The sequence below is a fragment of the Marmota marmota genome, unplaced genomic scaffold (assembly GCF_001458135.2).
Source record: "Marmota marmota marmota unplaced genomic scaffold, marMar, whole genome shotgun sequence".
Classification (NCBI taxonomy): domain Eukaryota; kingdom Metazoa; phylum Chordata; class Mammalia; order Rodentia; family Sciuridae; genus Marmota; species Marmota marmota.
Window position 1 is genome coordinate 56,876,417 of NW_025999900.1, and position 144,179 is coordinate 57,020,595.

Here is a 144,179-nt window from a genome sequence, read left to right on the forward strand (position 1 = left end):
AGGGCATCTTAGGACCAGCCCCCGTGGATAATGGATACCAAGGACAACTGTATTAAGCAAGGGGTCCTGACTGAGTCTTCAGTCAGTTTACAAATGTCCATCAAGCACCAGTGGTGGGCCAGGCACGAGAGAAATAGCAGGAAACCAGCTAACATCTCTCCCCTTCATGAAGGAGACAGCTAAGAAACGGAACAGGCAGTAAACAAACAAATACCCACAAGACAGCTATTAGCCAGGGGTCTCCCAGTGTGGACTCCAGAAGCTCAGCATTACCTTAAGCCCCACCCAAGACCTACTGAGTCAGAAACCCAGCAGTGGGGCCCAGTAATCTGTGTGTGAGGCCCCAGATGATTGCACACATGTCCCTGCTTGTGATATACAGTGACAAACCTGTGATTGGGAGTAACTGTGGCATTGTTTTAGACAGGGTAGTGAGGGGAGGGCTCCTTAAGGTGTTGGCATCGGAACTGAGCTGAAGCCTGGAAGAAGAGAATGAGCCAGCAACATGAAGAGCCAGAGGACAATCCCAAAAAGAGGGGACAGCAAGTGCAAAGGCCCCGAGGTGGGGAAGAGCCTTTGAGAGAGAGAAAGGAGGCCAACGCAGTCTATGAAGACTGGAGCATCCTACACCGTGAGCGGGTCTGAAAGTCATCCCGGATCATAGACAACCCTGGGATGTTGGGACAGTCCTGGAGCCTTTGAATTCCCTAAAATGGGAAGGAGAACACTATTGAGCTTGCTCTCACTGCGCTGTTCTGAGAATGGTGGACCAAACAGCATTTGAAAGAGCAAAACACCAGGTTCAAGTGGGAATTATCACAATTACGGCCATCGACTGGGGAGGCAGCCACTGTACCCAGCCTCCCGCAGTGAGGAGACAATAGACCTTAGGCTGGTGCCACCTGCTCCCTGGCCTCTGCCTGTTCTCTGAAGCCAAATAGGACCAAGATAATCCCAGTAAGAGAATCTGCCTAGGGGGTCTGACTCCTGGACCCTACTCTGCTGGTCAATCTGGTCAATCTAAGAGGGCTCCTGGCTTCCTGAAGACTTTGTGTTTTACTCTGCTGCCTGTAAACCCTGCCCAGGCAGGGACGGGGCTCGCATAGAAGCAGGTCATCTGCCATTGACAAAGTCAGAGCCCAGTTCATCCCCCACTGGGGCCCCTTTCTCAGAGCCTCAGCAAAGTGCACACCTCTGCTTGGGCTTAAGGGAGGTCTTCGAGCTGAGCCCTGAGAACATGGAGGTGCTATGGTTGGGAAGCAGCTGTGCGGTAAGCTCTAGAGCCACGACCAAATGCAGAATCATGCCTCAAGTGTAAAGACCCTGACTCTAAGAGCTGGCTGTCTCCAGTACTCACCTTCACCTGGCTGTCACAGCACCTGCCCATCCTGAGTGGTCAGGGAGGGAGGAGGCCTTAGAGACTGAGGTCCAGCCCCTCGCTCTGGGACAGGAAGACAAGGTCCCAGAAAGAAGGGACAAGGGACTAGGGCACCCCTATCCCACAAGCTGGCTGGAGGGCTGCGGTTAAACCCCGACCCCCACTGGCTGAGCCTCTAAACCTCCAGAATGTCCTCCTCTCACTTCTGATGTAAAAATCCTACTCAGTCCTCTGAAGAGTCACTGAAGACCAGCACGGCCACTCCCAAAGGAACCCACGCTCCTCTGAACACCCCGTGGCACCAGGTGCTCGCTCTCTCACCCATCACATCTCACGCTCCGAATCCTGGAAAGATTCTGATTAGTTACATGCACGGCCCCTCCACCCCCTCCAAACGCGCACAGCCAGAGACTCCAGGGCAGGGCTGAGTCTTGTTCATGCTTAGCACTTGGCAGGGTCTGACACAGAGAAGGGCTCCATGGATATCTGCTTAGTCAAATGGCGGCACAGCTGTGTAACACCTGTCCTGCTGGGAAGCTTCTGCCACCACTCGAGCCAGGGCTCGCCGATTGCCAAGAGTCTAGTTTTGCTGGTCTGATGTCACTGGGCCCCGCAATTTCTACCAACCCACCCAGCTCCTGCCAAGAGACCATGAACTCCTCAGGATACTGGCGGTGCCTGATTGATCCTGTCGTACAATCGATTTCTCTTTCTCATTTGAATTCTTCACATACAATTCACCGTGTGTGGCTTCTCCACTCATTCAGCAAATACTTCTCAGACTTGAGAAACGCAATGGTGAGCAAGACAGGACGTTCCCTCTGGGCAGAAAGAGGTTTAACAGTTGAAATCGTCCACTGACCACAGCTGCAGAGTGTGTGCCAGAGGAGAAGGTGGGATGCTGTGGTCACTTCTAAATTCTCCCTGAGTCCATCAGTCACCCAAGCAGTCCCGCCCCCTCACGCTTCATCCTAGTTACAGCATCCCAGCAGGACAGACACCTCTCACTTATCTCAGATGCAGAAAACAGATGACTCGCCTTTGTCCCCAACAGGAATGAAGCAGGGGCTCAGGGGCTGGGTGTGTGTGTGTGTGTGTGTGTGTGTGTTTGCAATGTTTCATACAATCTTCCTCAAATCATGACCACCCCCCCTTCCCATGGGAACTGTGGAAGATGCCAATTTCATGCCGATTCCGGATGCGAAGTCTGTTCTGTCTGACCTCATTGACTCCTGGGGGACGTGTAAAGACCTGTGAAATATGTGGAGCTCATAAATCAGCTCTGGCTGGATTTCTGCAAATGTTTCGGCTTGAAGGAGAGTCAGACAGCACTGCAGAGCCCCAGCAGGACCGCCTCTCCAGCCCCAACCCGCCCGCCGTCTCCAAAGGCCATGGATGCTGGCTGCCTGGGGCAGGGCCCAGCTTTGGCTGTCCCCATCTCCCCTCTGGCCCAGTTCTGAAAAGCTGGAGGGAAATGAGAGGTCAGTCCTTGACATCTTGTCTGCCGTCTGAGGCTCTCTGGAGGGAAGGAATCCTGTGAATGTCCTTTCTCTGCCAGCCCCCAAGGAGGTGGCCCTAAGACCCTTCCCCAGGCATGCACCTCTGCTTCCAAGACAAACATGAACCTCAGGGTGGCTGTGGGGCTCCCAGGGTGTCAAAGGCATGTGATTTAAGGAATGGTGCCTTCTGGAATTGTGTGAGGAACTGGCCCTGGCTGGGGTTGGACCCCTGGGAGCCAGTGTCACCCCTGACAAGGAACAGGGCCCTGGCTTAGGGGCGTAAAGTGCACCTGTCCCCACAGACTGCCCTTAGGAGAGGACAGTAGAGGTGGGTTTCTCTGCAAGTTTACCTGGCCCAAAGCTTCCTTCCCATCAGCCCCTTAGCTAGGCTCTGTGTACATCTGCATTCAACACTCACGGTGTGTTAGCGGTGCCCAGCGCCATGCCAAGTGTGGGAGAGAGTCACTGACCATTCGGTCATCGTGTCCCTCTCAGCATCCAGCACGGAGTGAGAGGTCAGCAGTGGGTGCACTTTAAGCGAGGGGTGCGAAACCGAGTGAGGAAAGGGGTAAAGATCCCCTCTCATCCAGCTGAGTTCCATGGTGCCTCTATCCTCCTTCATTCATTATTTAACCATGGACAGTCACTTACTGAGAGCTCACCCTTCCAGACCTGTGGACCGACAGTGGACGCTGATGCAGTGTCTGTGTTCCAGAAATTACCCTGCTAGGCACCCCCTTCGTACTTCCCTGACTCCCCCCGTCTGCCTCTCCAGATAAGAGCACGTGGGCACCTGCCTGACCTCACCTTGGTGCACACACCTGGGGCCGCTGGGAAAGCCCAGCCTTCCTGCCCACAAGTTCAAGGCTGGTTGCTGGGAGGAGGCTGAGTGACGAGGGCCTGGCCCAGCCCACCAGCACTCCCCAGTCAGCCTGCTGGGCCACGACACTGGGGCTGGTGTGGCCCAGGTATCCAGAACGACTGGCAGCCCAAGGGAGAGGAGAAGGAAGGTGCCCAAGTTATTCAGCAACACTCCCAGAGGCTAAAAGGGCCCCAGAGAAGCCTCTAAAGCTGCCTCTGTGGGATCTGAGCAAAGACACTACAACATGCCTGCTTTACCACAGGTAGCACACACAGGTGGTCCCGTGAGGGTGTACCGCCTAGTGATGCCAACGCCATCTCAGTTCGTGAAAGGACATGCTATGATGGTCACACGTGACAAAACCAACTAAGGATGCGTTTCTCAGAAGCTGTCCCTGTATCCCCGCAGCTGGACTGTACCCCACATGTGATCCCAAACTGAAGGGGGGTTCTGCTCCCCGTCCTTCCCCTCAACTCTCCCTTCCCCAAACTCCCCGCTGGGTAAGCAGCCATCAGGCACCTGCCACATGTCTGACCTCACAACCTTGAATGGGCAGACACTCCCAAGACGTGAAGCAAACAGTCGCTGCTCTTAGGATTAAAGAGCCTGCAGGTTCCAGGAGGGCACTAGTAGGAGAGATGGCGCCATTGTTAGGGAGTTCAGCCTGGAGCCTGGACCATCGAACACGTGGAATATACCCTGTGCTCAGCCTCAAAACAACCCCACAAGCTGAGAATCAGGATCCAGTCTTGTTGATGGAACACTCTGAGCCACACAGCTGCACAACAACATGGGAGCCTAACACCCTCGCTCCCTCCACCAGCTCATGCTTCTCTCTCTCCTCCCTCCAAAATCGGCTGCTCACTCCAGCTCCTTTGGAAAAAGAGACTCACTTGAGCCTCTATTCTAACTTGAGTCTATCCAATGATAGTGACATGAAGCTGTCCTCAGCAACATCAGATCCACTGACTCACGCATGTTCTCCAGAAAGCAAATGCCTTGAGTTCACATGGTATTTTTACCTCTTTATTTCATTCCTCATAGCACAGATGGCTCCCAATTTACTGTTTCTAGCATCATGGCTGGGGTGCCAGCGGGGTCGCAGGTACCCTGAGGGCACCATTCACACAAGCAGGAGGAGAGCCGTGGAGCAACGGTACAGAAGCTACAAATTCATGTTCAGAACATATTTGAATGATTTGACTCTAGAGCTCGCCAGTGGTGTATTCAGTCCGCTTACAGCAAAATGATGTTTGGGGTGCTGGGGCAGTATAGCTCAGTGGCAGAGCACCTGACTCACACATATGAGGCACTAGGTTCAATACTCAGCATCACATAAAAATAAATGAATAAAGATATTGTGTCCATCTGCAACTAAAATATATGTGTGTGTGTGAGAGAGAGATTGAGATATGTGTGTGTGTGTGTGTGGTGTGTGTGTATTTGAAAAGAAATCTGCAATGAACCTCGACGGCAAAAGAGAAGCAGCAGTCCTGGCCTCTGCTTCAGCACATCCTGACCATTTCAAACTGAAATTTCGCATCACTGTTCATTATGTTGGCAACTGCCCTAGGACTCTCAGTAGGAACCGTGATAGTATCAACAAGAGAGCCAGATAATTTACCTATCTCATTGAATGAATTATTTTGAAATATCCTTCATGCTTATCACTACCTCAAAATTGTACAAAATGTTAGGTCTGTTGCCTGAAGGCGCTGCCTGAAGCCATACATGGTGGCACCCCATAAATCCCAGCTACTTGGGAGTCGGAGGTAGGAGGATCACTTGAGCCCAGGAATTCAGGACCATCCTGGACAACATAGCAAGACCCTCATCCCTAAAAATTTAAAAATAAAAAAGAAGCATTGATCCTCTTTAAGAAGCATCATAACATGCACTTCCCACTAATTTAAATAAAATGTGGATAAATAGGCTACTGGGCACCGCTCTGGTGTCTGAGACTACTCACACCCTGGAAGGAAAGGGGCCTCCTGACCTCCAGCAGGCACTCTCTGCAGACCGGGTAATGCGTCCACTTTTCCAGAATCATCAGAGGTAGAACTGAAAGGTCCTGCTGTCTAAAGAACCACCTTCCACCCCTCCTCTCACGACACCACCTGCTTTTCACACACAACTCGCTAATTCCAGAGTGGACTATAATTAGAAGAGGCATATGAGACGGGAGCCAGGAGAAACCTGCAGTTCATTGAGAAAGTTCCCATGCTGGGCACCCGGCAGTGGCCCACGGCACAAAGGCACTGCAGCTGGGCACTCCCCTAGTGGACTCCACCCAGCACTGAGATCAGTCAGTGCAGCGGCCTCGCCACCGGCCAGTGTTGGTGAGTGCAGCCCGCTGCAGCTGGAGCAGGAGGGCCTGTCTCGTGAAGGGAAAGTTGGCATGGTCCCAGCTGAAGACGTCATGGAGCAGATGGGCTGAGCCATGCAGCCTGAGCAATCCAGGTGAGGAGGAGTTACCAGAAAATCCAGACTGTCTGGACACAAAAATGATGTCCCCTAAAGACTGGGAAGATTTAGTGTAGTAGAACATTCTGGAGCTGGAGGGGAACTTGAAAAATCACTGGTCCAGGGAATTTTGTGTGTGTGCCATGAACGTGCCTTGCAGATAGATGAAGCCCATGGACAGACCCCCCCCCCCAGAATGATGTTCTCAAGAGTGTGAAGTAAAATTCATAGGTTACAAAGGAAACCTACTCTAGGGAGAGACAGCTATCAAAATATCTTAGAAAGCAAATGTGTGATATAGTATACATGTGTGATTATCTCTCTCTTTCTCTCTCTCTCTCTCTCTCTATATATATATATATATATGCACACATATAGACATACATACATTTCTTCAGTGCATTCAATCACAAAATTAGGCAGCAGACCTAACATTTTCTATAATTTTGAGGTAGTGATAAGCATGAAAGATATTTCAAAATAATTCATACAATGTGATAGGTAAATTATCTGGCTCTCTTGTTGATACTATCACGGTTCCTACTGAGAGTCCTAGGGCAGTTGCCAACATAATGAACAGTGATGCGAAATTTCAGTTCAAAGTTAATGGGGAAAATACGAAAATAAACCCCCTGAATTATATCTACAGACCCCAGACTAAGAACCCTCATATAATACTATCACTTCTTTTTATAGATAAGACTACTTAGGCCAGAGAGACCAAGTGACTTTCATAATGGCACATAGCTAGTAAACAGTAAGTCTAGAATCAAAGGGCAGTTTCTACACCTGTTTTATCTGTTCCCTTTACCGCTCCAGCATGCTGCCTGTGCTTAGGTTTAAAATAATTCCTTTTGGGTTTTTGTTTTTTTAAACAAAAGTAATACATTCTTCCAACAAATTCAAGCAATACAGGAATTCCATTTAAAAACAACGTTTCTACCTCTCGTTAAACGAAGTCCTACCTGATGATATATGGACAGACTAAGGTCTTGAACTCTAAGTGTGATCCCTGGACCAACAGCATCCTGTCAGTTGGGAGCTGTGAGAAACGCAGAGCTGGGACCCCAGACCCCTCCAGTGGGAATCTGCATTTCCTCTTGGTCAACTTCCTGGAGTCTTTCTCTGCTGAGCGCTCCTTGGAAACACAGACTAGTCTCAACTGCTACTGCCCAAGTATGGCAAGACTCCAGCCCTCGACCCCTGCAAGACAGGCCCTGTTGAAGCCACTTCCTGGGGGAAAGAATAGACACCAGAAGAACAGGACTAGGGCTTTGAAGAGGCAGGATAACAGGAGTAGGAGACGCCCTAATGGGATGAGGGAAAAAATGGAAACAATAAGGCTAATAATTAATTTGTGAAGCCCTCACCATGATCCCATGGAGGTCAGCAGTGTTAGCCCTGTTTACAGATAAAAAAACGGAGGCTAAGAGAGGGTGAGCCACTGCTCAGGTCCCAGCCCACGACAGGAAACACTGAAGCAAGAAGGGGAAACCTGGGTGGTGGCCACGCATGAACAAGCTTGCCAGGGCCAGTGCAAGGACAACTGAGCCCCCGTCTCAGGCCTGGGTCCCATTTTCTTTGGGGCCTGCTGGGTTGCAGAGACCTCAACAGCTTAAAAAACCAACCCTGGGGCTCCATGCATTGTCCTCAGGGGTGAGCCTGGTGCTTGGGTTTCAAGTTACAGCTCAAGCTGGAAGCCAGGACAGAGAATATGGAAAGAAGAAAAGTGGAGGCCTGTTCTTCCCTTCTTTGTCTAACCACAGCCCTACCCCACGGGGCCTGAGGTTTCTCCGTGCTCTTGGCTTTGTCTTATCCACTCAGAACAAATGCCACATTGGACCGACTTCCCATGGATTTGTTTCCCAACTTAAATAAACCCAAGCTTTACTGGCATCTTGGAAGCAGATTCTCAGCGAATTCTCCTCAAGGCTTGGGGGGCAGGAGTGGGGGTGCTGCAAAGGTGGGTATGTTCTCAGCTCCGTTTTAGGTCATTTTAAAGGTTTTAAAACATTTGGCCATCAGTACATTGTCAGACCCTATGAATCTTTCCATGTTGTCATCTCAAGATCACAGCAGCCTCCTCCGAGAATCCTTCCAGTTAGCATTTCCTGGGTGATTCCCTGCAGACACTGGGCAAAGCGTTTTCTTGCATTACCTGTGAGGAAATGTTATACCCATTTCACAGATAAAGAAACACAGCCCCAGGTCTTAATAGGGAGGAAGCAACCAAACCAAGGTCAGACTCAAGACCTGACTTCCAAGTTCCAGCCCCCTCCACCCGAGGAGCCTTCCCATCTCTTCCTCTTCTGGTGCCATCTTAGGAATTTAGTGCCACCTTAGATTGTACCATACCGCCTTCCTTGACCACAGCTCTTAAGAGAGCACTACGGCATCCCTCTTTGTGCCTAGGCCAGGGCCTGCCACCATCGAGGTGTTGTGTGAATATCCATTGACTAAATATTGGCCGTCTGTCAGGAAAAATAACCCTAGAGAAAGCCTCAGACTGACTCCAACCATCTTCCAAATGATCTGTGTGTGTTACCCTCAGCCTGCTTGGACGCCCTGATCAGCAACAACGACAACAAATTTTCAGACCAAATGGGAAAATAAAGATACTGCTTGAAATTTTGCAAATGGCCAGAGGAATCTCTTCGGTCCCTGCTGAGGCCTGGCTCTAGCAAAAAGGCTGCTTCCTTAGCTGCAAAGCAGCTCATGGGCCTTCCTGGGGGAGTGCCTAAGTCTGCCCCTGAGCCAAGCTGGTTAGCAAAGCCAGGACTTGGAATGTCCACCCAGAGAGATGACAGCTGAGCCCCAGAGGGGATAAGCAGGCAGGGACAAGAGGCAGCCACTCAGGGACTGGGTCTGGGGGTGGCGTATTAGAAGAGGAAGGATTCTGAGTGGGGATTCAAATCTGGGACATCCCAGGCTCTCAGACACAGCTTCTCAGACCTTCCACACGAACCCGCTGAGCCCTCGCCATCCTTCTCCCAGATGGCTACGCAGCCAGCCCAGAACTCTGTGTGTTTTGGCTTTTGCCTTTATCTGGGTCCTGGTTGGTGACACTTCCCTCCTGCAGCCCTTTCCTTCTTGCCAGTTAGTCATGCCTGTCTGGCTTCCCAGTTGGAGAATCTGGTCACCAGATCTCCTAAGGGTTGAAAATCCGAGGGAGACATTCCAACCAGCCATGAATCCCATCACTCTTGTAGCGTTGAGCACCCTCAAGCCAAGATACCATTTTCCTTAATGATACAAAATGTTCTTGGCTTATGGATTGTGATTCTTGGGTCACTGTTTCCTGTTTGCAAACGTGTCACAAGTGACCCAGTTTTGTATCTAGGGGCGTGGGGACTCGAACCTAAGGTCAAACTTTGCTCTAGAAGGAGCAGGGTCTAGTTATCTCCAAAGTGGAATCCAAAACAACAAAATCAAGAAGGAAACTTCTAGCTGGGGGCGGTGGCACATGCCTGTAATCCCAGCGGCTCCGGAGGCTGAGACAGGGGGATCGTGAGTTCAAAGCCAGCCTCAGCAACAGTGAGGTGCTAAGCAACTCAGTGAGACCTTCTCCAAATAAAATACAAAGTAGAGCTGGGGATGTGGCTCAGTGGTCGAGTGCCCCTGAGTTTAATTCCGGGTACCCATCCCCCCTGCAAAAAAAGAAGGAAACCTTGAGACATGGGGACCCAGGGCTCTGCCTAACCTGCAAACCTGTGGGAATAGGGCTCACTCTATTGTGGACACAGGGCAGTAGAGTGAGCCCTGTTTTTTGAAAGTGGGTCTGAAATTTAGCAAAAGTGAGCCAGAGGGAGAGGGTGTCCTTCTGCTTCCTCATTGCAGACTCTCTCATACTTTATGAGAAGAAACCCAGGAATGGTAAAGGCAAGAGACCAAGAACCCTGCCTAGAAATGTTCACCAAACACTCAACTGGGTTGGATCAAGTTTCTCAACCTATTACCAGCTTACAGAAAAATAAGGGGTGCAGAAATAGATTAGATCATTTACAGACCATCTCAAGAGCACCCTTAGCCAAACCCCACTGTAGGAGATTCTCCAAACAACAACCGGCGTCCTCAACAAGGACGTGACAGGGGAGCAGGCAGAGGGGACAATATCCAGAGACCTGGCAACAAGGACCCCGGTGGATTTGGGGTCTGATTTGATCAAGTCAAAAGAATAAAGACATCAGTGAGACAACCAGGGAAATCTGCCCGCCACCCAGATGTTTAAGGATGAAAAAAGGGTGACTGCCGGCTTGCCTAGGTGTGGTAATGGTATTGTGGGTTTTGAGGGAGTATTTAAGGTATTTTTGTAAAGAATCTTTTATCCTGTAGAGATAATTCTGGAATAGTTAAGGATGGAATGATATGGTGTCTGGTATCTGCTTTAAATTAAAGCACTAAGTGGAAGGTAAAGAAGAAAGGAAATTGTGCTTATGTGGATCACCACTGAACTTGGGTGGTAAATAGGTAAATGTTCATTAGATTCTCACTACTTTCGTCCAGTCTTAACAGAACAAAAATTTTCATGAAAAAAAAAAAAAAGCAAAAATCTTGCTGTTAATTCTGGCTTCAGTACTGGCTCTGTGAGTGTCCTTGAATGAGATTTTACTCCATTGAGCCTCCGTTTTCTCACCCAGAGCCTGACCCCAGGTTCAGATCCAGGCTCAGACCCTTACTTACTGGGTGACCTTATGTAGGTTTCTTAACTTCTCTGTGCTTTGATTTCCTCTTGGGTACAAGTAAAATAAAGGCTCCACCTCGTCAGTGGTTCTGAGGACTAAGTGTGTTGGTTCTGAGGATCCTAGACACGAAGACTGTGCATGTATGTGTCTGGGTCTTACTAGGGCTGCTATTGCTGTTGCTATTTATTATTTTTGTCATGATAAAGAGCAGATTCCTCTGGAGATACCCTCCTCTCCGAGAGCAAACAAGGCTCCAGAAATGGTTCCTGGTTCTCCCAACTTCCCCGTTGCTGGTCTAATGCTTCTTCCACAGTTTCTCTCTCTGGACAGTGACAATTCTGGACAACCCTTGTTGTCTTTCCCCCACAATCTCCTTTCATCTTCCAGCCTGTTCCCAGGCCTCTTCTCTCCCATCCAGTCCTGGAAGGAAGAGCCGATAGAGAGAACTTTCCTTCCCACCCTTCTCCGGCTCTTGACCCCCTGACGCCACCTCTTACAATGCCCAGAGGGACCTCAGTGGGCCGGTTTGAAAGCCCTCTGTAAACCAGGAAACGGTGGGGTGGAGTGCAGGGAAGTCAGAATGAACTCGGGACTTATGAATACATAATGCTGAACTTTCTGGAAATGGATGGGCCTGGTGCCAGTCCTCACTAGGGTTCCTAGATTGTATTCTTCTTACAAAAGGGCCATTATGAAGGCTCTGCATCTCCCGTGTGACAGGTTCCGAGCCACCAATGGTATGACGTCACAGGGACCAGGAGATGAATAGGTAGCCCAGCCACATGCTCATTGTCCAGGGCCTTGGAACCCTGGGAGGAGGTGTGTGGGTGGCAGGCGGACATTCCTGGGAGCCCCAGGACAGAAAATGGGTTGGTGGGATGGCCCAACACATAAACCAGAACTGCCTGCCCCACGACCACCCCCCAAGCTGGAATGTCCAGAAAGTGTCAGCCCCGGCTTGCCCTCCTCCACCTGCACACATGCAGGGGCTGGTGACTCTGCAGATGTGGCCCCAGTGATGTCCTTCTGGAAGAGCAGCATCCCCTCCCCCACTGTCTCTCTCTGCTTGTCTTTGGGACCCTTTCTTTTCCACCGATGGGAAAGGTCCTATCATCTAGTCAGGAAGCTGCAGACTGGTCGTCAGAGCAGCTGGACTCACGTTCTAACTTGCTGGAGTCCATGTTTGTCTTCTCATAAAACGAAGAGACTGGAATTAAAGGTTGTTGAAAAGTCCCTTCCGGTTAGGATGGTCTCTTGCTCTGTTGCATGTTGGAAGTAAGTATGGAGCCATCTTCTCCACCAAGGCTGAAGAGTGCCAGCTGACCATGTCCCCACACTCCTGCCCTTCATACACTCGACTCCTCAAGGTCAAGCTCACCTCCCTATCCCCTCCACCTGCACCTCTGCCCTCTCTCTCACACACCTTGCCCTTGGAGACCAGTGAGAATGCAGAAGTTTGGGTTTAGATATACTTAATTTTCCCTTGGCGCTCTGAAGGGTGCTTGTTTGCACAATACTTACATGTATTCAAATGGCCACGCACAGTCATTCACATGGACACACTGAGGACATTATAAATTCATCAACACAGTCTAATGATTGGGCTCAGCCCAGCCCTCCAGAGCCCTGAAACCAACACAGATCTCATGAGGGAGACTAATGATTTCCCACAGTTTGAGGGCATAGGGAGGAACTATTAGAAGTTCAACTCACATTTATTTTTATCACATTCTTTTATGTGTTCTATGTCTTGCATGTGCTTTCTAGATCTCAAACCATATGGTATAACAAGTATGTCTGTCATTTATAAATGTGCCTATAACAGGGGTCCAGGGTCAAAAAGAGGTAGCATATGAGTGCATGATCCAACAAGTTGGAGCCTTCACTACAGTCCACTTCCCAAAGCTGGAGGAAATTACAAGGTTTTAGACTGACCACAGCCAAGGGGACCAGGGAGCATCCCAGGTAACTCCTCCAAGGCTGCACTGACCAACACACCCAAGACTCTGTAGGGCACTGGTCACACCCTTGGCAACTCCCCTGGGGCTCCTGGCATATATGTCCACTTCCTCCCAGAGTTCCCATTAGTGAGGCTTCCTCAGGCCACAGGAACCTTGGTGCCACCCAAGGAACCCACTTTCTTCCCAGAAACAGGTGGTGTGTTGTCCCTCAGGACTTCTATTGTAGGAGTCCATCAGAGTTCTGGCCCTTTCTAGAACTCTCTGGGATTCACTTACTAAGGTTGAACAAATATATTTGTTATTTAGTTGAGAAAATATGAGCTTGACCTTAAAATATATAGGAAATAGGAAGGAAGGAAGGAAGGGAGGAAGGAAAAAGAAAAAAGAAACCGGCTCTCTGGAAAACTGTGAAGCCAGCCAGGCTGAGCTCCCCAGGGAGAGGACCCAGAGACACAGGCTGCTGGAATAAGCCAAGTCTGTGGAACAGGCCACTGTTGTACGAGCACTTTGCATGGTAGCCAATGCCCCCGGGGTAGACTCACTGCAGGCAGACGGTGCCTTCAGGAAAGCGAGACAGAGAGAACGGAGAGACGCGACACTCACCCACACACTGGTTGCCTTCGTCCATCTGGTATCCAAAGCGGCACACGAGAGGCCTTGAAATCGTGGGGTAGTTTGAAGCTGATACCGGTGGGGCAGCCGCTGGGTATGGACCCGAGTAGGGGGTTGAATAGGGATTCGAGTAGGGCCCTCGGTACACCGGGTTTGTTCGGGGGATGCATAAATACCCGCCATTCTGGTTAACACACATCATGTCACCTCGGCAGGCCTCGGGGATGGTCCGGCATTCATCAATATCTGCAAAGGCCACAGAAAGGCCAAGCATTAGTAGCCCCCCCTCCACAGTGTTCGTGGAACTTTTGTTTTATGTTTTGCATTGCTGGGGATTGAACTCAGGGCCTCATACATGCTAAGCAAATGCTCTACCCCTGAGCTACATCCTCAGTCCTCACAGTATTTAAGCACAGCTTTGTACCAAGTTTGATGCAAAGAACCCCAAACACACCTCCCCAGCTCTCTTTGCAGGCAGGTGCTCCCAATTGCTGGCTGGATTGAATCAGATCATGATTTCAACCTTACCTACAAAAACCTATACTAGCACTGTCTTCAGACTTTTCTTTAAATGAACCCACATTTGAAACTCAAATTTCTTTTTTAAATTCTACATGATTACAGAAATTAAAAAAAAAACTCTCCCAATTAGCACAAACAGAAGGTAACAGTAAAGTACTGAGGTTGTGGCTCAGTGGTAGAGAGCTTGCCTAGCATGTGTGAGGCACTGGATTCAATTATTAGCACCACAAATAAAACGTGAATAAAAATAAAATCCATAAACATCTAAAAAATATTTTTAAAAAAAGAAGAAGGTAACAGTAAAAATAAAAATATAACCATTAGAATAGTGTTTATCTGTGGATATAAAACATGTTAGGTAATCTCGTCAGCGCACACTACACTCTGAAATCATGGGGATGAACCAGTGAATTGTCCCCACTTCTATTCCACATAACAGCCAAGCAGGAGAGAAAGAGGTTTGCATTAAGAAAGACCAGGCTTGGGCTGGGGTTGTGGCTCAGCGGTAGAGCACTTGCCTCACATGCACAAGGCCCTGGGTTCGATCCTCAGCACCACGTAAAAATAAAATAAATAAGTGAAATAAAGGTATTGTGTCCAACTATAACTAAAAAATAAATATTTAAAAAAAAAAAAAGAAAGACCAGGCTTGACTCCAGGTGTAGTGGCGCACACCTATAATCCCAGTAGCTCTGGAGGCTGAGGATGGGGGATCCTAAGCTCAAGGCCAGACTTAGCACATTAGTAACAAAAATAAAAAGAAAGACAAGTCTTGGCTGAGAGCCTGTGACAGATCTAGAAAGCTCAGTCTCGCTATTTATTGATTGATTGATTGATTGGTCCCAGGGATTGAACCCAGAGGTGCTTAACCACTGAGCCACATTCCCAACCTTTTTTATTTTTTATTCAGAGACAGGGTTTGTCTAAGTTGCTTAGGGCTTCACTAAATTGCTAAGGCTGACTTTGAACTTGTGATCCTCCTGCCCCAGCTTCCCAAGTTGCTGGGATTTCAGGTGTGAGTCACTGCACCAGCCTAATGTTGAAGTAAGCTCCCCTGGTGCAGTAAACAGGGCCCACTTCCAGCCAGGCTGGTGCTCAGCTTGCCATTCCTAGAAGGGGAGAGGTGGTTTTCTTAAATCAGCCTTACTATGGAGAGGCCAGGGAATATCTGGACTTTGCTTCCATAGGCTGGGCCCTGTCACCAGCTTTGGAATCTGTTCCATATGGGACCAGAGACTGGATTCTGACAGCTTGCCCCACCATCCCACCTGAGAAACCTGTGCCAACTCTCACCTCAGGAAGGGGGAATGCTGAGGCTCAGCATGCAACAGTTAAAACAGGTGGGCCCTAAAAGAGGGCTGCTGCTCCCTCTTTGTCCCTTGGAACACCGTTAAATCCAAGTGTGGCACTTTAAATCCAAGTGTAAGCTAGATTTCCCAGGGCAGGTTTTATTCCTCCATCCTCAACCTCTTTCAAGCTGTGCACAGGTTAGCCAATGTGAGCTCAGGGAAGACACAGATTTGGCCCAAGTCAAATATAAGCCAAACACTGCACACGGAAGGGGAAAGGCAAGACAGGGGCTGCCTTATTCTTGTCATGCAGCCTGCTCTCCATTCACAGCACCCTGTTCTACACTGTGAATGTCCTTCCCACCCCAGGCCCTGTCTTAAGCTGCTCCTTCCCCCTGGAATGCCATCTCGCAGATCCTATTCATCCATCAATACCCAATTCCAATGGGACTCCACCACTCTTTGTGAGCCACACAGAGAGTCACCCCTCCTCTTCTTTCGCATGGTCCATTGCTTTTGTCTCCATAACCTATCTCACTATTTTATTCCACTAACCTATCTCAGTGTTCTCAGTGTCTGTCTAGATGGTCTAGACACTAGACGGTCTGCTAAAGAAGCACCCCCTGGAAGGGCCTCGTCCTAATCCTTGGAACCTGGGAATGTGCTAGGTTATGTGGCAAACGGGAATTAAAGTAGCAGATGAAATTAAGGTTGCTAATCAGCTAACCTGCAGATGGGGAGCTTATCCTGGATTATGGGGGACCCAGTGGAATCACATGAGTCCTTGAAAGTAGAAGAAAAGGCAGAGGAACTGGTCAGAGAGATGCTACAACAGAAAAGGCAGCAGAATGAGAGGCAGTGGATGCCACGTGCTGACTTTGAGGATGGAGGAGGGAGCCACAAGCCAAGGAGTCAGGGCAGCTTCTAGAAGCCACAAAGGCCCTCAGCTAACAGCCAGCCAGGAAGCAATACCTCCGTCCTACAGCCACAAGAAAGTGAATCTGCCAACAACCTCATGAGCAAGGAAATAGGGAACCCCTCAAGCCCTAGTTGTACCTGGTGGTACTTGGTAGCCCTGTGGACCAATGTTGGGCTTTTCCCAGGTGGAATGCTGAGATCATAAATTTTTGCAATCTTAGCAGCCACCTGTGGTGGTCCCTCATTACCACTGCCCTGGGAAACCAAGATGGATGGAAAGCTCTCGGAGGACAGAGCCCAGTTCTTTGAGCTCTCACAGTGCTCCACCGGGGCTCGACACCAAGAAAGCAACTAATAAAAGGGCGTCATTGACCTCCATCATTTCCTGTCACCGTGTTCTTCCATGGCAAGGCAAATAAAGGTTTGACAATTGCCAACAACATCTGAGAAAGAAAACGGGCCTGCAATTGATCTGTTACCAAAGGTTCCCACCCGGGTGAGGGGTCTGCGGTGACACCTACCTAAACACTGTCCTGTCTGGCGATCCAGGTCAAAGCCGTTGGTGCACTGCTGCTGCAGGAAGGAAGAAACGGGCAAGGTCATTTCACTTCTTCTTTTTTTTTTTAGTTATTGATGAACCTTTATTTATCTGTTTATCTGAGGTGCTGAGAATGGAACCCAGGACCTCACACATGCTAGGCAAGTGCTCTACCACTGAGCTACAACCCCAGCCCCTCACTTTTTTTTTTTTTTACTATGGAAGATGCATTGCAGAGTGTTTGGGAAATGGATCTAAGAAGAAAGACATTCACGACACCAACACCTGCATCATAACCACTTATAATCATTTTATATTTTAACACTGCTTTTTTTTTTTTTTTTTGGACCAGAGATTGAACTTGGGAGCACTTGACCACTGAGCTCTACCCCAAGTCCTTTTTATATTTTATTCCGAGACAGGGTCTCACTAAGCTGCTGAGGCTGGCCTTGATCTAGCAAACCTGCCTCAGCCTCCAGAGTCGCTGGGATTACAGGTGTGACCACCCTATACTTAGCTTTATTTTTAAACTCCCTGCACTATCTCTTCATAACCCCCACTTTTAGCAGATAGTTACTGGGCTTTTCAATGCTCTAGCTATGAAGAGCAATAAAGCTCACATCTGATATGTGTGATAGCATGCCCTGCCTTCACCCCCTTCCTGGACAGGAATCAAATTGTTTTTTAAGGGCAACTCTTTTTTTAGGTGCTGTTTAACTTCTACCTCCCAGAGTCCAATATAAATCCTTTGTCACCTGTGAAATCCTCTTCCTAATTCTCAGTCCTGGACAGATAGATAATAAAAGCGACATGGCAAATGTGATGCATTTTCTAAGAAAAGTAGGGTTGGGAGAATTCCTCCATTTCAGTCTCAGCAAAGGAATTACACATCGATGCTCCCAGAAAGAAATACAGCTCTACAAAACCCGAGGATTGTGGGTTTCATATACAACTTGAGCTATAACTTTATGCACTTGGAAAACAAACAAACAAAAAAAGATTGGGGCAGAGAGTCAGAGGGTCCTTCAGGAAACCCCCAAAGCCTGACATTTTATAGGGATAAACCAAGGGGCAAGAGTTTGACTGTGGGAGCTCCCACCCCAGGCCTGCCCTCCAGTTTCAGGGGTAGGGCTTCCCCAAGCTATAGTTGACTTGTGGGTGATGGGTTTGGCCTACACTCCTGGAGAGTTAGGTGTCCCAAGGCCTTGGGTCAAGGAAGTAGAACAGAAGAGCCAGGAGGCTGTGCTAGGGAGCACAGGAGCCGGGGTTCCAGCCTACTCTCAGCTCAGCGCTGAGGGGCTCAACCCTGCTGTTCTACGCAGCTTCAAATCCTCACTCTAGACCCAACTTGCTGCACAAATTGTGCCCCACTTTCTGCATCTGGAAAATGGGAATGATCCTACTTACTTACAAGTGTTTGTAAAGAGTAAATATTTTAATGTACGAAAAGTTCCTAAGCCATAGTAAATAGAGTCCTGTGATTACTGTCCTCTCTGGGCCTACGTGTCTCCATCTATGCCCCACGAGGCTAGATTAGAAGACTCTAAGGTCCCTTTGAGATCTAAAATTCTTTGTTCTTTTTCCCAAGACCCTCCTCATCCCCAGGAACTCCAAATTCTTCTTTTTTTGTTTGTGCAAAAAACTTATTTTTTTTTTTTGTTTGTGGTGCATTTGAGGCAAGCACTTTACCACTGAGCTACACACCTAGCCCTGCTTCAAATATGAATATGAAAGGGAAAAATATTGTCCTCCCTGCCCGCAGCCCCTCTGCACTGCTTCCAGATGGGGGCTTCTCTCGTTTCTTTCCTGAGCCAGAGACACAAGGGCAACTCTGAGTTTTTAAAAGGGATCTGCTCACATTGCTCAAGGGCTGATACATCTGGGTCTTTCCCTCCCATGACTTCTCCCAGCCCCTCACCCTGACCTACCCTCACCTGCCTGCTCCTCATTCCTCTCAGGGGTCCAGCATAAGGGTGCTCTCCCAGGTTTGGGGCTGAATCACCTAACAAGGCACGTGGGGATAACACTGCACTTAACCTCGACTCCTCCTCTAGTCTCCTCTAGGAGGATGCAAAAATGGAGGCAAACACGGACCCTCACGCTGCAGGTGGGATCCCCAGGGCACAATCCTCCTGAAGCACTAGGGCCCATTGTAGGTTTTGACAGGGAAGATAAGGAGGCTCTCTGAGGGACATAATTGAGGTGATCCAATTCTTAGAATGGGAGTCAGGATTCTGAGCTCTAATCCCAGCCCTGCCTCTTAGAAACTACATTCCTGGGGCCAATGGCAGCTTCTCTGGGTCCCAGCTACAATCTCAATACAGTGAAGAGCTCCAATTAGGTCAGTGAAAACTCCCTCCCACCACCTTAGTCTAGGATTCTAAAATGCATGACTGGACTCCCTCATCCTAGTTTTTTTTAATACATTTCTGGATAACTTTAAAAAAAAAAATCTTACCTGTGCATTCCCAGGACATGGAAGACAGAGAGCCAGGAGGATGGAAACAGTGAGTATCCTATGGAAGGAGAGAAATTGCAAGTAAATCCCAAGATATAAATGGGTCCGAAGGGACTATGGGTCTCCCACTCCCCTGATGTTATGATGGTGACTTCTCCAAGTGCTCGTATGGGGGAGAAGGGACACACTCTGGAGAGGCCAAGGAGGCTTCCAGATACCCTAACCCTAATCCCAAATAGAAGTTGGCCTCCCCCACTTGCTTCGTGTATCAGGATAATAAGTTGGGTCACACTGTTATTGTGTGTGAGGTGCTGGAGATGGAACCCAGGGTCTTGTACATGCTAGGCAAGCGCTTTCCTACTGCCCCTAGATCACACTTTCTTAATGAATGCTGCTTCTGAAAAGAAAGAAAGTTTAAAAAAAATGTTACTGTGAGACTCACAATGCATTGACCAGTTGAGTTTTGAACGTCTCATTCTGAGCTAGCTAGGTAGTCAATAAGCCGTTATAAGCCATGATGCCCACAGACCACAACGGAAGGAGAGCAAAGTGGGAATGCGAGGCACTTTGAGTTCCACTGAAGAAAGGGGTCACAGAAGTCACCTAATCACAGCTTTGAGCCCTTTGTCCACACACATGAGAATCCCCCTGGTCAACAGATGGCTTGATGATCCAGTCCCCCAGTGCCAGTCCCACGGTGTGAACTGCAGGAACTGCCACACCAGCAGGCCCCCGCGGAAGAAGGACTGGGGGACAAAGGGGAAGAGCTCAGAAACCACAGGTCAGGTCAATGCTGTCACCCACAAGCCACAAAACCTCAGTGCCTACCTGAAGTCTGACCCTTCATCACTCCCAAGCTTTGCTTTTTTCTTTCCTTCTTTCTTCTTTTTTTTTTTTTTTTTTTTTTTTTTACAGTGTTGGGGCTTGAACCCAGGGCCTTGCACGGGCTAGGTAAGGGCTCTACTATACTGAGCTATATCTCTAGTCCACAAGCTTTTTTCTGATAAAACTGCGATCACCAATGTGGCTTAAAAGTCTGAGCTGGGTGCAGTGGCACATGCCTGTAATCCCAGGGATTCAGGAGGCTGAAGCAGGAGAACCACAAGTTCAAAGGCAACCTCAGCAATTTAGCGAGGCCCTAAGCAACTTAGCAAGTCCCTGTCTCAAATTAAAAAATAAAAAGGGTTGGGGATGTTGTTCAATGGTTAAGTATCCCTGGGTTCAATCCCTAGTACAAACAAACAACAAACAAAAACCTGTCTGTATCACTTCACACCCATTAAGATGGTTATTAGGAAAAAAAGAAAACAACTAAAAATAACAAGTGAGAGCAAGAATATAGGGAAATTGAAACCCTGTGCAGTGTTGGAGAAATGGTGCAGCCACTGTGGAAAAGAGTGTGATAGTTCCACCCCAAATTAAACAAAAACTACCACATTATGCAGCAACTCTACTCCTGGGTACACACGCAAAAGAACTAAAAGCAGGGATTCAACAGACACTTGCACACCGATGTTCACAGCAGCATTACTCACAATAGCCAAAAAGTGGGCACAATTCAAATGTCCATGGCGGATGAATGGCTAAGCAAAATGTAGATAGGTGTATGTATGTGTACATACATGTGTACACATGTGAACATTCATGCACACACAAGGAATATTATTCAGACTTAAAAGGGAAGGAAATTCTGAAACACAATACAACATAGGCAAACCTTGAGGACATTAAGCAAAATATGCCACTCATTAAGAAAAAAAGACAAATACTGTACAATTCCACTTACATGAGGTACCTAGAGTTGCCAAATGCATAGAGAAAAGTAGGATGGATGGTAGTTGCCAGGGCCAGGAGAAGTGGAAAGAGGAAATTATTGCTAATGGGTAGAGTCTCAGCCTGCAAGATGAAAAGAGTTCTGGAGTCTGGCTGTACGGTACAGTGAATGCTCAGAACACTACTGAACGGGCTACTTCAAATGGTTACATGGAATACAGAATCCATGCAAATGTACAGCTTTATTAAGGGCTATCATTATTCTGTTCGAATAGCGATTTGTCTGAGCAACTACTGTCTGCAGCAAGCACATTAGGCAGAGGAGCTACAAAACTGTGACCTGGTTGCTCCCCAGGTGAGCTGATAGGGGATCTACAGGAATCCACTGGTAAGAGCACTGATAGAAATATGCACTGGGTGCCATGAAGCCAGGCTGGGGGAGGGGCGGGAAGGTCAGGGAAGACTTCCCTAAGGGACTGATCTTGAAGCCATCTTCTAGGACAGTGGACCTGGCTGGTGATCTGTAACTGCCCAAGTGCATCACCACTATGTAATCCCTCCCTTAACAGAACGAGTGCTGGATAGATTACAAAACTCACCCACATCCTCGACATATGGTTCATGTGAAGCAGCAACTCTGGGTGCTCAGACAGCCAGAGTTAAGGTGACATCCAGAAAGAACAGAGTCCCAATATGGTACTAAATGCAAGTCTACTTCCTTCATCTTGTCCCCAATCCAAAGAATAAAGACCCTGAGCAGCCACAAATTTTTACTTCACCTAAGAGCCTGTGTCAGCCAGGTTCTAGAACACTGGAGACAGTTCTGACCTTATAAAGTACAGAGCCAAATCCTAGGGCTTTTTGATATTTGCAATGGCCAGATTTATATCTGGAAGGAATGAAAGAACAATAACAAATTTATTTTCCAGTCTGTATATTATGAATTTCAATGTTTTCCTGTTTCTTCACATGAAGTTTCCTTTTGGGTGGTTATAAAATCCTGTCTCGTTTATGTTGGAGACAGAACAGGCTGACTGCATGCAGTGAACTTCAAGAGCTAGTGGAAAAGGCGTGCTAACCCCGCCCCTCCCCTACTCCTGCTCTCCATTCCCTTTGGCTGGAGGCAGCACCGGGAAGGTCCAACACCAAAGAGCCACAGCTGGGTCCTGGGGGCCAAATAAGCTCCAGGCTAATGAAGAGGGTTTCCAAAATGAAATAGTACCCAAGCACTGCTGCTCCCACAGCGTCACAAATAGCTGCACCTTGTCATGAAAAACCCTAGAAAACGCCAAAAAAAATGAACTAACCACAGTTAATGCTGGAAAGGGAAAAGGAATAAATGCCCAAACTGGTCCCAGGAACTTTCAAAATCAGGTGGGTCCACCCATTTTGTGCCCCATCCTAAAATATGAGGAAAGCTGGGAGACCAAGGGAATATCAGGACTGCCTGTCATTGAACCGCTGGTCCCAAGCCAGGATGACATTATCACAGCTTCGTTTTCAGCATGCAAACACACACACTAACACACCCATACAAGGTTAATTTATGCAAAACAGCTATGTTTTCAAGAGTTGGCCAGAGAAACACTGTGCAGATGTCATGTAGATAAAGTTCTGCAAGACTTAAGGATTACTTGACTGGAAGTGCAATTTCCGCAAAGAATAACAAAACATTTGCTTACATGTATCTCTGTCTGCTGTCCCCACTTTTCATTGGTTCAAAACTTCTGGGTCCCATGCCCTTTGTGGATCCCACACAGACATAGAGCAAATTCAGCCCGCGATGTTCAGCCAGTCGATTTTGCTTGTCCAACAGCCGAGGCAGCAAAGCAATGGCTAGGGAACTAGGAATCGTTCTCCCAAGTTTAAAAGATATATAGGATGTAAAAAAAAAAAAAAAACTGTGCACCAATTTGCCGCCCTTACAGAAAAGAACGAAGAAATTAAGCACTGAGCTTTCTGCAGACCTCTCTCTCTGAGGCTGACTTCTGAAACTGTGAGAAAGTCCCCACTCCCAAACGAAGGCTTCAAGATGGAAATTACAGAGGCGCAGCTTTTTATAATTAACAATATCATTGCATCACTGGCTAATGCCTTTTCCAATACCCTGACACAGCCTGAATCTCCGCCACAGCCATTTTCCACCCATCAGGTTTTTAGTAAGGTTTCCAGACCCTGGAGAAAGAAAGCCCGGCGCCGAGAACCTACCTTTTAAATCCTGGCATGTCCAAGATGCGCGAGGAGAAGAGGCAAAGGGGGAGAGAAAGCTCCCAGGCGGGACCCTCGGAGGAGTTCTGCGCTGCGGCTGCGCTGGGCCGGAGGGGCTCGCGGGGATTTTATTCCAGAGGGGCCCAGCGAGTGATGGAGAGGGCAGGGGGACAGCCTGGGTGCTCCGAGCCACTGGAGAGCCCTCGGAGCAGGCACCTGGTTTCGCTTAGCCCTCTTCAGTAATTCAGCATTAAACCAATTGGAGGAGGAATGTTAAAAATGAACACTTCATTTTCTAAGTATGTTAAACAATGCAAATGGGGCCTCAGTCTGGACACAGCTGGTTCAGATTACAGCGCTCACCAACTGGCTAGACTCCTCACAACAATCTTGGGGCGTCTGCCAGGGCCAAGTGCTCGGCGCTGGGAGGAGAGCCCGGTCCCGGCCGCACTGGGCTGCGAGCACCTCGGCTGGAGGCGCTGGGCGGGCAAGTGCAGGGGCGTGGGCCGGGGAGGCCTCCGCTTCCCACCCGGGGCGGGGCGCGCGGGAGGGGGTGGCGCGCCCGGCTGGGCTGCGTGGCACCAGGACCCTCAGGGACGCGATCGCGCTGGGACAAGAGTGACTTGCGCTCACGACACTCGCAGTTGCAGGGACTAGAAACGTAGAATTGATTGGGAAACCAGAACCTATGAAGCCAAGGTTTGGGGCGAAGGGTGGGAGGGGGTGGGGAAGAGGAGGAGGCTGGAATCCCGCGGATGCTCACTTCAGGCCCCGACGGTAACCAGGACACCGTTTTTTCCGGGTCCTCGTCCCTGGATTCCTTCTAGCATTTTCTGGCTGTAATTAAAAAGTGTCCCTTGGCTTGAAAGTGACTTTGACAAGTGGAAAGGTGTTTTGCAAAAGAGGAGTGGGGGAAAGCGGGATGATGAACAACACCCAAGTCCTGTAGTGGAGGTGTCAAACTATTTTTTTCTTTCTTTTTTTCGAAATTTGGAACCTTTTCATTAAATGAAATTGGACCAAGAACACTCTAGGAAAGACACAAGTGGACTGGTGGTGGTCCAAGCCCTTTTTACTCATCTCCACTTTCTCCTGGACTCCTCAAAACCCTAACTAACAGCAAGCACACAGCTCCTCTCCATCTACCCCAACTCTGTGCCGCAGGAATCTCCTCTACTTTATTACAAGTGGGGATCGTGGGGGTTTGGTAATTTCCTCGCGGTCACACAGATATTCCTTAATACCACTGGGCCTTCTGAGTCTGCATATTTAGTTTAGCCCTCTCAAAGGACATTGTATGTGGGAATTAAATGGAATTCTACTGAACAAGAAGAGAAGAATATTGATAGCTGTGGAAGCTGAGTGTCTATTTACTCTGTTTGAAATTTCTAATATTACTTAAGATTTATTGTTCATCTCTCCCACTGTTTATAACAGCAGAAGGTAGTAAACCTCTAGGGCTCATTAGTGAGACACCAATAGAGTTAATATAAGGGATTTCCAAAAATAGATAATAAATATAAAGTGCAATCATTTTTTTTAAAAAAGCTAGACACATAAGACTACATACTGACGGATTCCATTAATGTAAGATTTGAAGTCAGGTTGTGCGGGGAGGGGAGGGGGTGTACAAAAGGAGCCTTCGGGATACTAGTAATGTTCTAATTATCAGCGTGGGTCTGCTTACAGAGGGTGTGTAGACTTGGAATTTGTGAAGTCCTATGTGTGTTATGACTTATTTATATTAAAAAAAAGACTGAAGAGCCTTCTTTTTTTTTATTGGTTGTTCAAAACATTACAAAGCTCTTGACATATCATATTTCATACATTAGATTCAAGTGGGTTATGAACTCCCATTTTTACCCCAAATACAGATTGCAGAATCACATCGGTTACACATCCACATTTTTACATAATGCCATATTAGTAACTGTTGTATTCTGAAGAGCCTTCTTATGTGCTAATATTTAAGAATTTCCAATATATTTTGTGGGTCAAAACTGCAAAATATTAGTAACTCCACATAGATCAATCTAATACATTAATGTAAAAGTACAAGTCTACCATATATGCAAAAAGTAAATAAAACCATGATATCGGGAAAAGGGAGTTATAGAACTGTATGTAAAGCATGCCACCATTTTCAAAATAAAAATTTTGAAAAGTTCTTGCTTGTATGTATACAGAAAAGATATCTCCAGATATCACCTGAAAGGTGCATGAGAAACTGTTGCATGGTTTCTCTCAGTCATCTCAAGTTACTATAATTATTACCACAGACTAGGTGTCTAAAGGACAAACGTATTTCTCACAGTTGTGGAAGCTGAAGTCCAAGATCAGCGTACCAGCATGGTCTGGCTCTGGTGAGGGCCTTCTTCCAGGTTGCAGATGGCCTTCTCTGTGCCTTCACATAGTAAAAAGAGGGAAACTGGAGGGAGGAGGGGTCTTTGATCCCACTCATGAGAGCTGCACCTTCATGATGTAAGTACCTTCCAAAGGCCCCACCTGCTGATACCATCATATTGGGAGTTAGGATTTCAACAGGTTCATTCTGGAGGAATATAAACATTCAATCTACAGCAGAGTCCTAGGAAGGAATTTGGGTAGAGAGTGGGAGAAGAGATGTGAGAGGCAAATTATCTTCATTGCTCATCTTTTGGTATAATTTGAATTTTGTACATGTACACACATTTCCTAGTCAAAATATGAGATTAACTTATTTTATGCAGATATTGTGTTTATGTAGGACTATTTGTAGAGGCAGGGAATTTTAAATCACTTGGTACCCCACAGACACTACCAACTTTCCTATAGGTTCAGGAAGTGGAGGAAATCCATATACCTGTTTTCTACATGAGCAAATGGAAGACCCCCAAATCAAAAATGTCTAGGGACCTTTCTTGGACCAGAGATTATTTCCATGTTAAAATTGTAGGGCTAGAATAAATGCATAAATGTAAAGGGCTATCATCCACGTACCAATGAAACCCAATTTCCTCACCATAACAGGGCAGAGAGACGATCAAGTGATTTTTTTTTTCAAAAAGGTTTGATATGGGAAGCTGGGTTGGGGCCTTGTAAAATTAGGCACTTAATTATATACTTTATTAATATTAAGTAGAGAGAGAATGAGGGCTGTCATAAAAGACGTTGACCTTGACCTGAGTCTTGCATTTATCGCTTACCAGTTGGGCACTTTGGACAGGTCAGTTCACCCCTCCACTTTGTGGTTTCCTCATCTGCAAAATGGAGATAATGTTTCTAACTCACAGGATGACTGTGGGAAAGAAATAAAAGTTAGTTATCCTCATGATGGTTACTGTGTCCAAACTTCCACCCCTACACAACCTCCTCCAAAATATCTTTGCTAAATAGTAACTTAGCCATTTCTAAAGCCAAAAAAAAAAAAAAAAAAAATCAGTCTCACTATTGAACAGCTCAAATTTTAGTGCTGTCATGAGTTGAACACAAGTTGGGTTCCCTGGTTTCATTCCATCGGTCCTAATTCTCCCCTCTGCAGCCATAGGCCAAGCTCTCTTCTGCCTAACAAGCTTCCCATTCATGAACGCAGTTCATGCTATTACAAGAATCCCCCCTTATCCATTAAAAGTTGGCTGCAGTCAACCATAGTACAAAAATATTAAGTGGAAAATTCAAAAAATGATTCAGAAGTTTTAAATTGCATGCTGTTCTGAATAGTATGATGAAATCCTGCCCTGTCCCACTCCACCTGCTCAAGATGTGAAACATCCCTTTGTTCTGCTGGGTTACTCAGTTTTTCACCACTTGACAAAATACCTGAGAAAATGACCTAAAGGAAGAATGGTTGTTTTGGCTCAGGGTTTCAGTTCACATTCAGTTAACTCCATTGTTTCTGAGCCTGGTGAGACAATACCAGGGCAGAGGGAATGGGGGCACAGAGCTCTTACCTCCTGGTAGACGGAAAGGAGAGAGAAAGAGAAATTCAGGGGACAAGATACAGTCCCCAAGGACCCCCTCCTTTCAACTCCTACAGTTCTCCCCGCCAATAGTCCATTGAGCTACGAATCCATCAATGGATTAGGTTTTAGCCCTTGTGACCTGATCAGTTCCCAAAAGCCCCACCTCTGAACATTGCTTTATTGGGATCCCTACTTTGCAACCAAAAAAATTTTAAAAACACCTGGAAAAGGAAGTGGTGATCTCTAGGAGCCAGCAAGGGTCATTCAGCAGGTCCTGCCAAAGGACACTCTTTCTTTTTCTTTTCAAAAAGAGCCTTCAACACATGACCCTTTAGAGAATGTTTCAGATCCAAACCATAACACCAGCACACCTAGCCACATGTATACACCACCTGCCCCTTGGTTACAGAGCCACCTTGGTTGTCAGAGTCACTGTCATAGTATTACAAGTCCTTGTGGGAAAGTAGCATTATTTTACTTCAAATGTCTCCAAAGCACAAGAATAATGACAATGTCAATTTTATTATGGTATATTGTTATAAATGTTCTATTTATTATTTATTGTTGTTAATCTCTTAATGTGTCTAACGCATAGATTAAACCCTATCATAGGTAGGTATAGGAAAAAGCATTGTATCTACAGGGTTCAGTACTACCTGTGGATCCAGGCATCTATGGGCCTTAGGATGTATCCCCTATGGATAAATGAGGGCTACTGTATTCTATTCTCCAGGTCCTGCAGTGTCCTATGACCCCTTTGGCAGGGGCATGGGCCTCGTGGTTCCCAGGGAACCATGTGGAGTACACAGGCTGCTAGCACCACCTCCTCCATCCTGTTGGGCTATTAATTCTTTTTAGCCAAGAACAAAGTTTTACGTGTATCCTTACTGGAGTTTTATCCATTGTTCAAGCCCTTTTTCATCATGAGTTCTATCATCTAATGTGTCACGTGTCATTTCCAGCTTTGACCACCAGGGATCTGCCAAATGTGACTTGGACTTTCTGAGTTATGCACAACACTGTTACCAAGACAGGTGCAGGAGTGGAGCGGTTCATCCAGGTTGGCACTGAGCTCTTCTCTTTCCTTAACGGTTTGGGCCACTGCTGATTGTCCAGGTCTGGGTGCCACCAACCTCTCTCACAAAACAGGCAGTCCCACTGCTAGATTGTTACAAGGGCTGCCATGAGTGGAACCGTGTGACCTGCCCCCACAGGTCCTAATCCTCCTCTCTGCAGCCACAGGCCCTACTCTCTGTTACCTAACAAACTTCCTGTCCCTGAATGGTTCCCTTGTGCAAAAGAACTTTGTGAGAGACTTTGTCACATGTCCTGCAAGCATCAAAACACACGCTACCCATCACATCTCGTGATCTAGCAGGCCTCTTTTTGAAAAGAAAAGGAGGGTCCTTTGGCAGGACCTGCTGAATGAACTTTGCTGGCTCCTGGAGATCACCACTTCCCTTTCTGTGTTTTTTGTTTTTTTTTGGGGGGGGGTGTGCAAATAGGGATCCCAATATCTGCCCTGCCTCCCTCCAACAGAATCAAATGGATGTCACAAAATGTAAATTGTTGCATAAATGTAACAGGGGTATCATCCACATACCAATGAAGCCCAATTTCCTCACCATGCCAGGGCAGGGAGAGGATCAAGTGATTTTTTTTTTTTCAAAAAGGTTTGACATGGGAAGCTGGGTTGGGGCCTCGTAAAATTAGGCATTTAGTTATATACTTTATTAAGTCGTTAATTTTTTCACTGTCCAAAAAGAATTACATCACAATGTTTTTCTAGGAGCAAATTTGAAACCTGGAAAAGGATGTTATTAAATGTCTATTATGGGGCTAGACTCCAGATTCCCACAATAGCTCTGTGAAATAGGAAATCCTCCCCTCTGCCCATGAAGAAGAGTTTAGGCTGCACAGGTAATAAACGGTCCAAAGTCCAGCCCCAACCAGGCCTACTTGGTTTTGGACCCTTACTCCTCCCAATTTATCTGATTTTGCTTTCTCTGACTTAACTATTTACATGGTTCTTTCCCTCCCTTATCCCTAACTCCCCAGGAACATTCCAGAACTCCATGGGCCCTTCTGTCATTGCCTTCTCTTTTTCTTAAATAACTTTCAATTTTCTATTATAATTATTCAAAAGTGGCCCTTAAAATAGCAGACAACACCCAAGTTCTGTGGGGGCAGTGGCTCCACTTCACACATGTCCCCCTCCCCCAGAGGCTCTCTCACTCCTGTCCCTGGTCAGACTTCTCAATGAAGTGTCAATGTCTCAGTGTCTCAGTGTCTCTGTCACCTCCTCACCTAGTCCCACTTCCACAGTCCAACTAGCTCCTCATGATTTACCCAAACTGATGTCCCCTAAGAGTCCCAGTGATCTCCTCACGGCCAAGCCCATGCCTTCTTCTCCATCCCTGTGTGTTCCTGAGCCTCTGGAGCATTTGATGCTGAGGTCAACTTGAAGTCGACCTGGAAGCCCCTCACCCTCTATAAATCGGACTGCACTTTCTTCAATCTCTTTTGTTTCTCCTTCTTCCTAAGCAAAGAGTTCCATGCAGCCTCTCTACTCTCCTGTCCTGAGAATAGTCACTGGTCCCTTAGTTTCAGCTGTCACCATGACATAGATAAATCCCTCTCACCTTCCTTGACTTCCACCTTGCTCTGGAGACCCGAGTGTTTAACTCCTTGTGGAAAGTGATCTCCAATTCACTTCCTCTGCACACTTGGACACCAAGCCAAGGTAATTAGTTCACTCCCTGTGAGCCAATAAAAAGGTCAGAATCCTTCCACTTCAATGCTGGGTTTTGTGTGAGGTTCTTAATAGGGTTGGTTTGGGTGTTTGAATTTTTTTTTTTTTCAAACTAGAAATAGCTCAATTGTTATATTTGATTGGGATAAAGTGATCTGTGGTCTCACATTGTGGTTCTCAGTCTAGGTGGTCTGGGGCCAGTGGGGTCAGCATAGCATGGTCCCTTGAGGGTATTTGCAGTATTGACCTTCTCCACAATGGTTCAAAATGCCTCAAACTGCCTGCCCACCTTCAGGAGGTCGGACAGAAGAGTTTGATGGCCACACCCAGCAGCAAGGGATGCTGGGAGATCTATTTTGTGTTCTGAGAGGTCAAGTGCCTTCTTACCTCAAAATCTGGTGTTCCCTTACTGTGCAAACAGAGTTTGGACATCAGAGGGCAAGCAGCAACTCTGCCAGAAATTCTAGGGGACATCAGTTGTCTCTCTCTCTCTTCTTTGCCCATAAGTATGTCTATAGTGGAGATATTACCTTTATTGTCATTTATGTTGCAATGTCTTCCTCAGTTTGTATTTTGCCTTTTAATCTTGTTCGTGGCATTTTGGGAAATACATACACCTTACATTTTTTACTTATTTAGATGTCTTAATCCCACCTTCATGGTTTCTACCCGTCATTAATTAAAGAACACAAATGGCCTTCCACGTTCATGGTGAGCAGAAGTGACCTTTAAAAATAGACCCACAAAATCCCTTTTCCCCCAGGGTATTTCCAATAAATGGTATGCAGGGAACATCTGATCTCCCCAAAAGCCTAGTTAGTTGGTAACAAGATAAACGGTAGGATAAAAACTCATGGGCTGTATCTCAGGAGGTGGTTTTAGTCCCACAGAGAAGTCCCATGAATAAGCTGGATAATCTTCAACAAAATAGTTTCTTTTTTACCTTTAAATGTCAGCTCCTCTGGAATGTATGTTGGTATAGGACATATGGAGCACATCTACTTAATTTTTCTCCATAGTTAATCATCTGAAATACTATCACTAATAAACGATGCCCATTTCTCTCTGAATTGAAAGGTAGATTTTATATGAACTGTGGATATACTTAGATCTCTTCCTCATTACTCTGTCAACTTGCCTGTGCCAGGTCCAGTTTTATTTACTTTTATTTTAAATTAATATGTTGACATCTGGTAGGGTACATACATATTCCCTGTTACTTACTCTTTTTAAAGAATATATTGACTTGTCTACAGTTACTTATTCTTCAAAATGAAGTTTAGAATTATTTCACCAAGTTCCAAACTAACACTATTAGAAATTGGAATCTTATTAATTTTTTAGTCTTTTGGAGAAGATTATCATTTCATTCATGTTGAAGTCTCCATCCAGGAACGTGACATATCTCTACACTTATCTGAGCTTTTGAATGTCCCACATAAAGCTTCATGAATTCTCATACATAGGCATCCATTCATTCTTCCATTCATTCAAGTATTTCAAGTGCTAAGTACAGCTACCCATGAGCATATGGGCTTTTGAAGTCAGGTCAACTTGGGTTTGATTCTCCCTAGTATTTACTACCTGTGAGACTGTAAGACAACTCTCTAATCTCATTGAGCTTCAATTTCCAGCTGTTAAATGAAACAAAAATAGATCATGCTATTCAAAAAGAGATAGTGCTTATATAGTACCTAGCAGGTGCCCATGCACAGTAGGTCTTCAGTAAAGGCTAGGTCCTTTTCTCTCTTTTTAACCACAAGACATTGATTAGTCAGTAATTCTGGTGGATCTGGGTGTGATGGCACATGCCTGTAATCCCAGTGATTGTGGAGGCTGAGGCAGGAGGATCACAAGTTTAAGGCCAGCAATTTAGTGAAACTCTGTCTCAAAGTAAAAAAAAATGATTAGGAATGTAGTTCAGTGGTAATGAGCCCCTGGTTTGATCCAGAGTACCAAAAAAAGGAAGAAAGAAGAAAAAGAAAGAAAGAAAGAAAAATTGGTGCTAATGAGTATGCACACAGGCCAAGAGGGCACACAAAGGGGTGCCTCACCAGTCTTGAAAATGTTAAAAAAAAAAATAAAAGGATATTACCTGGGGGAAAAGACTGAGTCCTGAAACCCACGTGAAAACTATGTCCCAGAGAGACAGAGGATCATACAATTAGAGGCAGAACCAGAATTAGAGCCTAGGTTTCTTAATTTTTGATCCAGGATTTTTACCCCCACCCTTACTTTTGGTCTTTAACTGTAGTTTTTATTTGTATTTATTTATTTGTCTGATGCTCGGGATAGAACCTGAAGCCTCACGTGTGCTAAGCATGTATTCTACTACTGAGTAACACCCAGCCCTTTAATTGTACTTTAATATCACCAGTTTGTTTCAGGGCACCACAATTTTCTGCACAAGACTGCAATTTCCAGGGAATTCAGCAAATCATGAACAGACCTGAGCTTTTCTTATGGATTGTTCTACTGACTGTGGTTTTGACATAAAATTGTACGTAAAAACTCAACTCAAAGTGGATCAAGGACTTAAGCATTGAACCAGAGACCCTGTGGCCACTAGAAGAAAATGTAGGCCCAGCTCTCCATCATGTCAGTTTAGGAACTGAATTCTTCAACAAGACTCCTAAAGTGCCAGAAGTAAAATCAAGAATTGATAAATGAGATGGCATCAAACTAAAAACCTTTGGGCTGGGGTTGTGGCTCAGTGGTAGAGCCCTTGCCTAGCATGTGTGAGGCCCTGGGTTCAATTCTCAACACCACATATAAATAAGTAAAATAAAGGTCCATTGACAGCTAAAAAATATTTTTAAAAATCTTTAAAAAACTAAAAAGCTTCTTCTCAGCAAAGCAAATTATCAAGAACATGAGCAGAGAGCCTACAGAATGGGAGAAAATCTTTGCCACCTGCACTTCAGATAGAGGATTAATCTCCAGGATATATAATGAACTCAAAAACTTATCTCTCTCTCTCTCTCTCTCTCTCTCTCTCTCTCTCTCTCTCTCTCACACACACACACACACACACACACACACACAAATACAATCAATAAATGGGCAAAGGAACTGAATAGGCAGGCACTTCACAGGAGAAATATGAATGGTCAACAAATATATGAAAAAATGTTCAACATCTCTAGCAATTAAAGAAATGCAAATTAAAACCACACTGAGATTCCATCTCACTCCAGTCAGAATGACAATTATCAAGAATAAAAGTAATGATAAACGTTGGCAAGGATGTGGGGAAAAGGTACACTCAAACATTGCTGGTGGGACTGCAAATTGGTGCAACCACTCTGCAAAGTGGTATGGAGATTGCTTAGAAAACTTGGAATGGAACCACCATTTGACCCAGCTATCCCACTCCTGGGCATGTACCCAGAGGACTTAAAACTAGCATACTATAGTGATGCAGCCACATCAATGTTCATAGCAGCTCAATTCACAACAGCTAAGCTATGGAACCAACCTATAAAACGTGGCATATGTACAAAATGAAATGTTACTCAACCATAAAAAAAAAAGAATAACTACGACTTTTGACAGTAAATGGATGGACCTAGAGACTATCATGCTGAATGAAATAAACCAATCCCTCAAAACCAAAGGTCAAATGTCTTCTCTGAAATTTGGATGCTAACACACAACAAGGGGTGGGAGAATAGAAGTTCAGTGGATTAGACAAAGGGGAATGAAGGGAAGGGAGGGGTGAGAATAGGAAAGACTGTAGAATTAATCAGACATAACTTTCCTAAGCTCATATATGAATAAATGACCAGTGTAATTCCACATCATGTACAACTGCAGGAATGGGATCCTAATTAGAATAAGTCATACTTCATGTATGTATAGTATGTCAAAATACAGTCTTCTGCTATGTGTATCTAAAAAGAACAAATACATAATTTTTAAACATAATTGTATGTAAAATACGGGATCTGTACTATAAGAATCTGCCATGGAACCCCAGAGCTGTATTCAAGGACTATCCAATGGCATTCTTTGATTTGCCATCATTTTGGTCTTGTCTGTTGTTTTCAGATGCTTAATATGGATTGAGGTTTGGAGAAAATGCATCATAGAATGTAAAATGGTGTGATGCTCAGATTGCCTCATTTTCTATTTACAATTAACATAAAGTAGACCGTAACAAGTGCCTCCTAGATTCTTGAATTTGTCAGCCCAGTAAAACCAACCCTTCCAAAACAAAACTGATCCAAAGCAATATGCTGCTTTTAATTTTGTCAAATAAAAATTAAAAATATACGGCAACTATCATATATCACATCATGGAATTTCATGAAACTGTGTGTTTGGTCTTTGGAAATATTACTGTGCTTGTCTCTTTTTGGTGGTCTGATGAAAACCCTTATAGACCTTCATGAATTGCACCCCCCCTAGCCATTAGCAAATTTCGGAACAGAAGTAAACAAAAGATGAATTCTGTTCTAATATGTATCAGCTCTTCTCTATTGATAGGTTTATTTTTCCCCCAACAATCGGCTACATCAAGCCATTTCAATTGTGCATGGTATTCTCTTCCTTCCTAAGTCTGTTGGGAAGGGCTGACCATGGTTCCAAATGTCAGCATGCAACAGAATCATGTGAGATACTTATTAAAATTCAAGGACTGGGGACATAGCTCAGTTGGTAGGGTGCTTGCCTAGCATTCCCAACACCATGAGTTCAATCCTCAGCGACACACACACACACACACACACACACACACCCAGAGACTTGATACTATGGTTCCAGTGGTCTAACCAAGGAATCTGTATTTTAATAAACACTCTAGTTGATTCTGCTGAGAAATTGCTCTATTCTGAGCAGCTCTGAGTGATATTTTAAGCAGCCATTAAGTTCTGCTAATACAAGCTTTTCTCCTACCAATCTTGCATAAAAGTATTGAGCCTGAATTGAGTCATGGGTAGACCAGCCGTGTCCAACGGATGGCCTGCCCTAGTGGGAATAGTCTATATATCTTTACTATCACAGCAACTACCCATGTGTGGCTACTGAGCACTTGAAATGTGGCCAGTGTTACCAAGGAACTGAATTTTGAATTTTATTGAAATTTCACTAATTTAATTTTTACATTTAAATAGCCATATGAGACTGTGGGCTTTCCTATTGCCCAGCATGGCTCTAGCTCTGACTTGACCACCAGTTAGCAAGAAATACAGAGAAGAGAAGGAAAAAACTAGAAGACAAAAGAGGAAGAGCCAAAAAGGGAGAAGATGGAAAGGAGGGAGGGGAGGGAGGGAGAGTGAGGGAGGGGGGAAGAGAGAGAAAAATATGCAAAGAAATACAGAGAGTTTGTCTGTGTGTCTCTGTTCTGTATCACTGGTCTACATGTCTATTTTGGTGTGGAGAAATAGGTGCACTCATACGTTGCTGATAGGATTGCAAATTGGTGCCACCAATCCTGAAAGCAGTATGGAGATTCCTTAGAAAACTTGGAATGGAACCACCGTTTGACCAAGCTATCCCACTCCTCAGTTTATACCCAAAGAACTTAAAATCAGCATACTGTAGTGACACAGCCACATCAATGTTTACAGCAGCTCAATTCACAATAGCTAAACTGTAGAAGCAAACTAGATGCCCTTCAATAGATGAGTGGATATAAAAACTGTGGTACATACACAATGCAATATTACTCAGCATTAAAAGAGAATAAAATTATGGCACTTGCAGGTAAATGAATGGAGTTAGAGATTATTATGCTAAGCAAAGTAAGCCAATCCCCCCAAACCAAAGGCTGAATGTTTTCTCTGATAAGTGGATGCTGATCCATAATGGGGCCGGGGGGGTGGGAGGTTGAGGAACTTTGATTGAGCAAGGGAAAGGGAGGAGGGGGCATGGGGGCAGGAATGTTGGTGGAATGAGATGAACATCATTACCCTAGGTACATGTATGACTGCACATAGGGTGCGACTGTACATCGAGTACAACCAGAGAAATGAAAAGTTGTGCTCCATTTATGTACAATGAATCAAAATGCATTCTGCTATTATGTATAACTAATTAGAACAAAAAGAAAAAAGAGAGAGAAATACAGAGAGGAGAAAGGAAGAGAGAGAGAAAGCCTGTATCAATCAGAATCTATCTGGGAAAAGAATAATAGTCTGTACTGGTTGTTTAACAGAGGAATTTAATACAGGGAACTAGTTTCGAAAGTGTGGAAAGAGCTAGAAAGCCAAATGGAATGTTGGCAACCAGAGTTATGCTGTATCAGGGAGCCACTACCTCTCCTAGGACTTGGGGACCAAAGGAGATTATGTTACTAGAACCTAGGAGCTGGGACCACCTGTAAGAATTGGAATTATGGTGGAGGCCTCCTGGAGGGGGTCAATACCACTAAAATGAGGAGCCAGGGAGACAGCAGGAAGACGGTCCCCGGCTTTCCCGCTCCCAGCCTTCAAGCTCTCACAGGTGCTTTCCATTGGCTGAACTCAATAGGAAGCCAGTCGGCCAGGGAGACTGAGGAGCATGGCTTGCAGGACACCAGCCAAGCAAGGAGGGACATGACTACGAACAGATCTAAGAACAAGGGCAAATGACTGGCACCGAAACAAGCAAATGCCCCATTTGTATCCTGATTTGAATCACCCAAGTGTGCAAAAAGACACGTCTTTGATACAATCAGAAAACTTGAATATGTATTGGGTGTTGGATAATAATAAGGAATGATTGATTTCCTAAGGACTGATTATTTTTAATGTATCGTCATGAATTAGAAAGGCATACTAAAAAAAAAATCTGGGGAATAAATGAAGTGATATTGGCCAAATTGCATAGTTCAGACCTCACTTAGGGGCTTATGGGAGTTCTGTGTAGCTCTTTCTACTCTTCTGTTTGTGAAAAATTGTCTAACAAAATTTAAAAATGAATTTAAAGTTTTTTTTAACTTCTTCGTGTGTGATAACATATCACTTTTTTTCTCCCTCCCCCCTCTCCTTTGATCCATATTCCTTTTCTTCTATTGGCAATCTTCATGGGCATTGGGTGAATTTTTGTTGACTTGCTAATCTATAGATATCACCCCCACTTACCCCCCCCCCGGAATTGCTCTAAGGAATATTCTATTCTCAAATGTCAAAACTAAAGCTGCGTCATAAGTTGGCTTAGGATAAGAAATTATGACACCATAAGGATGGCCAAGATTTTAATATTAATTTCAAATTAGACTTTTTTGAGTCTACAAAGAGACAATAGTCTTAAAATGCAGCTGTGCTGGGAGAAAGAGTATCTAAGGTCAGAAGGTAAGGATATTTATAATATCTGGCCAGCTTTCTATGCCCAGGAAAATAAATTGGGAGCAGAAGTCAGGAAGTAGAGAGGCTCAGAATATGAAATTAGAGTAAGAAACTACCTAGTCAACCGGGGAGGTGAGGGATCAGAGTCCAGGACCATGATCAGGACTCCACTTAAGCTGAGGGAGAAGCATCAGACCCACTTCATAAACCAGCGGCACCCACCATGGTTCCAAAAGTGAGAGTGGAACTTGTGGTGGCAGGAGCCTGAGACACGGACTGCGGGACCCCACTTCTGTTCCCTGTGCTTTTGGCTCATGAGGGGTGCACAAGATCCTGCACGTTCCTGGGCAGCAGCTGACATTGCTTGATTTGGAAACTTACCTCAGCACAAAGAAGAGGCACAGTGCAGAAACGTGAGGCCCACATCACACCCACAGATAGCAGAGAATAGGGTCTGGGATTGGTCAAGACCCTCCACACCCTCTCTGGCCTTTTAATGGGTGTGACACAAAATGCCTGACATTTTGGAGGAAATATTTAGTTTAGCTCACAGTTTAAGGTTTACAGTTGAGGTGGGGGGAATAGGGGAAAGGGGCCAAGGGACAAGATTCAGTCAGTCCACAAAGGCACACACCAACCAGTGACCTACTTCCTCCACTCATGCCCCACCTGCCTGCAGTTTCCATCCAGTAATCCTTTCAAATTTTCAATCCATCAAATGGATTAATCCACTGATGAGATAAAATAATCATGATCCAATCTCTTCCTAAAAGACCTACCTCTGGTCACTGCTGCCTTGAGCTCAACACATGAGCTTCTGGGGGACACTCCAGATCCAGATCATAATGCCATGTAAGCTTCTCCATGGATCCAAAGCCATGCAAGTTTCAGCCATGGCATTACTGGAGAGTTCAGGAATGGGAGGAGGCACATTACTTGATCATCTATATTCTCCACAAAGAGTAACAAGATTGACTTCTGATTATTCAGCCTAATTTTAAGGTTGCTAGTGCGGATGCTGGAGAGGAGTTGGTGGAGGTAGAAGATGAAATAAGAGTTGATAAACTTGATAGTTGTTGAAGTTGGCAATGGATGTGTGGATTCAGTATGTCACTCCACTTTAATGTCTATGTTCAAAGTTTTCTTTAGTAAAATGCTTTTTAAAAGTTTCTAGACAGGTCTGGGGATATATCTCAGTTGGGAGAGTGCTTGCCTTGCGTGCACAAGGCTCTGGGTTCAATCCCCAGCACCACACACACACAAAAGTCTTTAGATGATGTGGCATAATGTTACAGTTTGATAAAGCTGAGTAATGGGTATACAAGTGTATGGGATCTTATTCTGTATTCTTTGGACACGCTTTAACATTTGTATAGACAATCCCACTTTTAAGTTTTTGTGTGCCAAATTCAACATCTAGGCCCAGTTTCTTCTGTTTTTTTTTTTTTTCCTGAGTATAGGCCACATTATCTTCTTTGCATTACTCATAATTTCCTGTTGAAAACTGGACAATTTTGATTGTATTGTACCAACTATTGACTTAAGTATTTTCCTTATTAGTTTTAGTCTGATTTTAATATCTAAATGGTGCATTTCCTCTCCCCAGAGGAGAGGGTATCTGCTGCTGTTTCTGCTCAGCTTTACATCCTTATTTTTAATTTTTAGTCTGGCTTCCCAGGGTCCCTTTGACCCTAGATCAGTGGTCGGTGGGGTCTGTGCTTGTTCAGCCCCTGGACTTCCAGGCTCTGTCCACCATCAGTTTGTGCAGGTGGAACGGCTGGCTCAGTGGCCAGCTCAGGTCAGCCTCGGCTCTCCCTTGCAGCTCCTGGTCTCTCCTGCACTCCACAGTTTCCTCTTGGCCAGGGGTTTTCTACGACTCTGCTCCAGGGTCTCTACATTAAATTCCTGCTGGCTCACCACTGTACTCTGCATTTTTCCTTCTGAGTTAGCCACTTTGAATTGACAAAGTCATAAGCTTTGCATTGCCGTGACCCCTGCCCCTGGGTCTGCCCCGTCAAGCAATGACACTGCTGGTTTTCATGCGATGGCTCAGTGCTAGAGAAGCCTGGAGGCTTGGGGCTGAGGGAAGCCCCAGGTAGGAAGGCCATGGGCTCCAACAGTTCTTACCCAAAGCTCTAGAAGCTTCTCAAAAATAAATTAAATTTCTTGTCTGCCTTTGATCAATTTTCAGAGCCCCCAAATGACTGTTCTGCAATGTTAGATGTGTACCTGCTTTTAGCAGAGAAACTGGTTGACCTATTCATAATTCTAGTGCCAGGTTCCCTCCTACTATCTGTCTACTCTTTAATGTTTCCAGTGTTACACACTCACGTGTGCATGCACACATACACACATACACACATGAAAGAATAACAATAGGGCTAAATCTCTTTTCAGCAAGTAAAACTGAGGTCTAAAGAGAAAAAGACTCAGAAAAGGGGAATTCAATTTCTCTGGGAAGTGGCAGTTCTGGGAAGAATTCATTTTTACCATCAATGATACTTTCCAACGCAGGAGCTATCCATTTGCAAAGCACAATTCCAAAGAGAAGAATAAAGGTTGAATGCATATATCTAACGCCACCCCAAGAAGCTAAGTTTGCATGTGGCCTAAAAAATACTTTAAGCAGAAAACTTTAAAACAATTAAATAATTCCAAGACTAAATATTCCATGCAGATTTTTAAAAACTAAAAAATTATTTCTTGATCCTAGAATCTGAAACATTATCACAATCATCCCTTTTGCTTAAGGACAGCACCATAAAACACCTTTGGTGGCTGTGTGTTATGGCGCATGCCTGTAATCCTAGCGGCCCGGGAGGCTGAGGCAGGAGGATCTTGAGTTCAAAGCCAACCTCAGCAATGGCAAGATGTTAAGCAATTCAGTGAGATCCTGTTTCTAAAAGAAATATAAAATAGGGTTGAGTATGGCTCAGTTTTCAAGTGCCCCTGAGTCCCCCCCCCCAAAAAAAAAAAACACCTTTGGTAAAGGGATTAATGTATTAACTCACAGATGATATCATGGTTTCTTCACACCTAAATAGAAGGAACTGCAGAAGAAACCTAAAGCACATTTCTATTGCTTTGTTTCTAATTCTTTAAAAGAAATTGTGTCTCCTTCCTTTACCAGCTGGGCGGTTCTGCCCCTAAGGAGGTGTAGGCCATTTAAGAACACACACCCATTTAAATGTGGATCAAAGGTTTTGAGCCTGACCTGTCACTGAGAGAGGAAAAAAAAAATAGTATGATACCTTCAACATCAACATACCTTGGATTTTTAAAAAAAGAAATAATGTATCTTAGAACTTTAAGAGAGTCCTAGGGTATCTAGATAACGGCTTCAACAAACTTAATACCAAGTTCGCAGTGAGGTATTTTCAAATCACTGACATTTATTTCTTAAGATCCAAACATAGTTCACTGAAGTCAAAGAAGATTAGACTGAAAAAAAATTACATGTCTAAAAATGTTACAGCTGAAGATTATCACAGTTAAAATATCATTATAGTGCAAATTATTAATCTCTTAACCCCAGAAGAGTTAAAGGACTGATACAGAGGAAGAGTTCATCGTAAAAGTCAAGGCAGAAAAAACAGCTAAGATTCAAACATTTGCCTTATGTGATCCATTTATTAACATTTTTTAAATTTTTCTTTCTCTCCAGGACAAATATTTTTGTAATTATAATGGGTTATTGATTTATAGAATGTACTAAATTTTGGTAATAACATGCTGTAAAACCCTCCGCTACATAATCATTCACATGACCTAAGTCCCAAGGACAGGAAGGCAAGGTTCAGGTTGATAACATTTTGTATTCCACTAAAACTGGTTTTAGGGCAAGAACCATTTGACTTTTATCTGACAGTTGCTAGCTTGCTTCCTTCAAGATGTGCTTAGCCACCACTCCCGCTTCTCCCATCTGTCTCCCCTGGCACTTGGCCTGTCCCCCCAAGTACATCTCTCACAGTTCTTCAGCAAATTTGGACATGTCTCTTGACTGGATTTCTCAAGCTTCAGACCCTACTCCCTCCTTTTCAGAAGGTAGGTCCCCTCCAAACTCAGAGGCAAATTCCTACAATTTCTCTTTTCCCAAAGCCACCTATTTTCACTTCCCCGCTCTTTCATCGCCCCTATCTGATTACAGAAGTGCATCCTCTCTGAGCTCAATCTCTTCCCCTGTGCTCTGATGCTCTGTCTCTGGGCTCAGGAACTCTGTCAGCCTCCCCATCCAAATGAGAACTTTCCACAATCAGTTCCCTCTGTCCACCGCACCAACTCCTACTAATAAGGCCCTCTGCACCCTGCTTTCTCAGCAGTTGCCTACTAACACCTTCCACTTGGTAATCACCCACTCAGCAATAGTTTTGCCCCCACCATTCTGCTCTAAACAAAGCCAACCACCACATTCTGGTCCCTAAATCTAAGTCTTCTTAAAATTTACCTCCCCAGTCATCTCAATGGCATGACTGGTGCTTCTGATTTCTCCTTATTTTGAAGATGGCCCTTGGCTTCAGCAACTCCCCTATCCCTGACATTCTTTTTTCCTTTTTTTCCTTTTAGTTGTAGTTGGACACAATATCTTTATTTATTTTTATGTGGTGCTGAGGATCGAACCGGAGGCCTCACTCGGGCTAGGCGAGTGCTCTACCACTGAGCCACAACCCAGCCCTTCCCTGACATTCTCATCCACTCTTAGGCAGTAATGACCACAGCTTTGATCAATTGTATGAGGAACTATGGATTTGAGCAAACACTTCCACAAGTGGAACACTAATTCATTTAAGACAGATTATGAACAAATTTGTCATTTGATCCTTATAACCCAATGAGGCTTACCTACTAGGTGGGTATTATCTCAAAGATGAGAAAAATAATAACCACATTCAAAATGATTTGGATAAGGTCACACATGAAGGGTCAAATCATGACTCCTGCCCAACTGTCAACTTAAAAACCCATGTTCCTTTCCAGACTATCATCATATGAAGAGTTAAAAGATATCAAGTTTCCACATCTAAGAAAAAATGAAGATATACTGATTATCTTGGAGAGAGACCAAGAGGCCAATGATGCTAATACTACCTAAGGGAAAAAAAAAGAAAAAAACAGCTAAAATCTCCTCTCAGGCCTATTCCCATGCTAAACTGAAGAATACTAAATTGTTCATATTTAAAATTTCCAAGGCTCAAATAGAATGCCCACAGCAGACATCCGGTGAGCTCTGGGACATTGCTTCAGTAGTTCGACTGCTACTATAAACAACATGTGTAAGCCATTCCTCTCCCTTCTAAAGAAAAAGTCAGCAGCTGTTTGCTAATTTTTTTTTTTTTTTTTGTGGATGAAGACATTGCCAAGTTACATATATCATTTTTATTTGGATTCTTTTTTCTTTGCAGTGCTCCCGAGAAATTTAAAAAATGTATTAAATTTAGCTCTATAAAACCCAAACTCATCTTCAGATTGGGTTGGAAAATTCTCCCATTTAGATATTTTCCTTAAATCAAAACAAACACAACTTAGAAATTTTAAAGCAAAATCTTAAAGACTGGCAAATTGTCAGAACATTAAAATTATCATTTTCCCCCATAGGACTAACTTATTTGATATTTACAAAGTCAAAGATAAATTTTGGTTGATGGAAGATGTTTTAAATACTTTGCTATTTGAAAAGCTTCATTAGTTTTAAAAATCAAATTCAAATGCTTTCAAGTTTGGGGCCTAATAGCACCTCCTAAATAGCTTACCCACTTCCTTGGTCCCTGAAGACACAAGCCTACTTGCCCCCCCCCCCCCCCTCCACGCTCATTAACTGGATAAGTATCTTGAAGTCTCTCTGCCCTCTGCAACTGACCATTGAAAGGTTAAAAGAAACTGAAGGCTTTATTTGAGAGGATATTTAATGTTCTAATTGAGTAGGTAGAAGAAAGCCATTCCTTCTTTCCTAGGGTTCTGTTGTTTAGTTTTGTTTTTTTCTCTTTAAAGAAACATTAGGAACTAAAACTCAAAAAACAAAAACAAACAAACAAAAACACAACCATACGATATAGTGTTAACTAAAATCAAATTCAATGGCTGGGTATATTTTCTACTAGAGTTATGTTCAACTAACTGTAGTTGAAAACCATTGGGAATGCTGTGAAAAACTGTGGCAGCAAAGATGAAGTTCAACCACAAATTCTACTGTTTATAAAGAAATAAACAGCAAAATTACTGTAGTTAAAATGTTGCTGTAAGCATACCGTTGGAGTGTCCTCTTGCTAACATTAGAATTACATGCTTCACCACTGTCTGGTTGCTAAGTTTCCTTAAGCAGATGGTTCATCTCTGACACAACTTAGTTTCAGAAAAGTCAATGAGTTAGGTCTGGTTTAGATCAACGTACATGGTATGCAGAGCAGTCAGCTATGGTTTCAGTGTCACGGCAAAAACATTAGGTACTACAGCTTTCAGACAATGGTACATACTTAAACAGCAGTCATGTAATATCATGTTCTGTGACATTTGGATGTGCCATCACCCACAACAGTTTCCAAACTAGGTTGAACTACAGCATGAGGGAGGAACCGGGTGTTTTGGTCAAGGAAACATATAAAAATGTCAAAAAAAGACATTTCAAATATGATGACATACCACTTAAATATCCACTCTGCATTTCCTTTTCAAAATAAAAGACTTCTTGAATGTTCCATTTCTTCAAAATGAAGGATTATGTATTTTTTTTAAGCTCAGAAACTAGTATTTCAGGTGCTCCACACAGGAATCAAATAGGACCCATCAGTGAAAGTATCTTAAGACGTATATACGAATCTATTGAAGATGGTCCTCAATTTAATATGGTTCAATTTCATTTGTAGACTATATGTAAAAATGCATTCGACTATAAAATATGTAAATAAATTAATTTTGAAAAAAGAACCGGGAATTTATGGACACTGTATATAGATTATATTAAAGAGCTATTATTACTTTTTAGATGTGAAAAAAAATAGTACTTGCAAGAAAACAGAATTCTGTCCTGTATCAGTATTGTTCACCATTTATTGTGTATGTGTGTGTGTGTGTGTGTGTGTGTGTGTTTTACTAGGAATTGAATTCAGAAGTGCTCTATCACTGAACTATATTCCCATCCCTCATTTTTTTGTTTTTGAGATAGGATCTCACTCAGTTGCAGACACTTGACCTCAAAGTTGTGATCCATGTTACTTATTCTGAGTAATTTGATATAGATTCTGTATTTCCTATTAACCCATTCTTATTCTTAGTTATTCTATAATGAAACATGATTATAGCATCAGAGGTTTTTTGTTGTTCGTACTGGACTGAAAAAACATGGTTAAGTATGAATTTTACCATGCTACTCTTAACGTGCGTTACCTTAGAAAAATGAAACTACTGTTTGTAAAGCAGAAAGGGGGGCGAGAGGTCAGGAACCACGGAACAAGAATGAGCCACCAAAAGGTTTATTGTGGGGCGGGCGCTCCCTGGCGAGGTTCACGGTCCATGAAAGGGTGTGGGCCTGGGAAGTCGCGGGCGGGAAAGGCAAGAACAATGCTAATAAGGGAAACTGGGGGTAGGAGGGCCTCGCCATCTAAACTGCAGCTACGGACAGCAGGCTGGCGAGCAGAGTTTAGGGGTTGGTCAGGGCGACTGCTAAGCGGGCAGGAACCCAAGGTGGTTGGGGTCCTGTTGCCAGGTCAGCCTCTGATTGGCCATTTCAGGTCTCGGCAGGTGGAAAGTCCCTGCCCACAGCTGCCATGAAAGAGGAGGAGGGGGAAGGGAAGGCTGCCGACCCAACACTGTAACAAGAAACCACCACCGCTATTGCTATCAGATGGAAGCTTTATAATCCAGAAATTTTGTATGCTGCGAAACAATACTAATTTGAATTTAAGAATATACTCATTAAGAATACTCATTAAGAATAAATTTTTATTTTTGCTTGTAAAGAAATGCATATTAAAGGTTTTCATCACAAAAATGATATTAAAATAATTACTTTATTACAAAGATAATATTTGATGAACAGGATAAAACTTTCACATAAGAATTAAAGGATGGAATTAAGAATATTTAGCCAATACACACTAAGCCAATACAACAAGTGACTTTGGCAACTCCAATTTATTTTATAATTCTAGATTTGGGCATTTGGGGGGAACTGCTTTATATGAATCCAGTTCTCAAACTTTGCAAAGGCAATCTTTTTACAGTATTTCATCAAGGCATCACTTTTTAAGTTATTCTGAGTTATACACTTTAAAATAATATATATTTTAGCTATGACTTTTAAATGTCAATTTTTATTCACTACCATTGATTAGTTGTTACTAGAATTTACTCAAAACAAATTCAGTGTATTCTGCATATATTGAAATAAGTGAAGCAAAAATTTATGATATGGAAGTCTTAATTTTTCTCTTGAATTTCTTTCCAAATCTTTAATTGGATACCTGTTCCCATGAAAAGTTTACCTAATGTTGTACCATATTAGGTAATTTTTGTCTAAAATTCAGTAAGATTTCACTGGTGTACTAAATTTCTTATGTAATGTGAAAGTAATTTTGGGATAACTCTTTCAACCTTATAGGAAGATGGCTAAATAAGCCTCAGAACAATATAAATGCTTTAATTATAATTAAAAATGCTTTTATTTAAAAAAAAAAGATTTTTCAACTTTATGGTAGTTCAAAAGTAGTGCATATTCAGCAGAACTCGTACTTTAAATTTGGAATTCCACTTGTCCTGGTTAACAACATGTAGGACAACACCCTCTTGATGGGGCAGCAGCAGGGAGCAGCAGCTCCGGTCAGCCAAAGAATCATCAGGGCAAGCAGCACACTGCAGAGCATGGTGCTGGTGGGCACAAGGTGTGGTACGTGCATTTTCAATTTACAATGTTTTTAATTTATTGTGGGGTTTAGTAGAGGAGCATCTATGATGCCAACTGGGCAGAGCTCCGTAGGCAGTTGAACATTTCTCGTACGTACTGCTACGGGAACCTCCTTTACAATGTATGGAAGAATGGCAATATAAATAAGTTGGTTAAGAAGAGAAGTGACACTGTGTGAAGCAGTGCACCTGTTATTTTTTTTTTTAGAAAAACAAGTTTTAACCATCAACATATAATCAAAATTTCCAGTCTCCCAATATACAGTTAATCACAGCAGAATTGACAATCAAATTTTGCTCTAGTTGGAGCCAGACCTCTTTACATATTTAACTAGTCTTATTTTCACCTTTTCTTGCTATACAAATGTTTCTATTTCTAAGGCATTGCTACATTTACAAAATCTGCAAGAAAAAGCTCTTCAATGTACAACTTCAAAGTATAAATACGAACATCCTCATACAATTAAGCTTCAAGTCAGGATTTTCTATAATGGGCTTATAAAAATTAAAGATTCATTCTTCAGTTCTAAACAGCTGGTGCTGGTGCAAGGAAGTAATTTCACTGACCCTGGGGATGCAAGTGTGTCTCATGGCTGTGGTGGTGGTGGTCGTCACATCAACCTATATGCATGAACCACATACCCAGAGATGTAGGGGACTGGCGACCTCTTCAGAGAAAATCTTCTTCTCAGCCTTTTTATACAAGTTCTTCTAAAGGGTCCATTTTCTGCACTATGTAAAGAAGCCACTTTCTTTTCTTTTGTGTAAATCGCTTGAGGTTTAAAAAAGATAAACCACATGTCCCTATCCTAACAAGAGCTTGAAAATCAAATAAAGAAATAAAAAGCTGAAACAGAGAAAATTAAAAGAAAGAAAAAGCTGGTATATATATGTAGCTACTAGGTATTTTGTCTTCCCTTTTTTATTTTTTTAAATTAAGATAAATCAAAAGTTTCTAGCTTAAGTTAGGTAAAATCAGAGAAGAGAAAAAAGTAGATTATATAGCAAATACTTCTCTTGACACCTGTAATTTCTAAAACCACTAAGAGCATTTTAATTAGAATTAATTTTTATTAAAATTTATATTAAATTATATAATTAATTACATAATTTGATCTATATTATATTTATTAAATTAACTTTATTAAGTCATTAATTTAAATAAAATTTAATAAATTTTTAAATATAAATTATAATTTAGTATAAATTAATTTTATTAAATAAACAATGATTAAATAAATTTAAATCAAACAATATTAATTAATAAAATAAATTTAAATCAAACAATATTAATTTATATAAATTTAAATTAATATATTGAATTATTTATATTTAAAATTTATTAAATTTTATTTAAGTTAATTTTAATAAAAATGTTCTTAATGGTTTTAGAAACTACAGGTGTCACAGAAGTATGTTATATAATCTGCTTTTTCTCTTCTCTGATTTCACCTACTTAAGCTAGAAACTTTTGATTTATCTTTTATCTTAATATACAAAAATTAAAAAAAGGTTTTGTTAAGCATTTCATCTTTTAAAAATTTATATTATTTTCTTTCTTTTTTTTGATCACATGTTTTTAAAAAATGTGTTTGTAAGCATTATTGAAGAGCCCAGAAAAGCAGGTAGATAAATAGTCCAGATATTTAATGATACATTCTTACAAATTAACTTTTACATTGGAAATGGTTCATGTGATTCCACTTTTGGTTTGACTCAAAAATACTCTTCCTTCTGGACATATTTAACTTCTAGAAAACTGAATTAATGTGAAATGACTTTTCTATAGAAATGAAAATAAGTAAAATGGATAGGTGTCATACTATTTGGATTAAAAGAATCTTAGAATTTACCCACTAAACTTCATGTTCAGGCCCTCCCCACTGTAATTTTCTTTTAGTAGTTTTACAATGTTTTCTTCTATAAACTAAAGAATTCACAACTTTTGCAACATTATATTTTGTTTTCATATACTCTAAATCTGAGATATATATATATTTTTCATATGGGTCGGATTTTTCTTCTTTCCTATTATTTAAATGTATCATTTTTATCTTAATACAATTAAATTTAACAAATATAATCATTAAAAAAAAAGAGGTTGGAGCTAATGGTTCACTAATGCTCCTCTGTACAGTTGCTCACAAAAGTACATAAGAATTGATTACTGCTGAGGATTACCTGATACACTGGAACAAAATTTTATAAACAAAAAGTGCTATAGCAAAGAAAACAAAAAAAATTTAAGTCCTATAGCAAAAAAACACACACACACAAAAGAAAAAAAAAGACAAATTACCTAGTATATATCTCGACTTTTTTTCTTTCTCTTTTTGTCTACAAATACATGACCTTGTTTTCCAAAAGGCCACTCTGTAAAAAAAGTACAAAGTGTTTATGGCTTCTTTAAAGTGCTAAATCATCTCTGGCTTGAGAATTACCTATTGCTTTAGAAGGTCCTGTAGTACAACTCTGGCGCTATTGTCCGGGGACACTGGCAATGGTGTAAAGGTGGGCATGAAATCTGCGATAGGTTTCAAAAGCAGATGCCCAGGTCCACCAGGTCCAACTCCAGCTAGGTTAACAAGTGGCACAGCTGCTGAACGTGGAGCCAAGAATGGACTCATGTCAGTTCTTCTACCAGCTCTGAATTCTGCTGCATCTAAATGATAAGATATGGGTTATTTAGTCTCTATCCATCACAAAGAGGTCAAATTGAAATAACCTTCTAAGATAAATAAGAGCATAAAGAAAGCTATCCCTATACTGTCAAGGAGATTAACATAGATACATGAGTCAATTTACCACATATAGACTTTAAAATTCTACTTCCATGGTAGTAACACTGGTGTTTAGCACAGTTTTTGGACTGTTCTTTAATTGTTTAGAAGGAGAGCACAAGTAGACGTTAATTTATAAACATTGATACTTATTTGCATTATGAAAATCTGATTAAAGTTTATTTGGTAACTTGGAACATTTTCTGGTTAAAAAACACAATGCTACATATGTGCTTTAGGTCTCCAGATCTGGCTCCATAATCATATGCTACTGGATTCTGGATCCTACAAGCAGAATCTATGAAATATATATACATGGTGAAGGAGAATAAGAAATAAAACTATTTATACGAATAACTAATGCTTTATTAAACATATTAATGCTGTTGCTTTATCCTTAATCAATAAGCTTTACTTACTAGAACAACAGCTTTCTAAATGGTGTTACCTATGTTGCAAGGCAAACTCTTACCCACCTAAAAAATAAAGGACTTGAGAATTTAAGATTTCCCAGTAATTAACAATGGTCATGAAAAATGCTGGTGCCCATATTGCAATAATAACAATTAGAATCGATACTAATTTACCAGAAGGAAAGATAATAGATGCATATATTACCTGATCATCTTTTAGATATTCAATTAGACTATATCCTATCAAGTTGGGCTGACACAATTCATTTTCACTGGAATAGGTATTTGGCACATGGTCTAATGTATTAGTGACTAGAATTCTGCTTTTACACAAGACCACTAACAAGTTCACAGCTTGCAGTTGCCACTTCAGCAATGGAAAACTCAAATACATCGGGCCTCCTAACACAAAGAAAGTACTAAGACAAATTCATTAAATCTAGTTGTTATCAAGTACTCCTGGATCCCCGAGCTAGATTTTCCTGTGAATGACAACTTCCTAAACTGGAAGGCTTCTGATATTATCTACTAAGCTCTGACATATTTCTTAAATTTGCTTTAATTCATGCAAATACTATTATCAGTTCATCATTGGCTTGTGTCCCTGATCAACACCAAGCAAGCCGGTTCCAAAGTGATAAAAGAAAGACAGAGGGTATAACAGGGGGAAAGGGAGAGGGAAGAAGAACAAAGTAGAGAGAGGGAGGGGAAGACCTTGCCATAAGGAATTGAGAATCTCCTTCAAGATGCTATAGTCTAGTGTAACCAAAAAAAAAAAAAAAAGTTTTCAGTATTGTCTATACCTCTTGTAATTTTAAATGACTTTTAAATGACTTTTAAATGAATTTTAAATGACTTTTCACTGAATTTGGTAGTCAAACCTAAACAAAAAATAACTTTTATCAATGGAAAAATTTTATATAAATTTTATTTATCTTTCTATAAAAGTTTGGAAAAAATGAGAAGAAAAAAGTTCAAAAAGTAAGAGATATTTGTTCATATTAAGCTTTTAAAATTCTATAAATAATTTTATCCAAATTTAAGTATATGGTATGTGATACAAACTAAAGAGTACATAATAACATACATCTTTAATCTACACTAAAATGTACATCTATATTAAAATATAAAAACTTCAGAAAGATCTTCCAATAAAAAATAGTTTAATGAATAATTCAATTTCAACTCAAGAAATTTTTCTACATGTCAATACTGGTAATATGAATATAAGATCCTTAGAATATAGTGAGATAGAAAATATGTACACATGTCTATAACTACCATCCATTTGCTTCCAGGTGCTTTATGAGTCAGTTTTCTGACCTGATCTTATACATATGCCAAGCGACACTTCGATTTTCAAAGGGAAAAAAAAAGCTACACATCTGACTCTGATTAGTAATAAGCACCATTAGTGAGAAAGGCAAACAATTTAACAGGCAAAAGTTTTAACCAGTTCACCATCATTTCCAGAAGAATGATTCAAAGAGGCTTATGTAAAGAGAGAATTATTCTGAAATACAAAGGGAAAATATTTCATACTATTTAAATTAATCTAAGCCAATTAAATATCAGACTGCTACAATATATAAAGCCTTATTGGAATTTTGAAAGCAGTATTAATGTTTTTAAAAGCACTAAAAAATTAGTTAATATCACTAAAAGCAAAATCATCAGTTAGACATTCTATTTTTCACATTGAGAAAAAAATAAGTATTTGCATTTACCTTTAAAACTTCCTGGTACATTTGCACCTTGCTCTCTCCTTCCTGGTGAGTCTAGACATTTCATGGCATGAGCAGAAAGTTTTGGTGGTGGAACAGACGGATGAGATTCCGTTTCCAGAAATTTAACAAAAAGTTCTGAAAAAGACTAAGAAAAAATCTTTTGGTTACATTAGACTAGATAATAAAATTACATTTACTATAACTAAGAAAACATACCAGCTATTTTAATTAAAAATTGATCATGCTATGTCAATCTTTCTCTTTTTTTAACAAATCAGCTTTATGGACAAATGAAAATGCAGCACTTTAGATACATTGTTTTTACAGAATTTTTTATAATTCAGTAAATAATCTTTGTGACAACACCTGTTTCAAACACCTTACTGTCAGATTTAGCTAACTAAGTGCCATTAATGACACTTAGACGTCAGTCTTTTTTCTTATTTTTTTTCCCCCCTGTGGAGGTGGGGATTGAATCCAGGTGTGCTTTAACCCCCTTTTAATTTTTTTTAAATTTTGAGATAGGGCCTTGCTGAAGCTGGCCTTGAACTTGCCATTCTCCTGCCTCAGTCTCCCAAGTCACTGGGATTATAGATGTGTAACAGCAATGCCTGGCAAGACATAAAATTTTATCAATGGAAAACATTCATTAAAAATAAGTCCCCTTTTTCCAGCAGTACTGGGGACTGAACCCAGGGCCTCATGCATGCTAGGCAAGTGCTCTACCAGAACCCCCAGTCCTTAAACATGATTTCCTAAACTAAGATCCAATCAATAGGGCTGGGGATATAGCTCACTTGATAGTGTGCTTGCCTTGCATGCAACAAGGCCCTGAGTGTTCAATCCCCAGCACCAAAAAAAAAAAAAATGCAATCAATGAATAATAGCAAAAGATTAGTAACATGATCAAGTTAAAATAATATTGTAGCATATATCTTTCTTTTAGATTAAATTCTACGTCATCCAAATAAAACAGGGTCTTCCTATTTTTGTGTCCTTTTTATTACAAAAATAAAAGCCCTATATTCTATAGTGCTACTTAATTCAATTAACATCCACCTAAAGTCTACTGTATACCAGGCACGAAATCTTTTCATTTTTGTTAACTGCCTGCTCCTACCAGAATGTTAGTTTGTTCAGGGCAGATACCTAGTCTATCAGCTTTGCAGATGTATCCCCAAAGCTTACAAGTTTGGTATACAACAAATATATGATATTTACAGGTGGTCAGTAAATATCACTGGCTCAAGATCTTGAAACATACATATGTGAATATAATAAAGATTCGGCATTTATGAATGTTGTTATTTCATGGCGGCAGCATGATCAAACAAAGAAATGACGGCTGGGGATTTGGCTCAGCGAGAGCGCTTGCCTAGCATGATCAAGGTCCTGGATTTGATCCCCCAACCACAAAAATACACAAAGAATGCTTTAATACTTTGAAAAATAAAAGAACTGAATAAAAAGTTAAAATGAAACCTATATGCAAAATAAAGTAGTTCAAACTGGCCTATCATCCTTACAAACCTCACTGGATCTGTTTCCACAACTCCAAAATAAAAAAGAGTTGTATGAAACAACCCAAAGAATAAATCTGATTCTTTGCAAATGAGTGTGATATACAATCATTTCACCATTCATATTCCACAAGAATAAAACTGATTCTTACACTATTAAGCACAGATTGTTGATTTGGTCTCAGAGGTGTGTTGGGGACACTTTTTGATCCTCCTCCAAGCCAACTAGTCATCCACTTTGTAACACCACCGTAATCTTCATTCAACAACTGCAAGATTATTTTAAAACAAAAATATTATCAATACAAGTAAAGAAAAATATGAATTGCTTTCACATGATTTCAACAAATCATGCTTTCTAAGTTTGGTTCCAAGTAAATATTTCCTAATACTGACAGAGGCCACAAGTACAATAAAATGTCATGCCAAGCACCCATAAAGGTTTGGGGGATTGTTAGATCTTAAAATTTCAGTACAGTAATAAAAAAGTTGACTTATAAGTTAGAAAATGTTTAAACTAATACAGTGTAGGATAAATTGAGAAAATTAGTTTAAGTTAAATATAATAAAAGGAAACAATTTTCTACAATGGTATTCTTTTAGTTATAAATGCATTCAGAATAGCTTTTACTGTCCAGTTACCTGCTCCATTTCCTCCTTTTGAATGTCCAGGATGCTTCCCATTAACTGTAACACTTCATGACGTTTACTCTTTGGGGTATGGAAATGACCAATAAAAAGGTTTCTCATGAGGACTCTATGAAAATAAAGGCAGAAACAGCTCAAGCCATCTCCACATGGAGTGTACCCAAACACTAGACAGATAAACATTTAATTACACTTAAATAATTATATTTAATAACAAAAGACTGAACAATAAAATACATTAAATTAGCTTTTTTAAAAATTTGACAAGTTTAATTCAGAATATTTCTAACAATCCAAAATGCATGCCTTTTAAAACATCATTTATGAGTCGCCCATTTTCTTTAACCCAATGATCACCCGAGGAGGTGCCTTATTAGTGACGCTCAGTGCCTGACTGGACTGGCGCTCACCTGAAGTAGACAAGTAAGTGGCAACAACTGTTCTTGTGTTTATCTATTATATTTCTCCATTCACATTTATCAAAACATTGCTAATAATAATTTTAAGAATATTAAATATTATTGCATATATTCCTAGACTTAATATGTTTGAGCAAGATATGTTCAACAAATTATACTTTTTAAGTCTGGTTCTTGTAAATATTTTCTAATACTGACAGAGATTAGAAATACAATAAAATGTCATGCCAAGCACACATAAGTTTGGGGGATTGTTAGATTTTAAAATTTCAGTAACATATACAAGGGAACTGACATTTAAAGACAATAAAGGGAGAAAAAATAGTAAAAGGAAATTTTTTTCATTTTTAAGTACTTCACATTGGGGTGATGTTTTAACTCTTCCATATGATTTTAAGAAAAAGAACATGTTGGGGAAAATATACTTAAAAAAAAAAAAAAAAAAAGGCAAGTTATTCTATTGACCCTCATTTAAAACTACCTCACTCTTTGCCCAGGGATGGAGCCGGAAGAGGGGACGTCCTTGTGGGGGCTGCAGAAGCTGCACCCCCCTCCCCCAAGCTGGGCGTGCAGCTACTTCACAAAATAATTGATGGCTTCTGTGGTCCAGCTTATCCTCTCTACCAGGATTACCACAGTGTTTGGGATTCAACAGAATGGATGAATGTTTTAGAAAATGTTACCAAAATCTTTAAAGCTCTAGTTGGTAAAAATTTATCCGATGAAGAGACACTTCAGCAATTGAATCATTTGAATTCATCTCATCAAGAAGCTATCATGAAATGCTTGAAAAGTAGGAAAGATGAAATCAAGCAAGTTCTTTTAAAGGAAATAGTCGATATTTCTTCTGCACAGTTACAGGATTTTGATTGGCAGTTAAAGCTTGCACTTTCTAGTGACAAGATTGCTACTTTACAAATGCCACTCTTAAACCTTCATCTAGATGTAAAAGAAAATGGTGAAGTAAAACCATATTTGGTTGAAATGAGTAAAGAAGAGCTGCAGAATCTAATAAACTCCTTGGAAGCAGCTAATAAGGTGGTTCTGCAGTTGAAATAACAAGAAATAATGGCTACCAATGCTATCAGATGTCACTGCAACACTTGATATGGCAGAGTGAATGCTGTGTGTTCAAGACCTCTGAGATGTATTGACTCTACACCAGGCTGAGAGGGCAGCAGAGCTGAGATTTGAAAGATAAAAGTCTACCAGCCTCCCTAAGGAACAGGAAATTACTTAGTAGATAGGAAAAAGATAAAATGAAAGATGAAAAAGATGTAGTTGCAGTTTATATTTTCATAATGATTGTTTTGTCTCATTTATTAAATATTTGAGAAATCTGTGTAGATAAAATTTTATTGAAAAGTAAAAGTAGCTTATAAAGTAATGTAAACATGCAGAAGCACAACATACTTGAATATTGTTTAAAAATGACTAGAAAAGACATGTATTATGGATATATAATTAATTTGTGATATTTAAGAATAACTTTTTAAAAGAATATATAAACTGCATTTATAACTCAGGAGATTTCATATCTTTCTCATATTTCAAAGAAAAGATTATAAAATTTTTTATAAGATTAAAAAATTTCTTAGAGAAAAGTCTTTATCAGACGTGAAAAAACAATTCAAAATTTATGTGAATTTTTAGATTCTATGATCTAAAATCTGGAACACACAGAAATGAAAATAACATTGCTATTTCTGCATTTCCATGTCTGGTTGGGAGACTGTGTTCTGATTAGATGTCATTGTGTAGTGTATATATTGTTACTGGGGTATCAGGTAAGACTGACTATATATAGGTCCGTTTTGTTATAAATTCTTTTTTTTTGAATTTTTAATATTTATTTTTTAGTTTTTGGCGGACACAACATCTTTGTTTGTATGTGGTGCTGAGGATTGAACCCGGGCCGCACACATGCCAGGCGAATGCGCTATCGCTTGAGCCACATCCCCAGCCCCTGTTATAAATTCTTAATAATGAACTTAACACTTTTGGATGTTACAAATTACATTGGAAACCAGAAAATTTTTAACCTCAGCTAACTTTAAAAATAAGTGTTCTAAACAAATAAAAAGTGTCATGTTTCCAAAAAAAAAAAAAAACTACCTCACTCATCTCAACATATGAGAAAAAGAAAAGACTTCTTAAAAATCTAGTCATATTATAAAGATCTACATTTATAAGTTGTTTTTACCATAAAAGCAATCTCTATAAAATATACAAATGTTAAAAGGCAAAAGCTTACTTGTCTACTTTTCCTTCTGTGCTGTTTACCAAATTCGTCAATTTCTTTTGGGCATCGTCCAACATTTCTTTTCGGAGCTCATCTGGTTTAAAATATATGAATAAAGATAGCTATTAACTGATTAAAATAGTTTGGGCAGACACATAATGATACTTATAAGGTCTTTATTATGAACTTTGAAAATACACCCTATTCTAATTGGGAATATTCAATTACCTCCATCTCATCTGTGGTTTAGGAATCCAGGCTCTCTAGGAAATAAGCAAGAAGCCCGGGAATGCATTATTCCATATGGTTTCCCCCAATAAAATATCTGATTCCTTAAAAAAATTTTTAAAACTCACAAAAGATTTCCATCCTCTAGAAACTTAATATCAAAGAAATTTTATCACTATTTCCTTGCACGAAACATTTCCAGAGCAACTCTTATTTAATAGGAGGAAATAGAAAGATCAATTTCGTATTTTTCTATTTTCCTGGCTGGATTCTGGTTTTGGTGAGTTGAGTAAGAGTTCTGCACAGCTAAGTCCTTGGCTCAAGACACAGTTGATAGAACAGGGCAAAGTATTCAAGGGTAAGGAAATCATAAAATACAATTCAGACCATTACAACAGTTTATGACTGATTTAGAAGGATGCTTGGACTATTTTTAAATTCTTATTTAAAAAGTAAGCAAAATCTGGGCTGGGGTTGTAACTCAGTGGTAGAGTGCCTGCCTACCACACGTGAGGCACATGCTAATCATAACACAGGGCCAAGGATTCCTGGACTAAGAAATTCGCAGTTGAACATGGAGTTTATACCTGTTACTTCGAAAGTGGATCGTGTGAGCTGAAAGAGATGCTTACTAATTGTAAGGAAGATTACATGTTTTCATTTTGAAAGAAATGAAGAGGAGACCACTTTGTAACAGAGCTCTACTTCGCAAATCAGGAAACACATCCAATCACGAGTCTCTGACCTCTTTCCACAAACCTAGTCTATCGACTTATGCATTTTCCCAGCAGTAGCTGTATATAAGTTCCCTTATCAGATACATGACTTGCAAAAATTTTTTTCCTCATGTATGGGTTACTTCTCTTTGTTAATGGTATCCTTTGAACAACAAAGGTTTTAATTTTGATGAAGTCCAATTTATTTATTTTGTTGCTCGTGCTAAGATAGTATTCCTTACCCAGACCATGAAGACTTACTTCTGTCTTAAAGAGTTTTACAGTTTGATTTTAAAATTTAGGTCTTTTTTTTTTTTTTTTCTGTTAAGAGGTGGTTTAACAATTCCAAACACAAAATTTCTCATCAGTTTTTAAAAGCTATTTACAAAAAGTTTCAATTCTACTACTTTTACTTTTAAATATATCAAGCACTTCTCTAAATATATAGAAGGACTAGATATTCCACATAAGACCCTGTCCACTATTCACACAGCACTGGTAAATAAAATTGCACGCATAGCAATGGTTAAATATGAGGTATCTTCTAATATGACCATTTTGTCCTTGAACCTCTCCCTCCTCATTTCCTTCTATTTTCAGTCCAGTGGACAAGTACAGGCATATGTAACACTTAGAGATGGTCGAACAAATCCATATCCAAAAGTCTTTTTACAGAGGACAAGCTTTCCTATGAATTTCAACAAAAAACGTACAAAATGTTCTAATTTTACTAACTACTTAGTCATACACTGGCAACCTCTTTAACATCTAGAGACTAGATGTTACAAAATTGGGACTTATTTGTCCATTATATACACTATATACACAGCAAAAACAAAATGCACAAAACATAGAAAACTGATGTCTGAAAATGTCCAAATATGAACACACTAACCTTTTGCAATTGCTTCCCTCCCACCTCCTCCACATCACTGAGCAAATACAGACAGTACTATACCGCTCACAGAGGTGGTTTAATAGTTCCATTCCCAAAAGACTATTTCATATGAATTTTAGCAAAAAGATATTTACAAAGTGATATTTTACTACCTNTGCAATTTGGAAAAACCACAAACTGTTGCAAACAGTTAAACTGCAAACAGGTCGCCGCCGCCATCAGGTCATCCATCTGGGTGGCAGGTTCACCAGCCCTTCACAGCCAGGGCCAGCCAGTGGGCACTCGCAGCAGGAGCTCCGGGGATCTGCAGGAGAGGCTGCGTCCTGTCCTCGGGCCCCCCAGCGCACCCACCGGCCTGGGGCCTGGGGTCCCAGAGGGCCCGGGGGAGCAGGCCGCACTCCCGTTTCTCACCACGCTCTCTAAAAATTTAGGTCTTGATCCATATTCAAGTTCATTTTTGTAAAGAGGCAGGTGTGGGAAACCAATCTTACTGAGTCATACTTCCTGGCTGGGTGCTGAGGTGCTCGGTCACAGAAATGTGGCAGAGCTTTCCCTACCCTTCTTGGGTTCGAGGGTCGGTGTCTCGTGCATGGGTGTGTCTTGCTACAGCCCCATGGGTGAAGCTATACTCACCTGTTCCTTTGTAATATATATAACCCTTTGCCCTATTTAGGATAGAATCTTCCATGGAAGTGCCTTGTGTGTGTCCCCTTCTCTTACTGTGCCCTTGGGTGTGGCCAACCCAGGTGTCAGTCAACCTGCTGACAGTGGACATCATGAAGATAGACTCAGCCCCCTGAAACCTGGCCCCTTGCCTCATTTGAATAACTTCTCCTCAGTAAAAGGGGTCAGCACGTGCTCTCTCTCTCTCTCTCTCTCTCTCTTCCTGCGGACGCTTAAGGTCAGAGGAGCCGTCACAGCGACCCCAAAGAAAAAGGTATTTTGTGTCTCTTGTGTGGTTATTTCATGCAGCCCAGTTAGCCCAGTTTTCCTGGAGTGACCCCTGAGCCTTTTAGTCGCGAGAACAGAAACCCGGCAGCAGGAGGTCAAGGGTCTAACTTCATTGTTTTCTTCAGGAATATCCAATTGATCCAGGACCACATGGTGAGAAAAAAAAAAAAACACTATCCTTTTTGGAACCCTTTTCAAAAATCAACTGACCTTGGATGTGAGGGCAATCTGGCCACAACATCTATCACCCGCATTGATCACCAGGGCCGATCTGGCTGGCTAGGCGGTTGTCCCTTCCCCTCTCACTACTCCTCGTGCATCCCTCCTGAACAGTTGAAGAGGACAACCTTCTCCAATAGAGGAGGACCATTCCTTAGTCAAGGGTATAGAGTAGTTGAGCTCCCCTGCTAGAACCTCCAAACACACTCTCAAAAATCAACTGACCATAAATGTATGGTATATTCCTGGCTCATTTCTACACATTTTTTCTTCTGCCTGGAAAGCTCTTTTCCATCAGTACTGCCTATTAACTCCTGCTTACCCTTCATATTGCAGTTCGCAACTCACTTCCTCAAGAAGCTTTCTCTGGCCTTACAGATTAGGTCTGGCTGTGTTATGCCTTCATTCTGTCCTATACAAAGCCTAAAATTCTCATTTAACAATACCTAAATACAAATATAAAATACCAGTTTAACTGTTTGCATCAGTTTGTGGTTTTTCCAAATTGCAAAATACCATCATGTAAATAGGCTAACTTTATCAAAGTGGAGGCGGTTGCCATAACTATATTATAAAAGCAAGGTTTGTGTTTGGAAAATCTACTATAAACTTCTCCTTTCCTATGTTTCCAAGGAATTTAAACTTGGATTTAAAAGGGGGAAAGGAAAAAGGGAAGAAAGTACTCTTTATTAAAGTAAACTTGCTAATCTGGGCAACATTTTATTTTAGATCCTTTATCTGTGTATGAATTCTATGAGCATGTGATTGCTTTTGGGGCCTTTTCTTGCACTACTTTTTTTTTTTTTTTTATTCTCATTGTTATTTCTGATACTGGAGCTTAAGCCCAGAGTTACTTTACCACTGAGGTGCGTTCCCCAGCCCTTTTTATTTTGAGACAGGTTCTCACTAAGTTGCTCAGGCTGGCTTGAATTTGTGATCCTCCTGCCTCACCTTCCTGTGGTGCTGGGATTACAGGCGTGTGCCATTGTGCTTGGCTCTAACACTACATTCTGAATGGGAAGAGAATTCTTGACTCTTCAGAGGAAGAAGAGCAAATAAGTAAGTTAACCTCATTACTGTTCTGACTTAACCATCCCACCCACAAGCTGCAGAAGGAGCCTGAGTGAAGATGGGCAGGGTCTTCTCATCTGTTCTCCTCTGCTCCTCCCCACCGGTAAAGAGAGGGAGCAGAGAAATAGAAGTCAAACTTCATTGCCCTGTTCTTCTCTGAAATTTCCCTTCTCCTAGCTACTTTCTCTATAACTAATAATTTTATGCCAATTATTTGTCAAAATGATAATAATTTGGGTATACTGGGTCATATTTATCAAAATTATTTAAATCTGTATATTTTTTATTGATTTAATGTAGTCACTAAAGACTTAAACATTATGTGTGGCTCACAGTCTATTTCTATTGAACAGTATTTTATTAGATCATAACCTGAATATAAAACTACACTATTCTGTCTCTTTTTTAAGAAAAAAAAAAAATGAACTGGGTATGGTGGTGCATGCTCACAGTGCCAGTTACTTAGAAGGCTGAGACAAGAGGATCCCTTGAACCCAGGATTTGGAAGCCAGCCTGAACAACATGGAGATGGAGAGACCCGTCTCAAGCAAACAAACAAAAATGAATGACAGACATTTTCAGAGTAAAATTCATGGAACAGATTCTGATACAAAGTATCAGATTCTGAGTAGATTCTGCTGCACACAATTTTAGCAAAATAAGTTAGAAAGTCAAAATGTAATTTAAGGCCAAAATCTCAAGAATAAAATTTCTTAAACCATTATTAAAATATATGGTTAGTTCCTGAGCTAATGTGACACAGAATGCAAAAGGCTATTTCAAATTCAAGGAGTAGTTTAAATGTATTTTGATATTTGTGTCCAGAAAAAGAACAAAGTCAGAATTAAGGGAAAAGGGTTGAAAGAAATGTGTTAACTGAGAGGCTAGAAAAAGGCAACCACCCACTTCCAAGGTCTCCAGAGGCACCTCTTTTTCTCCAGGAACATTTACTCTCCTCCCATCAGAGATTCTGAATTTTCTCTTTAAAAACTGAAGACTAACTCAAACCACAATTTGAACTGCATTTACACAGGTAGGCAAATAGCACCATTTAGAAATGACTTTAAGCCAAATACAATATTCCTGTGAAATAACCTCACATGCCAAAAGGATTCTTTAGAAGTTAGAGTGGGAGATGGATCAAGGACTTAGGAATACAACCAGAGACCCTGTGTCTAATAGAGGAAAAAGTAGGCCCTAATCTCCATTATGTAGTATTAGGCGCCAACTTCCTTAATAAGACTCCTAGAGCGCAAAAATTAAAACCAAGAATCAATAAATGGGATGGACTCAAAATAAAAAGTGTCTTTTCAGCAAAAGAAACAATCTGTGAGGTGAATAAAGAGACTACATCTTGGGAGCAAAAGCAAATCTTCACCCCTCACACATCAGATAGGGCACTTATCTCTAGGGTATGTAAAGAACTCAAAAAGCTAAACACCAAAAAAACACAAATCAATAAATGGCCAAAGACATGAACAGACACTTCTCAGAAGAGGTTATTCAATCAATCAACAAATATATGAAAAAATGTCTATCATCTCCAGCAATTAGAGATGCAAATCAAAACTACTCTAAGATACCATCCCACTCCAGTCAGAATGGCAGTTATTATGAAGACAAACAACCAAAAGTGTTGGCGAGGATGCGGTGGAAAAGGCACACTCATACATCGCTGGTGGGACTGTAAATGTTGCAGCCAATATGGAAAGCAGTATGGAAATTCCTTGGAAATCTGAGAATGCAACCACCATTTGACCCAGCTATCCCTCTCCTCATTCTATACCCAAAGGACTTAGAAACAGCATACTACAGGGACACAGCCACATCAAAGTTTATAGCAGCACAATTCACAATAGCTGAACTGTGGAACCAACCTAAATACCCTTCAGTAGATGAATGGATTAAAAAAACTGTGGCATATATACACAATGGAATATTACTCAGCAATAAGAGAGAATAAAATCATGGCATTTGCAGGTAAATGGGTGGCGTTGATGCTAAGTGAAGTTAGCCAATCCCAAAAAAACTAATGCCAACTGTTTTCTCTGATATAAGGAGGCTGACTCATAGTGGGGTAGGAAGGGGGAGCATGGGAGGAATAGATGAATTCTAGATAGGGAACAGGGGTGGGAGGGAAAGGGAGGGGGCAGAGGATTAGCAAGGATGGTGGAATCATCCAAAGTACATGTATGTAGACACGAATTGGGTGTCAACATACTTTATATACAGAGATATGAAAAACTGTGGTATATGTGTGTAATAAGAATTGTAATGCAAAAAAAAACAACAAAGTACATGTATAAAGACATAAATTGGTGTGAACATACTTTATATACAAAGATATGAAAAACTGTGCTCTATATGTGTAATAAGAATTGTAATGAATTTAGCTATCATGTACTTAAAAAAATAAAATCAAATTAAAAAAAGTGAAATAAAACTATATATAGTTATATGTGTACTATATTCATAAGTTGTTGTGAAATAAATAGCAGAAATAAATACAGCATTTAAAATATTACTTAAAGTCTATACCCATATACACACAGCATATAAATATGTACATGTTTTCAATTGTGTATCAGTGTATGTTTGTGTAAATATACAGAGAAATAAGAGCACACAATAGATATCTATATATTGGTATATTCAAGAAAAGTATGAAAGAATAATACCAAACTGCTAAATGTTAATGAAGAGTCTCTGCAAGGGTGGATGGTGGTTTTAGTGTAGAATTAGCAAGACTTTAACCTATAGTTGAGTTTATGTCTATATAATTTAATGTTTATATTAAATTAGCCTTTTAAAATATTTATCAGAGAAATGTGATAAACAGCCATGAGTCTAAAATGGAATGGGTAGATACTGTCCAGAAGTTAAAAAGTTGGGCTGAATTAGGGAACTTAAGAGTGTGGATTGATAACGTTGGATGCCATGCAGCAGGCCTTTGGGGATGCAGAATAATGACATAAACACCATTTTATTTATGAACAATTAATGGATTTATAATATTTAATGTAAAAATATGATTTGTATTTTTCACTAAAAGTATTTTTTGTTTAAAAAAAAAAAAAGAAGTTAGAGTGGGGAAGGGGTGTGTTTAAGTTAAGCAATACGAAAGATTGACTCTAGTCTGGGGAGAGAGTGACTCTGAGCACAGGACACACTAAACTTCCACAGTGGGGTTTTCAAAACTCTATAGACAGAGCCACAGTCTTCATCACTTGATTTAAAATTAAAATCAAACACAAAGTGTAATTACAGTAAGTCAGCATATCATAACTTCACATTTTGTGATCAGTGACAGTGCGCTATAATACTGTCTTCAGACAAAATCTTAAAATTAATCACACTCCCTACAAAGTCATTTGGATATCTCATGTCTAATCTCATCCTATGGACAAGACTCACGTCAGCTCTACTGAACAGTCACTTGACTGAAAACAATACACAAAGCCCAGAACTTGAGTCCAAGACCTAAATATGAACCATCGTCCTATCATTAGGATTAGATGTTGTTACTTTTTTGAAAAATGAACATGTTTATCTCAAAGGATTTTGAGAGAATTAACTGAATAATCAAATGTGGATTTTCTAAACAGTAGAGTCCTATATAAAACATCAGTACTCATTCACCTGATTTCTTAAAATAACTAATGAGGAGTTCATCTTTCAGCAGCCCTAATCAATATCAAACGTATGTTACATTTCAGTTAATGCTAATATTTTGTGATTTTTCCCTCCATTTTTCATATTTTTCATATTTAAAAAAAAATAATTTTTGGTTGTAGTAGGACACAATACCTCACACGTACTAGGTGAGTGCTCTACCGCTGAGCCACAACCTCAGCCCCCATATTTTTCATCTTTAAGAACTACAACAAAGGGGTCAATAGAAGGAAGAAAAAAATATTATAAAGATAATTTTATTTATATATTTAAATGTCAGTAAACAAATTTGGTCTGGTGTCCTATTTTCAATGGCAATCTTGAAAATAAATTTAAACCTAATAAAATATTAAATCTAATATAAAGAAATTTCACTTATTCATTAAATATAACCAAAGGAAAATTAGGTAGTCTTTTTATTATAGAATTTCAATGTATACAAGACCACTATACTTCAACACCAAATAATATATTTTTTTTACAAATATCCTATCTATTTATAATTTGAAGTTGAGATATATTAGCATCTGCTTTGCCTTTTAACTCAATTCTTATCAACCCTATTAGACATGTAATTTTAAGGTCTAGAGTACATGGTTACTTCTTTTTTGTCCCATAATCATAATTATTGATTTCAGAGTAAAAAGTTAACTTCCTAAAAATGAACTTGAAGAAATTTTATAAATACATTATAACCTCACTAATTTGAATTCCAATGGATTATAATCTATGATTAAAACAAAATAGTATAACAAGGTCTGTTGAATTATTTATTTGGTTAATTGGAATTACTCTATTATTAGTGTATATACTTGAAAGAGGTTTTGTTTGTTTGTTTTGGTTTGTTTTGGATACTGTGGATTGAACCCAGGGTATTTTACCAATAACCGTACATCCCCAGCCCTTCTTATTTTGAGATAGGATCTCACTAATAAATTCCTTATGGCCTCACTAAATTGTGGCCTCAAACTTGTAATCCTCCTGTCTCAGCCTCCTGGGTCATTGGGATAACAGGCATGCACCACTGTACCCTGATGAAAGATTTTACATAAAATTTTTAATATGACCAAATCTGTTCTCCCTCTCCATTTTCCTCCCTCACCCTTTATTATGAATGCAGATAATTTGTACTATATTTTTTAAAAAATATTTTTTAACTGTTGATGGACCTTTATTTTATTCAGTTATTCATATGCAGGGCTGAGAATGGAACCCAATGCCTCATACATGCTAGGCAAGTGCTCTACCCCTAGGTAGAGCATAATTTGTACTATGTTTTCCATACTGAAACTGAAAAGCTGTTTAAGAGTGAATGAGTCAAGTTACATAGTATTTGATTTAAAAAGGTTACACAGACTAGCCAAATCCCAAAAGAAAGGATTGCAATTTTGTCAGAGAAAAGCAATATTACTGTAATATTTCCCTATTACAAATCAGCTGGATGGACTATATCCAGCTCAAAGAAGTGTTCTGGTCAGCCCACACAGGGTTTTCATGAAAATGCAAATTAGTTGTCACACTAACAAATGGGGATATTTCAAATGAACATCCAGATTTCCAATATCTCTTGAAAGATTGGAGATTTATCAACAATGGGACCATATGCTTGTGCAGAGCTAAAAATCTGCTGTACCCATAAGAAAAACTTCAACTCATCAGTCTCTATCCTCTTCCTTTGCTCTCATATTATCATTCTGGTTCAGTTGACAACTTGTGTTTGTGATCCATGCTTAAGAGTTTCATTTCTCCATGCAACAACCCATTTCTAACTCCACCTTCCCAGCCCCCACATCAAACTACATCCTGCCTCCCCACACACCTGCATTCACATGTACACTGCACTTGGTTATTATTAGGAAAACATGTCTTTGGCCAGTTATTGGATTATACTAACTCATGTGAGTTTCTCCTCCTGTCTGGAATGCTTTTCAGCAACTTCTTACTACTTAATTGTACCTAGTTTTCACTCTCGTGGGGTCTTCTATACCCAACAGCCCTTCATTCCACAAACTAAGGAGAAAGGGTTGCACCTACTTGACACATGTTGTCTTCCCTTTTCTGCCTGTCAATCTCTTGAAGTAGACCTTTGTCCCTGTCTTTGGTAACTCCAATGCCTACTGCAGTGTTTGGTATACAGAAGATAAAAAAATGAATATTTGATAAATACAGAATGATTTTTCTGGGGCTGGGGTTGTAGCTCAGTGGAAAATCGCTTGCCTTGCACATTTGAGGCACTGATTTCAATCCTCAGCACCACATAAAAATAAATAAATAAAATAAAGATATTGTGTCCATCTACCTAAAACAAAAAATATTTTAAAAAAAAGAATGATTTTCTCTAAAAAGGGAGAATATCTGGGAAAAAGAAAATAATAAATTATTCATGCTCTGAATTATCCATATCTATAGAAAGAAGAGAAAGCATAAAAAATGTTAACTCAAAACGTTCTCACTAGTACATAATTTACTTTTTCCTTTATACTAATTGTTTTTGAAATACTAAAATTTCTAAAACATAGTTCATTTAAGATACTAATACTAGGCAAACATACTTAAAAATGTACTCATTAAGGCTGGATGCAGTGGTATATGCCTGTAATCCTAGCAACTCAGGAGGCAGAGGCAAGAGGATCACAAGTTCAAAGCCAGCCTCAGCTACTTAGCGAGGCCTTAGGCAACTCAGTGAGACATTGTCTCAAAAAATAAAAAAGGCTGGGAATGTGGCTCGGTGGTTAATTGTCCTTGGGTTTAATCCCCAGTAAACAGCACCCCCCACCAAAAAAAAGTAACCATTAAGGTCAGACGAGGTGGTGCACACCTGTAATTCCAGTGGCTCTGGAGGCTGAAGCAGGATGATTCCGAGTTCAAAGCCAGCCTCAGTAATTTAGTGAGGACCTAAGCAACTTAGTGAGACTGGTCTCAAAATAAATTAAAAAGCTAGGGATATGGCTCAGTGGTTAAATATCCATGGGTTCAAACTCTGATTTAAAAAAAAAAAAAAAAAAAAGAGGAAATATTAAGTTGAAAAGAGCTTAATTATTTCCCTAAATTTTATATATATATATATATATAAATTCAAATTTGGCATTGTCTAGTATACCCATATGTTTATATCATCACAAATAACTTTTTAACCATTTATGGCAATTCAGAACACTGCATCTGGTACTTCTTATATGTTTCCTCTAAAATCACCACTTCTGCCAAAAACATCTATAAAGAAATCCCTCAAAGGTTTGGGTAACAAAGCGTCTGGGAATGTATTTGGCCTATGGTCAACAAGTCATTATATGTTTTCTTGTATAAATCATGTCCTAGAAAACGGAATGTCTTTATTTAAAACAAAAACTCTATCATAAAGCTCCGCAAAGGAAGTTCCATGAAAAACATTTTAAGCTTCTTTTATATTTGTAGTTTTAAAATGGTTTTAAGCTTCATATTATAGTAAGTTTTTACTGGAACTCATTTTATACATTCTTTCAGATTTTCTTTTTAAAAAATATTCTAAGGAAATTTTCCATTCTCAACTCTGAAGAAGACTTTTTTTTAAAAGAAGTTTCTAAGCTTTCTTTTAAAGCAGGTGGCAGGGGAGGGGGCAGGACACAGTAGTTTGGAACCTTTTAAAATAGAGGTATAAAATGGCAGATAGACCCAAAACATTTTCCCAACTTAGAACTAAATTATACTGCATATGAAAATTTGTTTTTCTTTGCATATCATAAAATTCACCACTCTTTTAAGTAACAGTTACTGAAACAAGAACTATTATTTGCTAATTATTTATCCAATCATTTTCATTTAAGCAGGAATTTATCTCAAGGATGATGGTAGAAGTGAAAAAAGAATGACAGCGAGATAACACATCTTTTTTTTTTTTTTTTTTTAAATATTTTTTTATTTTTTAGTTATCGGCGGACACAACATCTTTGTTTGTATGTGGTGCTGGGGATCGAACCCCGGGCCGCACGCATGCCAGGCGAGCGCGCTACCGCTTGAGCCACATCCCCAGCCCCGTGATAACACATCTTTTAATGGTTCAGCTACAGTCTAGGTTTACACTGATGTGTATATCTCATCGATAACAATTTTATGAAAATTCTGGATCTAAATATACTCAATAATGACACCGTCCTATCTGAGTTTGAAAAAACAAATATAATGTGGTATGTGAAATAAGTCTTCTTAAACTTTTTCAAATTACAAATGAAAAAGCATGCCTTCAGGTGGAATAATTCCAAAACTAAAGGATAATAGTAACCCTTCTACCAGTCAACACTATGTATTAAAATATAGTACTCATAGGACCTTAGGGTTTCCTTTTATTGTTACTGGAGAGGTATAGCGGGGAATATGTAAGTCAGTTTTCAACAGTTCTCACAGTTTTAAATAGTTCTTATTCTTTGTAAGAATCTACAGAGAAGTGAGGGGAGGGGAGGGGAGGGGTTGGGGAGATAGGAAGGATAGTAGAATGAAACAGACATTATTATTACTGTGTGTATATATGTGACTGCATGACCAATGTGATTCTGCAACCTGTACACTCAGAAAAATGAGAAATTATATCCCATCTGATTCAAATGTATGATATGTCAAGGTCATTGTACTGTCATGTATAACTAATTAAAACACATTTTTAAAAAAAAGAATAAGAACCTACTAGTGGTGTAAGGCTCTCCCTCAAGTTCCTTTCCTCCACATTATGCTGCCTGACCCTTAATAGGTTCTAGAGAAACTAAATGCACACTTGTCATATGATCACTGTTGTGCGCCACTGTCTTAACTCATGGTGTATCTGTGCTATATATAGTTTCCTTTGTTCCTTGTACAAAGGGATCTCTCTAATATGCTACACAGCACCTAATACAAAGTCAAGTGATTGGTTCTCATTAAGTAGCTAATGCCCAATAAAGCATCTACCTTTACATTTTTCATACAAGGCCTATAAATACCCTCAACTCATGATCCCAGTTGAATGTTCAGGGCATAATAATTATGCACTCTAAGAAGGGCTGAAATCATGAGCATGATATTGGTGTTTTGATACTGGTGTCATATGCAACCATTCTCTTTTGTTTGACTAGACTAAATCATCTCATCTCTGATAGCAGTGATAAAAATCAACCATTGTGAATAAAATACCACTTTTTAAAACAAGTTTCCTAATATTGTTTAAATGTTGAAACTGCCTATCAACTAATCATTAGTGTACAAATGCTTAGAAGTAAAACAATACTTTGCCTCTACATTGAAGTCTCTATGTACTTCATCGCAACAAAACCCAATCTGTCTTTTTCAAAATTGTTTCTCCTGGCAAAAATTTCTGCTGTCTGGCCAAGTTTAGTGTTAAAAATAAAGTACAGTATTACAACATCAATCAACATTTAAAGTACTTAATGATTTATGAAAGAAGTATACAATAATTCTTTTTGAAATAAGTAAGCCAATCAAAGATTTATTTATATTATCAGATCAATAGTACAGTTTTGAGAAAATCACATTTGTGTGTTTAGAGATATAAAAGTGGTATTAAACACTTAGGTAATATAAGAAAACAGACTTACAGGAGGCTATAAAAGGCAAGAATAATTTAAACGGCTGGGGATATAGCTCAGCAGTAGAGCCACTTGCCTAGCATGCCAGAGTTCAATCCCCAATGCCAGGGGAAGAGAGGAAAAAATTTAAAGACAGAACCCACTGCAGCTTTACTTCCCTTCTTGTCTGTGTGACTCTGGCCCCTTGCCTGCTTTTCAAATACCATGTGTACAAGCCTCATGGCACAGTTTTTTTTGTTGTTGTTGTTTTTTTCCCTTGTGGCTAACACTGATTCCACAAATTAAGTCCAAAGTTCTTACACTGTGATGATGAGTAAAAATTGTAAACTTTTTGAAATACAGGGGATAAAACCCAAGGGTTTTTTTATAATCTACTGCAAATTACTCTATCATTGAGCTACATCCCTGGCCCTGTCTAAATTTCTTAGTTGATTTTGAGAGAGGGTCTTGCTAAATTGCCAAGCCTTGCCTCAAATTTGCAATCCTCCTGCCTCAGCCTTCTAGTAGCTGGGATTGTAGGTGTAGGCCACAGCACCAGTGAGTTGTAATTTTTTTACATGAATAGGAAACTAGTCCACCTAAGTCCAATCAGACATGATCAAGAAAATCTGAAAAGATTCTACCACTGGGAGTTTAAATGGGAATCAAACAAGTACTAAATACTGCAAGGACTCTGGCATCCTTACCAACTACAACAAATCACAGATTTTTAAAAAAATCTTATAATCTACTGCAGATTACTCAGGTGGCTGTCTAAAAGGGAATGCATGGCCTTAGATAACATGGAAGCATGGCACAGATAATGAGTTGGTTCAGAACTCACCTTTTTAACTCCATGAGTTTGAGCCTAGCCCTAAGAGATGAATTCTTTTTTTTTTTTTTTAATATTTATTTTTTTAGTTTTTCGGCGGACACAACATCTTTGTATGTGGTGCTGAGGATCGAACCCGAGCCGCACGCATGCCAGGCGAGCGCGCTACCGCTTGAGCCACATCCCCAGCCCCAGAGATGAATTCTTTAGCTAACCCATTACATAATCAGTGTCCCCCCTCTGGACTGCCATATGTGTTCCAAATGATGCTAAACTGTAATGGCCTTCCATCTAAGTGAATTTTTCCCAAAAAATAACATCTCTTAGTAAAGCAGTCATTTCAACTGTGAGGGAACAAAATAGATGATACTACCATATCTTCCAGGAAGGTGAAGGTATCCAGAACAAAAGATAAAGTCAGACCATATATAACCATTTTCCTGACAAGAATGTAATAATGTATAAAGATCATAACTTCGGGCATGAGTAAAGAGATCAGCGTTCAAATCTCAGTTTCTTTACCTTATAAAATGGAACTAATACCCACTTACTTTAGAATTGTTATAAATGGCAAATATAATAAGAAAGGATTAGCTAACACAGGCTCTGCTGTCAAATGCCTGCAATAGAGCTTTAGAACGTATGGTTTCTTTGCTGCTTATTTCCAGGCATATCCACTAGACTTGGTTTCTAAGCTAGCCGATTCTTACAAAGTAGAGGGCTTTTAGTTGGTGGTAATCTGCCTCAAATCAAGTTATTCTGAGGAAAATTACCTCATACCTTACTGGGTGTTTTTATTTATAAAAATCCCATATTTCCTTTCTTCTGCTGGATTTAGGCCAACTTACTTAGGTTCTCCTTTGGTATCCATGCTTCAAAGGTTTTTGCCTGCTTACCCCCTTAATGTCCAAGTCACTCTTCTGTTTTGACAGTACCTCTGCTTTTCCACCTCCTTCTATTTTGCCTGTTTTTATTTTTTTTATTCTAATTAATTTTTTTCTATATGACAGCGGAATGCATTAGATTTCTTATGACACATACAGAGTACAATTTTTCATATCTCTGATTGTATACAAAGTTTATTCACACCAATTTGTGTCTTCATAGATGTACGTTGGGTAATAATGAACATCACATTCCACCATCATTTCTAACCCCATGCCCCTTCCCCTCCCACCCCTCTGCCCTATCTAAAGTCCGTCTATTCCCCGCCATGCTTCCCCCTCCCTACCCGACTATGAATCGGCCTCTCTATATCAGAGAAAACATTCAGCATTTGGTTGAGATTGGCTAACTTCACTTAACATTATCTTCTCTATTTCTCTTTTGAATCAGATGGTATGTTTTTCTTAATTCCTTCATTGCATGCCTTATTACCACCATTCCAACAAAGACACCCAAGGATTAGGGATTTCTAGGCTCCACCATGGGACCTCTCCTATCACCTTGAATCATTACCCACTACACATAGTCTTAGAATAGCCTCAACTTCCTGGTTACCCCAAAATCAGAGATTAAATGAGGACATGTCATCATTGTCAGCTGTTAGAATCAACAAAGCATTATGAGCCACTTGATAACCTGAACCCCAACTGATAATCCTAAACACAGGGCTCACCTTAGGGAACAGATAGGACTTATGATACCTTACAAGCATGAAAAAAAAAAAAAAAAGGAAGGAAGGAGGAAGGGAGGGAGGAAAGAGGGAGGAAGGAAAAAAACATGGTAAGTGTCTGCCTGTGTGTTAAGTCCAACTACTGTCATAAAAATCTAGTTATACCCAGACATTCAATTCATAAAAAGTTACTCTTTGACTTGAGAATACTGTCCTCTCCAACTGCTTGCCCCCTTAGTATCTGGATTCCTAAGATGCCTTCAGTTGGATGCACATGAACCTATCAGGGAGAAGTCATAACCATAAAAAGTTGAATTAGGGGCCTGGGGCTGTAGCTCAGTGGTAAAGTGCTTGCCTTGCATGTGTGAGGCACTAGGTTCGATCCTCAGCACCACAAAAAAATAAATAAAGATATTGTGTGTCCATCTACAACTAAAAAATATATTAATAATTTTTTTTAAAAGTTGAATCAGTCAAATCAACCCCTTGGATGACAATAGGATGACAACCAACAAAACAGCATCGTTTCAACATTCAGGAGAATTAACTGGACATCCAGATCCTTCTTAATAAATCTGGTTTCTTTAGGATCAGACTCAAATAGAAGCAAAACAGTCATAGGAGATGGAGATGGAATTCACACACCAAATAAACTATTGGACTCATTCAACTGTGCAAATGCATAGTGGAAGACTACATTTGATTCAACACAAGTACTGTTGGGAAGAACAAAGGAAAAGAAAAACAAAAAAACCTACTTTGTTTTTTAAGTTCTTCAATCTGTTCTTCCTTTAGATCTAACTGTTCCGTAAGTCTGGAAGCAGAATCCAACACAGCATTTGCTTCATCCAAACGTTCCTGAGGGAGGAAAGTTTATTAAAAAGCAGTATCCAAAAATGGTTCTACAAACTATCAGTCTGGGATAGAATCAATCCTTTACACCCTGGCTGATGAAGCTGCACCTCTATGACCTCGGGCAAGTTAATGCAACTAGTAAGTATCAAAGACAGAACCTGCAGTCTTTCACATACAATACTGCCTTTATGAAAGAAACTAAATAAAAAAGAAGATGCTACAAAAAAAAGACCACATGGTGACAGAAGTAAAATAATTTAACAATAGGAAAAATAAAATTACAAAGATACAAATTCAAGAAACACAACAACAAATGTTCTCACTTTTTAAAATTTTTGCCAAGTATAACACACATAAAATGATTGTTTCATTATGATTTCATTACTTTAAATCATTTACTTAATTACTATTGCATTTGAACATTTCTATCCTGTTTACAGGACAGTTGAATCTGCTCTTTTATGAAAAACCTCTTTGCCTGTGTGCGTCTGCTGCGCTGTTTTCTTTGTTAACTTGTAAGAGTACCTTGTAGATATGAACCCTCTGTCATCTGTGCTACACAAATTTACAAGATTTGCCACTTGTTTATCGACTATTATTACCACTTGTCATTTAAGTATTTTTATAATGTATATAGTCAAACATGTCCTACTACTTTGCTTTCACAACTTAAATTTAGACTATTGGAATCCTCCTTGCCCCTAGATTAAACATGTAGTATTTTAGATTCTACTGCAAGATAATTTTGGCGGGGGGTGGGGGGGTGGGGGAATTAACCAGGGATTTAATCTAGGGGTACTTAACCACTGAGCCATAGCCCCAGCCCTTTTTATTTTGAGATAGGGTCTTGCAAAGTTGCTTAGGGTCTCACTAAATTGCTGAGACTGGCCTTGGAACTTGTGATTCTCTGCCTCAGCCTCCTGAGCTGCTGAGATTACAGGGATGTGCCCCATGCCCAGCTATTTTTTTTTTTTAATATTTAAATCATTAATACAGTGGAATACTTTTTTCCAGTGGAATACTTTTGATAATTCCTAGCTCACTGAATGTCAGAAGAACCATTTAGTCACTGTAACAATTGAAAATATCCCCATGGTGCACACCTGTAATCCCAGTAGCTCAGGAGGCTGAAGCAGGAGGACAGCAAGTTCAAAACCAGCTTCAGCAACAGCCAGGCACCAAGCAACGCTGTGAGACCCTGACTCTAAATAAAATACAAAACAGGGCTGGGGATGTGGCTCAGTGATGGAGTGCCCCTAAATTCAATCTATATATATTCCCAGATATCTAACACCACTTCCAGTTGAGACTTCTTGCTTTAATACAACTGGAATTTATTTTTGTATCTGATGTTAAGATGAAGTCTGATTTTATTTTCTTCCTTATGGATAGTTTCCAACGTTATTATTTAGATAATTTAAATAAACTTTCAATCCCCTTTTCTCAGGGGTTAGTTTTAATTTTCAAGTATATCCTGGGCTCTTTCTCTGAATTCTTTGGTTCCACTAATCTAGTCAACATTGTAATGGTTTGTGGCTCTATTTTGATATCTAATCGGCAAGTCTCTCCTCATTGTTATTCTTTTTCATAATTTTCTTGGCTATTCTGGAGAATTTACCCATCTAAATTTCAAGCCAAGTTTTCAATCTGAGTGATAGCTTTCTTGCTGTATTATCTTGGATAAGCTACAGTCTCTAGCTATTCAATTAAATATAATCTAGATGTTGCTGGAGAGGTATTTTGTAAATGCACTCAAATCCCTTAATCAGTTGAATTTAAGGAAAGCACATTATCCTGGAGAATTCTGGGTGGGCCTGACTGAAGTTCTTAAAAAGCAGGGATTTAGGCTTCCCCAAAAAAGACTAAAAAACTCCTTCTGTGGACAGCAGCTTCTTTTGTGCTCATGGAGATTTGTCCTGCTTATGACCTTCCTGACTGCCTGTGGACAGCATCTATGGCCTGTGCCTACGACTTCTGCTTGCCTTTGATGTGGTCTTCCCATCTTAACCACCATCACGGCAACCTTCAGACTTGCTTAGCCAGCCTCTACAATTATGTAGTCAAATCCTTATAATAAATCATGTTTATATCGTATATAATACACATATAAACTTATATATGTACATACATGTACACACATACACCCCACTAAGTTCTGCTACTAAGGGTTGAACTCTGATACACAGAGCAACTGAAACTAAATTTTAGATCAAAATGTTTTATTCAGGGCTGAGGATATAGTTTAGTAGTAGAACACCTGTCCAGCAAGGCCTTGAGTTCAATCCCCAGTACTGCCCCCCCCCAAAAAAAAGTAATATTCCAAGTCCAAGAAACTAAATTTAATATAAAGGAAATTTAATAAACTTTCAAATGATATTTTTAAACCTTGTATTTACATTCATGAAATTATCAAAGCTTAAAACTACACTCAAGTATTTTCAAACATCAGCATTTATGCTGTTATTCTTTCTGGGTTTTTATTTCAGTAGTTTCAGATTCTATCTTCATTAATTCCCTCATCATTTCTTCTGGTTTATTTTGTTCTTTTTTAAATGTATATTACATTTTAAAATTAAAACACACACACACACACACACACACACACACATATACACACAACACTAGTTTAAAAAAGGGACCCGGACTTCCATGCTAGCAGTTGGACAGATGGGATACTTCAGAACCACTGGACATAACTAAAAGCATTGGATAAAATGTAGCCTGTAAAACCTATCCATGAACCTACAAGAAAGCACAAATGATCAACAGCTACACTAAATGATGTGTGACCTCATTAGTAGTCAAGGAGATGCATACAAAAACTGTAAGAGAGTCCGTCTGATATGGTTTGAATGTGGCCCCCTAAGTTCATGTGTTAGAATCTGAGGCCCAGTGTGATAGTGTTGGGAGGCAGGTCTATTGGGAGGTGTTAGGTCATGGGCACACCACCCTAATGTCATTATTTCAGGCCTGGGCTCTTTATAAAGGACAAATTCAGCCCCCTCTTGCTTTCTCTCTGGCCCTCTCTTTGCCCTTCTGCCAGGGGTTGGACACAGCAAAAAGGACCTCATCAGACACTAGTCTTGGACTTCTCAGCCCCCAGAACCATTAGCCCATAAAATTTCTTTTCACTGCAAACTATCCAGTATATGGTATTTTGTAATAGCAGCACAAAACAGACTGAAACAAATTCCCAATCACCAGTTTGATAAAAACTTAAAAAGCCTAATAATGTGAAGTGCTGACAAGAATGCAGAACAAGAACTCCTGTGCATTCTTGGTAGGAGTATATAAACACAAAAGAACAAAATCTGCCATCTGCAATCCGCCACAAACATCTATGACTCAGCAATTTCAACCAAAATGTATACCTGAAAGAAATTCATGTGTGTGTGTACCAGGAGATATAAACAACAAGGAAGTACGTAACCACATAATTTGTACAGAAGATATCTAAAATGTTCTTTTGTCAGTAAAATGGGTAAGTAAATTATAACAATAGTTTATTAACCTTTATGTATAAAGGTTAGGTTATACATGCCTTATATATAATTTTGTGTATATGAAATATGGCATAATAATAAAGAGAAAAATCTTTTTAAAGGCGGATACTTACAAAAGAAAGAGATCTAATGGGGTAATATATGTTATTTGAATCCATGTGAAATGTAATACCCAATATTATTTTGCTTAAAAGAGAAAATTATAAAGTTAAAAAATGCAGATTAAATTTTCTTTAGAAATAGCTAAAATACCTATGTGTGCTAAAAAATTAAACGTGCCTTCATCTACATTCTCTGGAAATCCTGACTACCTTATTCACTGTTATGACCCCAAACTGTGCTGGATATACAGCAGCCGCTCAAATAACATTTACTATATGAATGGAAGAGAAGAGAATTTCCAAGACAAGGATCTACAAGTAATCATACCATGAATAATAAGATTTACAAGAGAAAACTCTTTTGGTCTACCTGTAATGACAATACTTCTCCTTCTAATTTTTCTGCCTTTTCCTTCCATTCAGCTATAGACTGTTTTGCTTTTTCTAATTCGGCAGAATACATAGCTTTTTCTTCTAAAAGAGAAAAAGAAGTTATATTAATATTTTGCAATTGTGATAAAACTGGAATTTTAAACCACCTGTACTTTAATAATTTGACAACAGTTCAAACACCTCAACAAGAAATTTATATATCTTAATGATCAAGTGGAACTAAATAAATTAGTATTTCCCTCTGCCTAAAGCCTGATCTTGGATATTCTTCTCTCCTTTCATAACTCCATCCAATACTTCCTTTTCGGCAAAGCCTTCTCTACAGCCTCAGTGCCACACTACTCTATATGCTGTATACTCAATCACATTATATTGTAAAGTAGACCTGAGAACTCTTACAATTTAAAGTATAAAATTTCAACCATGTGAGTAAGTCTGAAAGAATACAGAGGTACAAATTTAAAGTTTTGTGTAGACAAAAAACTATAAACTCTTGTTGGTTACTTCAGTATCCTCATATCCCCTAATCCTCCTCCTGCCTGCTCCCAGTCAGTTACTTAGCAATTAATTCAGTCAGTACCTACTGAATGTATGAATAAACATATAGGTGGCTACATAAGTGAATGGAGTCAACTGGATAAATCTAAGGATGGAAGGTCAAGTGTGGAAAAGCATGTAAAGCGTATTTGGTTCTCAGGGTAAAAAAGCTTTGATCACTGTTGGTATGTCTCAAAAAAAAAATTTTTCACTTGGACCAGAAAATGTAATCATCTCAAAGTCCAGATGACCAGAGTAAGGAGTTAATAAATAAATACTTCAAAGGACAGTAATTACTGGTAATTAACACTCTGAAGAGGATTTAACCTCCAATCAACATCTCAAAAACCTAACCGCCTTGTTTCTATGTTCTTCTTTTTGTTCCCCTTTATCATTGGATCATCCTTATTCATGTTATCCTTATAATTCCAACTTTGATTTTAACTAGTAATAACATACTAAACACAAAGCTTTCAATAATTACTAAATACAGTTCATGTTCTTTAGTTTTAATTGTAAAAGGAGTCTAAATTAACTTTTTGATGGTTTTTTGATGTCTTTCCCCCTTAACAAGCAAGAAAATTTTCAAAGATTTCCCCATGTCTAACCTAAAGAAGTATTAACATAAGGCAAAATTACTAACAACTACAATTTCTCTTCACTGCAAGATCAACCACACAACTTACCTTGTTGGAAATGCTCTAGAACCATTTGCAGGTTGGTTAATGACAGGGCATACTGTTTTACTTGTTCCTGGGAGAGCGAAAACTGCAGTGCGTTCTCATCCCTCTGCTTAGACACCATACTCAACTGCTCCTGCAGCGACTCTATCTGCACACTGGCTTGATGACTTCAAACAAAAGAATCAAAGTCAAACTGCTTCTACCTATTTAGACACTTCAGCAAGAAGAAACATTTTCCCAACATAAATCTTACTGCATTACATACAAGGTAGCTTTCAAAGTATTTTTTTAGACACTTAAACAAGATGAAATCTTTCATACATTTTTAAAATTGTGACAAAATATAACTTAAAATTCACCACTTAACCATCTTTTCAAGTATATGGTTCAGAGTCACTAAGTATAGTCACATTGTTGTACAATCATCACGCCATCCATCCATCTCTAGAGCTTTTCTACTTCCCAAACTGAAACTCCATTCCTATTACATAACAACTCCCCCTTCCCCTGGCATCCACCATCTACTTTCTGTCTTTAGAAATTTGAGTCTCCTTACATTTTACTGCATTAAATTCAAGTTCAAGAACTGGGAGAATTTTTCTGATCTTTGTTGTTTCTGTTAATTCAATTATCCTTCCTGTGAAGGTGACTTTCACCAAACAGCAGGCCTTTTAAAGACTGACAATTAGACTAAACAAGAAATGCTGGCAAAAGAAAAACTTATAAAGAGCCTGCAACTTTCACGTTTCCAAACTAAAACTAACATATAATTTATCATAAAATGCTGAACTGTAAGGGCCCTTCAAAGTCACTGTGTCAGCATAAGGCATTTTGTCCAAGCTAAGGAGAAATGGATGTCCGTTCTATGATGTTCCCTTGTTTTTATCACTTGCAATCATGATGTATGTATAACTTTCTAAAGGCTGTCCCACTGATGAACTGCTATGATTAGTTATCTTTCATTATCATCTCTCTTATTGCCTTTATTAAATATAATACAATAAACCCTACCCCTGTTCCAAATAATAACACAGAGATTCCTAAGAGATCTATTTATATAGCACCTTTGCATGCAGGCTTATGTCATTGGTGTACTTCTTTATTGTATTATGATTACATCAAAAATACTGCTATGATCTTCATGAGTATTTAACCTCCAGTTAAATTCATACTGAAAAGCATTAAATAACTCACTTTGGAGACACTTTACCAAATAGCACCCTCTTGTGGAAAGAACTGTAAATTGATAAGACCACCTGAACTCCATTTCCCAAATCAAACTGTTGATTGTAAGGATAAGATGTGCTATGACTGCCCTCAAAAAAGTTAATAAATACCAAGTATTACTATTAAGGGCTCAAAACACTATAAATTGGTTTAAATATCTGAGTTTTTCATAAAACAAATATTGCTGAATATCTATAAACTATGTATATAACATATATGGTGGGAAGGGTACATAATGAATAGCTCATCACTTCACCTCAATGAACTTACACTGTATAGCATGGGAGACAGTGTAACATAGGTCAAGAACTACCTGTACCCTCAAGTAAAATATATCTGCCCTACCAAAGACTCAAGTATTACGCAAGTTCACAACAGGAACTATTTTTTGATAAAAAGGTGAGGGGTACTAAATAAGGCACCCTTCATGAAGAAAACAGAATTTGGAGAATAGGTGGGACTCACAGAAAAACTGGTAGGGATAGGCCCACACTTCAGGTAGAAGGATTACTATGAAAAGAAAAAGTAGAAAGAAAGGAAATCATACTCTGAGGAGCTGAATAATAGTTTGGCTGGATGTGGATGACAGTATAAAAGAAGGCTAAGGTGGAAAGTAGCCTAGGACCAATCACAGAAGTCGAGACACTTGTTTCAAAAAAAGGGAGTTACAAGATCAAAGCTCATCTTAGGGAAGTTTATCCTGGAAGTTATTAGGAAGAGTAAACGACAGAGACACAGACTAGAAACTATTTTAATTAAGGAAAACAAGGGCCTAAAAACTGCAAAGATGGATTATAAGTATGCCACAGCCTAAGGATGTTTTGGCATTTCTGCCAAAGTAATGCATGTACCAATGATCATTGTTTTAATCCCTATATTAAACAAAATTTCCTTGTGAGTCAAAGGATATAATAATATACTTTTCAAAGCAGACGGAGGAACTCACTAGAAATTTGTCTCTACTTACTTTTAAACTCTTTTCAAAGAGATAACATCTACTACCTCCTTGTATCTTCATGTGTGTCATACATAGCGAAAGGAAAATAAAAGATGCAAATATCACTAATGGAAATAAATGTAGACATAATTTTTCTAGCAGATAATTTGATGATTCAATCTCAAAAATTTTTAAATGCCCCTTGATTTGAAAGTTCTCAAATTTTACACAGGAAATAATCTGTCCTCACCACAAAAAAAAAGTCTTGAGATATCATGACAGCACTCTCCATGATTTTGAAAGGTTGAAACACTCTGAATGTTCAATAATAAATGATTGGGTTAAAGAAATTATAACAAATCCAAATCCATATACTATATGCAGCCATAAAATGATAGTACAGAAATACATGGCTTACTGTATTCTGATGCTCATATTAGGTGACAGAAAAAGGTTACAAATAACAGCACTAATGATCTCATTTTTGCTTTTTGGTACTGGTACCAAAACAGGCGGGTGGACCAATGGTACAGAATAGAGGACACAGAAACCAATCCACAAAATTACAACTATCTTATATTTGATAAAGGGGCTAAAAGCATGCAATGGAGGAAGGACAGCATCTTCAAGAAATGGTGCTGGGAAAACTGGAAATCCATATGCAACAAAATGAAACTGAATCCCTTTCTCTCGCCATGCACAAAAGTTAACTCAAAATGGATCAAGGAGCTTGATATCAAATCAAAGACACGGCGTTAGATAGAAGAAAAAGTTGGCTATGATCTATATACTGTGGGGTCAGGCTCCAAATTCCTCAATAAGACACCCATAGCACAAGAGTTAATAACTAGAATCAACAAATGGGACTTACTCAAACTAAAAAGTTTTTTCTCAGCAAAAGAAACAATAAGAGAGGTAAATAGGGAGCCTACATCCTGGGAACAAATATTTACTCCTCACACTTCAGATAGAGCCCTAATATCCAGAGTATACAAAGAACTCAAAAAATTAAACAATAAGAAAACAAATAACCCAATCAACAAATGGGCCAAGGACCTGAACAGACACTTCTCAGAGGAGGACATACAATCAATTAACAAGTACATGAAAAAATGCTCACCATCTCTAGCAGTCAGAGAAATGCAAATCAAAACCACCCCCTAAGATACCATCTCACTCCAGTAAGATTGGCAGCCATTATAAAGTCAAACAACAACAAGTGCTGGCGAGGATGTGGGGAAAAGGGTACACTTGTACATTGCTGGTGGGACTGCAAATTGGTGCGGCCAATTTGGAAAGCAGTATGGAGATTTCTTGGAAAGCTGGGAATGGAACCACCATTTGACCCAGCTATTCCCCTTCTCGGTCTATTCCCTAAAGACCTAAAAAGAGAATGCTACAGGGACACTGCTACATCGATGTTCATAGCAGCACAATTCACAATAGCAAGACTGTGGAACCAACCTAGATGCCCTTCAATAGACGAATGGATAAAAAAAAATGTGGCATTTATACACATGGAGTATTACTCTGCATTAAAAAATGACAAAATCATGGAATTTGCAGGGAAATGGATGGCATTAGACCAGATTATGCTAAGTGAAGCCAGCCAATCCCTAAAAAACAAATGCCAAATGTCTTCTTTGATATAAGGAGCGTAACTAAGAACAGAGTAGGGAGGAAGAGCATGAGAAGAAAATTAACATTAAACAGGGATGAGAGGTGGGAGGGAAAGGGAGAGAGAAGGGAAATTGCATGGAAATGGAAGGAGACCCTCATGGTTATACAAAATTACATACAAGTAGAGGATAGGAAAGGCAGCAGAATACAACAGACACTAGTATGGCAATATGTAAATCAGTGGATGTGTAACCAATGTGATTCTGCAATATACGGGGTAAAAATGGGAGTTCATAACCCACTTGAATCAAAGTGTGAAATATGATATGTCAAGAACTATGTAATGTTTTGAACAACCAACAATAAAAATTTTTAAAAAATACATTATATGTATAAATACAAACAATACAAATACAAATACAAACAACAAAAAAAAGGTACCAAACAACAACAACAAAAGATTATCTTGGGTGAGTGGTGCTCTGTTCTTTTGGTTTATATGATTTTTCTAATGTGAAAAACACAATGATTTTATAATAAAGAATTTAACAAAACTATTGATAGAAATAAAATTTTTAAATATATAAGCAAAGACCTGGTCACTCAAAAATAATAATAAACCAAAAGTTCATCCTTCATGGTGAACTAGACATTCACTTTGGTTCTTCCTTTATTTTCTTCCCTTCTAATATCCATCCCTAGTTCAAGCTTAGATCATTTGATGAAAAAAATTAGTTTTTGGGGAGCTTCAGAGCTAATTACATCAGTCAGAATTTCACAATATTCTCCTATAATGACAAGTAAAAAAATCTAGGAAATCACACACACACACACACACACACACACACACACACACACACACTGTGCCTGATATTGGGAAGATTTTTAAATCTCTTTACTTTTAGTTTCTTCATCTGTACAATGGAGATGATGAATTTCATGAAAATCAGCTAACATGAAAAGTACTGAGTCTGACACTCAAGCAACGTTCAGTTAGTTGAAATTAATGCAAACAAATGAAAAAATTACCTTGCGTTAGAAGATGAAACTAGCTTTTCCTCCAATAGTGTGACTTTCTTTCTCAGTTGAATCTCTTTGTTTTCTGCAGCCACAATTTCCCGGGTGTAAGAATCTTCTGATTCTAAAAGATGGCTGCGTAGCCTTTCTAGCTCCTGGTTTAAGCGTAGTTCTTTGTCACGTAAGTGTTGAACCTAGGTAGAGGACATTTCTTTACTTTTATTCTATATAATCCTTCCTCCCCACCCTCTCACAAACCACTTTGCTATCAATCTCTTCCCATTACTGAAGTTTATTATACTAACATCGTATAGAATAAGATGTATTTATGCTAGGAAAAATTCACCTGGTATCACGCTGCATATTCATTCCAAAGCTTTAGTAAGATCTCATTTGCTGTGGCTATAATGGAAGATGGAATTATACAAAAGCAATGGCCTCTTTGTGACAGAATACTTTTTCAGTAAATGTCACTTTATTTCATTACTTTATGAGAAATTTTTCTTATATCCAAGATATGCCTTGGTTTTCACTTTTGAAAACTGAAATAAAAAGTACTCTAGGAGATCAAAATCCTACTATAGCAAATCAGAGGAGTCTAAGAAAAATCAACAAAGAGATAAGTTCATTTTACTTGGTAGTCCTTCCAGTTATCTTAATAATTATTAAACTTATTGTTTGATTCATTGTCCCTTTAAAATGAAAGTATACCTCATGCTGTAGGGTACTGTTTTCCATCTGTTTCTGCTTTAAGGCTACGATGACTTGGTCTCGTTCTTGCTGAAACATAATTGTCTTCTCCTGCATTGATTCAACTGCATTTAAAAGCTGATTTAACTCCCCAGCTTTTCCCTTTTAGAAAGAAATAACTTTAGCTTTGAACAAAATACACTTTTAAAAAGACATTTCTTCATTAAATAATTTGAAAGTATAGTTAACTAGGTCAAAGTCAATAAAAACAAGAAAGTCTGAGAAATTGTCTATCTAGAGGAGCCTAAGGATATAGGACCTCTAAATATAATGTGGAATCCCAGATGGCATCCTCAAACAGGAAAAGGACATTTGGTAAAAATTAAAGAATTCAAATATATGAACTTTAGTTAATAATAATGCCTCAACACTGCCTCATTAACTGAGATAAATGTACCAGAGTAGTGTAAGATGTTAATAATAAGGGAAACTGAGTATTAATATATGAGAACACTCTTCATTATCTTTGTAATTCTTCTGTAAATCTATAATTAGTCTAACTGAAAAAGTTCACTAGACATATTTTAAAAGGAACCCAACAAGGCAAAAAAAAAAAAAATCTCTCCAAATTTATTCTATTTACATTTTACAATGTCCACAAGCCTCCAAATCACAAAAGAAATGGGATTCTTCCTGTGTGTGTGTGTGTGTGTGTACGCGTGCACATGCATTCATTCATCAGGCACCCATGATTGTTAAAGAGAAATAATGATGTCAAGTGTCTGGCAAAAGAGAGAAAGGTAAGTCTTTCATATTATGTGCAGCCTATTTTAAAAGAATACTTTTGGCAACAATTTAACAAAAGCAACTATCAAATGAAATCTTGCTAGACAGTAAATGAAAATTTATTTTTGAATGCATTCTGGACAAGTACAACATATTAATGGCAGCAGATAAAAGATAACCCTTCACTGCAAAAGTAGGGCCATGAATTTTAGCCAATAGTTGGAATTCTAAAAAGCACACAAAAATGTCAAGGCCATTTACAGTTAATCCTTTAATGTTTTAGATATGCATATCAAATGAGTATACAGTATTATTTTAAGTGTCCATGTAAACTTTTCATTTCTTTGAGAATATATAAGCCAGGAATGGTGGCATGCACCATGCACCTAGAGTCCCACTACTTTGGAAGCTGAGGCAGAAAAATCAGGTGAGCCCAGGATTGTAGGCCCAGCTAGGGCAACACAGTGTGACCCCATTCTCTCTTAACAAACAAGGAAATTTAAAAAAGAAAAAGAACATAAAAATGGCAGGATAAAATCACTGAAAATGAATCATAAAACCAATACCCATCCCTGGATAGGGAGGCTAATCTTTTCCAAATAGTTTTTCAGTTAAGTTTGTTCTTCATATTACAAAGAAAGAAGAAATGCTTACAAAATTAAATAGGCCTGAAGATCTCCTGTTGAGAAACATACCTTTTCCTCTAAACAGATTGAGTATCTGTTGATTTCAGATTAGGGATGTTTAACCTGTGTAATCTAAAGATGCCCTCAAAATATATTCAGAAGATTGAAGAAATTGTTTAGTTCATGGTAATTTCCTCAATATAATATTTAAGAACTACTTAACTTAGGGAAGCTTCCTAAAAGACAAGAGAGCCTTAAAAAAATCTGCACACTTAGATATGTAAATGTCAACTAAATGAACTAAATGGTATCAAATGCTAAAACTGCAAAAGGAAAAATACAAATAGTACAACAGAAAATTTCACTGTTTTGCACTCTTCTGATAGACTCTCTCAAAACCATCCAAGCATACACCCAATATCAGTGAACAATGGGAAGCTCTACTCTCTAAGAAAGTCTTTTACACCAATTATAGACAGGTGTCATCTAAACTAAAAAGCTATCTCTGAAAGACCAAACACCTAAACACTGACAATCGTGTAGCTATTTAATCAGATAATCCAAGATTCTGAGAATTTAACTGGCAAAAGAAGTTAAATCAGTTTGCATCTTATGCCTGGGCAGTATACAAATGTTAATGCAACATCTGCTGAATATTCTACTGTTCTATCATCTCTTTTCCAAATTTCTACTACCATAAGTTTATAAAAATCACACTAAAAAGGTACTACCACCAAGATTTACATAGCAGCTCTCAGAGTTAAATGCAACAGATCACCAATAATTCTTCTTAAAATGACCATGAAAAATATTCATTACAACATGCTTATCAGGGGATAGGGTTGTGGCTCAGCGATAGAGCACTCATCTAGCACGTGCGAGGGCGTGGGTTCAATCCTCAGCACTACATAAAAATAAATAAAATAAAGGCATTGTGTCCAACTACAACTAAAAAAGTAAATATTTAAAATAAAAAACATGCTTATCAGATGAGAATGTAGAACTCTGAGTATAACAAAAGCTACCAACACTTTCTATTTTAACTACTATTATCCTCCATTTTATAGCTGAACAAACAAACCAGAGCTGGGATTAGAGTACTTAGAGAGCCTACTATGTTTAAAGTACCACTTATGCCTAATACTTTTCAAATTCCAGGTTTATGACAAATTTGATTCATTAAAGTCAATTTATGGATCATCCAGCATTTTCTTTTTTTTTTTTTTTTAACAGAGTATCACATGTAGTAAGGGTGATTTCTGGTTCCTTACACTTTTTTCAGTTACACACACATACACAAACACACACACGTATCTACTGTGTCACAGCATAAAAGTATTTCTTATTGCAGATCACAGTCAAAGATGTAGACGGTTTATATTCATAGAGCTTCCCTTTCATTTAAGAATCTAAAATGTTAGCTATTACTGGCAGTTACTGAAACATATCTAAAATTTAGTTAAAGTGATTCCCTCTGATGCAATATTTTCTAAAGAAAGATATTGTTATTACATCCTTTTTTTATTTTGAAGGCTATAAAATTAATCTATTAAAAATTAGTAATTGGAAGAAGAAACTTCCAGATACCTGAGGAAAATTTATTTAGATAAATCACACAGTATCTTGAAATACATATTTCTAAACGAACATATTTATAGTCCTGAAGAGTAGACTAACACCAGTACTTTAAATAAAAAGTCTACTTCACCCTCAACCTCCTCCTCCTATAATGCTCCATCCAGAACATACCTGCTCTTTTTCTTGTAACAATTGCTCAAAGGCAAGAGCTTTCTCCTTCATCGACTGACATTCAAACTCTTTTTCTCGCAGCATCACAGAGAACTTCAAGTTTGTCTCTTGTAATGCTTGATACTCCGTTTCCTTTTCTTTGGATGTTTCTATTATTTTTTCATTTTCCCCTTTTAGTTTAGAAATGTCCATTTCTAAAATTAACATTCTCTCCTTTAGGTTTGTTACGGCTTGCCTCAATAATTCATTTTCATTCACCTTGTTAGTAAAATCTTCATTTGAAGAAAGTAACTGATCACTTTTGGCTTTGATTAAGAGGTCTTTTTCTTTAAGTAAATTTTGCAAAATGTCTTGCTTTTCTTTTAGCTGTTTAATTTCTGAATCTGTTTGTTCATGTTCTTTCTTTTCAATCCCTGAAGAAGCAGCAATTGAATCAGACAACCTGTGGTTATTTTCCTGTAGTGTCTTGATTGTGGCGTCTTTTTCTTGCAGTGATTTTCTCAGTTCTTCTACCTCTGCTGACTGGGAGGTAAGTGATGAAGCAGACAAGAGCTGGGGTGAAATAATATCAAGTTTTCCTAAAAGAAGGTCTTTGGTATTACAAAGCTGCCCTATGCAATGTTGAACTTGGGCTAATTCCTGCCCAAAATTTTTGAGTTTGGTTTCATTCAGCTCATAACTTTGGATGAGACCAGTGTAGTCTACTTCTAATTTAGAACTATTATCACTGTCAACCAAAACTTGGGCTTGAAGTTGTAGAAGTTCCTCTTGAAGTTGGGCTGACTCATGATGCATATTTTGGACTGTTGTCATTACCTGTTGTTTCCATTCTTCCATTTTTTTAACTTGCTGTTTTAATGTATTGCGTTCCTGTAGGAGCTCCTCAAACTGATTACTATTAACACCTCCAACTTCATTATCAGTGCCAGAAGTTTGTAAAACTTCCAATAAAGTCTGACATTTCTGACTTAATGCATCTATTTCAATGTCTTTTTCTCTAATGATACGAGATAAATTCTGCAGAGTTTCTCTAAACATATCTTGACCGCTACTTTCAAATTTGGTGGACAATTTTTTATTTTCTTCTTGAAGTTGGATGAGGGCTGCTTCTTTGGCAGCTACTATGTCCATCATTTTGTGATGTTCTGTTTTCAACTGACTATTTTCTTTTGTCTTCTCATTCAAAACAGCAAATACTTGTTCTCTTTCCATAGTGAAGGTCTGCAGTTGCTGCTGAAGGTAAACAACATCCTGGGAGTGAACTGAAGAAATTTTAGCCTGAAGAGCTTGTATCTCCACATCTTTCTGCTGGATAATTTGAGTGAGTTTACCAACTTCATCTTTGGACAGCTGATCAATCTGTTTGGTTAAAGATATATTCTTTTCATTTAGAAGTTTAATCTCAAGTTCTCGTTCTTTGATTCCTTTCACTAACTTTTCAGTTTCAGATTTCGATAGGTCATGTTTTTCACTTTCATTTTCTATATTAAGGCTTTTAACTTTTGTTTCTTGAAAAATATCAGAATTCTCTGTTTGAGTATCGCATCTTTCTCCAGGCAACTGGGCTTTTATTTGTTCAATAGTTTTCTGCAAATTCTTAATTTCCTCATCCTTTTCTAAAAATAACTGGGTATGCGCAGCATTCATCTGCTCATATTGGTATCTGAATTCATCCATTTCCTTCTTCTGCTCCTGTATAGACTGAAGTAGTTGCATTTTACTCTTGTTTTGATCTTCAATTATCTTTTGATGGTGTTTAATTTCATCTTCCAGATGATTTTTTATTACATTCAGTTGAGATACCTCCGATTCTAGTTCTGTGATACCATCAAGGGTTTTAGGCTCAGCCACAGGTACAGCTCGATTCTGCTGTTCCCTAAGTCTTTCCAATTCTTCTTGCAAATGATTGTTCTCTTCTTTCATGGATCCAAGAATTCTGTCCTTTTCTTCTATGGTTTGCCTTAAAGTTTCGTTTTCTCTTAAGGCCTGAGAACACTCATCTAAATCCTTTTGTAGTTCTGAACTTTTTTCTTTGAGTTTTTCAATAAAAACTTCTTTCTCATTTATAAGTTGTATCAATTGCTTCTGTTCTTCTAAATGAGATGCCAAAATTTCCTTAGTTTCTTTTTGATCAGCAGTCATTTGCTCAATATTCTTTTTGAGTCCTGCTATTTCAAAGTCCTTCTCTTGATTGAGTTGAACTACACGTTCATTTTCCAGCTGTAAGGCAGAGAGTTCCCGAATAGTCTGCCTGTAATTGTTTTCTTCTTCCAACAGTCTTTTTTCTGCCTGGTGCAGTTGGGCTTCTATCTGTTCTTTGTCTCTTTTTAGAGTCTCAATAATAGTGTCTTTTTCTTGAGAAATTTGATTGTTACCAGCAATAGATTCTTCCAACTTATGTCTTACCTCTTCACATGCTAAGATCAACTTTTCATTTTCCGTTTTGAGATCAAAAGCAACTTTCTTTAAATTTTCATTGAGCTGTTCTACTTCTGAAAGATTTTGCCTTAAGTTGCTAACTTCAGCTTCCCGTTCTTTAAGCAAGTCATCCTTAAAATTAGAGTCTTCATTCAGAGAAATTCTGAATTTAGACAGCTCGTCTTCAATTTGTCTAATGTGTTTCTTAAGCTCAAGGTTTTCTTGCTGGATGTTTAAACTATTTTTTTGTGATTTTTTTAGCTGATCTACTAAATCTTCTACTTTATCTTCAAGCTTCTGTTTGGTTAAGTTCAAATCACTGAGGCTTTGTTCACTCCGAGTTAACTTTTCGTTCTGCACTTCCAACTCTTTGGATATGTTCATTTTATCATCCTCAAGTTGATGAACTCTCTTTTTTTCATCATCTAGATCTTGTTTCAATTTCTTGATTACAAGGTCTCCTTCATTTTGTTGTTTTGATAGCTCATCTTTTATCAAAATCACGTGCTGAAAGAAAAGTTGTATGGTAACTTTACAACATTTTCTCATTTTAGTGCCTCAAGAAATTCTTACAAAATTTTGTACATTTAATAAAGAAAATTCTTAGTCATTTTTAATCTTTCTTAAAAACAACTTTCTTTCTATCCCAATATCCCCTACAAAATTTACAATATCTTAGAGCAGGTCCATTTTATCACTTTAGGGATAAGAATTTAAAACAAAAGAAGGTAAATGATATAAGTTGTATATTTTCAAATTAAATAACAGAGTCAACAAAAACTACAGACCACAGGCCTGTTTTGTATATAAAATTCACATGCCATGCTCATTTGTTTATACATCACAATTGCAGAGCTGAATAGTGGCAACTGAGATGACATGGCTTGCAAAGCCAAAATTATCTTATTAACTGGCACTCTACAGAAAAAGTGTCCCAGTCTCTATGACTAGAACATCAATAAACTAAAACATTACTCAAATTATAAAATTAAATTATGCCTATTATTTTTTGCATGTTCACCCAGTGTTCAATCTACTGAGTGGAATGTGCTTCCTCAGCCCTTACTATCTGTCATGTAGCGTTACCTTTGTAGCTTCCTGGTTTTGATTGTCCAGTTCTTCTAACTCAGCTATCAGCATTTTCTTTTCATTGATACTCTGATTCAGTTCTTCCTCCTTTGCCTTCAAGTTAAGTTTTAAGTCATGTAATTGTACATTCAAATTCATGTCTGTTGAAGCTGTATTTTTAATTACTTCATATTCACAGCTCAATTTTGACAGTGATATCTGAAGTTCCTCCTTAAATAATAAAAAGGTAGAAGGTGGCAACACATGGTCCATTGAAGAAGAGACATCAAAATATTATATACACAAACGAATGGAATTTGGAGACCTATTTTAAATGCTTTGCATTATAAACATTAAACAATACCTCAATAATGATAAATAAAACTCAATAAGCCAGTCTTTATTCATGTGCAATTTTACTTCTAGCTTCAAGCAAAATTCTATAACCCTAGACAAGATGTGATAACTTTATGTTTACCTTCTATAGCTCTAACTCCTTCACACAAGTCCTTTCCCAGTAGAAAGCCTTTTCTATCCACTCCCACAGCTGCTTCCCTTAACCCCTCCTCCACCATACACAGACTTAACAAAACTCCTCAAGTCTCCTGGCTCTCTTTACTTTCACTTCTTAACACTCATTTAGTCACAGAGTAAATGAAAATGACAAATCAATACTCAATCACTCTAAAGTTCTCCCTCTGAAAAGTTTTCTTCTTTCCCCCTAGAATTCATCTCATTCCTTGCTTCTGTCAGAACAGGGAAACTTTTCTTGACTCAAGAAAACACCTGCCTTTTTCTTCCTTTACCTTCTAACAAAGCATGGACTAGGTTCCCTTCTCTCAAAGCTGACATTCCTATACATGGATCTATATATACATTTTATAGTCTATTACTAGATACTTAATGTTTTCTCCAAAATCCCAGAGGAGGGACAGTTCTCTTTGCTTCAACCTTATTTTGATAATGTGATTATGATGTTTGTGATTATGTATCAGTGTAAAGCCTTCCTTCAATTATATAGATTTTTAAAGATTAAATTTCTAAGGTATCTAAAGTAAATAAAAATTTCAAATTCCTTCAAATAAAAAGCCTAATAATACCTTATTAAAGAGACCTAGAGTTGTGTACAATGGTGCATATCCGTAATCCCAGTTGGGAGACTGGGGATTGAAAGTTCAAGCCAGCCTCAGCAACTTAGCAAGGCCCTAAGCAACTTAGCTTGATCTCATCTTGAAATAAAAAATAAAAAGGGCTGGAATGTGGTTACACACTCCTGGGTATTAAAGAGAGAGAGACAGAGAAAGAGAGAGCATGCGTGCGTGCAAGAAAAGCTACAAAAGAACATCTGCATAACAACTCTCATTTCCTTCCAATTCAAAAATTCATTCTGAAAGAACAGAAAAATAGAAAAGTATCCTCCTAAGTCTTCTAAAGTTGCCTCTATATTTAGGAAAACCACAAACATTTTTTTTTTCCAGTTGGATCTTAAGGGCACACATACTTATAGCATTCTTAACCAGTAAGCAGACCCATGACAGACATAAGGAAGAGTTACAATGGACTACTATAAACATCAAAAGAATGGAAAAAAGCTATGAAGACTAGCTACAGAATCCAAAAGTTTCATAAAAGGTTGCAGGTCCCCAAATATGTGTAGAGAAGTCTTCAAACTACAAAGTACACATAGGTCAGTTAAAGAGCAGAATACAATGAGAGTAGAAACAGAATATATATAGTATGGTAATAATAAAAAAAAAAAAAAGATTGGGAGATGTTATTGGCATTTAGTGGTTAGAAAGGGTGGTGGCAAAGATCCCATAAAGTATAGAACAGTGCAAACAACTAAGAATTTAAGAAATACTGCCTATATACCTAATGTGTGAAGGTACTGAAAATGTTAGTTTCTATAAGAACAGCATGTTAAGTAAAGTGACATCTGTATTTATTAAAATATTTTTTTAGTTGTCAATAGACCTTTATTTTATTTATCTATATGCTGTGCTGAGAATAGAACCCAGGGCCTCACACGTGCTAGGCAAGCGCTCTACCACTGAGCCACAATCCCAACCAGATATTTGTATTTTTAAAGCAATTTCTATGTATAATCAAATATGCCTTACTATGTTTGAAAAGATGTACTAGAAATTGGTAACAAGAACTGCTTGTGGGAAAGAAGCCAAGCAATGAAGGAAGACGCAAAAGATTACTACTCTACATGTATTATCTGAAAATTTTCAGTAGGTACTAAACATATATATCAGTAAACATGTATTACTTTTTAAAAATTAAGAATTAAATTGAATTGAAACACTGGTCTTTAACTTAATACCAGTTTTCAAATGACCCTTTATGTAAGGACCTGCCATAGACAAGGAAATTTTCCTAAGTGGTCCAAACCCAAAAAATACCTCTTCCATAACCAATACTGTATTACAGAATCCTTTTTCATCCTTGCAATCAACATATACAAAAAAGATGCCATTTCTACCACTGAAACTGTCCCTCTTTATCCCTCTTCAAAACGAAATTCCTGTCCCCCATGATGGATCCATTCAGGATATACACTCCAGATCTTCCAACTCACATATGTATGCTGCTGCAGTCAGAACTCCATCTGATAGTAAAACAGGGCCTATCTTTTCCACTCATTATCTGTGTGCCTACTGGCTTATCTCTACATGTAAACTCTGGCCAGCCACTCACACTCTGAACCTTGCCCGGGTACTTCAATTTGGTCTTATAAGAATCAATGAGATCAGCTTTGTCCTCAGGACTCTATTACCAAACATTCCATTTTGATATAAACTTGTCCTTAGCTGTAAACTGTAATACATAACACCATTATAATTCTCTCCCCATTTTTCAGCACCCACCTTTTCTTGACTCAGTGATGACTTCTCTTTTTCTAAAGCTTCAACATGCATTTTAAGTTTCAGATTGTCTTCAGCAAGACTGTTATCCTACAGAAATGTTAAAGTAGTATTTTCAGAAACAGGAAATTTCCAGTTCACAAAAAAAGCAGGCTACTTATACAATTGTGTGTTTCTACTCAGTATTTCCTTAGTGATACATAAAGTTAGAAGACTATAACACTGGACCATTCAGAGCCAATCACTCATTTTAGACATTCTTAAGGAGGATTTCTTTATTATGTTTTTTTTAAAAAAAATTATATATATATATAACCTCTAATTAATAGAAACTCCCTGAAGTTCTCAAAGAAAGTCAAAATGCATTCCTCATTTTGGTATAGCATCGTACAATGTCTCTATATACATAATTTTCATCAAATTGTTCTGCACAGTTATACCTGAATTTTTCAATTATAAAAATTTTTAACCTAATATAAATTTATGGTGCAAATAGTTTGTTTCTGTTATAAATTGGCAAACATAAAATTACTGTGACAAAAGTTCCCAGGGTATGTTCACATGAATTTGTTAAATAACACAAAACAAACTACTCTAATAAATTAAATTACTTTTTATTAGTAAACCAATGCTAAAAGCTTTCTTCTATAACATGAGCTTACCTGGTTTAAACCATTTAGCCTCATTATTTCATTTTCAGCATCTGTAAAAACAATTAAATGAACCTGACATTACAATTATTTAGAAAGTCTTTATAATAACCTCCCATACTAAACTCAGAAAAGCAACCCCATTAAAACAAAGTGTACTTATAAGAACCATTAGCAAGCTTTAACAGTTCTGGCAAAACATTTTTCTCATTTCATACTTCTATTTTTTCATTTCATACTTCTAGAAATCATATTAAATCAGTTAATCTATATTAAAATCCAATTCTTCAGAAAAGAAAGAATAAGTGTATTCTGTATGAATCATATGTTACTGCTTTCATAAAAATACTAACAACAACTGTGTTTCCAAATGAGCTGGTTAGTTTGGGCAACCAGGAATAGCATAAGGCTTAAGACTCGGGGAAAAGAAACCTCAAAAGTAACAAATATATATTTATATTACAACAATACAATAATATCTCTATTATCTTAGGTAATTTAAATATGAATGTACTACATACAGATCCATAAATAGAAGAGATTCTGGAAGAAGAATACAGAACAGAATACCGTGAGCTCAGCTGAAGTCATTCATTTAACATTTAGTTGGAGAAATATTGAGCATATATGATGAGGCCAATACCAGATAAGGCAAAAATTTAGTCCTTGCTCTTAAAGAGCTTACAATTCAGAGGAGAACAAGTAAACATGTGATTATAATACAGTGTGATACAGCAAACAAAAAGGAATCATGAAAGCAAAAAGGGCAAACATCTAGTAGAGATTAGGTAGAGAAAATGGGGCCAGAGAAAAGTCAGTGCAAGTATTGGACAATGAAAGTAATACCTGTATTAAACCACTACACTAAGAGTTAGCTCAAAGAAATGTAAGGATACTCCACACAAAGAGAATGCAGCAAATAAAACAGTGACAGAGCTCAGACAAGACTGTTGGCTTAAGCTACGATAGTTCAATATGGTTAAAGCTTAGAATGGTAGAATGGGAAGAGTAGAAACTGAAGAGTAGACAGGTATCAGATCATGAGGGGCATTACATGTACGACTACGGAAGTTTAGACTTCATCTTGAAGTTCCTGGTGAGCAATAAAGTACTTTTTAAAAAGTAGGAGAACAATCTGCTTTGTGTTTTTGAAAATTTATTCTTGCTACAAAATGAAAAAATAAAATAAATTGAAGGAGGCAGCATGGGAGCCTGAGAATTAAATTTTGTAACATTGACATGAATAATAATTGACATGGACCACCTTTTCTAAAGAGAACTCTGCAGCAAGTAACTCACAAAACAACAAACAAGGAAGATATTATTATTATTCCAACCATATACATGAGAAAACTGAGGCAGAGAGATGTTAACTAACTTACCCAAAGTCATCTAGTTAGTGACAAAAGTTGGATTCCAGCCCAGTCTTATTCTTAAACACTACGCTATTATGCTCAAGCGGGCACAGTGGTACATGCCTGTAATTCCAGTGGCTCCGGCTCAGGAGGTTGAGACAGGAGAATAGGGAGTTCAAAGTCAGCCTCAGCAATGGCGAGGCACTAAGCAACTCAGTGAGACCCTGTCTCTAAATAAAATACAAAACAGGGCTGGGGATGTGGCTCAGTGGTCAAATGCCCCTGACTTTAAACCCCAGTACACATAAAAATTGAATAAATAAAAAGAGATCTACCATAGTTAACATGAGCAAAGGCAATTATGATTAACTGAAATGAATCATGGCAATGGAAATGGGAAAGGGGATAAGGACTAGAGCAGTAGGATTTATTTAAGCAAATGATGGATCACCTGATATAATTAAACTTATTTTATAAAACCTCGGAGTTATTCTGATTGAAACCAAATGAGAAAGAGGTCCAGGACCTTACACTTCACTGCCTTCCCTTTACCTGCATGGCAGCTCTCAGGACAGATGAACCTGTGAGAAACCCTGGAACTCCTCTGGGATATAATCCTGAAATATCACTCGGCCAGAGAAAAGAAAAGAAAACCCAAGGACTTGTCAGTGATGACTTCCAGCATTCTGATTTGAGAGACCAGTGAATACTACCAATCACCAAGGCTAGGAAAGGAGAAGTTGACAATGATTTTACTTTGAACCTAACTTTAGTTCAAAAACCCAGGTGATATATAGAGTTGGCCGACTAGATCAGCAGCTGGAGAAAAAAGGCAGCTGAGGGGTACAGATGTGGGGAGTAACAAGCACACAAGGATTGGAAACTTCCAGAGCAGTAATGAATGAGTTCATAAAGTGAGGGTTTATACTGTGAGAAAATAATGAAGTGCAAAATAAAATGCATCTTTTCAAGCTGAAAAGCTCTCATTATATGTTCCTGGAATGTATGAATACTAGTGATTTATCTATCTAATTTAATATTTTTGTACCAGTGAACACATCAACTTGAGCATGGAAAACAGTAGATGACCTAAAGTTCTTATCTTTTGGGCCTCTGCTTCAATTTAGGAAATCATTTAAAAGGATAACAATGGACTTGTAAAGATGGAATGCTGCATTCCCTGAATGGAGAATCTGGGCTGTGATAAGTTATAGAAAGTATTCAGTTCTGTGTAGACTAAAAGAAACAGTACCTCTCCACAGCAATGTGTGCACTGGATTTACTTCTCAGAAATCCACGAGGCTTCCTAAATCGCTGACTTCCATGTAAATACATAAAAAATAAAGGAAGGCTAAGAGACACCTAGTCAATAATTGACCCATTTTGATAGAAAAGTATTTTTTGTTGCCTATTAGCTATGGCAATGAATTCACACCAAACAATTTTAATCAAATTATAGACGGTTCCACAAATACTTCATTTTCATGAAGTATTTGTCTACTAAAGTATGTGTGTCTCTAAAAACAATTCCAAAGCACTGAAACAATAATCTGAAATAAGTCCCAAGCATTCTATACCAGACAGGGCTTGTTGCAGCCTGAGCACTTCTTCCACTGTTGAACTCTGTGGAAGAATTTTTCCCTTTTCTGCCACAGTAGCACTCTGCTCCATCCCAGAAGGCTGCAATTTACTACATTCCAGTTTCAAGTTTTCACACTGTTCAATCATTTGTCGCTTTTCCACACTGAGTTGTTCCTGTTCTCTTTTCAAGGTATCTCTGTCATTTTCTGCAGAAGATAATTTTTTATTTATGTCTTTGATTTTTTCCTCAAGTTCTTCAATCTTTCTTTTAGATTCTACTTTTTCAGTTTGTAGAACCTGAATAGTCTTCTGCATCTCACAGATTTTAGGCTCATCAGTTACTATAACTCCTGAGTCACCTAGAACATAAACAAAGTCAAGGACATCATGTGTTAAATACCAAGAAATAAATACTTACTATATATATAACTAAGATTCGAGTTCCGAACTTGGAAAGCTTAAAAAGAAAATTTAAATTACTATCTTAAACTAAGCACTTTAAAAATGAATAAAAAATTGGAGAAACATCAGAATCAACTACTAAAAAGCCAATGTATCTGAAAATATCTTGAATCATTTATCACCAACATATCATCACCAAACAATGCAACAAAGAAATCTACGAGTTGTAATTGTTTACCATAAAAGCAAAAAGGACCTTTCCATTTTACAGAATCTTGAAAGCTATGTCATTTTCTAAACATCTGCCAAATGAGTAAACCAATCACTTACTCATTTTTTGGAACTTAGTCCAAGTTTACAGCAGTGTCCTGGTCTTAGAGTACTAGTTTGCTATTTGTGTCATCTAATATGTGAAACTACTAAAATTAATAACCTTGTTGTAACTGATTTTCAAGTTCTTCAATTCGTTCTTCATAGTCACGTAACTCTTCTCGATGCCGGCGACTTATCTCTGCCAGTTTCTGTTGATGTGCATTCTGCAAAACTGACATTTCATGTTGATGTTCATCTATATCTCGACTTCGGTTTTGTTCAAGTACCTTAAAAAATAAAACAAAATTAACCACATTTATGATCAATAAATTTACCTAAGCTATTTATTTCACTATCATCCAAGGTCTGTATTATTAAAATTACTTCTCTAAGCATATTAAGGCTGAAAATAATTTAACACAGTTCCAAAATTTGAACAATTTGGAAAGACTCCCCGACTCCCCCTCCTCCATCCTGTCTTAAACCTTAAAAACAGTCATCTCTCTCCACCACCCTCTGCCCCACACGAATACTAGGAACTGAACCCAGGGCCTCTGACATGCTAGGCAAGTGCTCTACCACTAAGCTATATCCCCACCCCTTTTCATTTTTATTTTGTGATAGTCTCACTAAGTTGCCCAGGGAGGGCTCAAACTCATAATCCTCCTGCCTCAGGCTCCCCATTAGCTGCCATGACAGGCTATGTCCCACCTCACCCTATAGTTTTTCTTTTTTCTTTTTTTTTTTAGTATTGGAGATTGAACTCACAGGCACTCGACCACTGAGACACATCCCCAGCCCTATTCTGTATTTTATTTAGAGACAGGGTCTCTTTGAGTTGCTTGGTGCCTCGCCGTTGCTGAAGCTGGCTTTGACATCACAATCCTCCTGCCTCAGCCTCCCAAGCTGCGGGGATTACAGGCGTGTACCACTGAGCCCAGCTAGTTTTTCTATTTTTTTTTTAAATATTTTTTTAGTTTTAGGTGGACACATATCTTTATTTTATTTTTAAGTGGTGCTGAGGATCGAACCCAGTGCCCCATACATGCTAGGAGAGTACTCTACCACTGAGCCACAACCCCAGCCTGTAGTTTTTCTATTTTTAATGAGGGAACATCAACAAGAAAATACTGAAAACAAAAGATGAACATAAACTTCTCCTTTTCCAAACAACATATTCCACCATTACCAGCATCAACCCTTTGAGAAATCTGTACCTGTTTTCCTACTACCACTATTCTCTTGCTCAGCCTTTCCTTCTCCAGGCCTACTGGAACTCCCAACTGTCAACCAAAGTGCTTTATTACCCAAGTTGAGACCAATAATGCTTTTCCAGAAACCTGGACATGGAAGCATCCTGAGAGCTGCATCCTTAAAAGTCTGTATACTGTATCTTGCTAGATTCCTGATGCTGCTCCCATTTCTGTCCTTCCTGATGCCAGAATGCTCAACTCTTCCTTCAGTCCTACAGACAGACTATTGTGGATCCTTCCAGTAAATCCTCTTTTGTTTTATTTAGCCAGAGAAAGCTTTTACTGCTTATAACTTAAGAATCCTAATCTATACATTAGCTATTTTTTCTTGAGGTTTAAGTGTAAGTCATTCTTTAATCCTATGCACTTCTGTGCCAGCACTGGACTCAAAGCCTTATATGTAAAACTCAAAACAAACCTACACGGTAGGTAAAACAACCATATCTAGTTTACTGATAGGTGCTGGGAGCCATTAGCCAAGTAGGTATGACAATTTCCTTGCCAGCGTACCCCATGTTGCAGTGACATTGAATGTAGATGACCTTGCTCAAGGACCAAGGCGGATTAGGGCGTTCCCGGTTTAGGTTCCAGGTTTAAGGTTTAAGATTATTCCTGCTGGGAATAGGGCGTATCCTGCTGCCTGAGTTCCCCTTGAGTTCTCACGGGATTCAGACAGTATATTTTGGAGATAGAAGCCCAGTGGAGGTGGATTTGGGCAGAGAACGTGGTTTTGGGCAGAGAACGTGGTTTTGGGCAGAGAACGTGGATTTCCCCAGAACGTGATTGTAGACGGCTGGTGTGAGTTCGGGAATAAAGAGTTGCTGTTTGAATCTACAAGCTGTGTGGTGGCTCGTGATTGTGTGCCCAGCCAGACTGCGGCATTTGTGCCCAGCCAGACTGCAGCAGATAGGCAAAAGAGAAGCTTAGAAAGGTTAAGAAACCTGCCCAAAGTAGAACCGTGGGTAAATAGCATATCCAGGTCTCACTCTGGAACTTATCACATATTACTATTAGAATAACAATAAACCCCCAAAGTAAAAATTCTGTATCTGACAATAATTTCAGCACTAAAAGCAATTCACTATCACAATAAACATATAAACTATGCCTTTTCTTAAAAGAAATAATAATTGACAGAAACTAGAGAATTTCTACCACTAAGTAAAACAATTCTTTCCAATAAAAAATAGTAGCATTTTATTTTGTCAATATCCTTCAACTCTAAAAACCTTGAAACTTCAGCAAGCTTGAAATTCTGTTAATGCAGTTTTATGAGACAGTACACACACATATGAAAAATAAACTACTGAAAAAATGTTCAAAACCAAATTATTTTGGAAAGAGATATTTTTATATACCTTACTTGTCATAAAGTTAATATGAACCAGTTAAAAATGTATATCATAATCTATAATCACTCTTAATTAAGACTTTTAGTGATTATGCTTATATTTTTACATATAGATTTTAGATGCATAAAAGTTAATGACAGGGGCTGGGGATATAGCTCTGTTGGTAGAGTGCCTGCCTTGCATGCACAAGGCCCTGGGTTCAATCCCCAATACCACACACACACACACACACACACACACACACGTCAATGACAAACAACATCTGACCTACCTTGATAGTATTGTGTAGTTTGCAGATTTCATTTTGATCAGAATTATGTGTTCCCTGTGCCTTAGAAGTTCAGAAAAAGAGAATCAGAAAACAATACCAATTTTCTTATAAAACAGAAAGTCACTAACTTTATTAAAAGATACTTGTCAAAAAAGAAGAATTTCCCAGATAGATTCTAACTCAAGGATGCCAAGAACTTTGTTCAGTAGAGAGTAATACATAATAAAAGATACTAATATATAAGAATGTGTTAAATAATTGGGGAGACAACAGTTTTGCAAAATATCTAAATTTAAGATTAAAAAAACAGAATATTTTATTTATTTATGTAGCTTAAATATTTATTTATGTATCTTAAATATTCAATGTGAGAATAATTAAGCAGTTTTCTAAAAGGCACTTTCTGAAAGCTACCCAATATTAGTGCTAATGATGATCTAGTAAAAATCTTTTAAAAATGATTTTACATACATATATATATATATATATATATATATATATATATATATATATATATATATATTTTNNNAAAAAATTTAAATATATATATATATATATATTTTAGTTGTAGATGAACACACAGTATCTTTATTTTTCTGTGGTGCTGAGGATCGAACCCAGTGTCTCACGCATGATGCAAGGCAAGCACTTTACCACTAATAATAGCCCCAACCCTATTATTTAGTTTGAAAAGAAAATAAAAGAACTTTGGATTTTTCTTATTCAAAGCTGTATGTTTTTCATTTACCTTTTTAAAATGTTTACTTGATACTTAATAGCTGTACATATTTATGGGGATACAAGTGATGTTTTGATTTATTTATACATTGAGAAAGTTCAAATCAGGGTAACTAGCAGTATTATCTCAAACACTTAGCATTTATTTGTGGTGATAACATTCAAAATTCTCTCTTCTAGATATTTTGAAATATACTATACACTACTGTTATCTACAGTCACCCTAGTACCCAAAAGATCATCATAATTTATTTCTCCCATCTAACTAATTTTGTACCCACTGACCAACCTCTCTCCATCCCTCCCTCTACCCACCAATGCGCTAGGTTACCATTCATTTATCCTTATTAACACTTAACTATATATCATGTTAATGAACCAAAAAGACAGTATAATGGAAAGAATACAGTATTTGGCAGTCAAGAGATATATATTTGCTTTGTAACTTAAATCACTTTGACAATGAGGGTGTTACTTTTGGAAATAACTTTGTTTCCCTGTTTGTAAAACAGAAGTAATGAATATTTCCTGTAGCTATTAAGGATAATATACAGACATATATGCCTCACTAGAAAATTAAGCCCCTATAAGGTCTCAAATATGCCCTTTTCACCTTCATATTCTAGAAGAGATCTATCACAAACTAGGCAAAAACCCATCTTCCCCTATGAAATCTTACCCTCAACAACATTTCTTAAAATGTATCCCCCTTGGGATTAATCAGAATCACCTGGGAGTATGTATTCATTTAAACACTGTTTCCAAGGCCCTGAAATAAATTACTAAATAAATCTCCAGAGATAAAACAGGAAATCCCTGATATTATCAAGTTCTTCGGGTTATTTTTACACATACAAAACTTAATTACTGCTTTTTAGAGATAAAATGGACAGACTGCCCTTACTACAGTTTACTTTAGGTATTGGGAATGTTTAGCAACATGGGAAGCATGCAGATCATTTTAATTAGGAAGATTTCTCCTTTACATAAACTAGATTACATTCACAAAAAGAGAACAAAAAAATCTAACTATTTACTTTGTTTTTCCCCCTACATGAATGAAGTTAAATCCAAGTTAACAATGTATCAATTTATTCTAAGTCTTGTGTCTTTTGCCAACCTCCACAGTCTATAAAATCTGATGTGTAAGACCAAAAAAAAAAAAAAAAATGTTCCTTGGAAAAAAGTTTATATCTCCCAAATAGCAAGTATTTCATTTCTGATACATGTGAAAAAAAAATCACAAAATAATTTAACATACTTTATAATACCAATGATCAGATTTTCATTTTATATATTACTAGAGCTAACAAAAATCTCAGATAAAAATCCAAGGAAATAGTGTCAAACATAGTGCTCTGGAGCCCTAGTGTTTCCATCAAAGAAGTCTCAGAGACTTCAGGGGGAAAAGAAGCTAGCTCCACTCAATTCTTCTTTCTTTTCTTTTTTTCTTTCTTTCTTTTTTTTTTTTTTTTCAGTTGAACATGGACACAATACCTTTGTTTGTCTTATTTATTTATTTTTATGCAGTTCCAAGGATCGAACCCAATGCTTCACTTTGCAGGGCAAGCACTCTGTCACTGAGCTATAACCCCAGCCCCTCAATTTTTCTTTTGATTCCTGGGCTTGTAACTTTTATTTTGAAAAATGGATCTGTTGCTCTAAAATTTTTGAAAAAAAAATTTCCAAATATTGTACAGAAGGGGAAAAGGAGGCTGAGAGAGAAACATAACCTGACCAAAACCACTGAGAGAACCACTGGCAGAATTAGAATATAGATTTTCTATTTTCTTGTCCAGGATTATTTCTGATACCAAACACTTCACACACTGCTTCCTAATTCAATATTTTTACTCATTCACAGTTTTTAAAAAACTCACCCACATTTTACCTACCTCAGCAATATGCCTCCAATGGCCAACTTCAGATTCAAGTCTTGAAACTTCAATTGACAATCTGTTTATTTCTTGTTGTGATGAAATTATGTCACTAAAGTCCATGTCATCATCACGAAAGGCTGAAAAATGACTACTCATTCCGTAAACAAATGAAGACGGTGCAGTGGTTGTTGGTATACCACCAGCTCCTGACTGTACCGATTGAGCAGCTGACTGTAGTTTCAACAATTGATCTTGTAGTGCAATCTGTCTTGCTTTAAGGTGGCTGATTTCTACCTATATATTTATAATCCATGTTTTAGAGAAAGTACTTTCAAACAAATTGATCTTTTTAAACCTTCATTATATTAAAAGGTAGAATGATTTGTTTAAGACTAATCATTCACTAAGTATCTTTTAAGTGAATCCAAGTCACTTACAACATCCCAACTATAAAATTTTTATTTAAAAAAACATAATTACCATAGTTAAAGCACATATATTTTAAGTAGTATGAAGATCAAAATTTTACTCATATATTAAGTAAAACAATAAATTTCTCAGTTAAACACAAGTTTCCTATCTTCTATGAAAGGGCTAATACAGGATATTTCTTAGGGCTCTGTTGGTGATCATCAAACCTTATGATGAGAAAATGAAAAGCTGTGTCAATCTATATATTAAATTTTCTTTAGGATTTCTGCTGGAGGCCAGTAGTGGTACATGCCTTAAATCTCAGACTCAGGAGGCTGAGGAGGTTGAACTGCAAGTTCAAGGACAGCCTCAGCAACTTAGTGAAACTCAGTCTCAAAATAAAATCTAAAAATAATTTTAAAGGGCTGAGGATGTAGCTCTATGGTATAGCACCCCTATGTTCAATCCCTGGTACTTGAGAAGAAAAAGAAAAGGAAAAAGAATGAACAAACAAACATCTGTTGCAAGAGTCTTATGTATCTGATTATGGCTGAATTTAGTCTTAAAATGCACCATGAATCAGAGATAATGCTTCTCTACACAACACAGCTGGAATAATGCTTTGATTTATAGATCCATTCTTTGTAGATAACACAGTAAACCCATGGTTATTAGCTCATGAGTCTCAGAAGGAAATAATGCACTCAAAGAGGCCCTGGCTTTAATACTGGCAACAAGCAGGCAGTGAAAATCTGACCCTATTGAGGAAGAGAACAGTATACAAAAGTTCTGAAACCCTGAGCAGAGTTTTGATTAAAGGCTGGCCATACTAAATCATAACCCCCCAAAATTATGAACATAGGACCTACCATAATGCCACATCCATTCTGAGTGAGAGAATACTCAAGTAAGCCATCTAGACACAACTGAAATAACCTTAAACTAGCATAAGACACTACCATAATATGGTAGTATAAGACATTACCATAACCAAGGAAAACTTGATACTGGGAAAATATCCAGGAGGTAGCAACATTTCTACAGGTGTAAAACTAATCAATTAGTCAAACAAAAACCAAATATGTGTATACTTTATGTCATAACAAACAGATTTTTCATATTAGAGCCCCTTTCTCTAGTACAGACTTACAATAGTATATAAATTTTATTCTTTTTCCCATAAATGATATGAGATAAACCGCATCTTCAGGGAATAGAGACATCACAAAGAGTGTAGCAAACAGATTCAGAAAACAGCAGAGGTATAGTTATGTATTATCATTCATTCTACTAAAAAATACTGAAATCCATATTTTAGATATATTTTTAACACAGAAAGAGTTGTCATTATACCATAAATATTTACATCAAGTTTTAGAGCTACTCAAGTGCAAGCTTTAATAATAACAACAAATTCTAAACAGTTTAATGTGTTCTCTAATATCAATAGTTAAAAAGAAAATAAAATGCCAAAATTTTCCACACAAGTGTTTCCAACTATGGGGTGAACATTAGAATCATATGGAAGCTTCTGAAAATTACCAACATCAAGGTCCCTTCCCAGTACACTAATCTTCCCAGGATACTCAGAATCTTCTGAGGTGTATGAACATGTATATTTTTTAAAGGTGTCACTAATGATTCAGCTGCAAACCCCTGGGTAGGAACTACTATTTCTATCATCATGTCCATTAAGTCAGTGCTACTCAAAGTGTGATCCAGGGATTGATGCCATGTACATTTGCTACCAGTCCACAAATACAGAAATTCAAAGAGTAAAGTCTAAAGACTTTGAAAGCAGTTTAGCAATAAACTGTTATATCTGTGTTGAATCTTTAAAAAAGAGAAAAAAAAATGGGTTTGTAAAAAATCAAGCTCTAGAGCCGGGCACGGTGGCACATACCTATAATCCCAATGGGTTTCACAAAAAAAATGATGTACAATATAAAAGGTCACAGAATAATAGCCTTTAAAATGCACTTTCAAATTAAAGCTACAAATGCATTTTGTATACATTTTACCCTTGCAGAAATTTGTTTTTATTATATTATGTAAAATTATAAATTGCCATCAGTTTGAAAATTAAACTCTAAAGCTAGGCACGGCGGCACACACCTGTAATCCCAATGGGTTGGGAGGCTGAGGCAGGAGGATCATGAATTCAAAGCCAGCTTCAGCAACTCAGCAAAGCATTAAGCAACTGAGTGAGACCCTGTCTCTAAATAAATTACAAAAAAAAAGGTTGGGGATGTAGCTCAGTGGTTATGTGTCCCTGGGTCCAATCCCCGGCACCAAAATAAAGAAAATTAAAGCTCTACTTTAAATGTGTATATTTACCCTCAATTTTTAACCTTAGCATGTCACTAAGGAACTAGAAACCAATTCATCTAACTTTAAAAACCCAAATAGGAAGTTACAGCAGAAATGAATTCTTAGTAAACAAAGTGAGTATTGAAATAATATGGATAATAAAATAGGAAATGGTTCAATTCAAAGTAAGTTTTTATTGGACTCCACTTATGTACTAAACATGAAAAAGAATTCAGTAACAGCATGACACATAGAAACATAGTCCATATTTTAAGGATGCACTGGTTAAATTATATAATATCACTAATACTGCAAAGATAAGCCAATTCCAAAACAAACATTTCAATCAAACTAGAAAAAAGCAAAAACATTTATAAAACAGTAAAAATCAATTATAATGTACTTAATTTTATTTTTCCATGGAAAATCACATATATTCCAACATAACACACACTTGTATAGACAAAGCATTTTTTTAAAAAGAAATTATCACTAAAAATTATCATGTTGATTTAAAACAACTTAAGAAAATAGTTAAGAATAGTATTGAGATTATGAAATAGTTAAGAGATTTCATAAAATTAGAAATTATGAGCAACAGATGCCTGAAGATATTTTATAAAAAAACTTTTCTTCTTTTAGAAAGTAGAAATTAATCTCTGCAAAGGTTAGCTTTTATAATATAAATAAAAGTTTACCAAGTTTTATTGAATTCAATACCCTTTCAATATTTTTATGGATCTAAAAATAATGGTGAAATAAATACAAAGTAATTGTAATAAACTTTACCTCTTTCTGCTGCAGTTGATTTCGGTAACTTGCAGACTGATGCTTTATTTGAAGCTCTGATGCTTCATGCTTTTCTTCCAGATCAGTACAATACTTTTTAAGTCTTTCATTCTAGAAGCAAAGAAAGTATTTTCAACAAAAAGAATACAAGTAAAACAGGTTAGTGATGGCTACTGCACAGCACTGTTTCACACAAAAAATTGATGTACACTATAAAAGGTCACAGAATAATTGCCTTTAAAATGCACTTTCAAATTAAAGCTACAAATGCATTAAGCATGTTTATATAGAATATGCCTAATCCTAAATCAAATTTGGGTGTAGATTTTGCTTCTTTGATTTTATGCTACAAAGTCACTGATCACAGGTCTGGGGCTGTGGCTCAGTAGTAGAGTGCTTGTCTGGAATATGTGAGGCACTGGGTTCGATCCTCAGCACCACAAAAAAATAAAAATGAAATAAAGGCATTGTGCTCATCTACAACTAAAAAAAAATATGTAAACAAAAAAGAGTCAATACATAGTTAAATGAATTAAAGAACATTGTCTATTCTGAGTATATGTTTGTTTTGAAACAGGGTTTCACTATGTTGACAAGACTGGCCTAAAACTCCTGGGTCCAAATAATCCTTCTGTCTCAACCTTCTGAGTAGCTAGGACTACAAGTAAGTATCACCACACCCAGCTTTAGATATGTTTTCAAAAACCAGAGAAATTCAGAATAAAAACCTGGACTTTAAGTTAAACTTAAAATATTACCATTTCTAAATAAAAGTTTTAAAATTATCACTTTATTCATACCTCGTGTAAATTATTTGTAAAAATGACAATATAAAAATATTAAGAGTACACTGGACGAAAGATCACAAATGTGAGGACTACTTTCTTGGCACATAGAGAATTAAGTTAGCTTAGGGTGGTTGCTTTTACTTACAACTAAATAATCTTAACTAAGTTAGGCGCGGTGGCACACACTTGTAATCCCAGCAACTCAAGAGGCTGAGGCAGAAGGATTCCAAGTTCAAAGCCAACCTCAGCAACTTAGCAAGGCACTAAGCAACTTAGTGAGAACCTGTCTCAAAATAAAAAATAAAAAAGGGCTGGGGATGTGGCTCAGTGTTTAAGTGCCCCTGGGTTCAATACCCAGTACTCAAAAAAACAACAACAACAACAACAACAAAAACACCCTAACTAATTCAGTCAGCTAAAACATTTAACATCTGTAAGCAAATCTAATTTGTAATGGAAAACACACTACTCTTCTATACTAAACTTTCTAAACAGACTATTCAGAAATATCATTATCTTTTTTATTTTATTTTAGTTTAACAGCAGTGAGTCCTGGATGGTGATATGTTGCATAGTTACAGAAAAGATTATGATGTCTTAAGAGTTTTAATGCTACCAAGAATCACACAGTTAAAATTACCTGACAAATAAAGCCCTTTTTTCCTTTAGTATTTGAGTACCTCTGGATAAGTACCAATGAGGAAGCTAGATCACATTTGAGTTTTACCAAAAATAAACATTTCTAAACATTGAAATCATACTTGCCATAGACCCAATAGACATTCACTGAGCAGGTTAACCATATTTACTTTTCTCCCCAAATGGGTCACGGGGAATTCACCTAGGTTAATGCCACTCACACACATACTTCTGCTGTTTAATTTTTCTGGGTGAGTCTGTACCAATGAGTACTTTTTAAAGAATTTCCTATCTCAGCCATTAAGTTCATCTGTCACTACAGCACCTACTTTTCTTATTAAGTCATTACTGCTAACGTCTCTTAGTGCCACCAAATTGTCTACACACAGAAAGTTAATACAGTACAGTTCTACAGGGGTTTCGCTACTTTCAGTTCCACAAACTCACCTTGATATTCTAGACCAGAGTTCAATAATGTTTGTTAGTAGTATTTTCTTACATCTAAATCCAATGTTCTTTTTATAACTTAGTAGAAAGGAAACACACTTTCCACAGTGCTCTAACAATACCTTTTGCTGCAATTCAAGTGCTCTCTGTTATTATTCCAATGCTAACTAGTTGACTTTTATTCCTTTACAATAGCTTCTACTGTGAAATCCTTTCCTTTCAAGGCTTTCCTTTGAACCCCTACCAAGTTTCCCCATTAAGCACAATGTCTAGAACTAGTCACAACTAGACATTAATTACAAATAAAACAGCAAAATTAACTTGCTATTCCTATATTCTTAACTTCTCTGTACCCAAATATAATTCTCTCAACATTAGAATATTAAAAAGCTCTAGATTAAACAATCCCATTCTTCATATCATACTTAAATGTACTACCATAATTTAGCATTCCTAAATAACGATAAACTTTTGCCCCTATTACTTCTACTTTTGGCAGTTTTCCTACTTTCAATATGTAGAAGTACAGAGGAAAATATTAAAGAACAACAAACTGTTGTCATGAAAATAAATTCTTCATCTAAGTAAGCCTCCTAAAAGTTAAAAACAAACAAGATACACAGAGGAAAAAAAGTGGTAAGCAATATAAAGAGAGAACTGAAATCCTGAATAACTTCATGGTTTCAAAAGAGATAAAAATCTAAGTTTGATAGTAGTCTTCAATTTTCCTTACCTCGGATCTTAGTGTAGATTCAGTACCTTCAACTTCCTTTCTCTGACAATTAGGTAAACCTGCTACAAAAGAAATTCATATATTGAATATTTGGTCAACACCATATGATGGAATAAATAGGCTTTCTGTGTGTGTGCGCTGCGGATTGAACCCAAGGCCTTGAACATGCTAGGCAAATAAATGCTCTACTACTGAGGCTCTACATTCCCAGCCCTAAGTAGGTATTTTAAGAAAAACACATTTCACCGAGTTTAAATAGAATAGTATGGGCTAGAGTTGTGGCTCAGTGGTACAGTGCTTAACTAGCATATGTGAGGCACTGAGTTCAATTCTCAGCACTGCATATAAATAAATAACATAAAGGTCCATCAACAATTAAAAAATAATAATAAACAGAAAGTAGGCTGATACAAGAGCAAATTCAGAAAATATTTATCATCTGATTTTCACCACAACTTATCATTGCCACTAATGTTCTTCATTGTCACATGGGTCATTCTCTTTGCCAATCTCCTACACCTTAGGATGTCTACCTTTAGTAGCTACTACAGCAGACAAAAAGTGCTGACTTTCTCAGTGAAAAAAAACACAATGTCCATCATTTTTCAATGTTTACTACTTGCTGAGAGTATTTATCAAAATTTTGTTACAGGAAATTAGAAGTTTTTGTAAATTTCTCTTTTTGGCTTGCCATAATTTTAAATGAAACATATTCAACTGGGGCTTTAAGGCCCTATTTCTACTTCCCTTTTTTTTTTTTTTTTTTGGTACTGGAGATTGAACTCAGGAGGACACTCGACCACTGAGCCACATCCCCAGCCCGATTCTGTATTTTATTTAGAGACAGGGTCTCACTGAGTTGCTTAGTGCCTTGCCATTGCTGAGGCTGGCTTTGAACTCGCGATCCTTCTGCCTCAGCCTCCTAAGCCACTGGGATTACAGTAATGCACACCATACCTGGCTTGTATTCTATTTTTAAATAGAAAACAAATGAAACAGGTATTAAGCAAGTCCTATTGTAATACCAAGCGAAAGGAATAAAAGCTTTGAGCAACTCAGCAGATTTCTGATCACTCACATTTTTATTGACCATCCACTGTGTACCAAGGAAGATGCCACATACTGGACATATAAGGAGAAAGAAAAAAATACCATCCCTACCCTGGGCATCAAGGAAAATGAGCAATTATAACTCAATATGGTAAGTGTTGCTAGGCAGAGATCCTCAAAGTTCTGTTAGAACACAGGCAATCAATTCAACTTGCGTAAGAGTCACAATGATTTCACCAAGTGCCTGATCTGTGAGCAGGGTTGCTGGAAAACTGTTTTCCAGGCAAAGGAGGAAGTAGAGAAGAAAAGGCTTTCTGTGAAGAGGTTTGGAGTTCTGTAGGTGCCTGACAAAGTTCTGTGTGACAGAAGCTCTAGGTATTGGCACACATGCATATATAAATAGATTAGGCATGGCAATTGGCAAGGCAATTAGAAAAGGAAGGTTGAACCCATATGGACAATTGTTGGCCTTCTAAAACTAAGAAATTTAGATTTTATCTGTGATAGGTCAAGAAATTTTTAAGCAAATTTGCTTTTAGAAAGTAACTGACACTGGACACAGTGGCACATCCTTATAATCCCAGGGACTTGGCAGGCTGAAGCAGGAGGAAAACGATGAACTGTCAATAGACAGTTGCCAGCCTTAGCAACTTAGCAAGGTCCTAAGGCCCTAAACAATTTAGTGAGAACCTGTTTTAAAAAAAAAAAAAAAAAAAGGCCGGGGATGTGGCTCAAAGGTTAAGCACTCTTGGGTTCAATCCCTGGTACCAAAAAAGAAAAGTAACTGGCAATACAGCAGAAAATAGAATGGAGTGCAGAAAGGATGAAAGAGCACTGAAGAAGTAGGAGTAACAAAGGAAAGTACAATTTTGACATAGGCCACAAGAATTTGGTGGCCAATGGGAAGTAGATAAAAGACAAAACATGACTTGAAGATTTCTAGTTCAGAAAATTGAGTAGATAGTGAAACTGCTAAGATTGATATTATGGGAGTACCTTTAGTAGAGGAACAAAATTGAGGTCAAAGGAATAGCCAACTGCTTTCACCTATCTGAGATACAAAGTTAAACCTAGTCACTTCCATAGTTTTCAGCCTCTGTTTCTAACTGCCCTCAAGTCCAAACAACCTTTTACTAGACACATGAAGAAAATCTTTCATTACCATCTCTAAACCTAACATATCTCCCACCCAAATAGAACTGGAAGCAGTAAAATGGATTTTGATTTTGGCAGCTCCACAATCTCACTTCTTCTCAAATAGACACCACATCGAAAAACTAAATGTAAGCACTTTTTATCAAACCATTTTTCTCTATTTCAACCAAATAAATATGAAGGATTGGTTAAATAATGATAAAAACAAAACTAGGGGGCTGGGGGCTAAAAAACTCAGGGGTAGGGCAGTGCTTAGCATGAGTGTGAGCCCATGGGTTCAATCTCCAGCACCCCAAATTAAACCAGAATGCTAATTTATAAATTTATAAGAAATAAGTCTATCAAAAGAATTGCTCTCATCTGAATGAGCAGCCCATTATCTCCCATAGTCATAGGCAGACTATGATTTTAAAATTCTCTTAATCCAAACCCTACTTGCTAAAAGAAATGTCAAGAAATAAAAATGGTGATTAACTAGAGCACTCATTACCATGTCCCTTTAGGTCACTGTTCACTAACAAAATACGGTGAACTGTCAAGAGACAGTTGCTAAGGAATCCCTAAAAAAGGAGGATCTTCCCCATTCCGTTCCGTTGAAATACGGGAGAAACGGGCAATTATATAAAAAATACATTTTTAGCTGGAATGCTGTAACATGCCATCACTATGAGGAAAGGCACAAAACAATTTACCTGAAAATCATAGGCATATTTCACTAACAAATAATATACTCAAGACAGCGTAAAGAAGTCACCAGATGTTTTAATCATGAGTTATTTCCTTTGCTACAAAAATCAAAGAAAACAAAAAAGTATATGTGGTAGACCATCCTTTTAACTGTATCGAAATAAAGGATGATGATCAAAATCAGACCGCCCCCCGCCCCAAACTGAGGGCAAATTGACTGGGAGGCAAAGACAGACCCAGCAAAAAAACCTCAGCGCAGTTTCACTCCGCTTTGACAGATCCAGGGTACCCAAAGGGAGCCTCCCCAGCACCCCACTGGTTCTCATTAGAGAACTGGTAGAGAAGGAGGCAAAGGAGGAGTGCCAAAAAGGAAAAAAGGGCGGAGTGGCACTCCCTCGCGACCAGTCCCATCTGCTGACCCGCGGAGGTGGGAACCAAACGGACGCTCGCAGGGTCCCAGAAAAGCCCTCCCTCCCCGCGCCCCAGCTGTTACCTTCTGCGTTTTCTAAATCATCCAGAAGCATGTCCCTGGTGAAGCTGGAGATCTGGTCGGTGAGAGAAGCCAAGCTGCCCCCCACCTGACCCAAGGACTGGCCCAAGCCGGAGCCCAGGCCTCCTAACCAGGACGACATCGCTGCAACTTCAGTGAGCCATTGGACCCGCTCCGAAAACCGCGACCATCAACCATCCACTTCTCGCCCCCGAACGTCCTCGAGCGTTGCGGGGTCAATTATGACCGAAGCACTCAGAATTCCACGCAGTGCGGGGCTCGAGCCAACCGTCGCGTTCTGCCCATAAACGCAGAGGCCTGGCCTGGGCTTTTACCGGGGACTCGCCGCCAGTGGCACAGTCACCCCCGCGGGGCCTCTGCTCCTTCCCTCGACTTTCCGCCGTCGGGCTTGGGTGACTTCTCCCTCTGTGTTAGTGACTTGCCCCAGCTCGGCGAGCTGCTCCTGCCACCTCGACGCCGGCCGCCATAACACCTCTCTCGGAGACCGGCAGAACCATAGAGAGGCGCCGCCGTGGCGCAGAAGGGCCCTGCAAAGCCTCCGGACGTGTCCTTGGCGCAAAGGAAAGTGGGATCGCGGAGGACCAAGCACGAGCGGGCGAGACCAACCTCCTCCCCGTAGCCCTCAGGCTGCGAAGCCAGAAGAACCGGTGGCGGTGCGACGCTCCCAACCTACCTGTGCGGCTGAGTTTCTAGCTAGAGTCGGCTCTGCGGAACGGCGTTGTGTCGTTGAAATCTGACTCCATCCTCGAGGGCGGCGGTGCGGACTTGGCGGGGTCATCACACCGCGCAAGAAGCGGCTTCTAATAACTTATCCACTTTACTCCATCACTTATCCAGTCAGTGAGGGGCCGCTCTGTGCCGGGCACTATATGTAGTCACTGTATGTAGTAGGATCCGAGGCTACAGAGCTATAAAAGACGGGTTGCAAATTCAAGTGACCAGGCAGGAATCACAGTTTTTATTGATTACTTTCTACAGTAGAAATTTTCTTTTTTTGGCGGGGGGGGCGGTACCAGGGATTGAACCTCTCAGGGGCACTGGACGACTGAGCCCATCCCCAGCCCTATTTTGTATTTTATTTAGAGACAGGGTCTCACTGAGTTGCTTAGCGCCTCGCCATTACTGAGGCTGGCTTTGAACTATCGATCCTCTTGCCTCAGCCTCCCCAGCCACTGGGATTACAGGCGTGCGCCACCGCGCCCGCCTAGAAATTTTCTCTGGTTTTCCAGGTCACATTTGGAACTCTGCCTTCATTAATATACGATGAATTCTATTCATGAAGCCGACTTCACCCATAAAGTTATAGAAGACAGTCTTTTTTCAGAATTATTTTAGAGGACAGCAGGACAACTCAGAGAAAAGAATTTCTGTTCTAGTGTATAAACACTTAAAATGATGTTGGTGGCACTAGCTGTGCAAGTGCCCACCCCCCACAGCTCTCAGTTAACACATCAGAGTGTCTTGCTTGTTTGCATTCCTTCCTAAAGAAAGAAGGACAGTCCCATGAATTTATTTTTTTATTTTTTTTTTTTTAAATACTTATTTATTAGTTTTCGGCAGACACAACATCTTTGTTTGTATGTGGTGCTGAGGATCGAACCCGGGCCGCACGCATGCCAGGCGAGCGCGCTATGGCTTGAGCCACATCCCAGCCCCCAGTCCCATGAATTTAAAGCAATTGGTGCAGTGAAACAAGGACACCAAAGTACCTGATCAGGGAGGCTACCACGTGACATACAGATAATAGCATATTATTGAAAAGGACATGCTAGGCCTGCAGTTCTTTTAAACACACTACTAAACACACTCGTGTCTTTCCCTTTGATTTTATTACCAGGCGGGGCTACCACAAATTGCCCTGTAATTGTGAATGAATAATTGGGAATGCTTCAGTATTTGGAATCTGATGGCACTGGCAATAGTAGCTCCCCCTAAAATGTGAAACCTTTTAAAAGAAAATTCGCATCTCATTCTGGAAGGGCTTATTAAATCCATGAATTTATGTGAATGACATCATAGCACAGGGGTTGGGTGTATAGACTTCAAGGCCCAATTGCCTTGATCTGTCACGTATTAGCTGTGTGATCTTGAATAGGTTTCTTTACCTCATTGTGCACCAGTTTCTCATTTATAAAATGGAGCATAGTAACAATAGTGCTACCAGGGTTGAGATACTATTTTTAAGAGCTTGGATCAGTGCCCCATACATAATGGTTGCTATTGAAATGTTTGCAAAGTTTTTAAAACGTGACATACAGATTAATGTATCTACCATTATTTGGGGCACTGGAAATAAAGCAGGGGAAAAGAACAGAGTCCTTGGTCTCATAAAGTTTGCATCCTGCTGGGAAGACACTGATAATAAGCAAAATGTAATAAGGAAGGTAGTGATCACAGGTAGGTAGGTAGTGATAACAGCTTTTTTGGGGGGGAGGGGAGTAGTAAAATAGGGCATGGATGATATGGGAAGAGGAGTTCTAATAATGTTATAAAGGGTGGTCAGGGAAGGCCTCCCTGATAAAGGAGCTCTTTGAACAAATACTTGAAGGAAATAAGGGTGAGACAGGACTTGGAATGTAGCTCGGTAGTGGACCTCTTGCCTATCTTGCTTAACATGAATGAGGTCCTGGGTTCAATAGTGGACAGGGGGTGGGGGAGAGAGAACAAGACCTAAAGAATATCCAAGAAAGAGCAAGTGAAAGAAATATCCAAGTGAAAGAAAGAACTGATAAGTCTGCCCTTGAGGTAGGAGAACACCTGTCCAGTTAGAGAATTCAAAAGAAGGCAAGCATGGCTACAGCAGAACTGACCTGGGAAGGGTTGTAATCAGTGAGGACCCAGAAGAACCATGTGAAGGCCTGGTAGGCCATTATGAGGAGTCTGGCTTTCACTCAGTGGGATGGGAGTGACATGAACTTAGGATCTAATAGGGATCCTGCATAACAATGAAAAACTTAGCTATTGTAATCCAGTTCATATTTCCTATAGGTATAAATTCTCTGGACTTCCAGTTCCATAAATTCATGTTTTGGCAGAAAAATACTGCAATTAATAAAGAAAGCAAGCCCAAATATATGCCTTTACATCATGTACTAGTGATCAACATAAAAGTTATTTCCTAAAAGTTCCTTAAGGGTTTTTCTTTTCTGTAAGATGAATGTAACCTAAAAGACTTAAAGTATTTTCCTGAAAAATGACATGTTATGATGTCTTCTATGCACTCCAAATAATGGGGGGAAGGGTATGTGAAACAAGAATTGTCAGGAATTGATCATTATTGAAGTTGATGAGTACATGGAGGTTCATTATATTAGTCACTAACTTCTGCATGTTTGAAATGTTTTATAATAGCAAGTTAAAATACGGGTTTGATAATATTTGAGCTGAGGATAACTTTTCCTGCCCAATGTTCCTGTGTTAATACAGGTGTTCTTCGTCATCATTCATGAGTAGAAAGAACAAACCAGCACAGTTGAACACATCACATCAGACACAGCCCTCAGACCTCAGGAGCTCCAGGTGATATAGACTTCCTAGGTGAAAATTTGAACCTAGGATTTTTGAAACCTCAGTGGATAGAAATAAAAAGGAAAAAAATCAGAAAGATTTTAAATACATTAGCTACTATCTGGTCTCTGTTTCTCAGGTGTTGGAATCAAGTCTCCTCTAGTGAAAGCTCTTCCTTTGTTCTGAGACAGTCATCAAAATGGAGTTATTTATGCAAATGTAAAGCAAAAATCCATCTTTAACATGGGCTTCACATTATTAGTTTGATATCTCTTTCTGAATTTCTATTATGCTTATGATTGCCATTACCTCATTAACTTTAGACATAACCACCTTTTCATTAAGAAAAATAAAAGATTTAATCCTTATACCATGCCTCCATTCTGAGCAAAGCCTCCATCCTGAAGACAGGTCTGGAAGGGAGTATGTTCACATTTCTGCCTTCTGAGCTTCCAATACAGTAATATCATAATTATTGGCAAAGTCAGTTATCAATGTTACCTTATATGATTTTCATTGCAGCTGAGCCAGGTGGTGTACTAAGATTTCATTTCCTTGATTTGCCCAATTTTCTGTTACTACAGAATCACTAAATTAACTGTTGGTGAAACTTTGCAGCAGAATTGTAAGACATGCTCCTAATTCTGTTTTCAATAAAACATCTAGAATTCTAGCAGTTGGCTTTGATGCAGTCCTCGTTACCAAGGGCTGTGTTTTCCTGCTATAAAATCCTGGTTATTTTCTGGCCTGCTTTTCCTTTCTGGAAGCTTGTCTGTCAGATCTTCTCTTTATCTCGAATATTCTGAAATTAATAATGATGTGCTTTAGTGTGGGCTTTCTTTCTCTCTCTCTCTCTCTCTCTCTCTCTCTCTCTCTCTGCTGGGCACTGAGTGAGCCCTTTGAAAAACCATGTCTTTTAATTCTGTAAATAAGTTAAAATATTATTTATTGATAAATGCTTCCTCTCCAAAGAATCTGGTGTTTCTTCCAGTGACTTTTAACCAAACCACCCAATTTCAGTCCACGTCTCACCAAGATACTAGTTGCTTTCGTTGTCTGTGTGCCACTGGGCATATTTCTTTTTAACATTTAGTATTGGGCTTGTTCTGCTCGTTCCTGCATCAATATTTCAATCTTTCAAAAAAAATAACATTCTCTCTTCTGTTGTCTCATATGGAAGTCACTACTAATTGTTCACCAAAGTCTGTTCTGCCCTTCTGTCATGGTAATTGAACCCCTGCTTTTAACCTGAATGCCTGATTTAGCAGAAGATGCAAGTGCCCCTCTCGTATCCCCTCATTTTACCATAGTCATGCATACTGGCCCTCACCTGTGTCTGATTATCAGAGGACTACCTTGGGTTGCCAGAGCCCATTCTGCCTGTGTGCCTGGAGAGCTGAAACCCTGTCTTGATCAGTCGGAGTGTGAAATAATGTAGCACCTCGAGATCTGCCTCTGAAATGTGAACATACTCCCTCCAGACCTAACTTCAGGATGGAGGCTTTGCTTAAGATCATTCCTTTACAGGCTTCCTGGTCTGCCTGTTTTTCTTCTCTACCCTTTCCATTTCTTCCTCGTGACACTTAAAAAAAAATCATTTTCACAGGACTCCTCATTTCAGGATCTGCATCTAGGGTACCCAAGCTAAGGTTCATGGCTACTCAGACCCACTTTGTAGCTAGGAGTGGCCATGTAATTAAGTTCTGGCCAATGTAATATACGCGGAAGTGCTGGGTGCAGTTTCCATAGAGAAAAAGGGGCACATGGCCTTTCTCCGCTATACTTTATTTTTTAATGCTGGAATGCAGATAGAATCATGGGCACTAAGGGTCCCTGAGTTGACTGTAGCCATGGGACTCATGTACATAAAGCAGTAATACAGAAAGAGCAGACTCCTTGACTCTGGTATTGTGTCATCCATGAACTAGCAATCACTTCTCAAAGATGAGAGAAAAAAAGGAGTGTGGTAGTCTCTGTGTAGCTGGCTTTTTCATTACCATACCGTGAGTACATCTCCTCTCCTGGTCTCTCTGTATTTTGGGGTTAATTTATTTTCTCTATGAATTTGACTACTCCGAGGACCTTGTGTAAGTGGTATTAATCCTCTACATTTAACTGTAAGTCCTTGGAGGTGATGATTCAAAGAAGCTAGATCTGCTTTGGCCTGAGAAGATAAAAGGGGGTTCAGTGTTGGAGACAGAGCTGCCCCTCTGCAGAACAGAAACAGCTTTTGAAGAACATCAATCATTTTGACAAAGCAGGAAAGCAATGGAGATGGCATAGGATCTGCTCCCTTCCTGGCATCTGGTGCTGGGCTGGACCACTTCAGAGGGGTGAATCTGACAGTTATTTTTCAAGACACTCAGTAGGATTCTGGGTATAAGCGGAGTTGCCTGGGGCTCTTGTGAATAACATGGGGCTCAGGCTGAGCAAGAGTGATTCAATTCTGCTCAGCTTGAAACTTACAACCTCTCTGATGCTCCAAGAATTAGACATAATTGGGCTTGGCAGTTTTCCATCATAGTTTCTAACATGTTATAGCTACTATGTAGTGTACTACATAGAAAAGCTATTGACTTTAACAGATGAATTGATTAGCAAAATGTGGTATATGCATACAATAGAATATTACTCACCTTTAAAAAAGAAATTTTGACATGCTACAAAATGAATAAATCTTTTTTTAAAAAAAACATTTATTTTTATGTGGTACTGAGGATCAAACCCAGTGCCTCACATATGCTAGGCAAGCGCTCTACCACTGAGCCACAACCCCAGCCCCCGCAAATGGATAAATCTTGTGGATATTATGCTGTTTAATGAGCTCAGTACACAAAGATAAATACTGCATTATTTTTTTTATGAGGCTCTTATAGTAGTCAAATCATAAAGACAAATAGAATGGCAGTTGTCAGGGGCTGGGGAAGGGGCAGAGGACATTATGGGGAACCTAGGGGTTAAGCTCCATAGTTACAGTGTCACGGTATAGTTTCAGTTTTACAAGATGAAGACAGTTCTGGCAGTGGGATGGGTAGTAATGGGTGCAACCAATTATGAATGTATTTACTACCACTAAAATGTACCCTCAAAATAGTTAAGATGGTTATCTGTATTTTACTACAATAAAAAGGAATGAAAAATGACTGGTGTCCTTCTTTGACTGAAACATTGTTATGTGGCTCACAACTGTTACTACTGTTACTATATTTGGATTCCAGTGTGGAGTTTCGTAAAATTAAGAAAAACAGCACACAGAAATTGTTGCTTGGGGCTACGGATGTGGCCAGTGGCACAGCACTTGCCTAGCATGCATGAGGCCCTGGGTTCAATCCCCAGCGTAAAAATAAAAATTACCAATGCCCTTTATCAAGCCTAAAGAACAATTACACAAGCATTTAAAAATCATATCTCAAATAAAAATGTGGACTTCTTAACTTCTTTTGGAAAAGATTGGAGGCGCAGGTAATAATGGAACCTGTGGCAGGAATATCAGTGGGCTCCCTGGTCTGCTGCATCTGTCACTGAAGTGGGGCAAGAACACAGAGCTATGGAGCTTTCCAATGCTCAGTTCTGATTCAGGGCTGAGTGCGGCCTGAAACTGCATTTCAGAAAAGCTCTCAGGTGAAACAGATGCTACTGGCCCTCCAACCACACACTTTGAATAGCAAGACTATGAACTTAAAATAAACACAGAGAAAGAAATAAAAAAGCAAACATTCTCTTTATTTAATAGTCTTTGATATTTAAAATACAACTCATCGAATATCCACATCAACAATAGAATCCTTAGCTTTCAACAGTGCTTTGGAAGCCCGGCTTGGAAGGACCAGAGGAAGGCCTGTGTGGAGTAACGGCAAACAACTCTACAAGAGAGGGGCACACACAGAGGGGCTGCAGAGCTGGGTCCTGAGCAAACAGCACTGCCATAGTGCACTTGTATCATGGCCAAAAGACAATGCCTTTTGTTTCACATGTTTTTTTTATACTTGAATTCCAAATATTTCATTTATACAGAACAGTAATTTTTAAAAAATGTATTCATACTAGTCCAGTGTTGTAGAAATTAGGTAACCATGTTTAAATGTTATGACTTCTTCTTTCAAAAAAAAAAAAAAAAACAAACATTAAAAATATCCCAGGAAACATTCAACTTTAAACTATGCAAGAGACAACTGAAAGATGCCTAAACAAATCAGGAGCTTTCACACACATCTCACTAATACTTCCTGCTTCCCACTTTGTCTATGAATCCAGTATTAAAATGTATCAATACACTTATTAAACATACCAATTACCATAAATTTAGAAGTTACATTACTAGCATTAATTAAAATGCCAGACCATTTTGGAAAAAATAAAAACAGCAGAAATATTCTTAAAAGAATCAAAATTCAGGAACTAACCATGCCAATCATCTTTTTATTCATGAAAGAATAGAACAAAAGTTTTTATTATTAATAAGACTTTAAAAAAAAAAGTCAATTCATTTCTTTAACAAAAGATGGTTATAAAGGAAGTAGGAATGAAGAAAAGGTTTTATTTTGAATAGGAAAAAGTGAAAAATTATTTACACTGCTTAAATGATAATTTTTTTTTCCCCTAATTAGGGTCACATATATCCCATTCTCTATACTTGCTAGAACTCAGAGACAACAAAGAATTCACTTAGAAAATACTGGCCTGAAGCCTTTCCGATTAAAGATAAAATGGGTTTTTTTGGGGGGGAGGGAGAGGAAAAGGAGTGACATCAGGGCTTGGAGTGTACCAGGCAAGGGCTTTACCACTGAGCTTTACTGACCTCCACAGATAGGATTTTTAATAGGTGGTCTCAATATTAATTATTAAATCCTCCTAGTAACTTTTTTTTTTTTTTAAGATGGTGGGATTTAACCCAGGACCTCACACATCTTGGGCAATCACTCTACCATCGAGCCACATCCCTAGCTGGGAATCCTCCTAATAACTTAAAATAGCAAAGTTTTCCAACTTAAGATTTTTAAATTACCACATTTTGATTATGCACTGAATTGATATTTGAATTTGCACAGGTCCAATGACCAGTTTTAAGAATTTTAGTAACTCTTGGCACTAGTGTGATTTAAAAATACTATCAAACATGTAGAACTGAAAATGTGATTTAGGTTCTGACTGGAATAAACTTTATTTTATTCAACTTGCTATTAGATGAATCGTAACTACTAGTAGTTTTTGCTTTTAATAAAACTCAACTAGTTCTCATCTTTCTTCATTAACTTTGGCATCATGAATAAAACTTCAATTAAGAAAATCAAGTTTAAAAAAAAAAAAGCACCTCTTAAATCTTCTGTGAATTGTAAATAATTTGGCCAAAATCTTAGAATTTAGAGTTCACCTGCAGCAACCGTTTCAGACAATTTATATTCCTGAATATTTGTATGTTATTTACTATAAAAAGCATATCGATGGTTTTGGATCAGAGATTAGCTACTCTGAATACTTAAAACAGATAATCCCTTAGTAAATCCACAATACCTAAAAATATGAGTGTTATTTCCCAAAGTTTGCTTAAATTTTACTTAAAATATTAGCATCACCACTATACATATTTAATCTTGGTAATACAAATTATACATTAGAAAAATGATACCAATAGTTTAAATATTAAACATTAAGATGTTCCCAATTGATACAACAGAATGGAAATCTTTATAACTCTCTTAGCAGGACAGTTACTATGAATTTGCTTGCTCCTGACTTTCTTGCAGGTGGCTTACTGGAAGTGGCAGTTCCATAACAATTTTTTTTTTTGATGCTACTGTTATAAGCACTGGCATATTTTCACAGTGGCTCATCAATTAAGATAAATCTAATCATTCAGATAAATTTAGGTCAATCCAAATAAGATGGCAATTGACTGGTGATTCTGGCTCTGCCTGCCAAATATGACAATTTCACAAGAAACTAAACAAACACATCCAGTGTGTGCTCTGCTGTTTTAAAATGTCCCTAATAAACAAAGGTTGACATGCCATACTTTTGTAAGTGCTTTAAGGCATGTAATGCATAAACCTAATAAACTCTAAAGTTAAAACTTTGCTGGTTTTTTACTTTTAAGTAGTTCATCAATTCACTCTGAAAAGTTTAATGCAACTTTTCAAAGAGAAAAAGTAAAGGCCAAATATCCGTGAAAAATATGGCTAGAATACTGGGGGATAATTACATAAATGTTTGGTCTTAAAATGTTTAGCTTTGTGCATTTTGAGGGAGTCTTTGAGCTCTAACATCCCTTGCATTTCTGAAGTTTTATAATTCTGTAACATTTTCAATAGTTAAAACTTCAGATTTTAAAATAAAACTGTCTAATATTGTGTAAAGGAAACTTCAGAAAATAATGACTTAAAAAATCTGTCCTAAGAAAAAGCTATTTCATAATCATAAATAAAGATATTTTTTATCTCTTTTCAGTTAGCAATAATCCTAACTCAAAAAGCTTTCCCTGATAAAATGTGTGCAGCCACAAACCAGTGGTACAACATGCCATACTTTACTTTTCTAAGTTATCAGCTGAAATTTCTTCTTGAAGTTTAGCTTATGAATAATTCAACATTCAAAAGGGCTTCAAAAAGGGGTGGGGAGCAGATGACAGACACCCATTAAGAGAGACATGGTAAAGTTTTCTTTTTGTTTTGGGGCACTGGGGATTGACCCCAGGGACACTCTACCACTGAACCGCATCCTCAGCCTTTTTATTTTTTTATTCTGAGGCAGGACCTTGCTAAATTACCAAGACTGGTTTCAACTTGTGATTCTCCTGCCTCAGTCTCCCAAGTTGCTAGAATAACAGGCTTGCGCCACTGCACCAGGTGAGATGTGGTTAATTTTCACCAAAATCACACCACTATATTGATCCAGCAAGAAACTCTCTGTGCATCCCAATGTTTATCAAAACTAAGAACTTTCTTATTTACAGACTCATTAAGTACTGTGACTTCAGTAACTCTAAAGCTATTTAAACATGATGCAATGTCAAATCACAGTATAAATTTAAATATATTTTCATTAGTAAACTATTTCATGTTCCATATTACCATCTCTGGCAAGCTTACCTACCTAAAAAATGTGAAGCAGACATCTACATTCCATGATTCAATTGTAAATACAACATAAAGCTCCATCACAAAAGAAAAATTAAAATAAACTATTACTAAAATTGAAGGCCAGATTTTTCTCTATCATACATTCATAGTGGGTACATATGTTAAGCCTCATAACACAAGGAAATGTGCCTACACACTATGCTTTTGACATTTCCCAACTGGAGAAAAAGGAAATAAGGTGCAGGAGAAAGGGATTACAACAAAGCTGTAAAAGTTCTGACATAATTGAAAAGACATTCATAAAGCATCTGAGAAAGCATGTGCTCACACATTTTTTTTAATGCTCATTTATTCTCAAATACTTGTGTAGAGCTGATTTCAGAATTTAGGAATGCACCGAAGTCATAAAATAATGATCCCATCGTAGAGAGCTTAAAAAACAAAACCTCAGAAAAGATAACCATCTATCAAAAGAGTTGTAGAAAAATAATAAAATCTAGCTAGCAGGAAAATTGTGAGCCAAGAAAATAACCGGAGAAAACATCCAACTGCACAATACAATTAGGTGTGAGAGAAAGGTTTATCCTTCCAGAACTAATACCGTCATTGAGGCAGACAGACATTTTCCTGAAAGGTTAATTTGGTTCATGAGAAATAAAAGCAGTTATTAGATGATGAAAGACAGCCAAATTACTTACAACCCAACAGAGAAAAGGAGAACAAAATCACATGGAACAAGTTCAGTGGCAAGAGCAAGTTAGTTTGGTCTATAAAAAGAGTCAAGAAAAATATACTAATTTTAGACATGTTAGATATTGCACACACAAAGAGAAAAAGAAACATTTAGAAAACCATTTTAAATTTTTTAATTGCTGACTAGCTTTTGGGCTAGTCTTTGGAGGATCATTATTTAGTGCTTTAACTGATGCATTTTTTCACTTTCTCTTCATTGTGTTTGCAAACCACCTAAAGGTCTTATTTCCTCTGATGAACATTGCTCTTTGACACATTACCAAAATGGACCCTATGCTGTAACCACACAGGACAAGGTTGGAAAGTGTGAATATCTAGATGATTTTTTTTAAAGGTATTATTTTTTTCCTTCTGTTTTCATATTATTTTTAACAGTTTCTAAGGACATGGTCACAGCTGCCTGAAGCGTGTCTTCTTCACTCATGGAATCACCTGTGGGAAAATAAAACACATACATTTCTTAAAAATTTCTAGAAAATTCTTGGTCATCAAAAGATGAACTCTTAGGGAATGTACTTCTGTTTAAACCCTAGTTTCTCTTTTTTTTTTTTTTTTTGTCTTTTTAATTCATATAAAGTAAAATTCACACTTACTTAGTTTTACAATTTTTTTTTTTCTTGGTCGCACTGGGGATTTTTTTTTTTTAATTAAAGAATTGAATTCTTTATTTGTGATATCCATAAATGTTGCTATTCTAGATTTCTATTCAGGAAGGCAGTTTTCTCCTATTTTTTTTTTTTTTTTATAAACAACAACTTGAATTCTATCACATGAAAGGGCTACAAATATACACTTGTTAACCAAGCAGAACACAGATATTTTGATTTACTTGCACCTAAGATACCAGTACACACAGCTGATTCATTAGTTGTAGCACTGGGGATTTAACCCACAAGTGCTATACCTCTAGCCCTCGCCTTTTAAAATAATTTTTATTTTGAACACAGTCTTGCTAAATTGCTAAGGCAGACCTCAAACTTACAATCCTCTTGTCTCAGCCTCCCAAATTGCTGGGATTACAGGTGTGCACCATCAGTCCTGCAGTTTTAAATCTCTGATAGATGCATGGAGTTGTTTAATTAACACTACCAATCAAGATACACACCTGTTTCACTGCCTCCAAAAATTCCTTAGTGATTCCTCTTTGTGGTCAATCCCCAATCCCTAACCCCTAATCCCAGGCAACCACTGATATGTTCTTTGTTATTTAACCTTGTCATTTCCTCCAAGTCATATGAATAGAAGTATACAGTAAATATGTAGCCTTTTGAATATGGCTATATTTACGGAGCATAATGCATTTAAGATTTATTCTGTGTATCAACAATTCATACTTTCTGGAAAAAATTTTATTTTGAAATAAATTGTCAATTCACAGAAAGTTGCAAAATTACATAGTTATGTACCCTTCAGCCCAACTTCACCCAAGTTACATTTTATAGAACTAAAGCTCAGCCAGACATGGTGGTGCATGCCTGTAATCCTAGGGGATTGGGAGGCTAAGACAGGAGGATCATAACTTCAAGGTCAGCCTTAGCAACTTAGTGAGAACCTGTTTCAAAATAAAAACAACAAAAAAAATTATAATAGGCTGGGATGTGGCTCACATCCCCTTGGTTCAATTCCAGTACCAAAAAAAAAAAAAAAATCCCAATCCAGATATTGACATTAGTGCACTGTGTGTAGTTCTACATGACATTACATTACACATATGAATGCATGTAACCATCACCACCATAATCAGGAAAACAGACTTGGGGGGCCCGGGGTAGCCCATGGAAGAGCATACTTGCCTAGCACGCATGAGGCCCTGAGTTTGATCCCCAGTACTGCAAAACCAAATGACCAAAAGACATGGAACCACTCCAGTACCACAAAGATTTCCTTCCTGCCAATGCTTTATAGTCACCCTTATCCTTTTTCTACCCTCTCCCTAACTGTTGGCAACCTCTAATTCGTTCTCTATGTCCATATATTTGTGCTTCTTGGAATGTCGTGCAAATGGAATCACACAGTTGGAGACCTTTGTAGATTTTTTTTTTTTTCCCCCACTCAGCACAATGCTCCTGAGATCCCTTTAAGTCCCTGCAGTTGGTTTCTTTTTGACTCTGGGATTATATTCCGTGGTATAGATACACTATGCTTAGCCATTCACCCATGTAGGACATCTTGGTTATTTCCAGTTTTTATTATTACAAAGTTGCAATGAACATTTGTGTGCAGGTTTTTGGTCATAAATTTTCATTTCTGAATTAATGCCCAGGAATGTAAATGCTGGGTCATATGGTCAGTGTATATTCAGTGTTTTAAAAAATGGTCAAATTATATTCCAAAGTTGTCTGGGCCAGTTAAAAGTAAATGTAGAAAGCTCCCTTTCTCTTTCTATCCCTTGACCCTCCCTCATTTGTAACATATAATTGCCTTCAAATATTTTCTTTTTTTTTTAATTTATTTTTTTAGTTATATATGGACACAATATCTTTATTTTGTTTATTTATTTTTATGTGGTGTTGAGGATCGAACAGGGTCTCTCACGTGCAAGGCGAGCGCTCTACCTCTGAGCCACAACCCCTGCCCCCAAATATTTTCTTTATATCACTGAAAACCAAATCAATTATTATAATTCTTGATTCAATCATTAAGCATAATTTAGAAAATACAAGAGGAGGAGAAAGTCTATTGTGTCTGCCATTCTCTATTTTTCCTTCCTGATATTTCTTTATTACTTATTTTCTGAACTTGACAGGTCTACTGGAGGCAAAAATATCTTCACTTCCCCTTTATTCCTGAAGGATATTTCACTGGCTATAGAATTTGTGTATAGTTTTTCTTTCAGTACTTGGAAGAATGTTGTCTACTTCTTTCTGGCCTCCATGATTTCCATGACACGTCGTGGTATAAATTTGGGGGTTTATCTTATGTAAAGTTCATTCAGCTTCTTCAATTTCTAGTGTTCTGTCTTTGTCAAATTTTGGAAATTTTCAACCATCATTTCTATAGAAACTTTTTCATCTTCACCCTCTTTCTCTCCCATGATACAAATGTTAGGTCTTTTGTTAGTGTGCCACAGATCTCTAATGCTCTGTCCATTTTTTCCAGTCTGTTTTCTCTGTGTTGCTCAGAATAAGTAATCTCTTCTCTTCTTTTCTGCTACTGGGAATTGAACCCAGGAGCACTTAAACGCTGAGCCACATACCCAGCCCTTTTCTTAAAATTTTGAGACAGTTTAGGGCTTGCTGAGGCTGGCTTTGAACTTCTGATCGTCCTGCTTCAGCCTCCCAAATCACTGGCATTACAGGTGTGCACCACCACGCCCGTCTGAAGAGGTAATTTCTATTGTTCTGTCTGGTTAGCAGCCACTTTTGGCTATAAATAGCAGCTTCTGGGGGGCTTTTCTCTTGGTCTGTGCCTATGGCTTCTCTGCACCAAGTTCAGCATATCTGAGGCAAAACAGAAAATCCAGACCATTCATGACCATGTTACTCTCTGATCCTGAGGTCCCTAATCAACTGTCTCTTCTCTGCTTTTGAGGTTCTTGTTTGTTTTACACAAGTATCCAGGTTCTTCACTTCACACAGCAGGAGGAATGAGAAAAAGCACAAGTTCATTCCTTTTAGTCTTCAGTTGTTTGGATACATCTGTGTGAGCACCCATTCTCCACATGAAGGCCACCTGTAGGCAGCTTCCAATTTAGGGCCACAATGAATCCAGCTGCTATATACAACCACTTGTAAGTTTTGTGTAAGTTTTCTCTCTTTTGATTACATAGCGAGGTGTTAAGACTCCTGGGTCACATGGTTAAGTATACCATATAAGTATATAAAAAATGCCACACTGTTTTCCAAAGCATGGAAAACATCTTACATTCCCACTAATAGTCCCAGTTGCTCTGAGCCTTGCCAGTATTTAATATCATTTGCTTTATTTGTTCATAAAGTCATTCTTTCCATTCTTTTTTTTTTAATTGTAGATGGACACAAACCTTTATTTTATTTATTTTTATATGGTGCTAAGGATCGAACCCAGTGCCTCATGCATGCTAGGCAAGCACTCTACCACTGAGCCAAAACCCTGGCCCGTCACTGTGGTTTTATTGTGCCTTTCTCTAGTGACTAGTGATACTGACCATTTTCATTGTGCTGCTTGTCACTGTGTTATTTGGTGAAATGTGTTTTCAAATTCTTCATCTATTAATTTGAGTTATTTTCTTACTGTATAGTTTTGAGAGTTCTCTGCAGGTTCACCTTACAAATCCTTTGTCAGATACAGCTTCCTTTTCATTCAACTTCTACTACCAACATTTGGCCAATGTTTAAGAACTATTAAGCCTGCTGATCTTTGGATTACACTCAAATGTTTTTTAGTTTTCTAGGTAATAAACTGTATTTATTTTCCATCTATTAATATTTACTATCTCTGAGGAGTTTTTGGAGAATATACTAATTACTGTGAAGTTGCATGTACTATGTTTATAATTTTAAAACCAAATATTCTTTGAGTACTCTAGTCTGCCTACTCTATAGACCAGGGAAAGTTAGAGTACAAATTCAATTAACAGTTTTAACAGGACTAAAGAGGAAAGAGAACATATGAAGCAAAAATCACATGGAGGGCTGGGGTTGTGGCTCAGTGGTAGAGGACTTGCCTAGCACGTGTGAGGCACTGAGTTTGAATCTCAGGACCACATAAAAATAAATGAAGTTATTAACAAAATCACATGGAGTTTGTGTATCAAATAGAGCATGCAAGTAACAAATGTGATGATTACTAATCAGAGATCCAAACCTCGATCACTCCCACGTGCTCCTGAACTTGTGGTTGGCCTTTCACATGGATGTGAGACCTGTCCTGGTGGATCTACTTGCTGCTGCTGCTGCTGCTGCTGCTTCTGCTGCTGTTGTTGCTGCTGTTGCCTGAAACATTTGAAAGTGAATATGTATTAAATAATGATCTAAAACCAAATAAACAGGAGAAAATCTTTCACATGAAAAACTGTTCCATAAATCAAAAAATAATCACTGTCATGAACACCACAAAATGCAGCAAGAATAACTGGTCTGATAATTAAGTATTCATACTAGGAAACCTATATATAAAATTTGAATTTATCAGACCAATTAAGAGATAGGTACTTCCACCACAAAATAACTTATCATACAAGATTCACTGGTAGTTATTCTTATGCAAATGAGAATTGGTTTACAGATCCTTAATATTGTTTGAAGTCACTGAAAAGGGACTCTGAGAAATCACCTTGCAATAGCATGTAAATTAACATGATCTTTTCCCTTCTTGTCCTTCAGGTCTTTCTGAGTTTAAACATCTCCATAGAAGCCTTTAAACACCTACCTGAAGTAGCCTCCTGGTGTTCTACCTCATTACTTCATTTTGTTTATTTTCATTACTTCATTTTAATCCTCAGTATAAACTTACTACCATCTGATATTCTTCTCTTTAGTTTCTTTCTTGGGGAATAAGCTAGCAAGAATACAAACCTAGTCCTGTTTATCTATTTCTCTAGTGCCTAACACTGTGTCTGTCACATAGTAAACATTTTTCAGATACTTGATGAATTAAAGACACGAAAACAACTATAAAACATATATTATCAAGCTTTCAGTAGTAGACTGTATTGCAATAAGTTCTTCGGTATTTTTTAAAGTAAAAATAATGTCATAAAATCCATATTTTTTAACATGGAAACATGCCAGTTATAGGACTGCAACTGGGTGGAGTGGCACACACCTCAGTCCCAGCTATTTGGGAAGCTGAGGCAGGAAGGAGGATCCCTTGAGGCCAGAAGTTTGAGACCAGCCTGGGCAACACTGTGAGATCCTATCTCCAACAAACAGGCAACAGGTAGTAGGAGTGTATCTTTGTATTTAGAAAATACACACTGAAGCACTGAGACACAATGAGAAATAATGCAAGTTTTTCCCAAATGGTTCAGAAAGGTAAACAGCTGGAAAATCTGGGTGCAGGGAACTGAAGGGATAAGGAGCCCTATGTACTATTTCTGCTTTTATGTATGTCTGAAATTATTTCATATGTAAAAACACATACACAGAATACTAAAAAAACATATATTTTATAAATGGCTGAGAATCTGAAGTCATATTTTAAAAGGAACCAGAATTTTAAAACTATCAGCAACACTATTAATAGAATGGCATATTTTTTCCCCCGGTGTGCCTCTCAATCTTGAATTTTAAATGTGAGCAACAAAGAAAATTCCACCAATGGTAACTCGATTTCTTCCTGATGGCCTGAGATAGAATGCTGATGCAGCACAGGTGTATGACCTGCCGATGTTCATGGCTAATGGTGCATGCATGGGCAGCATGCTCCACTAGCATGTCCTGGTTCTGAGCCACGGCATGAGACAGACAGACTTCTCGGGAATTTCTGGCACATCAGATAGCTTCCATGCCTTCTCTCTTCTACTCAAGAATGAATGTCGGAATGCAAGAAAGTGATAGGACAGATAGCAACTTCAGAGGGATAACCTTTATCCTACTTCTTATTTTTAAAATAATATTAATGACATTAATAATTGCACATATTTATGGGGTTATTCTACTTTTAATTGATGAAAAATGAAAAGAAAAACAACTGCCAACTTTGAAACAATCTTGACACCTTTCAGCCTCGAAGACACAGAGATGGAACATGTTCAAACAGCACTCAGCATCCATTCCCACTGTGCATTCTAATGTGCCTTTAGTATTACAGAGGCCACCAAGCTAAAACCCGCAAGACCAACACTCCTTTACAGATAGGATCCTAGTTACAAATTAAGCCTTAGTATGAGATTATAAAGGCAGAAATGAGGTACAGCCATCTTCTTGCTACCTTGGCTGCTCTCTGCTGGTAAGCAAAGTTATGGAGATACAGTCCCTGAATCCTGTTACATGGCTGTCACTGTGGAGGCCAGACTTCATGCTCCCAGGTCCATGTAGGTGCAGCAGTGGCTTCCTGACCCTGGGATCACAGCTGTAACACTGTGTTCTTAAACTCAATATCCTGAATTGGGCCAGGCACGGTGGCACACGCCTGTAATCCCAGCAGCTCAGGAGGCCAAGGCAGGAGGAGCATGGGTTCAAAGCCAGCCTCAGCAATTTAGTGAGGTACTAAGCAACTCAGTGAGACCCTGTCTCTAATAAAATACAAAATAGGGCTAGGGATGTAGCTCAGTGGTCAAGTGCCCCTGAGTTCAAACCGTGGTATCCTCCTCCGAAAAAATCCTGATTTGCCATCGTCCCAACAGGGCAGGAGTTGCAACTATTGCCAGAGGTGGACTGTGGTATTCTGGAGGCCTAGAATACCACACCTCCCACTTTTCCTGAGACTTTATGCCACTAATTTCTGTATTGAATACTACTCTATTTAAACACCCCTAATAGTTTCTGCTTCTTAAATTGAACACTGTCAGACAAATTATGCCATTCCACTGAAGTGATGGCTCAGAAAAGCCACCGCAGACTACCTGAAAGAGCTGCTCAGCTTCACAAATCTCATCTTCAGCCTGCATGCCTTCACTCCAGCCTCCACCATGTCCATCAGGGTGACCCAGAAGTCCTACTCAGTATCCACCTCTGGCTCCAGGGCCTCCAGTAGCCACTTACACATACATGAGTGTACCTGGTATGCATATCAACTCTTCCAGCTTCTCCTGGGTGGGCAGCAGGAGCAGCTTCTGGGGCAGACTGTGTGCTGGCAGAGGTCTAGCCAGTGGCCATGGCAAGGTTGGTGATATGTGGGGGCATCACAAACATAACAGTGGACCACAGAGTGCTGAGGCCCCTTGAACTGGAGATGGATCCCAACATCCAGGCCATGCATATTCAGGAAGAGAAATAGATCAAAACTCCCAACAAATTTGCTGCCTTCATTGATAATGTATGGTTCCTGGAGCAGAAAACGCTGGAGACCATGTGGAGTCTCCTGCAGCAGCAGAAGATAGCTCAGAGTGACATGGACAACATGTTTAAGAGCCACACTGACAATCTTCAATAGCAGCTGGAGTCAATGGGCCTGGAGAAGTTGAAGCTGGAGGCAGAGCTCGGCGGTGTGCAGAGAAGGTGGAAGACTTCAAGAATAAATATGAGAATAAGATCAATAAGCATGCAGAGATGGAGAACCGGTGTCCTCATCAGGAAGGATGGGGATGAGGATTCTAAGAACAAGATACAGCTGGAATCTCATCTGGAAGGGCTGACTGATGAGATCAACTTCCTCAGGCAGCCATATGAAAAGAAGATCAGAACATGCATCTCTGTGGTGCTGTCCGTGAACCCCAGCACTCCCTGGACATGGACAGCAACATCGCAAGGTCCTCACTCAGAACAAGGCCACAATCAAACAGCCTGCTGATCTCTGAGATGAACTTCAACATCAGCCACCTCTGGGCAGAAAGTGAGGCCTTCAAATGTCAGAGGATATACCTGGAGGCTGCCCCTGCTGGTGCTGGACAAGGTAGGGAGACGGACAGTAAGGGTGCCAAGGCCAAGCCAGCTAGCTGGGGCCACCCTATGGCAGGCCAAGCAAGACATGACATGACAACTGTGTGAGTACAGGAGCTTATGAATGTGACACTGGTCCTGGATGCAGAACGTGAGTCTCCTTATGATGGGGCTGAGTGCCTTCCAGTCCAGCTCCACCTCTGGTAGGGGGTCCAGGTCCTTCAGCTGTACCAAAGCCATGGGTGGGGAAAAGACTGAGACCTACAATGAGAAGCTAGTGACGAAGTCCTCTGCCTTCTCAAGTCTCTTCCCAGCCTCCCCAAGTCTCTTCCCAGCCTCCCCAAGTCCCTTCCCAGCCTTCCCTCTCCTGTAGCTGTGGTGGAGCCTACAGGGGAGACACCTATATAGAGGAATACAGAGAACAAGAGACCCACCCACCTAAGGCTCAGTCCTGGTTCTCAGCTCCACCCCGGGCGGAGGTCTACTGCACCCTCTCTTGTCCATGCCCTCAATCCAAAACCAATTCATTGCTTTTTCCAAAACAAAACCTCAACTGGCTCTGTCAACTGAGGGGAAGAAAAAATGTCACAGCAAACTATGGCCATGGAAATAATATTTGTGTCCTTCCTTGTAGGGAAACTGCCTTTAGGCAACAGAAAAAAATCTGCATTGTTGCAAACTATACCTGGATAACACATTAGTAATAAAATACAATTTACAAAACAGTTTATAACCACTGCTTAATCTGATCCTCATAACACACAAGTTAAAGCAGATTTTATAGTGACATGGCTGATACAGTAGAATTTTGCTTGGGATTTTTTCGACAAGTAATTTAGAAATTACTGCTGGAAAAAAATGTCCTGGCTATGAAAATATTATTTAGCAAATCTTAAACTACAAATTTGTAGTAGGTAGATTTTTAACGGTATTTTTTACATAAGAAAGAAATCTTATAGTATGCTTTATGCACAAGTACTGTGGTTACTATACTAATTATGAAGCTTCAAATATTCAACGGGAAGTGGGGAACCCTATAAAACTTTATGAATAACAAGTTAGCACCAGTATCAGTTTAGGGAGATTGAGAGAGAACAGTTAGCTTGATGAGCTTTGAACAAGTGCCCTGAGCTAGAGAGATAAGGATCCATCCAGGATAAGTAATCAGGAATTTTAGTGAAAGGCAAATATTAGTTTCTCAGTTCTTAAAGTCATTTTATAAAGTTCTGAATGCTAGCCAATGTTAAAAACAAACATCAAAAAGTTCAACTCTTAAACTCAGCAACATGTGACTATGTGAAAATATTCTCTAACATTTCAAGTTCTCACTAGTATTTTCAAAGTTAAACCAGGAGGCAGAGGACAAAGGCTAAAGCTGACAACCATCTTTAATCCACAATGTACTATCCTCCAATTAAAAGGAGGCACACCAATACCTGAACGTTTTAAAAAGGGTGCAAGGTTGACCTAAATGTCCATTTTAGTTAAAAAAAAAAAAAAAAAAAACCTAGTTATTACTTTTGAATTTTGCTTTATAATTACTCAGCCATTACTAAGTTATCTTCACTACTATTAAAAGAAAAATTGATGGATAGTTTCACATTTTTAATCCAAAAAACGTCTAAAAAAGGTGAAATGTAAATAAAAGATGGGTTTATTTTTATACTTGAAATGTTTTCGTTTTCTTAGGTGTACTGTGAATTTTGTAGTTTTTCTATAAGGTATGTCTACAAAGAACTGGGTGAGGTGTTGCTTGCCTGTAATCCCAGCAGCTTGGGAGGCTGAGGCAGGAGGAAAATGAGTTCAAAGCCACCTCAGCAACTTAGCAAGGCCCTGAGCAACTCTACAAGACCCTGTGTCTAAATAGAAAATAAACAGGTCTTGGGCGCTGGGGTCATATCTCAGTGGTAGAGCGCTTGCCTAGCCTGTGTTGAGGCACTGGGTTCAATTCTCAGTACCACATATAAAGTTAAGGTTCATCAACATCTAAAAAATATATATAAACTTTCATTTAAAAAATTATTATTATTATTATTTTAATTAGAAGGTCTGGGGAAGTAGCTCAGTGGTTAAGTGCCCTGGATTCAATCTCTGGTACCAAAAAAAAAGTATGTCTATTTGGATCATCTGATTCTGGACAAAAGAAAAAAGGTCTGAAATAAACATGGTAGAAGTATCATGTGAGAACTATTCTGAAAAACACTTTATTTAGAAATCTGTACTGAGGACGTAACCTTAAAAATGATCTCATACACTAATCCAGTATCTGACATCTGAGAATACGATGAGAAAGAAGCAGAGTCAGTACAAGGATTGTTCACTACACCCAAAGTCCTAACAGCAAAAACCAAAAGGTTTATAAATAAATTATGATATACTCATTCACTTTATGAAACATCATGCACTCTAGTATATAAAGAATATTACTGTCATGGGAAAATGTTTTAACATATAGTATGTATGTCTTTATGTGAACAGAAAACAATGTGCCCAAATACTGATATTGGTTATTGAAAGACAGTGGGAATATACTTTCTTTTAATTTTGGAATTTCTTAAAATACATTTTCTAGAATATTAGTTTCATCCACTTAAGTAATTTTAGGTTATTTTTAACACTAGATATTTGATGGTATAGAATTATTGTTAATTATGTGATGATTATTTTGTGACAACAGCATTTAGCTACATATTTTTTAGAGACATTTTAAATTTATGAACCAGATAATATAAATTAAATAATATGACGACAAAATACTCCAAGCCTGGGGACAGAAGAGTAGGAAAGAACTGAGAGCTGGGAGCATAAAATAATGAGGTTGGTCATGTGCTAATATTTGTTAAATCTGAATAAATGAGTTCATTATGCTAGTTTCTCCATATATGTATAAATCTGAAGTTTATCAAAATTAAAAATTAATTTTATAATTAAAATGTGAAAAGCACTACATCACTGAATAAAGACTAGAAATATCTCACATTAACAGGATGTCAGTTGATCAGAACTTTCCTTCATATACTTCTGAGTTGTGACTTAAAAAAACAGAAAACAGAAAAAGTAAATTCACTGGTCTTTGCATTGGACCCGGATCAGAGGATCTGAATATCTATTAGAGATCTTTTAGTCCTTAAGACAGATTATATTTCTCCTTTAAAAAAGGAAAAAGGGAAGAATTGAAAATGATAATTATTGAGAAGGAAGATATTTTTATAGGGTGAAATTTTCTTTTGCGAGCACTTTATAAAGCTATGCACAAAATAAGGTTTTAGGCATTGAAGATTGAGATTTGCTGTTTGCTTCCGTGTCTCTGAGGCTGACAGGCCTGCAGGCCCATCTAAAGTGGCAGTGAGCAGGACCATGAATCACCACCTCTATCTGTAAGTGCGCTCCCTGCCTCCAGTGCTGTTTTTCTTATTAACTAGTGAAGAATTCTGTACACACAGGATCAACAGGCATTGTTCTTCCCTTGCCTAATTCTATTTTCCTTTGATAAACAAAGTTTTACTATGTTTCTTTCACTTTATTTCACTTAAAATTTATCCTGTATTGTGGCAAAGTTTTTCCCTAAAACTACATTCATTTTGTATTTTATTTGCTGTAAAAATTTTTAAGTACATTTAAATATACACAAAGTTCAGGCGGTAACCAGACATTTACAAACAGACAAAATAGCCAAAGCAAATATTAAATATGCAACTTTAATTTGTACCAACTACTTTACTTTTCAAAGTAGGCTTCTCTTCTTTTCCGCAGCTCTTCTGAAGTAAGATTTGTACCTGATGTCTGGGGAATATCTTGAGATATATTTCTGGAACTACCTAAAAACAAAATAAAAGAGCAAAAAGCAATTGTTTTATTCAACAATTCAAGAGATGATGTTTATTCTTATCTGAACAAGCTTTTAAGATTTTGAAAATATCAGAAGGGCAGTGAAAGTCTCATGGACTAAGGCACACCAAATCTAATTTACGCCTATCACATTCAAAGCTGACACCCAAGTGCAATGCAGCAGTTCTGAGAATAAAGTCCAAAAAGCAACCTGTTATGAGAAGTCACTAACATCACACGTGTATGCTCTCTTTAATTTATTAAAAATGAACCCACACCTTCAAGACACGGTGTTCCTCAAACCCATGTCTTGAAGGTGTAGATCATTAGGCAAATGATCCTAAGACAAATCCATTCTTGATACTCCTCTACCACAATATCTGGTATTACAACAGAGATTTTATCAACCTGTAAACTGGTAAGAGAAATGAATTATATAAATACACCTCAGATTACTAGGCTAAGCCAACAGGGCTTGACTAGTAAAAACTGGTACTGCATACCAAATGGAGTATTCAGTGGTATGCTGGGAGGCATGAGACGTTCAGGATAGAAACAATTTTTGTATAAATGGAATCGCAAGTATAGTTAGACTACTAAGGAATTCAGTTGATGAGTGATTTCATTAGAGAGTAGAAACCAATCTGTATGAGTGAAATTAAAACAAAACTACAAAAATAAACCACTTCACACTTAAGTTAGACACTTTGAGCTATGTCAGCGTTTTTCTATGCCTACATTCCTGAGGGAATAATCTTTGTTCTTCTTTGTTGATGGATTTATATCACTAAAAAAGTGGGCCCACTAAAAAGCACAATTAAGCTTAAAGTTGCATAAAAGTGTTAAATTTTTGTCAAATCAATTTATATTCTCTGTCCAGTCCTTCTGTCACATCCAATGCATACATTTATGAAGGAACTGGTTTGGATAAGGGTCATCTGACGCCTACAAAGATTACCCTAAATTTACTGTTGTTTTAGTACAGTTTAATAATCAAATCAAATAAAAAATAAATTAAAATATAATTACATTTCCTAAATGTAACTAATACAGTTCTAATATAAGTTGTAAAAGTGATATATGTTACAAGAAATCTAAAAGAAAAGCTGACTGTACATAGCTGCTGCAGTAACTGTTTAAGAACTCATAGTAACAATACACTAATTTCCAGGAAAACTAAGAATAATCTGAATCAATTCTTCAAAAATAAGGTACACATTACAATATTTATACCTTGCATACTGAGCTGAATAGCCCTGCGGAGATCTGCTTCTTCATCTTCCATGTCAATTTCCTGGCGACTTAGTGCCAGAGCCCTCTGCAAATCCTCCTCATCTTCATCTAACATTCCTGATCCATCATTTGCTTCTAAAACCCGTTCCAGGTCTGTTCTAAGGACTCTGAAGAACAAAAGCAATCATAATAACTGCTGCCCTAGTCTTTAATTTTAGACATAATACAAAGGCATTTGCAAACTGAAGATTTTAATACAAATAAGTTTTCTGTCAGATAATCTCTAGTAATATGAAGACGGTATTGTAATGTGCACCTAAGTTAATACACTTAAGTAATTCAAAGAATTCGTTCAAACTGATTCAATAAACTTTGCTAAAATAGGACTGAGATATAGCTCAGTTGGTAGAGCACTTGCCTTGCATGTACAGGGCCCTGCGTTCAATCCCCAGCACCACAAAAACAAAACAAAACTAGACTAAATCCTAGCCAGGTGCAATGCCACATACCTACAGTCCCAGCTACCCAGGAGGTTGAGGCAGGAGGATGGCAAATTTGAGGCCAACCTGGACAACACAATGAGACTCTGTCTCTTATAAAGAAAACATGAGGACTAGGGTGTAGCTCAGTGGTAGGACACATGCTTGGAACCTGGTTCAATCCCCAGCACAATCAATCCATCAATCAAAATTTAAAAGTAAAATGAAAACCCTAAAAAAGAGCCCCTGTAAAACACCACACATTAAATGCAAGCATGGAAGTTTAATTCTTGTAATGAAATACTATTATATCTTCTATACTATAAGCTAATTTTTACCTTTGTTCTTTTAGTTGTGCTAATTCTTCTCCAATAAGTTTTGGTCGGTGCATCTGTTGGACCCTTATCATCTGCAGAAGCTGGTCAGCTTCACAATCTGGTAGATCACCCTTAACAACAAATATAGAATAACCTAAAAAAAGGCAAAAATAAACTAAAACAACTAGAAAGAGATTCAGAACTGACTTAAAATGATAACAGAGAGGCAGCATATTATGGGGGGATGAGGGAACCAAGCTGAAGATGCAGAAAGACCTGGGATCAAATGATGATTCTTACATGTATTCATCCAGGACAAATTACTTAAAGTCTCTGAGCCTCATTTTCCCTACCTATAACACTAAAATAGTTATCTTCCAGAGTGACTACGAGAAACAAGGGGAACAGTGTTTATTAAAGCCCTACTAATATAGCACTTGACCCAACAGACTACTCACTAAATGGGAACAGAGAAGCAGTTTAGTAAAGGAGTGGGGAAGAGCGAAGGATTTAGAATTGGACCATGTAGGGTCAATCCCAGATCTTCTACCTCCCACCTGCATGGTGTTGGTCAATCATGTTACCAATCTGTCTTGATTACTTCAATTCTTGATCAGACCACACCAGAACCTTACTCCAAACTGATGTGAAGACACAGTAAGATAATGTGTATAACAACGGGTAATGTAGGTAAAATGAGTCAGGGGTGAAAACAGCTGTTGGCCACCAAAACCCACACTCAAATACATCCCTTCTAACTGAAAACGGGAGGTAGAAAGTTAATATAAAATCTAGCCAAAATGACAAACATGTTTGGAAGGAGTTACACTCTCCAATATAATTTTTTATGAATATGAGGCAGGAGGCCAGGGCTTTTCCAGCTGGATGTTCCACACAGAAACTGAATACAGGTAGGCTAGACCTAAATCTAATTGATTTAAAGTTTTTCTACCATAAATTCTCTTAAACTTTGTTGATTATTATTGGATACCCTTTGTGAATATTAAGAATGAATCTGGAGAAAGGATAGCCTCTTCAACAAATGGTGCTGGGAAAATTGGAAATCCATATGCAACAAAATTAAATTGAATCCCTTTCTCTCACCATGCACAAAAGCTAACTCAAAATGGATAAAAGAACTAGGAATCAAACCAGAGACTCTGCATCTAATAGAAGAAAAAGTTGGCCCTAATCTCCATCTCGTGGGATCGGGCTCCAAATTCCTTAATAAGACACCTATAGCACAAGAGTTAAAATCAAAAATCAACAAATGGGACATATTCAAACTAAAAAGGTTTTTCTCAGCAAGAGAAATAATAAGTGAGGTAAATAGGGACCCTACATCCTGGGAACAAATTTTTACCCCTCACACTTCAGATAAAGCTCTAATCTCCAGAGTATACAAAGAACTCAAAAAGTTAAACAACAAAAAACCAAATAACCCAATCAACAAATGGGCCAAAGATCTAAACAGACACTTCACAGAGGAAGATATACAAGCAATCAACAAGTACACAAAAAATGCTCACCATCTCTAGCTATCAGAAAAATGCAAATTAAAACCACTCTAAGATACCATCTCACTCCAGTAAGAAAGGCAGCAATTATGAAGTCAAACAATAACAAGTGCGGCGAGGATGTGGAGAAAAGGGTACACTCCTACATTGCTGATGGGACTGTAAACTGGTGCAGCCAATTTGGAGAGCAGTATGGAGAGTCCTTGGAAAGCTAGGAATGGAACCACCATTTGACCCAGCTATTCTCCTTCTCGGACTATACCCAAAAGACCTAAAAAGAGCATACTACAGGGACACAGCTACATCAACGTTCATAGCAGCACAATTCACAATAGCTAGACTGTGGAACCAACCCAGATGCCCTTCAAGAGATGAATAGATTAAAAAAAATGTGGCATTTATACACAATGGAATATTACTAAGCAGTAAAAAATAACAAAATCATAACATTTGCAGAGAAATGGATGGCACTAGAGCAAATTATGCTAAGCGAAGTTAGCCAATCCCTAAAAAACAAATGCCGAATATCTTTGCTGATATAAGGGAGGTGACTCAAAACAGAGTAGGAAGGAAGAGCATGAGAAGAAGATTACCAAGAAATAAGGAAAAGAGGAGGAGGGAAAGGGAGGGAGAAGGGGAAATGCACGTAAAGACGGAAGGAGACCCTCACCGGTTCACAAAATACATATACGATGGTGTGAGGGAGAAGGGAAGGGAAAAAAAAAAGAGAAAGAGAGAGATAAGTGTCACAGTAGTATGGGTAGACAATAGGGAGGGGAGGGGAGGGGGGATAGGGAGGGCAGCAGAATACAACTGACACTAGGATTGCTGTATGTATACACATGGATGTAAAACCAATGTGATCCTGCAATCTATACACGTGGAAAAATGAGAATTCATACCCTATTTGAATCAAATGTATGATATTCAAGATCATTGTATTATCTTGAACAACTAATAAAAAAATAAAAATTAAAAAAAAATGAATCAAAGATCAAAAGAATTATTCATGTAAAACTCAAACTAGTACATTTAACTTTACAAGAACAAGTATATTCACAGTTCACATGGCTTAACACATTTTCTGCCAGTAAAACTGAAATTGTTTCTAGATCCTAGAATAAATATGCCAGCTCACCTTGGTATTCCATGGAGCATGTCATTAAAAGTGGACACTCTGCCTCATTCAGGTAAAGTAGTAGAATTCTTGGGTTTTATCCAAAATTTTAGATTTTATTCTAAGTGTGTTGGGAAGCCACTGAACGGTAAAGAGTGAGTGTGGGATATAATATGCATTATATTTTTTAAAATAACACTCCAGCAGCTTTATCAATATATAGGAAACAGAGTGTAAGAATGATTTTTCACTAAAATGGAAAACTTGAGAGACATCATGTATAGACAGGTTAAAAAAAAATCAGTTTTTTGTGAATTAAAATGAACTGCTTTCTGGACTTCCAAGTAAAAATGTCAAAATTAGGAGTTTGGTGTTCAGAGCAGGTATCTAGGTTAAAAAGTTTGAGAACTGTTAGAATACATATCTTAGAGTTGACAGAATCATGGAGTAGCACATAATTAAGAAGCTGTCCAAGAACTGTACCCTGGATCACTTCAACAGTTACAGATTGGAAATGAGAAGATCCATAAAAGGAATCTGAAAGAAGCAGCCTGAGGAAAACCAGAGCATGGTGGCCTGGAAGCCAGGAGTAGGGTGTTTCAAGAAGGCAAGACATGACGAGGAACCAAGGGTTTAGGCCTAAAAGACAAGATACCCAAGTATATAAAACCAAACAAGGAAAAACACTGTAATCATAAATGCAAATCGAAATGACAACAAGATGTCCAACCTAGTCATAAGAAGCATGCCCGCGTGCTCAGATTGTGATCTGTAATTATCATTAATAAAAGGCTCCAGGTATCCTTGGAGAAATGAGGGCAGGAAATGCACAGATAAACCTGAAACATCCTGTTAAACAAGAAAGTGAACCTTCAAAAGACCACATTGGTCATGTCAGACACTTGGGAATAAACTCCAAAATGTTCCCACTGGTCAATGATGGTACAATTTGAATGTTAATATGAATAATATTTACAAAGGACTAAAACATGTGAACTACATTTTAACTAATTAATTTATAATGGTGCTTTAGTTTTAAAAAATGAAAAATTAATTGGTCACCTTTGGAGGACACACAAAACCAATTTGTTTTAAAAACTGACAAAAGGACAGAGGTGTTCAGTCAGTAACAGAGCACATGCTTATTATGTGCAAAGCCACGGGTTCAATCACACACACACACACATCCAAAAGATTGAGGGAAAAAAATATTTATTCTTCCTCTTCTATATAAACTATGAAATAAATGAGAGGAAGTATTTTATTTATGAAATAAATGAGATATAGAAGTATCCCAGCTAATAAATGAAGGAATGACAAGATTCTAATATCACCATTTTGCAACCTTCAGTGAAAAACGGATCCAGGCATTAATCACTAATGGTGAAGATCACAAAAGAACAACTATCAAGAGCCACATCATCTGTGAAATCTTTCTATCTCCCCCCAAAATCAACCTGAATTGGATCAAGTCTACTGATCTGAAGACCAGCAATAGAATATCCAGAGACACGAAAAAGAGAGGTTCAATGAGCAAAATCCAGAACTTGAGAAGCAGGACAAATGACTCATCCTCTACCCCGTAAAATAAATAAACTAATACAGGAAAAAATGAAGAGGAGAGGAATCCTACAGTTAGATTCAGGAAATATACCAACCCAGTACAATTCTGTTTCAAACCAGACTGAACTGTAAACACATAAGACAACCAGAGAGACTAGAGATTTGAATACTCACAGGGTATTTGATGTTTTTAAAAGCACTGTGATTAAATTTTTTAAGATGTGAATACAGTTATTTGGCTATTTTTTTAGTTTTCATTTTTAAAAAACTTATTAAGAAAATACTTCATAGAAAAATAATAAAATACCCAGTATTTGCTCCAAAATAAACAGTAGAAAGAAGCAGACAAAGTACAAATAAAAGGCTATAATAACTGTTAAAGCTGTATGAAGGGTACATGAGGCAGGTGTCATTTTTTTAATATTTTGTCTGATTTTTAAAAATGTTTGTTTTGTTGTGTTTATAAAAAGGTACAATCAACTACACCCTCTAATAAAAAGAAGACTGAGAATTGAATACCAGCAGTGGCAATGGAGGTCACTGGTGAGACTGAGAAAAGTTTTTCAGTGACATACTGGTTTTGGCAGCAAGTCTAGAATGAGTTCAAGAATAGGAGACAACACACTAGGGATGAGTTCAAGAAGAAAATTTAAAATGGGAAGCAGCCAGAGTTCTGTGGAATTAAGAGATGCTTTTCCTTTTTAATCAATGGAGATAAAGAGCTATTTCTCCACTGATAGGAATAAAATAAAACAATTTAGAAAAAGGGGAAAGAAATAAACACCCAAGATAATGGAGAGATAAGAGCAGGGGTATCTTAAGTAGGAAGAGCTGGGATCCAATCACATGGAGGGGTTGGTCTAGTTTGGATTCAGGAGACAGCTCATCTATTTTAAGAGGCTCAAACACAAGCAGATATAAACAAGCTGGCAGATTTGCTGGTGGACAATAAAGTTCAATTTTAATTGCTTCCATGTTCTTCCATAAGCAAGGTGAAAGGAAGGAAGCTGGAAGTGGCCAAAGGTTTAAAGAGATAAGCTATGACATAATCATCTTGGAGAATGGTACATGGATTTACTAAGGAAATACAACAGGCAGTTCAAGCAGCACATCAAGGGAACATTAATAATCACAAGACCAATCAACATATTTTATGTTATTTTTTTAACCATGTTCTGTTGCTTTGGTACAGGAATGGCCAAGGCCAAAATAGGATTTATAAGTAGAGTTCAGATTTTAGTCACTAAAATTATAATGGAGGGAGAAAGGGAAAGAAATTGAAGAATGAAGAGAAGTAAAAAATATTGATGGATCATAGAAAATAAGCAGGGTAAAAAAGAAAGTAATAGTTTAAGGGGATGTCTGGGTCCCATGGTAGAATTTAAAGAATTGTTAGAATGCGAAAACAGAGAAAACATGGCCTAAAGACAGGAGGTGGTAGTCAAAGAACAGGACGCTTATAACTGGGACTTGACAATGGTTATGGTTATCAAAAATGGCAAAGAGAAAGTGAAGACAATGATCTTTTAAGAAAGAAGGTGGTCAGATTGATTACTGATATAAAAAATCACTAAGAATGATATAAGAAATTGAAGGTTGGGGGATATACATGAATCCTTAAATCTCCAGTGAAAACAGAGGAGGCTCAGGGATGACTCCAAAAGGACACATATAGTCTAGTCTAGAGGCATATATTTCAAAGGAGCTCGACTTAACAGGGAGGAACACTGGCTTAGAAGGGACATGGACAAACAAGAAGAATATCCATACCTCCCCTTGGGCCTGTGGTATGTGGGACATGAAAGAAAAAACTATTACTTAGAAGGGCTGTAAAGAAGCCCCAGGCGTCAGAGAGAAATCACACTGAACAGTATCATCCAGATCCCAGCCTAAAGTTCACCACCCAAAATGTAAAGATTTTTACTGACTCTGATGGAAAAACTTTGTTACACTCACATCTGAGAACCCAGTTCTATTTAGCTACTTTGAAAGACAACATTACAAAGTTTTAAGACTTTATTTACCTTCCTGTTGTAATTGAGCCAAGAAAAGTGCAAGGTATGTATCTGATATTAATTCTGGACCCGTCAAAAGAGAATTCAAGTTAAACCACTGGGGAAAAAAAAAAAAGTCAACATTTTAGTATATATTATATGAAATAAAGAAGTTTCACATGTTAATAGATATAACCCAGTAGTAAGCTTGCCTAAAATAATGAAAATATGCCAAATTGAGGGGGTTTTTTTGAGACTTTTAAAAACAATATGATAAAAAAATGGCATAGAGTTATCACTATTAAATGCTTTTTTAAAGCAGAAGCTTCAGTGAGGCATGGCTACATACCTGTAATCAAAGCTACTCAGGAGGCTGAGGCAGGATTGCAAGTTAGGCAAGCCTCAGCAACTTAGCAAGACCCTGTCTTAAAATGTGCTGGG

At 38.6% G+C, this 144,179-nt stretch overlaps 3 protein-coding genes and 2 pseudogenes across 8 annotated transcripts in view; 2 read left to right on the plus strand and 3 right to left on the minus strand.

Moving 5' to 3' along the window:
• Fbln5 (fibulin 5) overlaps positions 1-23,650 on the minus strand; it is a 73,905-nt gene extending 50,255 nt beyond the window's left edge. The window contains exons 1-4 of one of the 4 annotated variants that reach the window (XM_048799212.1): positions 23,164-23,650; positions 19,183-19,240; positions 16,708-16,756; positions 13,449-13,703 (exon numbers count right to left, since the gene is read on the minus strand). In XM_048799212.1, the coding sequence (XP_048655169.1) occupies positions 13,449-13,703; positions 16,708-16,756; positions 19,183-19,240; positions 23,164-23,180 (379 nt within the window). In that variant the 5' untranslated portion in view covers positions 23,181-23,650. Of the gene's footprint in view, positions 1-13,448; positions 13,704-16,707; positions 16,760-19,182; positions 19,241-22,637; positions 22,839-23,163 lie in introns of those variants that run through there. The other 3 variants (XM_015494841.2, XM_048799211.1, XM_048799209.1) reach the window with 3 other exon arrangements.
• Positions 23,651-47,642: 23,992 nt separating this feature from the next.
• On the minus strand, positions 47,643-112,410 carry Trip11 (thyroid hormone receptor interactor 11). 2 transcript variants are annotated; one of them, XM_048799213.1, is made up of 21 exons: positions 111,875-112,410; positions 108,490-108,551; positions 105,883-105,993; positions 102,388-102,666; positions 99,755-99,814; positions 97,000-97,165; positions 96,161-96,523; positions 93,241-93,281; positions 92,582-92,668; positions 89,727-89,939; positions 86,223-89,147; positions 83,083-83,172; positions 82,384-82,565; positions 77,574-77,737; positions 76,328-76,431; positions 72,257-72,356; positions 55,778-55,859; positions 53,099-53,213; positions 52,609-52,725; positions 50,937-51,081; positions 47,643-48,678 (listed from the first exon to the last, which is right to left on the minus strand). In XM_048799213.1, exons 1-21 carry the CDS (start codon positions 112,011-112,013, stop codon positions 48,458-48,460), a joined length of 5,766 nt encoding a protein of 1,921 aa, XP_048655170.1. In that variant the 5' UTR covers positions 112,014-112,410; the 3' UTR covers positions 47,643-48,457. The 2 variants fall into 2 exon arrangements, with proteins under 2 accessions (XP_048655170.1, XP_015350337.1); XM_015494851.2 differs by having other exon boundaries at positions 83,083-83,223; positions 111,875-112,409.
• On the plus strand, positions 53,458-54,831 carry LOC107149948 (annotated as a pseudogene).
• A 6,691-nt stretch (positions 112,411-119,101) lies between the features above and the next one.
• The window catches only part of Atxn3 (ataxin 3), a 37,411-nt gene continuing 12,333 nt past the window's right edge, over positions 119,102-144,179 (minus strand). Inside the window, exons 4-9 of one of the 2 annotated variants that reach the window (XM_015494866.2) lie at positions 143,769-143,856; positions 137,569-137,701; positions 136,752-136,918; positions 135,412-135,508; positions 128,014-128,141; positions 119,102-123,660 (exon numbers count right to left, since the gene is read on the minus strand). In XM_015494866.2, the coding sequence (XP_015350352.1) occupies positions 123,566-123,660; positions 128,014-128,141; positions 135,412-135,508; positions 136,752-136,918; positions 137,569-137,701; positions 143,769-143,856 (708 nt within the window). In that variant the 3' untranslated portion in view covers positions 119,102-123,565. Of the gene's footprint in view, positions 123,661-128,013; positions 128,142-135,411; positions 135,509-136,751; positions 136,919-137,568; positions 137,702-143,768; positions 143,860-144,179 lie in introns of those variants that run through there. The other variant, XM_048799214.1, reaches the window with a different exon arrangement.
• On the plus strand, positions 130,772-131,798 carry LOC125615186 (annotated as a pseudogene).

What these genes read in the sequence shown, in the direction of transcription:
- Trip11 (XM_015494851.2), bottom strand. Translation starts at nt 112,013, where the DNA reads ATGTCGTCCTGGTTAGGAGGCCTGGGCTCCGGCTTGGGCCAGTCCTTG. An exon ending in TGATTTAGAAAACGCAGAAG is followed by an intron (nt 108,552 to 111,874) that starts GTAACAGCTGGG and finishes TTTCTTTTGTAG; the next exon opens with CAGGTTTACCTAATTGTCAG. An exon ending in TGTACCAGGAAGTTTTAAAG is followed by an intron (nt 48,679 to 50,936) that starts GTAAATGCAAAT and finishes CTTATCATTTAG; the next exon opens with ATGCAGCAGAATTCAGAGCT.